At 41.6% G+C, this 121,896-nt stretch overlaps 7 protein-coding genes across 7 annotated transcripts in view; 6 read left to right on the top strand and 1 right to left on the bottom strand.

Moving 5' to 3' along the window:
- Positions 1-1,034: 1,034 nt before the first annotated feature.
- On the top strand, positions 1,035-2,981 carry LOC310864504 (adenine phosphoribosyltransferase; the record flags this gene model as incomplete). Its single annotated transcript, XM_083773192.1, has 5 exons — positions 1,035-1,157; positions 1,389-1,482; positions 2,027-2,173; positions 2,602-2,697; positions 2,830-2,981. The coding sequence occupies 5 exons, from the start codon at positions 1,035-1,037 to the stop codon at positions 2,979-2,981; spliced, it is 612 nt and encodes a 203-aa protein (XP_083629318.1).
- Positions 2,982-4,658: 1,677 nt separating this feature from the next.
- LOC310864699 (ras-related protein Rab-34-like) lies at positions 4,659-9,221 on the bottom strand. Its single transcript, XM_083773405.1, has 11 exons — positions 9,124-9,221; positions 8,508-8,629; positions 8,305-8,396; positions 8,101-8,166; positions 7,255-7,356; positions 6,973-7,037; positions 6,392-6,443; positions 6,224-6,305; positions 5,783-5,873; positions 5,507-5,614; positions 4,659-5,406 (listed from the first exon to the last, which is right to left on the bottom strand). Exons 2-11 carry the CDS (start codon positions 8,580-8,582, stop codon positions 5,339-5,341), a joined length of 801 nt encoding a protein of 266 aa, XP_083629531.1. The 5' UTR covers positions 8,583-8,629; positions 9,124-9,221; the 3' UTR covers positions 4,659-5,338.
- Positions 9,222-11,884: 2,663 nt separating this feature from the next.
- tlcd1 (TLC domain containing 1) lies at positions 11,885-17,654 on the top strand. The gene is made up of 4 exons (XM_083773406.1): positions 11,885-12,521; positions 13,521-13,603; positions 15,967-16,049; positions 16,255-17,654. Exons 1-4 carry the CDS (start codon positions 12,316-12,318, stop codon positions 16,654-16,656), a joined length of 774 nt encoding a protein of 257 aa, XP_083629532.1. The 5' UTR covers positions 11,885-12,315; the 3' UTR covers positions 16,657-17,654.
- Positions 17,655-23,452: 5,798 nt separating this feature from the next.
- On the top strand, positions 23,453-32,751 carry nek8 (NIMA-related kinase 8). The gene is made up of 15 exons (XM_083773401.1): positions 23,453-23,538; positions 24,852-25,057; positions 25,371-25,603; positions 25,838-25,969; positions 26,343-26,551; positions 26,708-26,787; positions 26,863-27,035; positions 27,266-27,413; positions 27,855-27,931; positions 28,358-28,475; positions 28,617-28,767; positions 29,427-29,590; positions 30,418-30,570; positions 30,786-30,944; positions 31,295-32,751. Exons 1-15 carry the CDS (start codon positions 23,474-23,476, stop codon positions 31,321-31,323), a joined length of 2,097 nt encoding a protein of 698 aa, XP_083629527.1. The 5' UTR covers positions 23,453-23,473; the 3' UTR covers positions 31,324-32,751.
- Positions 32,752-33,378: 627 nt separating this feature from the next.
- Positions 33,379-66,962, top strand: traf4a (tnf receptor-associated factor 4a). Its single transcript, XM_083773402.1, has 7 exons — positions 33,379-33,863; positions 55,680-55,731; positions 59,789-59,893; positions 60,677-60,838; positions 61,813-61,974; positions 63,008-63,163; positions 63,932-66,962. The coding sequence occupies exons 1-7, from the start codon at positions 33,721-33,723 to the stop codon at positions 64,562-64,564; spliced, it is 1,413 nt and encodes a 470-aa protein (XP_083629528.1). The 5' UTR covers positions 33,379-33,720; the 3' UTR covers positions 64,565-66,962.
- A 37,741-nt stretch (positions 66,963-104,703) lies between these two features.
- Positions 104,704-121,896, top strand: part of tada2a (transcriptional adaptor 2A) — a 21,742-nt gene continuing 4,549 nt past the window's right edge. Inside the window, exons 1-11 of the mRNA XM_083772559.1 lie at positions 104,704-104,832; positions 105,468-105,574; positions 105,695-105,754; positions 107,772-107,863; positions 108,068-108,225; positions 108,913-109,001; positions 109,253-109,325; positions 109,440-109,503; positions 111,107-111,150; positions 114,296-114,406; positions 121,611-121,682. Coding sequence (XP_083628685.1) covers positions 104,808-104,832; positions 105,468-105,574; positions 105,695-105,754; positions 107,772-107,863; positions 108,068-108,225; positions 108,913-109,001; positions 109,253-109,325; positions 109,440-109,503; positions 111,107-111,150; positions 114,296-114,406; positions 121,611-121,682 — 895 coding nt within the window. The 5' untranslated portion in view covers positions 104,704-104,807. The remainder of the gene's footprint in view (positions 104,833-105,467; positions 105,575-105,694; positions 105,755-107,771; positions 107,864-108,067; positions 108,226-108,912; positions 109,002-109,252; positions 109,326-109,439; positions 109,504-111,106; positions 111,151-114,295; positions 114,407-121,610; positions 121,683-121,896) is intronic.
- Positions 118,244-118,798, top strand: LOC310864702 (gamma-crystallin M2-like; the record flags this gene model as incomplete). The annotated part of the gene is made up of 1 exon (XM_083773408.1): positions 118,244-118,798. One exon carries the CDS (start codon positions 118,244-118,246, stop codon positions 118,796-118,798), a length of 555 nt encoding a protein of 184 aa, XP_083629534.1.

Below are 121,896 nucleotides of genomic sequence, written 5' to 3'. Positions count from 1 at the left end.
TAAAATGGGCCACCCATTTCATTTATTATCAGAACACTGAAGCAACATTATAGATGTACGTGGTGACGAGCGCAACCCGGGTTGCAGCCCATTTAATGAAAATGGGACACAATATTTCTTCTCTACGTTACTGGGATGGTTGAGAGCCCCCCCCCCCCCCCCCCCCAATTGCCAAATAAAAAAAATATGTGACAGTTGATGACAAAAGCTGTATAGGGCCTAAACTATTTTATTTTATTATGTAAATGTAACTCAAACCTATTGAAAACAGTCCATATTAATCATATAAACCCAATTTAGTGTCATGCATTGCATTTTCTTAGTTTTCCAGGTTAGTTACCAAAAAGGCTGCCTATATAAAATTACAAGTAGGCCTACAACTGCTAAGACAGTTGGCTCTCCTTACTTTGTATTAAGAGCTGCAAATATCAAAACATTATTTTAATTCAGTGGTTTTACTCCCTATATAAATAGAAACACTCCTTGCCCTGGGGATAATAAAGTGACACATTTTGATAATAATGTTGCCATCCCAGCAGGGTCGTGAACATTGTCATTTATTGTCTTCATTTATAATGGTGCCTCCATGTTAGTGCTTACTGTAGATCTTCCCTGTCTTCTATGGTGCTTATGGTGCATGCCTGTCATATTGTTACTTCCTAGTTCCTAGGGTGCGTCCCTGTCATCTGGTGCTTCCTATAGTGCTTCCCTGTGTCATTTATGGTGCACTGGGGTCTCTGGACCCAGAAACATGTAATGTACTGGTTGGATTTGCATCAGAATGTCACACTATAAATTGAGCAGTGGAATCCATTATGCTTGATGGTAAACTTGTGCTGGAAAGCCTCTCCAACGCTTGTGTGTGTGTGTGTGTGTGTGTGTGTGTGTGTGTGTGTGTGTGTGTGTGTGTGTGTGGAGGGGCATCCCCCCCTAAACCACCACCACCATTGGAACCTGATATGTGTAGCAAGCTGATTCACTGTACAGACCCCAGACCACTCACTCTCAACTGTGCAGACAACTGTTGCTGGAGAATGGACGCGCTGGCTGTTCCAACAGACAGGACTAAAGGATGGTATCTTTCACTAATGGCACCCAACACAAAAGGACCAAAGTTTGCTTGGTTAGACCCATCAAGACTCTACTGTAATTCCCAGGTATTTGAATTAATTAATTGTTGGCAGGTTGTGGTATCTTTTCAAACAATCTCTGTATTCATTCTTCATTTATTGTGTAACTATATTTGCCACTGTGAACACATTTTGTGAACAATAGTTTGGTTGTAGTATTATAAGTTATAACCTAGACTGTAATGCATAGATGCAGTGCCACGCAAATTGACGCAATCTCATATTTTTGCATTCATACTGGCTTTGTACTTGACCCAGGGTCTAGCAGACTGTGTGAAAGACCTGCTCAGTCCATTTCAGAGTGACACCATTGACCTGGTAGCTGGCATAGATGCAATGGGATTCATCCTTGGTAATAACCTATAGTAACCTTACAGTACTGCAGATTGTATTTTGTGGGGTCTTAGAAGTGGGTCTCTTGCAAAAGTGCACACTAAGTTTATTTAAAGAAACACCCATGCTATGGATAGAGCAGGAAACCTAACCCCCTGGCAGAGACATGGTTACACATATGGTTACACATATACATACATTGCTACACTATAAAACTTATTTGTGAATACTAGTTTACCAATCTGTTAATGTCAGAATAACAGAGCCTCTTCTATTGAGTGAGACATTTAGATAATGTGGTATAGAAGAGTATTACCACTACTGGTTGACAAGTGGTACTGCCTAAAAGTCTAAATCAGTATATCCCCTGAGCAAGCAGGCATATAATTTATACTCTCTAAGTCTAACACATGGAAGTTACAGATTGCAGCTTTAAGTCATATTATTGTTGATAACACTAGACATTCGTTATGTATCATATTTTTATATTATGTATCATAGCATGACAATGTGTGGATTTCGGTACATAATTTTAAATACACTTCTTACTCGGCTACTTCCAGGAGCCTCTGTTGCCACCATGCTGGGAAAGGGCTTTCTGGCTATCCGCAAAGCTGGACACCTGTGTATACAAACTGAAAGTCAGCAATACTGTGACTACTCGGGCAGAGAAAAGACATTGGAAGTACGACTGGATGTGTTAAAACCAGGTAAATTGTCACATACTGTTAACTATTGATTAAGAGCATCTGCTAAATACCTAAATTGTAATTTTTTAATTGTGAGTTGTATTGTTGCAAGGGTGGACGTATTTTCTCACTATAGTAAAAATGTTCCCACTCCCAGCATTTAGTAAATGTTTAGACAATAGCAAATTTGTGAAAGGTGGGATACGCCATCAAAGACTGACAAGCTTATAAAATATCAAATGGGTTCTACTTTTTTGTTTCTACATTTTATAAATAGTTCAAATGGAATCATGGTGGTCCTTCATTGTTTCTCCCACGATTTCCTATGATATAATGCCCCCCAGTGCTGGTTGGACTGGAAGTGTTTTATCGCCCCTCTCCTGCCAGTGCGGGCACTGTGAATTAAAGGTTCAAAAGAAATGAGTACACCATGTTTCCCTTTCCTGAAGGACTCAGGGTTCTAATAGTTGACCAATGGATAGAGACTGGAGGGACTATGAAAGCAGCGATTAAACTCGTCGAAAAGCAGGGAGCCAAAGTTGTAGGTCAGTAGTTCTAAACTAACAGCTTGTGACATGAACCAGTGACTTTGTGAATCATACTTTATTATATATTTAATCACACATTATTTTAAAGTTAATGATTATTATTTTATCACACTGGTGACTGGACTACAGGTGTAGCTGCTGTCGCCATTGAAAACACAGAGGGAGGAAAGTGGATTAAGGACAATTACAAATACTCTCACTGCATCCCAGGAGACCTTCAGAGCCAAATTGATCAACAGCATCTAGACTCCTTCAAAAGCTTCAACCTTCAAAATGTCTGATATTTTATAATCATTGAACGAGTTGTCATAGTGATGTCTTTAATTGTTTGGGAAATAATATACCAAATTCTTATTATTTCCAATAGTAAGACTGTACTGTTAACTTAAATAAGCCTATAATAAGCTTGTGATGGACATTTCCACCAATATTTTAATTTTGCTACGGACATGCAAAACAAGTGATCAATAATATTACCAGAATCGCCTATCTCTAAATGTATACCAATGGACTCCTGGTGTGCCATAGTGTCTACCACTGCGCTACACATTTTAAAACAAGCAACTTATTACAAAAAAATAAGAAGGGGGGGTGATGTCAGGGTTAAAGTGGTTAATACTTGTGGCTATAAAAACCTGGAGACTTGGATGTTATCCACTGTATGCTGGCAGGTGGCCGTCCTGAGGGCTATTGTGGTATATTTTAACCCAGGGAGAGTGACTTCTCTCCACCGCATAAATACTCATAATACTAAAATACAAAACAGCATCAGGCGGCCCTCCGGCCTGGGAGAGTGGCACACACACAACCAGATATTTCATTGGGTCTTTATACTAACTAACAGTACATATGTCGATGTGGGCTTGGTCAGTGACACCCTCAAATGGTCAAACATCTCCATATTAGGTATGGTCACAAAGGAAGCTAGTAGGTGTCCTAACAGGCTCCAAGCAACACCAGACCATCTATTGTTACATCTTACATACCGGTACTTGTGCACAGAGTAAAATTATTGTGTTTTCCGAGCTCTTCCGATTGATTTTAAAATTATTTTACTTGTTTATAAATCCCTAAATGGTCTTGCACCTTCTTACCTCTGTGACTGCCTAGTGCCTACCTAGATATGTTCCTAACCGCCCCCCTCAGGTCCACCACTGCTGGCCTGCTTGAAGTGCCTAAAAAATATCTGCGTTCCTACTCTGTCCTGACTGATTTGCTGCATGTTATTTTTTATTTTCTTCTATGTTTTTGTACTTTTATTTTGTTCTTTGCCATTGTTTTATCATCACTATTTGCTTGTGTTTTATTGCTATTTTTATGTTGTCCTGTGTAGCACTTTGAGCTGCATTTATGTATGAAAGGTGCTATATAAATAAGGTAGATAGGGAAGATGAAGAGAAGAGTTGTGTAATTTCAACAGAAATGTTTAAAGTATTTTGTTATATTGAAAGAAAAAGGGATGTTGACATGTGATATGTGCCATGATTTATAACAGCCACTAGATGGCAATGATGATGACTATATACTACTGCTATATCTAGACCAGTGGTTCCCAAACTTTTTCATGTCAAGGACCCCCAAATTGACACCAATTAGCCCGGCGCCCCCCCATTTGAAAACATATGCCAGGGATGGCTGCTAGAGCCAGGGACGGCTCTAGCAGTGATTCTCAACCCGTTTAATTTCAAGGACCCCCAGTTTGACACGCATTAGTCTACGGACCTCCATTTAATGACATTTCTATCTCTGGGTCCCCCAACTCAGAGTGTACAAATGGAACCAACGTGTCCATTTGTACACTCTGAGTTAGACCCATAAGGGTTCATTTGGTTACTATCATTTAGCTGGGGACCCCGAGGGGCACCTTTTCTAGTTTGACCTCCTTTGCTGGACTTTGAGCATTTTTCAGAATAAGATCACTTTATAGAATGTACATCAGACTGCATGGAAATTTGGAACATAATTTATATGAAAGTTTATTCATTTAAAAATAGAAAAGATACATTTTAATTACAGTTCTTACTTCTTAGTCAGATTTACTATAATTTGAGGTTTGTCACTTGTTTATGTACCAAAAGTAATAGAACCAGAAATTACTCAAGAATTATCTGTAAAGCATACAATACATTTAAAACTGTCAATGTTGGAACTAGCTAGTATACACGAGGCATCTATGGTCTTATTTTAATACAATGAACATTAACATAATCAACCATGAAAAAAATAGAATATAAGGCTAGTCACAGAGCATTGTTGTGCAAAAAAGTAAAACTGCAATATAATGAAATACAGTTAGGATAAGAACGCATCCACATGTGCATGTCAACTTGAAAACATCCACAATTGTCAGGTATTGTCAGTAGCCTACCAATGTAGTGATTTATTTTGAAAATTGGAACTTTTAAAGGCTGTGTCATGACTAGGCCCTAAAATGAGCCACACCACAGGAATCCACATCCAATTGCTCAACACTCAGAGGGCCAGGAAAAACTCTTCCTGCTCAGCTGCTCTAGACTTTACAGCAAAACCCAATGTCTCAGAAAGTGGCTATGAATTCAGTTTTTCCAGAGCTTGTTCTCGTTTCTGTAAAGTACCTGTGATTTAAAGTCCAACATTTTGAAGGATTTAACATCCATTCTCACTGACAACAGTTTGCTTGTTTCTTCTTTGATGTAGCTTGCTGATGACTTGGACCGCTGTTAATTCCTGAAGCAAATTAAAAGTTTGGAATCAGACTCGTGTCAAATCTTATGTCTAATTGTTTGAATAATTACAAGAAAACAGAAAGCATTATATGTATACTCACTGACAATGTCCCCAATGTTTCTCGTTCCACTTTTCTCTAACTCAGCAATAACGTTTGCCTCAAATGTCAATGATGCAACACGGAAGAAAAACTCCTTGACATTTTCTCCTTCATCAATATGAAAAGAAACATTGTGATCACTGGTTAAATACAGCCGACATCCATTTAGATCCACACAAAACATGCAAAAATATTGTTATACTGCCAGAGATCAATTAAAGTATTCTATGATACATCATACACTGAGAAATATATCTATATGACTCATTCCCTCACCTGTCAATGATGACAGAGCCCAATACTCTGCCTTGATTTCCTGTGCCATTTTAATGGCATCCTGTTCAATCTGAGAGTACTGTGCAGCAGACTAGAAAATGAAAGTGTTCCATGTAAAAAGCATTATATCTAACTTGAACACACATAATTTAAGAAAATTGTATGAATTGCCATGGACGAGGACTGTCCAAGTATCCAACATCTGACATTCTACCACAAATACTTTGGGTCTAGTTAGGGAGGAGCAAATGCATTCCTGTGGCAATTGAGTTTGAAAACTTTGACTTGATACTAGCAACTACTGTCCAATCCAATAGAATTAAGTCATATTTATCCATCACTTAACGGCACAATGTGTCAAATGAAATCCACAGGCATACACAGGTCGATACTGCTTTCCCTCTGTTGATTTTTGGGATAGTGTGCATACACAATACATACACTTAAGTCTTTCTTTGTGCCAACCAGAAAAAGCTGAACACTGGTGGGGTCATTCTCTTTCAAAGCATCTTCAAGCCACTGCCTGTTAACAACAACAACAAAAGTGTCTCCAAGAGCACAAAAGTGTTTAAAGTCTAAAATGTTTTTTTCTCAAGACATAAAACCTACCTTGTATGGCCTAAGGATGCCACATCATTCACATCAAACACAATAATCACAGCTGCAATGAGAGAACAAACAACTGTTAAAGTGAGGATACATTGCATCTATACATTTGTGTTATATAAAGCCATAGTTGATTAGTTGTCCAAGTGCAAAGTATTTTTTCAATGCATTGCAAATCTTGATAAAAGGGACATGCTCTAGCCAGTTTATTATAGTCCAAACAGTGGCAGAGGATCAGGAGGTAGAGCAGCCTTCTGGAAATAGAAAGAAAGTCCCTAGCTGGTTCAATCCCTGGTTCCTCTAGGGTTCACACCATGGCGAGGTGTCCCTGAGCAAGTCACTGAAGCCCCAATTGCTCCCTGTGCTATCATTTGGAGCAACACACTTTACCCAGGATGGGTAAAATGCAGAAAAGTATTTTCCCTTATAACCCTTTTTATACGTTTAAAATCCTGTCCTGTAATTCCTTCTCAGTCAGAAAAATGCGGCATCAGTGTTGGAACTGCTGTCATAATCTTTCATACTATTATTTTATTTGTTTTTGCTCTAAAACTCGCTCACACAAAAGGTTTGATATATGGTACCCTGGGCTCCTCTGTAGTATGTAGAAGCAATGCACTTGAATCTCTCTTGGCCTGCAGTGTCCCACCTGTAAAGCACAAGAGGCATTTGGCCCAATTTATACGTCTTTCCACGTAGGTGTCGCACGGCAAAAATAACCAATCTACATGCTCACAACAAGTCGCTTTGCGACCTGTTGCTTTTTGATCTGGTATTTTTGCCATATATCACACCATTGTGCGATGGAGTATAAATAAAACATAATGCTGAACTTGAGAACTTAATAGAGAACAAAGATAACTTACAACTGTAGACTGAAGGGCACTCCAAGCACCTCAAACCGCTCCATCTCAAAGTCAACACCAATTGTCGCCTTGTAGTTTTTATCAAAAGCATCCTTACAAAACCTAACAATGAAATACCATATAAGGACATTGTATAAATCATTTAAAAAAAAGGGTAGATCTTAAAGTCCCGCACACCTGAAGTAATTTCTTCATTTACTTGTCTCTCTATTTAACATAATGAATAGGGGCAGTGTGTACTTGAAATTGTGAACATCCACACTGATGAACGATCATTTTCTGTAAAAAACTAGGATCCTAATGAAAGCCTGACAGCGCATCGCAGGTTTGAGTCCCAATCCCGACAAACTAAGCTGTGTGTCCTTTGTGTGGCCTTTTTTAGTCTACTCTGAAGAAGGCTCTGCCGAAACGCATCAGCGTTCTCAAATAAACATGAGAAATTGCATCTGAGCCAGTCTTTCATCTTTTATTTTGGAGTGAACCTTTTTCCATTTAGTTGGTTTATTAGTCAAGTTATTTTCAAAGCTGAGCACCCACTGCCTTAAACAAAATGCAGTTTCCAGAGGAAACGCACCAGTTTTTTCTTTCTGCTGTGTGTCACTCCCCGTCTCTCTCTCCTTGTTTCATGGCCGTCTCCATTTAATCAATAAAAAGGCAAATAACAATAATATATATATTATATAAACATGTTGAACATGAAGTCCTGTAAATTCGGATAATTTTATCACTGTCATTGTTATAGTTTGTGATAGTACTTTTTACTTGAGCTAGCAGAACAGTAAAACAATATTTAGAGTTATCATTCTTGGTGTGAACAGTACTTGACAGAATCTGAGTTCTGCTTACCTATTAATTAGGCAGGTTTTCCCAACAGCCAAGTCACCAACAACAATGACCTTGGAAATTCTAAAGCTACACAAGGAAAAAGTGAGATGGTAAAATTAAACAACCACCCAATTACACAATATCGATGCAACACTATTGTAAAGGTAATCCGTCTCTAGGTCACCATTCTCTATTATGAGACACATTTAAGGCCTCTTAACTCACCCTACTGTGCCAGTACGTTGCTCTTGACAAGCAGTCTTCATTTTGTTGTTGAATTCATCTTTGGTGTGAAGAGCAGCCTCTTTACTGAAACACTAGTAGAAACAGAGTAGGCTATAATGCATTTGGAGGGCTGCTCGGTGGACACATGCACAGCACCAGGGGTCAACACATGACAGTATGGTGCTTGGTATTAAATGCTTTACCTGAGGAAGTTGGGCAATGATTCGGTCCCTTCGAACTGGAGGAAGTACACTCATAGCTGAGATACGTACAGACATGAGGTCCTCAAGCAATTGTTAATCAGAGAGACATGTAGTAGCCTATACTGTGTGGGGGAGAGAGAATTTAATGTATTGCATTAAAATGTAATTTAATTTAATTAATTTAAATGAGAGCGTGCTGCGTATCTGGCAGCAGCTGAGAACAAATAAATGCAGGACCACATGCAGTTGCAGAGCCAATCAGGTACTGGTCATCTGTCTTGAGAGATGATGATCATCCACTCGGATCTATTTTAATCCTATTGTTCAAGAAATCTCTGTTAATTAATTGCTATAAGTTGCTTTGGCCCACAAATTAACAACAATGCTAGTGTGGTTCCATTTATAAGTAACCGAAGATATAACCACCGCAATTACAAGTCAACACAAGTTTATAAATTGGCTTGGCTATATATTAGCTAAGTTAGAATGTCTCCTATTCTGTCTTCTAGCAATCATTCTAGCCTGTCCTATATTTCGTATGATATAACTAAGAAGCATACTTGTGCTGTGCGTCTTATTCAACATTAGATAATAGAGTACTAGAGTGCGAACTTACAATCGGATGATACGTTGCAAAAACACGATCTACGGAAATGAAGGAAAATGCAGGCGTCTGTGTCGGGTCGGGACAGCTGAGTCAGTTTGGGATTTTTCCATTCAGGAATTTGGGATGAGTTGAGTCTATCCCATAGCCTGGGGGTTGGACGGCCGCGATGGCTGTAAGTGGCTGGTTGGCTGTCGTGGCAACCGCTAGTTTATAAGTAACGGTTGCCACGACAGCCATCTCTTACAGCTATCGATATATCAGTACTTGTAGGCTACGTCTCTAAATGTTATGATGAATTGAACATGGTGGACCCTATTGTAAACAAGTGTAATGCTTTATCTATGTCCTCCACAGTTAACAGTTTTGTATTGAGTTGTGCCTGAAATGTAGGCTACTGTAATTCTCCAATCTGTTAATAAATTCTTCAATCAATCACTTGAGTTTTATTGAACCAGAGACTATTAAAAGGTATAATATATATATATATATATATATATATATGCATATATTAAAATAAAAAATAAATCATCATATATAATATTATGAAAACAATGTTTGTTCCCTAGTATTAACCCGCCACCGACTAAAACCAATCATTGTCGGAACTTCCCTCTGGGCGATGGGCTGTAGACTTTACTTTTGGAAGAGACGCCCGTAGATTGAAAGGATTTAAGGCAAACAGCATTTTAGCAACTTTAGTTTGTGGATGGATACAAGATACAACATAGCCTACCGGTACATGGCAATGACACTGATGTCAAATCATTTGTGGGGGTTGGTACTGGTAGATCATGTTAAGCTGGTCATTTTAAAAGTAGCTCTCAAGTCAAAAACGTTTGGGCACCCCTGCAGGTGAGATTTATAACTTGTTACATGTAACATGACATCTCACCTCATTTAACAACAAAAATATAATACAAATAGGAAAGTAATCAGAAATATAACGCATGCAACAGCCTCTTGTTTTCCAAAATAAAAGCTTTACAGTTGAAATGATCAATTATTTAATGGTGGCCTAATTTTGAAAAGGATACAGGATAGGTGGGCACTTATAGGGTCATCTGAGGATTCGGGCACTATCTTTTTGAGAAGTTTGGGTACCAGGAAAGGTGGGCACAAGAAAAACTGGGCACTAGGGAAATGTGCATACAAGGAAGAGTGCACACTTTGGGGTTGAGAAGAGTGGGCACTAGGGAAATATGGGCACCATGAAAACGTATTTGACCATTTTCTCAATTTGTTCCATTTTTAACAGTACTATTATTTTTGACAAATACACTATTTTTTAATGTTTCTTTTTTTGTGGCTTTCGCCTTTATTTTATATTTTTATGGAGGGGCAGACAGTAGGCTGACAGGAAATGGGGAGAGAGATGGGGGGGAAGACATGCAGTAAGGCCGTCGGGATCAGGAGTCGAACCCTCAGCACACTGCCAGACTGGATTACCAACCAAGGTGCCTGGACCGCTGAGCCATGGCCCAGGCCGACACATACACTCTTGTGCACTTTATTGCACTTTGTTCGTTGAGTTGTGGGTTAAATACCACTTACAAACAACAAAGCAGCATGCTACTGTATGTAAAGTTAAAAAACTAAAAAAACCTAATTCAGGTGCCCAATCTTCCTGGAGCCCAGATTTCCCAAGTGCCTACTCTTCCAGGTCTTCCTTGTGCCCAAATGTCGCTAGTGCCCACTCTTCTCCAACTCTAAGTGCCCACATTTCCCTAGTGCTCAGAATGTTTGTGCCAGCTTTACCGTTACCCTTTGAAATTCAGTTTCAGCTCAACCCAGCTGATTTCTGCCCGCAAGGGGCGCAGACTCCGCAGAGCAGATAGGTGGTTAGTTGTCTTTCTCAACACTTGGGCAGGCCTGTAATCGAACCTGAAACAACTGGGAACACTCAAATCCCAATTCCCCAGGCAGGCTCTCACCATTCAGCATACATGTTGGGGACCCATACTAAACATTTCTAACATAAAACGTTGGTGTACTCAACATGTCCGGGTTCACATTCTGGCTACTAGACTAATTTAATATAAAGGAATTATGAATTATATCGAAAATGTAGCCTAATATGTACAAGTATGCCCAAATATGGGGTGGTGTGATGTCAGAACAGGCCAGCTCCATATATGGACATGGACAGGGGCCCTGTCCCGGGCAGCTGTCTTTTTGTGGCGGGTCTGGACAACTGTGGGTCCGACCGACTTGACACTGGGCATAGCATTTATAGTTAGATTATTATTATTATTATTATAGGCTAGGAGTAGCAGTAGGCCTAGTAGTTGTATCCTCCCTCTCTTTACGACCAGAGGCCAGCTATGGGGAGTGGGGACTCTGGAGTGAGTTGAACTTGTGTGCTGTCAGTGTTTATGCTGAAGTTGGAATATGTCTTTGATCTAAAGAAAGAGAGCGTTGTCCATCTAAACATTTTGATGTCATTCGTATTTACCATTTGTCACTGCCAATTTATGACCAATACAATTTCGAAAATAGGCCTAAACTTAAACTTAAACATTTTAAACTTAAAATGTAATGGAGGTATCACAATAGAACATTACTGGATGTACACAATCAATGTTGTTTGATAATAATAATATGGGCGTGTATAAGTATTGATATACTTACCACAACATCAGATTCTATTTGTCAGATGTGATTTGTTGTTTTCAGTAAAATGACACCTCCTCTGGCTGTCTTCAAGCGGGCCACCGCCCACAGCACCTCTGTACCACTCCCCCTACTACAGTAGTTCAGCCACAGTTGTCTAGCAGCAGGCTGAGTGAGCAGCAACACGCTCCAAATGAAAGGAGGAAGGAAGGCATGCGTGATCATCAAGGCTAACCACGCCGGAATGAGTTGATCCTGAGAGCCCCTGGAAGCAGTGGAGAGAGAAGTTGGAGAAGTGAGAAAAGCCATAATCTGTTGGAGACTAGCCCAGTGAAAGGAGGAGTAGGCTACGAGAGACAGTGATTGAGAGAGAGGGGTGGAGAGGGCCAGGCAGCAACCCCCACCCTTGACAAACCCCTGGATCCAAACAGTTAAGACTTCCATCAAGCGTAGCCTACTCTCTGTGAACCAGCCTTCGAAAAGTGACAGGAGTTCCAGATAGAAGTGTTAAATAGTCACACACGGACCAAAGAAAGCAAGAAGAGAAACAACAGCAGAACGGTAGTGTGAAAAAGAAAGTGGGAGGAGAGGATGGAGGCCCTGCTTCCTGTACTGCAGAACCGGCCCGGCCTGTCGGTTGTGGTATGTGCGCTGCTGTTTAGGGTGGCACACCGGCTGCTTCAGAACCTCCCGGTGCCCAAACTAGTGCAACAGGATGAATTTCGCCTGTGGAAGTGGAGAAATCTGTCCGTTTCCCTGATACATTCCCTGCTCACTGGGACATGGGCTGTGAGCTGGTAAGTACACTGGGACACCATTGTTCATTCACAGTGGATCCACATGATGTGTATTGTAGCCATGGGTAGGGTGTGTGTGTGTGGAGCCGTGATGACAGTCCATGGCGGCAGGGAAGGAGCTAGAGCTTGTTCAGACAGGGAGCAGGGAGGGGATATGCATTGCATTGTAAGCTACTTGTTGAGTTTCATTTCAGTTTAGTTTACAATGTATTATGATTATGGTGTGTTCTGGCCAACTCCTGAGGATTAAAAAGAAGGTAGGATCATAGGCAACACCCCAAATTCAAACAGTGGCTGCAGGCCTAATAAATGTTACTCAACATGTGAGCAATGCAAACATTTGTTGTGTAATGAAAGGTAGCTTCCACGAGACTCCCGCCAAGAGGGACACACCAAAACATTTTAAATGCATAACTTACAAGGATTTTCTTTCTTTATTTTACGTTTAAGTAGCACACATTACTATGACTATGTTTACCCAGTTTTGGTGTCTTTAGCCCCAGAGGAGGTTGAAGGCTATACTCGTTTAAATCATAACCCTGATCATGTTGTTCAGGCAGGAAGCGGGCAGAACAGGACAAACCTGTTGAGAGCTCTGTTGTGAAATAATTTAGAAAAACGATTTTCTGTAGATTGGATGGGGTGGAGACTTTCTTTCATCTAGAGCCAAGCTTTATTTGATGGTTACTGGGGCATTATAGGCAGTTAGGCACAGGGTAATAAAAATGTTTAATTTTCATAATGACTTATGTAAAGTAACATCGGAATACACACACACACACACACACACACGGTACATGTTCAAGGCCCTACAAGGCCACATGTAGGAACTAAAATAATAGATTACTTTAGGTGCCCCATCCCTCCATTATGAGTAAGGACAAACATTTTAAGTCAAGTGGATGGCAGAGTTCACACAACAACTATAATGGATACAATGGTGAACAGTGTGAAGGAAATAAACCCATGTACTGTACTGATAATGTGTCCCCTCTCCAGTGTGTTGATTTGGCCAGAGTTGCTGCAAAACATCCACTCTTACTACACTCCTGGGGCCTACCTACTCATCTGTGTCTCATCAGGTCAGTGTCCAGGTCATGAACAACATTTTACTGAAAGGAAAACGAAAAACATGCAATTACTTTTTTTGTACACAATGTGTACAAAAATGGTCATACCATTGGTCATACCATTAAGGACCGTGATCTTTCAAATAACATTTTGTTTCTTGTCAGAAATTGATTGATTGAATACTTTTAACAGTTTGCAGAAAAAAAGCACAGGAAAGAACAGTTTAATACAAGCCTATATTGGGCTTGTTTACTTTGGGTTCCTTTATACGCTAAGCTAAGCTAGATAAAAAAAATGTACGTCCATTGTCTCACTCTCCCTATGGAGAGAGGTAATTGCAGCAATGTCTTAACTACAATAAAGATGGTGGCGCAGAGTCCAATCTGCGAATGTCATTGTCAAGTCAAGTATGCAGACAGCTCGTGAGTGCCTGTGCCAAGCATCTGATGGTCTAATACTATATTTCTAGCACAAAGTATGTGGAAGTAGTTAGATGCCAAAAAAGTAGCTGTAGAGAACTAAGGGTATATTAATTAAAATAGTCCCAGATTGAAACTTTTATGCGAGACTCATGCACAAAATGTCAACCTTGAAGATGTCTTGGCAGTGTGAGTGTGAGCGGGCCTCTGATGTCTGTCTCATTCAGCCATAACATATAAGGAGTTCCCAATGCAGCTATGGCCAAATATGGCATTTGTTGTCTAAATTCAATGTGTCGTCATAGCATCTGCCACAAACAAATCAGTCGGCTCCATATATGGGCACAAATGGGGGCATGGACATCTACTGATAAGATCACTGATCTCCATATACAGTATGAGCATAAAAAGGACCAGGACTGACAGAGAGATTCAGTTGTCCAGAGCAACATATCTGACCGCTATATGCCCAATTGCCCATATGCAGTGGGGTTTTGATCGTAGCACGGGGTACCACGGTGCGGGGAAGTGTTGGGTCTCGTTAGGATTTTAACGGTTCCGGGTCCCTCTTAATGAGTCCGGTTCCTAACAGTTCTCTTAGCGGTTCCTATATATTGAGGGCTGCTAGCCCCTCCTATAGCCAGCGTTTGTCCACAAACTTTGTCCTACACAAACATTAAATTCCAATTGACAATGAATGGAGAATTTTACCTCAAAGTATCTGAGCAAATGGACTGTGTCTATTTTACGTCATGATGATGTACAATGATAAAAGAGCGGCCAGTAGAATTTCTACTTATAATGTGATCCCCTAGCATGATTACTAGGCTACAGCAAAAATAAATTTATTAGAAATTATACAACTATTGTTTCAACTTGGTCACATATTTTGTTGAGCATGGGTTGGGTGCCTTGGGTCGGACTTAGCCCTGAAACATGACTGATACTCATAATCATGACAGTCATGCAGCAACTAACGCCTGTTTTTTGGGACCGCTACATTTACAGACAAACATATGCATAAATGTTCAGATTTCATAAATAAAGTACTCGCCACGGATGTTAGAACTTTGCTGCATTCCGTTAGAGTTTTGCTGTGTTGTTTAATAAAAAGCATTTTTATCCGAGCGCCCCGGCTATTTTTCTCAAACGGGGTGCATTCGGAAAATCCACAGTTGCACACCAGGAGCGCACTCGCCTATTAGTTTGTATTGGCAGTGCGGTCAGTGTGACTGTATCGAACACACCCATTGTATCGGAGTGCAACACACCTCCCAACCGATAGTTGAAAGCCTATGGCGGAAAAAACAGCTTGGATAAAAATGTTTTTATTAAACCATGCGGAATGCAGCGAAATTACGGAATGCAGCAAACCAGACCCGGTTCCGAGTCCCGCACAGATACGGTATGGTAGAATGCGTCCCCCTAGATTCACGACGCGCCAAGCAGAAGCATAGCATCTGGTTGGGCAACTCGGGGGGTGTGTGTGTGTGTGTGTGTGAGATTTATGAGCATCTGTTTGTAACCATGAAGACACAAATCTGTGGAGATAATACCATAACAACATCAAACAAACATTATTTCCACAGGGACAAACCATGTCAGATAGTGGAGATCAGATTGCTGATAATCATAATGGCTTGTTTGTCTGTCGAGTGTCCTGGTTGAATGGTACAGTACATGCTGCTCACATTGGAGAGACTTACAGTATACTGTCAAATCAATTGTGTTAATAATCTTGTAGCACAGGAAGGGATGATGAAGAATGACCCACAGGCATGCCAACAATTTAGCAATCATCTGTTAAGCAGTGCTGTAGTTGTGTGATTGGTTAAGCTAAAAAAAAGTGCAAATTGTGATTACATCATCTTTTATTATTGTACTGAATTAATCTATCATAGTACACACCAGTGAGAAATATGACTAATATATTTATTTGTTTCTTCTGCTTGCAGGATACTTTTTGCAAGACGCTGGTGACATTATCTTAACTGGACACATAAAAGCATCATGGGAATTCTTAGTGCACCATGCATTGGTAATATGCATAATATGCACTGGCCTTATTGTCTTTTCAACAGCATTATGGTGGTTGCATTGCTGGTTTTGAGTTTTCACAGTTAATATTTTAAAGCACTTTTGTATTCATATTTCACTAAAGTAAATGTTTTTCCTGTCATGCATATTTGCTTATGTTATACCTAACTCTTCATTTCATGTCTCTTTCCCTTTTCACCATGTAGGTGCTCTGGTGCTTCCTGTATACTCTCTACATGCATCGGTATGTGGCAGGTACTGTAATAGCTCTCTTTGTAGAAGTCAACAGTGTCACCCTGCACCTGAGACTGCTGTTTAAGCTAGCAGGGGCGCAGTCCTCTCCTGTGTACCGATTCAACAAAGGACTCAACCTCTTTACCTATGTTTTCTTCCGTCTGAGTGCTCAGTTCTACCTAACCTGGTATATCATTCACAATTACTCCTGGTTGGACCATGGTGGTTACTTATTTTGTACCATGATGATGATGAACACAATGATCCTAATCTACTTCTACCGTCTGCTACGAGCTGACTTTTTCCCAAGGAGCAAGGCCCATGTGGTACGGAATGGAGCCGGCAATAACAACACAAAGTTTCTAAATGACTGAATGGACCTTTACAGACATTGCCATAATGTATTTTTGGAGATGCTTTTTTTGTTTCCTTTGGTCTGTTCAGACTGATACTGTTATTCTCATGCCAACATTGCTTCCTTGTGTCACTGTACACAAAAACAGCCACTCGCTTGCAACAACTTGGTAGAACAAGCTACAGCCAGTGGAAGAGGGACTGTGGTACTGTATGTCCTTAACTGATCTGTCTCTTTATAACGCATTATTAGTTCTGACAAAGTAACAGAAAATACATGCTGTTTGGACACATTCAACTAATACACAATAGACATTTATAAATGCAATTTACAATTGCTATAGATTTGTCTCAATGATAATTGAATATGTGCTGGACAAAGGTGTTCTAACTGCCAGTTACCATCTAATTGTTTCATGGATTATGCAGCCAGGAGGGTGATATACTGAAATAACTAGCAGTACAATCAGTACTTTTGATCAAATGTAATTCCTTTATTTTTGTCCTTTTTTAGAGTAATTTGGAAATGGATGATTATGAATTGCATTTCTTATACATTTCATACATTCCATAAATGTTGAGTACTGAAATAATTTAAAATCTGAGAATCAGTACATTTCATTTACACCGAAATGTTTTATTTTATCAATTTAGCATAACAAAGAATGTGTGTGTTGCAGTGGCCTTATTGTACCAAGTGCCTTTCAAAAATGACGAGTTTTACTCCAAATAGAATTCAAAAATATATTGGCTTCGAAATTATTTTCCTTTTTCTCTTAAACAAGGTATGACTACTCACAGCCAGCATATCTTTTTGTATATTTACCCAAAACTGAACACGTTTTTATAATTGAAAGCAATGTGAAGCCAAATGCATCCGACTGTGACCACCAGTTATCCTGTGTTGAAATGTAATACGCCCCATGTTCTGGATTGTTGAAATAAGTAATGAATGATTGTTTTTGCTTAATCTTGAAAGTTTATAATGTTCAATAAAATGTTTTTGTCATAGACTCAAGCATTTTTGATATTGAGTTTACAATCTTGTGTCTGCATGCATAATATGCTCGCGCCAAAACATGCACACCCCGGGTCAAATCCGGTCATCTCGGAATGGTCGCCACCAGATATTCCTAAACGTAACCTCAGTAAAACTATGGAACGCGTGTGTCGAATTTGAAGTCGGTGGGGCGAATGGTTCTCGAGTTACGTGCATTACAGCCGTACGCATGTACAGACAGACGTACAGAGACATGGTGCATTTATAGATGAGATATATAACACAACACAATAAAATTATGTACAGTCTTGCTAGTAAAAACATTTCAAGACAAAAGTCAAGTAAAAAACTAAAAACGAAGCATGACAATCCATGCATCTGGAACAGTCTGCCCTTGCGGATTAGGTCTGCTCGCTCCTTGGGAGCTTTCAAGTCCTCTCTTAAAACTATTTTTTTCTCCATGGCATTTGATTCTTAATTCTAATTTTTGGTTTTGCTCTATTGTACTACAACATGTGTAATTTGTTGCTCTTGTTTGTGTTGTTATACCTTGCTATTTTTGTCTTATTTTTCTTTTACCTGATCCTGTACAGCACTTTGGTTGACCCTTGGTCTTTGTAAATGTGCTTTATAAATAAAGTTTGATTTGATTTGATTAAATTACATTCCATGATTATTCAGTTAAGATAAAATTAGTCAGTTAAAAATTAGGGTTACTAGACCGGTGACCGGCTGTAGAGCACTGAGTCGGTAACGATGGAAGTTGGAGATCCATGCCCCACCCGGCTATGCAATACCTGTGTCAGAGTACCCGGTCCACCCATCTGTCTGTGTCCCTTTTATGCCCATATATGGAAATTTCTGTATCTGTCTCTCTGTGTCCCTTTATTCCTATGGAGTTCTGTGTCAGGCATGCCCAAATATGGAGTGTTGTGATGTCAGAACAGGCCAGCTCCATATTTGGACCCTGGGCAAAGTGGCAGGGGCCCTCTCCAGAGCCCTGGCAGAGGCCTTTTATGGCAGTACTGGACAACCGTGGGTCCGACCGACTCGACAGACACTGGGCACTGCACTCCCTGTGGGGGTGTGAAATGCATGTTTCAAATTTGAAGTCGGTGTGACGAACGGTTCTCAAGTTACGTGCATTACAGCCGTACACACGTACGTACATATACAGACAGAGACGTGGTGCATTTCTAGATAGATATTGAAAACTAGCCTTATCTCAGTTCTGCATACCGCATTTGTTCTGGGTTTTTGTTTAACCATGTGACGCCTGCCTGGTAGCGTGACGATGATCTCACATAATGTATTTGTGACAAACAGACAAACTGGTTGTTTACTATGACAAAAATTCATAAGTAACTCACTAAATTGCATTCCATTTCCAACCTCTCCTCTACAGAGCCATCTCTCAGTCTCAGTACACTACCCTCTGCCTCACATCCAACAGTGCAGTGCAAGCCTTGCAGCTTTATTCTGAGCTATTTGAAGCTTAAACGATAGCCGATCTACAATCTCACAACGCCTCTCTTGTAGATGGGCTATTTTCAGAGAAGAAAGAGCTTTGGTGTAAAAGGAAAAAAGAGCAGATCAAGTACAGAGTCAAAGGTCAAGTCTCTAAGTATTGAGGGTTTAAGCCAAGGGGACAAAGTAATCAAACTTCAAGTCTATGAAGCTATCTATGAAAAAGTTTAATCTGCAACACAATTTTATGTCCTCAGGCCTTCAGGAGGCTGCAACCCTGTACTGGCATAAGCCAGTTGGATGGCCTCCACAATCCACCGGGAAAGCCGTACTTTAGTAATAGGCTTTCCTTTAGCTCCGGCAATCACAAATACCCATACCCTTCCTGAAGGGAGATGTCTTGGTCATGCACAGTCTCAATATTTCATATCAATGGTCTTTTGTCAGGTGTGTGCTGTGAACAACAAGTGTGACTCAGACTTTAGTTTTTAGACATTACCAAATTTAACCAGACAAGGAAGGTAAAAAATATATATACAAGGAACACTGAACAATTATACTCTGGGAAATGCTCAGATTAAAAACCTATGGAAACAATAAAGTTCCTTTAAGGACAGTTCCGTGAGTGCTATTCTCTTGTTTAACAGGTTCTTCCCAGACAGTGCACCTGATATAATGCTCAGAGACAATTAAGATGAATTGCAGCTGTGCCTGCTTCCTTGATTTAGATGCTTGGTGACAACGAACCTATGGTTCAAGAGTTATAAATCAAAACGTGGGCTGTTATAGCGCCACCATGAGGCCGACCGATATAATGGGGGAACATAGGGCTGAGGGAACATAGGCATGACCCCGAAGCGGGAATTCACCAGTTTTTTCCCCATCTTATCCATCTTATCTTAATAAGTACCTGAGAAAGAATTGTACCTGGGACCTCTGTAGTCCTAGGCGGGCTCACTAAACAATTCATCTATCCATAATCTTATTATTCTTATATGTGTGAGCTCCAAATGAGGGCAGCTGGGTGAGAGGGTCATCGAAAGGATGACAGAGGCCCAAATATTGGCCACAATGTATCTACTATCGCCACAGGATAATGACACACCACCAGATGACAGCAAAACCTCATGTGAAGAAAAGACCATAAGGAGCTGGCTCTGTTGAGTTCATAGCTTGCAGTACATCCATACACCACTTGGGGATGGTAGGGTATATGCTTCAAGGAAAGAAAACATCCTCAGGCTCATCCCACCACTAAATAAAATGATCTTTCATAGGTGAAAACTTTCTACATAAATTGCCAATGTGTGTGAGTGTGCGTACGTGCCTGCCTGCCTGCGTGCCACTGCCTGCCTGCGTGCGCGCACGTGTGTGCGCTATAAATAATGTGACAATCTATTCTATGCTGTCAGTATACTGTATAATATACAGTACCATTCTGATACAATGTCTCAGGCCCAATTTTCTTTTCCTTTTACCATTACAAATGGTAACCCATATGGACAACTAGCCTAGGATATAATTTATAATTTGCAAAGATGGAATTTGTAAAGAAGATCTCAGTAACAAAATAGCATCTAATTTCAGAGGGAAATGTAACACGATGCTCTTCAGTTTCATTGTAACTTCACAGAGGTTCTTTTGTAATAGTTCAGCTTTCACACAGGCGTCAAAGGCTGAGAACCCAAGCTTTTGTCCTGGTATATGATTCTTTGTTTTTCTTTTTATCACCGATACTAGTGTATTATTATCATGCAAACTTGACGCTGCATCACATAAACATTTCAGCTGAAAATCAGTATTCTCTTTGACTTGTGAGAAAGTTATATGCATTTGGCTTTACGGCCCTGAATTATTGAGAATGAAACCAACAGAGTTTTAACACCATAAGAACAGCTTTATATGCCATGGTTGTATCTCTGTAGTAGCAGAAAGGTGAAACATTGTTGTGTTTGTGTCCAAAAACAAGTACGTGCCTTACTCCTAACATCATGGTGACTGGAAGGAACCTTTGTGCTTGAATTGTATTGATCATCACCATGACAGCTTTCCCCTGAAGCCTTTAAGAAAAGGCAACCTTTAATTGACAGAAATACTGTGGGTTGAGACTTGAGAACCAGCTAGTGCCAAAATGTAATTCAAACAATAATAGGTCTGGAGAGGGAGTAGTGGGAGTAGTATGGGTTATATTATACATTATAACCCATAATAGTCAAAGTTGTGTATTTTAGTGTACAGAACATGTTTCACTGTATGCCCCTTATTGAGTCCAAGCAGCCCGCAGGCAACAGTGTTATGCAATCATACACAGAGAGCAGACTATGACAGTGGTAGCACATTTCTTTATTTAATCATGCCAATGACAAAGCATGCATGGCTCATCACGTGATAAACAAATCAAATAAGTTTACATTATGAAAAGCATATCTTTATAGTCAGTCTATTAGGCTACAGTAGGCTACATCTACAAATAGCATGTCAGTAATGCTGATAAAGGGCTTATGTTAGTCTACTGAATATTGACCAATGCTGCTGAAGAGAAATATTTTTACTTCCGGCTGCCGGGCACGGCTAAACAAATAACTTTGGGGCAGGCCCGTCTAGAGTTTAAATGGACAGGGATCAGTCAAAAGGGAGACATCCAAGAGGAAGGATGGATGGGGAAGGATCAACATATGGAATGTCAGAACAGGTCCTGACATATACTAATATTGATGACATGAGAGATCTCCATGTATGGGCTTAATTGCGACAGCAAATCGCATTTACTATGACATCAGGGATCTCCATTGATTGATTGATTGAAATCTTTATTAACAGTTTGTAGAATTTACAGTACATTTTAAGCACAAACTCAATGCAAAGACTGTCAACTGTTAGTGGACGACCCAATTAAGCATTACACTTGTTTACAACAGGGTCCACATTGTTCAATTCATCAAAACATTTAAAGACATACAAATAGACATTTCTCTGTAGGTAAAGAACAGAACAGGAATTCATCATATGGGAAGCAAAAAAGGGAAAAGATACAATATACAGTGAAAATGGGGGGGGGGGGGGGGGATTCAGATTTTACAGAGGCCAGTTTCGAAATGCAGCCATCCGTAGGTGCCCTTTGAGAGCGGTTTTGAAGGAGTCAAGGGATTCACATGTCTTAATGACTGTTGGTAGGGCGTTCCACATTTTGGTGGCATAGGAGCGAAAATAATTTAGTCCCTTGTTTGTGCCGAATCTGGGTTGTACATGGTTTGTTGCACTCCCTCTGGTGTTGTGGGTGTGGACTTCGTTTACATTAAGGAAGTATTTAGACAGGTACATGGGTATCTTGGTGGTGTATCGAATCTTGTGGACCAGACCCATTGCAAGATGCTGTACTCTGTCGTCGACCCTAAGCCATCCCAGCCTGTCAAAGTGGGCAGGGGTGAGGTGTCACGAGACCTGGGCACTATATATGCACTATATTTTGAGTGATACACTGACTGGAAATGCACGATTCCATAGTTAACTGCGACCTTTGGTCACAATAATCTTTTCTATATTTTCTGTACTATAATTTTTATGATGATGTTGTGTTTCGTCAAATAAACTGTTACATTTTCCTACATTTGCCCTTTTGTGTTGCTCAAAGGGTAATCAAATGACAGTTCATCTATCTATTGTTAGGTAGTGCTTTCATAATAATAATAATATTGTGAAAGTAGAAATATTCAGTAAACTATAAAAAGACTACTCTATTCTACTGCCATCTAGTGTTCACTCTTGTCACACACTGTTTCTTTGGGAGTAGTGGATAACTCACCCCGAAAGTAGAGACATCTCACCTTATATATGAATAGAGAAGACACCCGAGTTCTCCTCCCATCCACTTGCATTAAGTTGCTCAAAAGCGCATGAGGCGATTTCACTCCTCCTTCCTGGTAGGAACAGAGTGCATTCTGGGATGGATTTGCCTCAAACACATGAACGCGCTGCCGTTGACTATCATTGTGCCGTTTGTGCGCGTTCACGTATGAAACATTCGTTCACGTGTCATGGCCTCAAACACATGAACGTGCGCAATGATAGTCAACGGAGCAGCGCTGGCTCGAGCTGCAATGACAAATTCGGCCACTATGTCCATTTCGCCTCAGGGTTTCCTCTGGGTGCCTTCTCTATTCATATATACTCTATGCATCTCACCCCAGGCGACATGACCAGTGAGTTATCTGGACTTTCGGGGTAAGATGTCCTCGCTTTTGACTTTGAGTTGGAAAAGGGGTGAGTTATCCAGTTACCGCCTGCAAGGTCTGCATTTGGGCTTTCCTGTGACTACTTTTGTCCCTCGTTGTTTCATGTAGAAAGGGTTGCCTGGAGACGACGGAACATCAATGGAGCGCAATGGAGAAGTTCAGAAGTATGAGAAAATCAAAGTTGTTGGAAGAGGAGCTTTTGGGTAAACCGTCGCCGAATTAATTTGCTGTTGTGACATATTACGATTATTACACTGTTTGCTTGTGCAGCTAATATTGCGCTACCAACGAGTTATTTTCGGAAACACAACATTCTGAAGTTATTTTTTCCCCCAAATTGAAATGACGCGAACTTACTTAGCCTACACCGCCCTGGCCCGCTGTCATTGAGCACAGCCTAAAATATTTTTTTATAGCGTACTAGTTAGGGTGACCAGATCCAAACTGTTCATTTGAGGGACAGAAGTATCACATGTGTGGGACAAGTGGGACGGGGACCCCGTCCCACTTATCCCACACAAGCCATACTGGAGTACCGGGTTAGTAACTTATTACATGAGTTGCTATTAATAGCCTTGATGTCATATTCGACCATAGGCCCAATATTGGCTATCATAAAAATCATGCTTTATTTTTATGCTATTTTAACATGCTTAAAACACTTGCAGGGAGAGACAATGAGAGCAGAAGGCCAACTATTATGGGACTAACTATTAGGGCATTTGAACATTAATGCAATTGCCTGCCAGTCACAATGTGGGTCTCAATTTGTGGGACGCCTGAAAAGTCTTGGAAATGAGGGACTGTCCCACGCAAAGAGGGACATCTGGTCACCCTAGTACTAGTATGCATTATGCAACGGCAATTGTTTTTTGTTGGTAATATTTCTACATTTCTCCTTTTCCCCCCTTTTCGCCCAAACTGTTGTCCAAAACTAAGTAGGCCTACTTTAAATAAATACCGTAAGTAAATAAGCATCCTAAAGTAGGCATATAGGATTTGAACAGACTTAAACCCTTCTACCCTTCAACTTCGTGTTTATGCCCATAATAAGTTGATATAGGCCTACATGTATAGCAGTTGTAGCAATTGACAAATGTTCAAAATGTTGATGTTTTTTCTTATATTATCCTATTTTTCATACTTTTTTAATTTATTTTCGTTCTCATTATATTATTGCCTATAGCAAGGAAACAGAATATTCTGGAAAGGTCATGGAATTTGCCAGGCCATTTTCCACATGGAGGCAGATAATCTCATCCCTGTGGAAAATGGCCTGGCAAATTCCATGACCTTGGGGGCTCATTATTTCATCTCATCTCATGTGCATGTATGGTCATGGAAATTAAATGTGGGTCAAGGTCCAGGTGAAGGTTTTGGAAATTATGGAATTGTAAGTTGTTGTTTTTTTTGTCAATGAAAAGAGTACCAGTGTATTAGTATTTATCCTCAAATCATAGGTCTATTCTGAATGCAGAAACGTATTTAGTAGCTATTCTATTTTCTCCTGTGACAGGATCGTACACCTATGCCGCAGGCGCAGTGATGGGGCCTTTGTCATCCTGAAGGAGATCCCAGTTGAGCAGATGTCACGAGACGAGCGCCTTTCAGCTCAGAATGAGTGTCAGGTGCTGAAATTACTGAACCACCCAAATATTATTGAGTACTATGAAAACTTCCTGGAGGACAAAGCCCTCATGATAGCTATGGAGTATGCACCAGGTAAGGCCATAATTTGTCATAATCTTATTTCATCACCTCCTTTTTATTATGCAGTGCACATCCCTCACCTTCCCCAGTATAAACTTTCCGTATGGACTGCATACCTCTGTGTTGGTATTGTGACATATAGTCCTTGTTAGTCCTCAAGAAGTAATGATATATACTGCCTGTAACTTTCTGCTGTGATGCTTCAGGGGGTGTGTGATTTGGTAACTGTATTGTCATAGCTCATCTACAGTATGACAATGCAACTTATACATTACACTGTGCAGGGAAGAACCTGATCTTTCGCTCTGGCGGTTACTTCATGCAGGTGGAACGCTGGCTGATTATATACAAAAGCGCTGTAACTCCTTGCTGGATGAAGACACCATCCTTCACTTCTTTGTTCAAATCTTACTGGCTCTTTACCATGTGCACAATAAACTAATTTTGCACAGGGACCTGAAAACGCAGAACATTCTCCTTGACAAGCACCAGATGATTGTCAAAATTGGTGACTTTGGAATCTCCAAAATCCTTGTCAGCAAAAGCAAAGCTTACACAGTGGGTGAATTAAGTTGAATATAATTCTGCCGTTACTTAATTCCGGCCACACGCACACGCACACACACGCACGCACGCACGCACGCACGCACGCACGCACGCACGCACTCACGCACGCACACACACACACACACACACACACACACACACACACACACACACACACGTCACATACACACACACAAAAGCTTAATAATATCCCATGACATGACATGCCATTTTGTCTTCCCCTAGGTGGTTGGGACTCCGTGCTACATCTCCCCTGAGCTGTGTGAAGGGAAGCCATATAATCAGAAGAGTGACATTTGGGCCCTAGGCTGCGTGCTATATGAGCTAGCCAGCCTTAAGAGAGCCTTTGAAGCTGCTGTACTGACACATTTTCTTTCACAGTATTTTCACATTCATTCATCCTCACATTTCATTCATCCTCGTTTAATTTTTGTCTTTGAAGTGCTATCTCTTCATCTCAATTAAAGTGGGTTGGATTTTCACCAAGAAAATCTGCCAAATGTTCCCAAGCAGGAAGTAGACCTGCGCTGCTGGAATTTGTAGATATGGAACCATGCTTCACTGGTAATTCTGTGCTCACCAATTGGCCAGTGTAAATTTCAAAAACAAAAGAAAAGATGCATACCTGTTGCTTCCACAAGCAAGAATTCTGTACTGAGTTCCAATGATCATGGAATGACACTGATCCATTGTCCATTTGATAATGGGCCCACTCCTCTTTATGTTTCAGAACCTACCTGCCCTGGTTCTGAGGATCATGAGTGGTACTTTTGCTCCAATTTCTGACCGATACAGCCCAGAGCTCAGACAACTCATCCTGAACATGCTCAATCTAGACCCATCCAAACGGCCTCAACTCAATGAAATCATGGCTCTTCCCATATGTATCAGGCCCCTGCTTAATCTCTACACCGATATTGGCAATGTAAAAATGCGAAGGTAATTCATCAAACTAGGAACTCTAAATGCTGGTACTTATGGATATGTAGGATATGTGACATGTATATTTAACCTAATTGCAATCAATGCATATAATGATGTACTCTTCACTACTAGGTAATAAGTACTATTCACTACTATGTATTACTTTTCTAGAATTGAGAAGCCACTGTCTGCTCTACAGTCAGGGCCTCATGGTAGACCAGGAGGAAGAATGCCAGGCAACAGATCCAGATGTTAGTAATGTCCATTTGTAGGTGAACATTTTGCATGGTACTGTATGTTCTTTGCTGATCTAGATGTCATTCTAGGTCTAGGAACAGGAAAGGTGCACTCCCTCCCATTGTCCTCTGTCTACACGTGGGGCAGTGGAATTTCGACACCTCTTCGTCTGCCCATGCTGAACACTGAGGTGCTGCAGGTGTCCCTGGGGCGCACTCAGAAGATGGGGGTCACAAAGTCAGGTCGACTTATCACCTGGGAGGTTTGTGTCGGGACAAAGCCTTTCCAAGCTTTATCATATTATCAATCACTTACCATTTGCTTTATTCATTCTCCTGAGTATAGCAGGATCCACAACATATTTCTTCAATGATCTCTGTCCTCACAACTGCTTATTTATTTGGTGTGTGTGAAAAGTGAAATATAAGCAAATGGTCCACTTGGATACATGTTGTACACTATCAGAAATTAACCACAGATTGTCCATTGTAGGCTCCATCAGTAGGATCTGGGGAGCCCAGTCTGCCTGGTGCGGTGGAGCAGATGCAGCCTCAGTTTATTTCACGCTTTCTCGAGGGTCAGTCGGGAGTCACAATCAAGTCTGTGTCCTGCGGTGATCTCTTTACCACCTGCATGACAGGTTTGTATATAGGCCATCTTCTTTGGATAGCCACCGGATAGATAGTAATGCTACTGTACTGTGTGGGTCTTGCTACTAGAAATCTGTTTATACATTGTTTGTCATTGCCTTCACACATTGTAGCACAGACATAATTGGAAAGTGAGGCTGCAATAACCTTTTATTACACTTTTTACAAGTTAAATTGTAACAACTTTTTCAGTGTGTTGATTTCATATAGTGATGCACAGTTAGAGGCATGCATCTTCAGGAAGCTGTTTATCCATCAGTGAAGGAAGATAACACAGCATTAAAGACCATTCTCCTCGCTTACTCGCCTCTCTCTCACTGTGGTGAAGCAGATTAGTATTCCCTTTTAAGGATTATTGACCATGTGTTTGTCCACACAATAATCATCAACTAATAGTCTGTCTAATCCCCTTTTTGGTTGTCAATTTGCAGACAGAGGTATTATCATGACATTTGGAAGTGGAAGTAATGGTTGTCTAGGACATGGAAATTTCAATGATGTAATTCAGGTAAATGGCCACCCTTTACAGGAAAATATAGTATGTGAGTTGTCGCTTATTTCTAGAATTATACTCTAGATTTTGTGAGAATTCACAGTATTACGTTCTGCTCAGATGCCATAGTATTTAAAACTCCTTGCTGCTAAGACATTCCTAAGTGATTCAGGCATTAATTAACCATTATAAATTCCACAGAGTTGTTTATTCCTCATATTCGGGTTGTAATTTTGATAGATGGCAGCTAGAATTAATTAATAATAGTAGTAATTGTTGGGATGATTGAAGCTGCTCAATACATGAGCAGTAAAGAGATTTTGAATAATAATCTGTATAGTCTATTGGCATAATGGTGGTATGGTATATTAGTTAGTTAGGATAACAGTTATGACACAGAGATGGAGCTTGATATAGTCTTTCCATGTTTTTTGTCACTAGCCCAAGATAGTGGAGGCACTGCTTGGCTATGAGCTGGTTCAGGTGTCGTGTGGTGCTTCCCATGTGCTTGCAGTGACCAATGAAAGGGAAGTATTTGCTTGGGGAAGAGGAGACAATGGTAAATTAACCATGTTGATTTTTAATCACTATATATTGTTTTGCAAATTGTTTGTTTTTTTATGACACTGATGCAGTTCAATGCATTGCATTTGCGTTTGATTTGATTTGATCGTTCAGATTTCTGTTCCTCCTCTCAAAGGTCGCCTTGGCCTAGGCACCCAAGACTCCCACAACTCACCCCAGCAGGTGTGTGTTCCTGTAGAATTTGAGGCCCAGAAGGTTTTGTGTGGCGTCGACTGCTCCATGGTCATTGGCAATCAGTACAAAATTATTGCTTGTGGAAGCAACAGGTATGCATCTTTTCTTTTGTTTTTGAAATTTATACTGGCTAATTGGTGAGCACACGATTACCAGTTCCAATTTAATCAGATAGCATTGTCCTATCCAAACTTGGAATTCTTGATACATTTCTTCTGATCATTTATGAATTAACATTTCACAGAAAAGAGCATTTCCCAATGTCATTGTGAAATGTGCCTTACAGTATGCTGTGTAGGCTAATAAAACACTTTCATTGTTCTACACTTTAGTTAGTTGCACATCCTGTGAGGCAGCATTATTTCACCATTACAAACACTTATCCTCATTGTCAATCTTTTACTCACTAGGGTTTGGGACAGGAAGCAGAACCCTATGAGTGGGAGGGTATATGTCAGCCTCAAGTGGAGACCGCATTTCTCAGATACCAGTGGCTTAGCTACTTACTGCAAACTCCCATCATTGAACTCCATTTGCTCTTTCTTTTTAGTTGACCCTGGAAAACACTTTCTTAAGTTGTTGTTACGTATGCGTTAATAGTTTTTCACTGTGACTGTGTGTGTGTGTGTGCTTAAACATTAACTACCAGCAAGCCAGCGACGGACAGTTCTGTGTATGTGTGCATGCACGCACGTGTGCCTGTCGGTGTCTGTTCGTGAGACAGGTGAATTTAATAATTTGTTGTGCTCAGGTTTAACAAGCTGGGATTGGATAAGATAAATGTTGGAGAGGAGCCGAGCCCCACTGACCAGGTTGAAGAATTACACTCATTTACCCCTGTCCAGTCAGCCCCACTAAACATAGAGAAGATTGTCTACATTGACATTGGAACGTCCCACTCTATTGCTGTTACAGGTGAAATTATATTCTCTTTCCTTAGTCACTTATGCCCTATTTAAAAAAGCACACTCGTGTGAAGTGAGGGGCGCTCTTATCATACATCACATTCTGTGCTCAGCCAATCAAATCATCACACGTCATCCCTTTTTATTTTATTTATTTTATTTTATTGGGGACAGATAAACAGCACATAGCACATATGGCAAAGAAATCATTGCACATCGTGTCACCCATTTTCTTTTCTTCACATCACAAAGCATCACAGACAAACTCAAACATAAAAGCGACAACATTTCCCCCGAGCTGAATTAAAACAGTGGCACTGTGATTAGAAAAGTCGATTTGCTCGGACACATACAGTATGACGTAAATCATCCTTTCATTGTCAATGGCATTTAATGTTTGTGTTGCCACAAAAAGCTCATTTGTTCAGACACATGGCAAATGTGACACGTGTTGTGACGAAAAGCTGTATATAGGAGGGGCTAAATAAATAAAAACAACCACTTTTCTGCACTCACTTTTATCTTCAATATGTACTTTGCTCAGCCAATCAAATCATCGCTAGATCAGCCAATCACAAGCCAATGTTTGTGTTCACACAAACTCGGAAATCTGAGCATAGGTAAGCTAGCGCCCCTCAAAAATAGTGAAAATAGCCAATCTGTAAGCTCACATGTAGTATTGCAGACTTCATCTGCCTGCACTGCATCCCACGCAGTGCAGCGCAGTGGTATATTAGTATGAAAGCTGACTTCTAGTATGTCATGTTGCCTCTCTGGTTACAGTGAATCGTGTGTTTATTTTTGTTGTGCGTAATGTCATTTTGTTTCTTTGCCCAGAAAAGGGTCAGTGCTTTACCTTTGGCAGTAATCAGCATGGACAGATGGGCTGTAGTTCCCGACGTACTAGCCGCCTGCCCTACCTCGTGCCAGGGTTACATGGTATCACCATGGCTGCTTGTGGGGATGCGTTCTCCTTAGCTATTGGGTCTGGTGAGTAGTGGATAATTGAGATAACTGAATATACAGATTACACTTCAATTCAATTCTACGCACGCACGCACACACACATGCACGCACACACGCACGCACGCGCGCAGTTTGTGTCACTGATACAAGAGGTTCACCCTGACAGCTACACCAAAGCTGAAGTCTTAGTCCATCTATCTGACCAGTATGTTGTCTTTCTCTTTCTCTTCTTGTTTCAGAAGGAGAGGTGTATACCTGGGGAAAGGGGGCCCGTGGTCGCCTAGGACGAAAAGAAGAGGATTCTGGGATACCGAGGGCAGCGCAGCTCGATGAGAGTCACCCGTTCACGGTGACATCGGTAGCTTGTTGTCATGGCAACACTCTACTGGCAGTAAAACGTAATAATATTTCACCTATGACCTATGACAATTTTATGGAGTATAGTGAGGAAGTACAATTTATGGAAAGGGAAATACATATGCCTCTATTATATTTCTAAACCTTGTAGACCAGTGCCCGTCTACTCTGGGGCCATGCAAGTCGGGCATGCATGCAAGTCGGGAACGATGCAAGTTGAGAATACATGCCTCACCTGTTGTGCAAAAAAACCACATGGAATGGTTATTGTTGTACCAAAAGATTTACCTGTGTTTAATAGAAAAAGTTACACAATAGTTTTAATATTGTCATGGGATGAGTGCTGATTCATACATATACTCTTATCTTCCCTCTGTTGTTTCTTATACAGCTTTGCTTGAGGAATCTGTCCCTAGATGATTTGTCCTGTCTTCACCTCCGCCTTGAACGCCTACAAGGGATGTCTGCCAACTTAAGTGAAGGGTAGCTTTGCCATCCAAGAAGTTTTAATTTAATAAAAAAATAAAGATATGAGTTCAAGCTTTTCACTGTGAAATGAAGTGCACTTCACATGCAGTTTAGCAAGAGGACTGCAGATCTTTCCCGCACATCTTTTTGTCTTCTTTTGAGAGTGGGGTTACCATGATGAAAGACACACCCCAGCAGAAAGTCAAACTGGTTAGGTCTCTGTTAACCCTTTGCTGAATGAGATGTGCGGGAAAAACAATGGTTCTCATGTTTGACACTTGGCTTAAAGCCACTTCTACCATTTAAATGAATCTTGAGCATATTGCCAAGGGCATATTGTGTTTTATTGGATTAGTCCACATTTAATTCAATTAGGGGTGCAACTGTAAATAATCAATTTGACTGATCATCAAAATAATCAATTCAAAAAAAAATTCCCCTTTTTTTAAAATCAATTAATATCGTTATTTTGGAGAAAAGAAAATCCAAAAATGTAAAATAAAGAAATAGTGAAAATATCAGTATTTGTACAACAATAACACTGTTGTACGACAGTATAAAATAACGCTCAAGTGGTTAATCGAATCGTAGATCACAACTCTCTGTTATTTGATTAATGAAAAATATATATTGATAGAATATTTGCTAAGAAGGCAAGTAGGCTATTTTTTTTTGTAATTCATTGAAGTTCATGTAATCTTTTGATTTAGGCTGTAGGCTAGTCTATTGCGTAAATTATGTTCTTAGAATTAGCTCAGGCCTTTGAGTCAAAGCATATCTGCTGCCAAAATAATGTCCACCTATTTAGTGTGTCATTGTTCCTTTGTTCTCATATGCAAAGTACATCCCTTTCTGTCTTTTGATGTCAATTACATTGTTGATAATTGATCATTTATGCCATTATATCTTCATCACTGCCAGTGCTAGAAATTATATAATTTGCTAATGCTTTATGTTCTGATTACTTTTATCAGACTATAGGCTATACCGAATATGTTATATTGTGTAATGTGTAAAATATAAGGGTTCATGTGTTCATAATCAGAATACCCTTACCAAACCAGTGATGTGTATTTGTAATGTATTTTGAAAGGTTTTTGCTGAACTTTAATTTGTATCAATTATTTGTATTCTGAATGATCCGATTTTCAATTGACAACAATGGAAATTAATGTTGTTATTGAATCTCCAAATAGGAACTAATCATTTTTATATATGTTTTGTATTTATAAGAATATTCCATGGAACAAACATTTTGACAAGCTTATGAAGGCATATTTTGAAAGCATGGATTTATTACCATTGCTTTTATGTATAATGATGTAATGATGATGTAATTCAGTGGCAATACAGTGTCATATTTAACGACACCCTATTAAACCCTCCCTAAGAACCCCCTGTTTTGTTCCCGCTCTTGACAATAGAGCTCGATTTGATTGTCTATGTTTTTGTTACCAATAGGCAGTACAAATATAGTTGTGTACTGTGTAAACAACACGACCAGTAGGCTACATTCTTTTGTTTGGTCAACCGCCAGGGGGCATTTATCCCCACGAGATCAGACCTATTACGTCGTTAGTCAATTAGTCAGTGTAGCTATCCTCCGATTCTCCCTTTAAAACAAAACCTGAGCCGGGGGTCTTTCTTCAGTACAACTACATACAGTCATCATTATTATTCGTTACGTTACGTGAGCTTATATTTAGGTAGGCTCAACATGGCTGTATATAATATCCCCCTGTCATCGTGATTCGTGCATGAGCTCTGGCCATTTGACAGACAAAGCAGCAGATGCAACATCTTATTTTCTCTTATTAACATCATACCGGAGGCTAGTAGCCTACTGCAGTTCGACTAATGTCCACTTTGAATACAAAGGGGGGAGGATTGGGGGGGTCAAATGAAACATACACGCCGGGTTTGGACTCCTCCCGCAGGGAGGAGGAGTGGGCGGGACTCTACCTAAACACATCCAGGGCTATGCATTGTGTTCCCCATCTGTCAGTACTGCATCTACACAGACACAAACACCGATAGAATCAAGGATCCTGTATTGTCGACCTGTGGAAGGCTGTCAGCGTCACGAGAACCTGTAATCGCGGCATCGTCTGGGCTGTCGAGGCTTTTCTTTTGTCGCTGTCATTCGCCCGATTGCTGGAAGGACGGAGGAGGACGGGACCGAAACGCACGATAAATATCTTCGTTTCAAAAGACGATCGTTTGGTGGCGAAGGGACATGCACGTCGTAGCGGCCCCCTGTCGTTCATCGGCGTAAAAACCTAGAATTCAACGGGACAAAGAGCATCCACCTGTACTAAAAGGCCCTGACAGCGATTTATTTTTGCAGCAATGCCGGGTTTTGATTACAAGTTTCTCGAGAAACCAAAAAGAAGGTTCCAGTGTCCCCTGTGTAGCAAGGCGATGCGCGAGCCAGTCCAAGTCTCTACCTGTGGCCACCGATTTTGTGACACCTGTCTGCAAGAATTTCTAAGGTAGGGTGTGTGTGTGTGTTCGCGCGCGAGCGTGCGTTCGTGTGCTCATCATGTATGTGCGTGAGAGAGCCACCACTGTAGGCGATACTGTAGGCTACAACCGTCACGTGTCGTGTCTAGTTTCGGTCCTTCGGCAGAGCAGCTACAGTAAATAAAGGATGTGTAGGTGTGTCCTCCTCACCTTGCCTTCACCGGCGGTTAACAACAACACTAAAGATTCAGTTCACTAGAGTACGCCATTCTACGGACCTCTTGTGTTTGCACGTTGTTCAACGTTGGTTTTAACTTTCGACATTTTGGGTTTGAAAGTCATGCTTTGCAAGTAACACATGTGATCCCCCTATAGACAAGATAACGTAAATTCAGTCTAACCCTCAGCGACACTCGCGCTGTCAACTGTCAGTGATAATATAAAACATTGAATGTTTGTCTGTTAGAAATAGAATAGGTCACTGTCACTGACTAGATACATTGCAGGCCTCGTATACCTGCATATTATATAGCCTATGTGTAATACTGTAACATTTGACATAGTAAGTATGCATGTACTGTGTTACTGATGCAAGTATATTCATACACCAAGGCTGGGTGAGAGCTTTGCCCTCCATCCTGTATGTCATTTTGCCCTGAGGCTGTGTTGCCTAATGCCTATATAGATTTGGGGTCAGGGGCAGAGAAGCAGACTGGGGCATTTGGTGCATGCCTTGTTTGAATGATTACACACATCCCATCATGGGAATAAGGCACCCAAGACACGGAGGGATCTTCCACTGCAAGGTCATGTGTCTCTAAAATGCTGCTTCCATATGAATCTCCTTACTAGGGTGCTATTCTTAAAGATTACCAAATACATTTGATGGACGCTTGCTTTTTTGGTAGGCCATGCAATAAATAAATAAAAATCAGTAAGTAAAGTTAGCTCAGTCACACCCTTTTAATGTTCATATGCAAAGTGATTAAAAAATTGACTAACTCATGACACATAAAGTTAATAGAAATGATTTTATCATGCATTTCATGATTAATTACCTTGTAATGCTGTCAATTTAAGTAGTAGAACATTTGTATACATTCCTCTATTCAGATGCTCTAACAGTAACCTATTTGATGTGTTCACTATTCAGTGCTATAAATATTACTTGCAGTATGTTCAATGCTCGTTGTCAGGCAGAGAAAGACTGGGTGGCTAAGCTGTATTTAATATTATGTAGCAAAGAAAAATGAAATGAAATAACGTAAGCACGTGACTGAAGTATTTGTTTTACTGTAAAATGCTTGATAGGCTGAAATACAAAAAAGAAGGACGAGTGATCACAGCTGAATAATTCGTTTTCCCTGCCATCCATAACATTAGAAAAATGATTTGTTGCAACAATTCAACATGTAAATCTCATGTTAGCAGGGATGTAACATCCAGCATGCAGCTGAGTTCGCTGAGTGGCCTTCAACTCTCTTAATTGGCAAAGTGTGTCAGTAGAGGCCACAGACATTTCAGCACCCAGGGATGGACAGCACAAAGGGTTAGCATGTCTCGTTCTAACTGGAGTACCAGTTTATTGAAGCTGACAGAGAGTAGTTAGCTAATGCTCTTACCCATTGTGAATCTCTAGGTTGATCCTCTCCTTTCATTTGTGGGTTGTATGAGATCCAGCGTAGGCTTGCCAACCCAGTCTGCCCACTTTCACTGAGTCTTGACAGTTGTGTCATTGTAACTCTAGCTCCCGTCACAATAAGCTTCCCAAAATCCCTGCAATGTTCCATCACCACAGCATGTCAGGCTATGAATCCTGGTCTTCAATATTGACCGAATCAAATATTCTGTATTGTAATATGTATACATGTGACACTTCCGTTGTCAACAGCATACAATGCTGACGTAGGCCGTTGGCCGAAACGCGTTCGTTGTGATGCTGTCTGCGTTGCACCATACCATACCTATAATGAATAAATAAAGTGCCTTAAAAGGACAGTTCCGTGAGTGCTGATATTCTCTTGTCCAATTCAAATATGACCATATCTTTACCGAATACAGAATATCTTAATATCAATAATATGACAATATTTGGGGGTTTGATTATTGGTGCTGCCAGAAGATATTTACACATTTCTGTGAAGTTATGTGGATGACCAAAACAAGTAGAGGTATTGTTGTTCGTTTCACTCAGCAAGAACAATCAAATACATTCAACATTTAATCAATTTACTGAAATACAGTCTTTGAGCCCAAGAAAAGACAACATTTAAACTCTATTAGGATGATCAAAATCCTAGACAATACAATATCAAGTCTCATATAACCCAACTCTATCTTGAAGAGATTGATTTTCAGTGTATGACATTACAAGTTAATTTCTAGTCACATCTTTTCAGATGATCTAAGAGTTCAATTTACTGAAAGGCACATAAGGGGGGGGGGGGGGGGGGTGAGTGAATGGCCTTCCTTTGCTTTGCCACGGCTTAATGGTGTAAAGAGTTGGTGTGTAGCTCTCTGTTTGCTGGCATGTGATTCTAATGGGCTGTGTTTCCGCCACGGAAGGAATGTGTAAATACTATACAGCAGCCGCCCTGGAGGCTGCCCTAGCTCTGAGGGAGAGTCATGGGGTAGAGAGGCAGCACAACCCAGTCTAGGCTAATTCAAATGTGAGTCACATGTCTCAACATCTCACCACGTGCTGATTAGGCCTCACCTTTATTTGAGCAATAATATGTTTGGGCTCTTTTTGGTGAGATTAAATCAACACTTCATGGTATTTAATAAAAATGTTCTCAGGTTTTTCAGGCCTGATGCCCAAAATTGCCCATGTGCCTCGCATGGCATGGCTCATGGGTCATCAATCTTGGCTGCAGTGAGCCAGAGCTGTGTCATACAGTGTTACTGTGGTGTCTCTGTGGGAATGATACAGTGCTATGGCCTGGCCTTGACAAGGATGTAATGGGTTTGTTCTGCTCTATAAGTTCTTCCTATAGGCATAAACACAGTGACTCTGTAAGTTCTTCTAACTCAGACCCCCATGTCACAGGAAGCTCCGAAGTGGACTAATATGAGAATCTTTCATGGGTCAGTTATTTACTCCCATAGGCCAGGAATTGGTGTCTTGAGTGGTTTTGGAACGGTGATGATTCCCTGACTGTAACTTTGACATGTCAATTCTTTTGCTGATATAGGCATTGGGCAATAGACTAGTCAATTCTTCAGCTGTAGTCTCCCACACTTGTTTTCTAAACGCCCTTGTGATGGATCCTTGTTGCGGTCAGCTTCCACCCATTATTCATTTTGTTAGGCTTTCTGTCATCATCATCATCAGCCCCTGGCCTGTTTGCTCTTCATTCCAGAGAGAGAGAGATAGAGAGAGAGAGAGAGGAATTGATCAGAGTAACGCATATACAGAGGCACATTGACTGCTAGGATAGCGGGTGTCCCTATTAGATGGGGTGGTGTTGGTGTTCAATGTTGTCTGTAAGTTTGCCACACTTGGGCAGCTGGTCTTTTGTGTGTGTGTGTGTGCGCACGTGTGTGCGTGCGCATGTGCCTGTGCGTGTCTATCCTGCATGGGACTTAGGACATGGATGACTAATGAATGACTGTGTTTTCATTCCTAACCCCATCCTTGTGATGCCTTTGGTGCATCACAGAGATATATTCACAGTCCCCCCCCACAGGTGTCCCAAAGCCACACTGGCTGTCCACATCCGGAAGGAAGGGGACTTTGCGATTCATCCCCCTTCTGACTACCATGTTGGCTCAGTGGAGCTGCACATAGAAGACTTGTTGTTTAGTGGGTTGAATGAATTGGAGCCCCCAGGCTTGGGCTCTGTACTGATGGCCTGTGTGAAACTTCCTCAGAGCTGTGAGCACCTCAATGTGAAATTGCCTTTTTTGCAACAAAAAACGTTGAATTTGGTAAATGGCCTGAAGTAATGTAAAGTATTCATGATTTCATCATGCAACATTTAAGGCCTAATATTTCTACAATTGCTAAATTGTTGCAAAACCTGTGACTAGCCAGCCATATGGCATAGACAAGATGTTGAAGGATACAAATACCGGTAGGTCTGACCATGATGTACCGCGTGAATATTCAAATGACTTTACATTACTCCAGACCATTTTTGTTTTATATTTAGGAAAGATTTTCCAATTTAACATTGCCCTACATGTTTAGTTAATCTTCCTGTACCCTGTCACACTTGGATCTGTCAGAGCTGGAAGTTAACAGGCACTGGCACAGAAAAGCAGGATAAAATGTGAAGAGAACAAATCTTATATAATATGCTTAAATACAACAGTAGCTAGCATAGTAGAATTATACATATTCTGCCCATGGGGTGTAGCTAGATCAAGGCCTGCATAATCTAAACGTTCTTAAGTCACCATAACCCATTAATGCCTGGTGCAACCTATATGTTCTACCCTTGCCGGCGCGCTCTCTGTGTCTCATCAGCTATTGCTATACATGTAGCAACATAACTATTTAAAAAAATAATGAACCAGAGGTTTTCAGAAACCTTAGGTCAGGCCCTAGAAGGGTTCCCAGATTCGGCCTCAGGCATCTGCTGTTGGAGTTGTTTCTAGAGAAGTGTGTGGTATAAGATACAGGTTGCTGAATGTCAGTGTGTAATGAATACAACCTTGCATTGCAATCACTACGACTTTCAATTAGTCTTTTCATGAGCTTTTACTGATCTCTAAAACTTAACACAGTTGTTTACTTAATTGCATTTGATTTATGTGCAGCTTGAAAGTTTACTCCTCTTTTTACTGTCTTTGTGACTCACATTTAGAGCCTGTCCAATACAGTATCAGTTTGGCCAACATATGGGACTTGTTCTTTGACCTTGTAGTTTGTAGCTTGTAGTTTGGCTTTTTTGAAAAGGGCTTTAGTGGAGTTCAGTTCAGTTTGTGTATTTTATATTTACTTGTTCATGTAGAATTTATGTTTTTTAATGTATTAAACAATATGTTTATTGTTTTTAAAAAACAAGACATGACAAGACAAACCTTACACAATCCTTAGACATATTTTACACAGAAGCAGAACAAAACCAGACACCACAGAGAGGGCAACAGAAATCAATACAATAAGAAATGAAAACAAATCAGATCAACACAGAGGGCAACTGCAACGGCAACCAATAAAGTGCATAGGTATTTCCATTATCATCATTTCGAAGCTTAACCGTCTTCCTGCCATTGCCGAAGCCCTTCGGCAATTTAAGCATTAATTTGATATTAACGCTTGCTGCCATTGCCGAAGCCCTTCGGCAATTGCCCTTTATTAGTGCATATGATTGATCAAGCCATAATGCTACTCACGTTAGCCGGTTAGCTAGCACTGTTGTTAGCACTGCACTGGATCGTTCATATTAATTCACCGTCGCCATAAGAATCCATTCTATCCGTTTCTTTCAATCGCCTGTATCTCCTATTCCTTGTCCCAGATGGCATTTTTGGTCAAAACAGCGTTTCTTTGACGGCACGAGCCGACGTTGTGGAGTGCAAAAATGTACCGGCATTTTTCGATCATGTAAACAAAGGTTGTCTTGGCAACGTAAAGCTGGCAGGGATAAGCTCACTTCCGGTTGAGGCAAAATGTGGCTTTTCAAAATAAGAGCTCAAATTAAAAAAATGCTGGCATGAATTAGGTCCTAATTTCTCAATAAATGGCAGCAGTAAAAGGGTTAAGAGTTGGGTAAAAGGGCACCAAACCTAGAATATAAGGTATCCTTACTTACCATAGCACAGCAACTGCTCATTTCCGTCAGCCATTGATTGTATAATTAAAGTTAAATGTTCTTTTCATATATTGAAGTTTAATATACTTCATTAATATACTTCATCAAGCATTTTATGTATCAAAATGTTATTTGTTTATTTTTATTCAGTTGTCTGTTTGTTAAGTCTACTCAAATAGAACTTTAATCAAATCTAAGTTTCACACTGTTTAGAATTTCACACACTGACTCTCCAAAATTGGCATCGGATCAAAAAAATCTGGCATGGATCATGGCCCTGTACTCTACGAGTGCTGGTGACACTGGTGAGATCAACCGGTTGCTTAACATTACATACACTTTTCATCCTTTTGGGAATATGGTACAAACCCTTGTTTTGCTGAGAATTGACCCCAGAGCTTGTTCAACCCATCTTTGCAGGATGAGGCAATAGCATTGGGTCTCCCGGGAAGATGCTGAGGGGCTTTAGAGGTCCAGCTGTGATGATGACATGGTTGACATAATCTGTTCATCATTTCGCCCAGCTGCAGAGCTTTGTCCTGTACTGACAGTGTTACACTAAACACTACTAATGTAATATGTTTAAGTTAGCAGATTGTGAAAGCTGTTTGTTCATGTTTCCCATAGTAGCTCATTGTTGTTATAAGCTAGTTTATGTGACTAAATGCACTTGTCTTGGTATGGACTTTACAGACAAGGTACTTAAAATTCTTTGAATTCTTTTCCATTGAAATCCCCTGCAAACACAGCACTCCCATGGTGCCCAGTTCTCTGGATGTCAGCTCTTGACCACAGTCTGTGTGCTACGAAGAAGAGACTTTAATCAGTTTATCAACAAAAGAACATTCATGAAGCAGTCCAATAGCTGGTTATGAACTTGTCTGAACTTGCCCGTGACTATAGGACCGCCTATTGAAACAGATCTGCCAACCCTGTGGGCCAAACAAAGAGGCAAAACATTCCAGCTATGCAGTGGATCACCTTGCCCTTCACAACGTGAGCATGCTGGGACCATGCTGCTAAAACCAAACCCAATTGCTGGAGCTCAGCCAATTGGCCCATATCTCAAAGCATGGCCAGTGCTTACATGTACACTGGTATGCACGCTATGTGAAACAACTTAAGATAAAGATGTGTTCATCATAACACATAAGCTCTGTGCTCACACTGCTGCGTGATCTACAAGCATCCATTGCAGAGCAAACCAAAGGTGTGCTTCCAAACAGCTTATTAAGAATCATTCTCGCAGATCCACCATGATGATACAATCATATGCTTTAATCGCATTGTTTCAGAGAAGCTTGTAATGAATACTTTTTGTGGGTGAATAGATGACTTTTTGTGGGTGAATAGATGACCCTTTCAAGGTTGAGCAGCAGACATGAGTTTAGCAGCTCAACCTTTCAGAACCATAGTGCACAGTGTGGTTACATCTGCACTCTGCTCCCCGTTGTGCTAATTGACTTCCCCCAATCTGTTTGTGTTGTGCACAGGTCACTGCACTGGATATAAAGCTGACAGCTCTATGCACCTATGCATGCATAAAGTAGTGTATATTAGCTCTGGTCCATACATGGCTCTAATGCCGTTGCATAGGTTACCAATGACTTCCGGGGCTCGCATAAATGCAGAACAGCCTCTCGTCTTTAGCGTAAATAAAAATAACGTTTTTGCTTCTCACCAATACAAAGGTTTCATTAGAAAGCCTACTTTACTTAGTGGAAGCACTCTGAGCCCCCCACCACACGTATAAAAGGGATTATTTTTCCACCGGGAAAATAAATACTTTTAGTTACTACACTGTGCCCTCACCGATATTGCCAAGAGAAAACCCTACAGAAGGGGCCTACAGAATATTTTTCCCCCGGTGAAAAAAATCCCCTTTTGGCCAAAAAGTACCATTTTATACGTGTTGCCTTAGTGCTTCCACTAATGAACATTTGTAATGAAGTGTCACTGGTGTACTATAGCTTGTTAGCTACTAGCTAGCTAAATTAGCTGCTTAAATTAGCAACATTGTTTTGTCTAAAAGTATCCCACTCCCACTGCTTTATTCTGTGTGTGACTTTGTGTATTTCAAAAGGGTAATGCTCTGACACAGCAGTATCTTTGCATATTGCCCATCATGTCCAACAAACTAATGCTTCTGACTTATTGTTGGTAAAGAGATTGTTAGCAGGGATTGCTGTGGTCATTAGCACCAGGCTGTAGATGGGTGACCACTGGCTCTGGTTGCTGAGCTGACATCCAGGCATGTGTGGAATCTCTGTGTGGAGTCTGAAAGGAGAGCAGCTGGTAGTGAGGGAGTGATATGCAGCGTGGTCATGGGGGTGAATTGAAGCACAGGCACCTGTCTCAGTGAAAGGCTCCTCTGTAGAACAGAACAGGTGTCAGCAGAGCAGTTAAGCTCTCAACTTTAAGGGTATAGACACTGAATTAGCTCGTTTATTCAGCCCTATCAATGTTACGGTCAATGCCCATTCACCCCCACAGCTCTTCCGTCCCTTCCTGGTCTAGCCAGTGAAATGTGATGGCTTCCTTCCTGCCAAGCCTTAGAATCTTATACCATCCTCTCATCAGTTCTGGTCTGTTTACTGTGGTGGACCTCTAACCACACAGCTCAATGACTCAAGTCCACTACAGGCCCCCTGTGTGGTGTCTTGGAATCTCTCTCACAGCTCATTTTCAGATATGTCAACATAGCACAATGCCCAACGCCCCCCACCCCTGCCCTTCCTCTCTGTGCATAGACAATCTATTGATGCCATGAAAGAGCAACGGAGAGGAAGTCACTTCATCACTTGCATGTCCAGATGCATCACTCAATCGGCTTGTTCAGAATGAGGATGAGGGATTGTTTGTGCTGCAGGCTGGGTCTACTCATTCATCCCCAATCTCCCCAGAAGTGTCTTGCGAGTGGTTGATTGTGATGGCACATTGACCAGTGGGTGACATCCTTACTTGTGAATAAGAGAGTGTACTATTTAAGCTGTGACTGTCATCTGATTTACAGGTCATGCAGCAACTGCATGCTGAACAAACAGAGATTGGAATGATATGGTACAGATGATCGCTTTATGACAGCCGGGCAATGACAGTCTACTGTAAAGCATCTGTCTGTTAGACCACATCTTGACATTGCATTGAGTAGGTCATCTTAGTACTGTGTGTACCAGAGAGAGTGAATATGATTGGCAGGAAATAAAGAACAAATAGCAGGATAATATCCTAGTCAGTGAACCATTTTATATACTATAAGAGATGGGTGGCATATACATATGATTATGTCATCTCTTTGCACCAAACACTACTCTTTTACTAACTGATAATATGTCCTGTCATTAACCTCACTGTTGCTCTCAACAACAGAGGTAATAGAATACATAGAGGAGCAATGCAGCCGAGGCATATTGAGACAAAGGAGGCAGTTTGACGTCACCACCCTTCCTCACTAAACAAAGAAATAGAGAAATGGACAACTAACTAAGCATGCTACAGCTGAGAGCTAGTATGATTTAGCATGCTTTAAGGAAAAGTCTGAGAGCTAATAAAGCCAAGTATTCTATGTCAATGATTGTTTTACCTATATCTGCTACAGTACTGTATATATATTGATTGATTGGAAAACAGGATCCAAAAGCATACCTATTGCCTGCAGATAACTAAGTAACTGGTAATATGAGCAGTTAGAGTTGGTTGTTTGTGTGTGTTGTGTATGCTTCTGCAGGCTTCTCCTTAGCATGCTGTATGAAAACTGTTCCCTCTCTTTCACACAAAGAAGCTCACCTTCCCTCACAGTTACCATGGACACAAAAGCACAGGGCCTAAAATTGTCGCTGCTGTGATGCACACACCTCATTGACCTGAAACAGCTCTGATGGAGCATTTCCTCTGCCTGTTCAGTAAAAACACAGGAAGGAGAGATCTATGTAATGCTGTTTTGCTTGTCGCTGTAAGGTGTCTCACATGTGTCAAGAATAAATGACCTGTTTGAACACCTTTTAGTAAGCAGCCTTTAGTGCAGGAGTTTTGAGGGAAAAGTTTGCATAGTTTTCTACTTGACAGCAAGCCTGCTGTGACTCATGGCATTAGGATCCTTCTTGCACTGCACTGCGCTAACTGGTGATTCATGTGAAGGCATGTCACACGTTTTGACATGGGAGGCTCTGCAGGGAATCAAATCATAATTCTCGTTCCACCTCTTCATTTCACCACGCCCTCGCATGTTCTCTGGCAAAGTTCAGACAGACGCACAACGCAGTAGTTCCGGCTTATCATCCAATCACTTTCAAGGTATATCAAAGTGAACATGTTGAGTCATAGTTTAGTCATACTCGTAGCATATAACTATTTTTAATCTTTCTAAATCTGTTGTGTCGAAGGCAACCACCTTGTGGTGGTACTTATTAATTAACGGATGTGCCACAGAGGGCCTCACGCTTTTGTGTTTTTATTTCAATTGTGTTCCTGTGGATTGAAATAAGGCCTACAGTGAGTCTCCCACACATTACACAGGTTGACACAGTTGTACCCATATCTCTACACCTACTCAACTCAGGAGTCACAAACTGTAAAATTCTGAGTGTGAATGTAACTCTTGACAGTGTACAAAAGGAAACGCATGGACCTATGAGGTCCATTTGATCCTTCTGATTAAAATTAACACTCAGGCTTTTACTGCACATGGAGTACTAGAGCATTACAACTGTGTGACACAATTCAATTAAAAAAAATCAATAACAATATTATAAGCAATTAATTGTATGTCACACATTTGCAATTGTTACTTAATAAGCAGATGCAGGCTTATTAAAATATCAGTTTTTCATAAGACATTATCGGTTGGAGGGATTATCTGAACAGCCAACCTGCTGCCATTAACCAGAGTGGAGTGGAGACTAGAGGCGGTGTGGACTGTGGAGGTGGTGAAATAATCTGCCTTCACAGAATCCTCGGATTACTGCTGATAATATGGACCTCCCATAGTGCTGTTACCGTTGGCATTATTTCCTTATATTTCAATCAGTTCCAAGGAAATAGCCCAACTAGTCATATCATCCACACTATGGAGGGGTGCACTATTCATATCACCCGCGCATGCACGCACAGTCGCACACACTAATTCACGGCTGCATGCACACACAAACACAAGTTATCACACACACACAGACACACACACACACACACACACACACACACACACACACACACACACACACACATTAATGCCTTATTGTTGCTCCACTGGTGTGCCCAAGGAACATCCTCGATGAGCATACGAGGCCACTGAAATTGAGCGAGTAGAAATTTCAGGAATCGGGACTCATCTTTCCTTTCAGGCAATGTGTCACACTTTCCAGTGAAATGTTTCTGATAATCCTAGAGAACCACAGTGCAAACCTTTATGCTTTGATTGTTTTCTGACTGATGTGTTTCCTCTTATAGCAGAGTTTGAAGTACTTTATTTTCTCAAAGAGCACCTTCAGTTCTCTCTCCTTGCCTCTGGCACAGATTACATTACTCACTTCAGATGCCATGCTTGAGGTAATCATCATGCAGTAAAATAATTAATTGTCTCCACCAGGCCGAAGGCATGTGGGGAGAGTATGTTTTGCACTCCGTCCGTCCGTTTGTGTGTCCGTTTGTGTGTCCGTCCGTGTGTCCGTGTGTCCGTGAACAGCTAATCTCGGCCACCGTTAACCCGGTCGATGCCATATTTTGCACACACACTCCCTGGATGCCAACCATGAACCTCTGCCCCAAACATTCCAGAACGGCCTGTTATAGCGCCACCAGGAGGCCGCTTTGTGCAAAACAAGTTTTTCCATGCCATATTTTGCACACACACTCCCTGGATGCCAACCATGAACCTCTGCCCCAAACTTCCCAGAACGGCCTGTTATAGCGCCACCAGGAGGCCGCTTTGTGCAAAACAAGTTTTTGCACAGTACACCTACAGATTTTGTCCAAACATCACGCAAATTGGTACACAGTCTCTCTAGAGCCATTCAACGAAACGGGTCTTTCAGATTTATCAGACTCCATCCTGAATGGTTAAGATTGGCTTCCAAAGTTCACAGGAGTGCTCAGTTTCAAACAAAATGCTGCAAATCATGAACACATCGCGTGATTTCCGTGAAATTGTGCACCCACATTCCCACTAGGCCGAGGACGAAATGCCACATGAACAATTTCAACTCAGCCTCAAGGTGGCGCTATAACTGGCCGAAAAGTGTTTTTACCTCTAACTGCACGGATCTGTGGATAACCTGGTGGAGACCTGTGCCCGGAAGGGCACTTTTTCTAGTTTTATAATAATGTTATCATCATACTATAATTAACCGAATGTCTGAGTGTGTGTGTGTGTGTGTGTCTGTCTGTCTGTCAGAAACAGTGGCGTAACTCCTTACTGCCTGCACCAATCACTCCCACTTTTCACACAGGCATTGACCATATGAATATGGAGGGCGTAACGAAGCCCTTTTTTCGATTTGACACATTAATTATTAATAATGAATTTATTAGTGAATTGGGCGCAGTACCCCCCGGTACTGAACAACTCATCTCCCCGCAAATCACGTGTCACCAGTGAAATGCATGTTGGGAGGACACAGATTAATACTGGGACACAGTTTCTGGCGCAACATTCCCCTTGCATTCTCCAATGCACTTCCCCCTTTTCACACCGCCCCCAGGCAGGCATCATCAGACCTATGCATCAGACCCACACGAGGAAAACAACTCGGACCCAACAGTAGCCTACGCATCGACACAATTACTACATACAACAAACAACATGCCACGAAGAACAGCCTCAAGGACCCTAGCGCATTCTTCCACGCACCTACCCTTTTTCACACCGCCCCCAGCCAACACGGAGGTTGTGTGTGTGTGTGTGTGTGTGTGCAGACTACTTTCGCTGTGAGCATGTGTGTGTACAAACTACTTAAGCTATCGCGTGGCCGTTTTCAGTTCGCTATAAACACAACACGAGATACAACTGTCTTGAACATATTGCCACGCACACACACAGCGTGAAGTGGCTACAGCGCACGCTCCGGTGAAAACAGCTAATCTACAAGCTCACAACATCACAGGTTGCAAAAGCCATGAGTTCTCTCAAGCCAAAGCTCACAATTGAGACCGTTTTGGACGCAAATCCACCTGCAAATTGGATCTGTGCGACTGTCCATAATAGGTGCATGTCAAACTGGGGGTCCTTGATACTTTTCAAATGGGGCTCTGTGGGCTAATAAGTGTAAATGTTGCGGTCCTTGCTCTTGCCATGAAAACGTTTCCCTACCATGCATTTGGAAGAATACTTTTATGTTATACTGCTGTTTTTATTCATAAAAAAAGGACTAGTACATAATAATTAATAATGCTCTAATTTCAGAGCCGACTTTATTTCTCGGTCTATTTCCGTCTTTATTTACTCTCCATGTCACTGTGGAGCTTGCTCACATACAGTATGTGTATTATACAAGGCATTGATTCCTCTCAGTATCTTAACGGATCAAAGAGAGTGCTCTAAGAACCAAACCCTTTATCTGCCGATGGAGTAGCTCTATTTAAATTTGTCTCATCTCTAGCTTAGCATTAACCTGCTTTGGCCCCATCTGTCAGACATCCTGGCCAAGAAGAATACCAGAGATTAGTCAAGAGCTAGTGATGCTTAAAATATCATCAGGTTTTGACACAATATCATGATATTTGAATCAAGAAGAATTATGAAAATATCATAAGATGCTCTAGTTTTCAAGCCAAACCTGTAGTCTAAATTCTTTGTAATGTTTTATGGCAAATGCCAGAGACAAAGTGGTCAGGAGGTGCACGCACATCCCGGGTTAATTCAACGGGTGCTCGAACAAAAAAAGAACAGTCTGCAAAAGGAAGAATAAGTCTGCCAGAGACAGACATCATATCAAAGGCAGCACGGCGTGACTGAAATGATCTATACAGAAGTCTTATCCTATACAGTGGTTTAATAGAGGCTGTATGTACTGTCTGATACACACTTCCTCTGCTTCCACTCTGTTGCGGCTTCATGCTGTGCCTCTCTTCCATCCAATCACTCATCCTCTTTAACACAGTTTGAAGGAAAGTGACATGGTTGTCTCCAGTGTCATGTCTCACACTTCATGTGTGTACAGCCGGCTGACGGGCAAAGATGGGTACTCCTTTTAATGGGATAGTCAACGCCTTGGCACTCTCAAAGGCCCCCTGTCCACTGACTGTATGCATTCCACAGGATTAGTGTGGCAGTACCACAGCCCTTCAAAGCCAGGCGTCATCGCTGTACATCGTCCTTTTAGCAGACATCTGCAGCCTAGCTAAAATTAGATCAACAATCTGTAATTAAAGACGACTGAAATTCGCCCATGTCTCAGAAATGTTATAGCACATCTCAATTGAATTCAGTTTCTCGAGACCAGAATTGTCACGTTCTTTCGAGTGCCAGCGTGCTTTCAAACATACGTATGTATACAGTCATTACAGTGTGACACTGTCACACCTTGCCAGTAGTTTTTAGCACTTCTTCAGAAGTTCAGAGATCCTTCTCACATGTGTGACACGTTAAACCATGGGAGTTTCATTGGATTTTATGAGTGGCCTTGCTAGCCCCCACCCCTGCACAACTGCCCCATAACCAGATCAAACATTACCATCTCTTTTCAAGCCCCCAGCAAAACCTCAATTCTGGGTGGGGTTTCACTTTGTATTCTCTGAAGTGCCTAGTAACGCATGTGTGCATACAATGTTTATGGTGGTCTCTCTCTGCTGCTGCCTTTGTGACATTTCTGCTGAGTGGCTTAGGATGCAGCGCTCAGCTCCTGCTAGAATTGATAGGACTTCTCTCTCAGCCCCCAGTCTGTGACCAGATCAGCAGGGAGTTAATGAAATTGAATTGATTTTCCTCCACCTCGTCCATGCAGTATATACTGTAATCTGGGGATGAAAACAGGCAGAGAAAAGCAGGACATGAAAATGCAAATTACATTTGTTCATTTATTTGAGTTTCAGCCTGTGGAAGTGTAGTTGTACAAAGGTGAATACTTAGTTTTAACGAATCCTTCCCAAAACACGGGCAATTATTTAAACTAGTAGACTAAGCATGTTGTGCTTGTGTTGTGTTTGGTTTGCCCCCCCCCCCCCCCCCTCCATCTCCGTTCCTTACACATACTGTAGGATGGATTCTCTGACTGTGCAGATGGCTGCACCTCTCCCTCCCTCCATTCATTCATTCATCCATGCATCCATTATCTCGTCTTACCTGTTTTTGTGGCTTGGTTCTGTCCTGGCAGATGCCGGCTTCCTTTCATTGTGGAGTCACATGCTGTTTGCTAACATGGCAGTACAGAATGCTTGCATATTAGCTGTACCTCTGGCATTGTGAGGATTCTGGTGACAGTTTGGTTTGCTTGCTTGTCTCCCATGGATCTGCTCACAACAGAAGATGCTCCATATATAGCACTGTGCACATGGGGCTGAAGAAAGCTTGGTAACAGTGGCGAATACATTCAAAAAGTACTTGGGGCCTTCCAAGTATTATTACTATAATATGGCAAGTGTTTCTGTATCAAAACAAAAATGACAGTTGGGGGGGGGGGAATAAAGGCTATATTGTTAACTTTTCAACATATTATAACTTTGAATTATCTCACTAAAGGCTTGTTTTCCACAAATATCAAGACAGGGTGCTGATTTCATAAACTGGGACTATGCAGTCAAATCCTCAGTGTTTAACCATTTGTAACTCAGAGTATGGAAATGGACTATTATGGCATAAGGCCATGTGGTAACATTTGGTCAATCTCAGAGTGTAATTTATACATTAACTAGGATATGTATTACATTAACTAGGATATAGACTCTGTCTTAAATCCATTAAAAAATGAAAACAGACCAGCCACCTGGCTTGTTTGTTTGTTGGACATGGCTGATAGGCTATAGCTCTGCTTCTATAAGCTCTGCTATTTTTTAGTATCATGGCCATCAGCTCCCTCAGTGCATTTGTGACATGGAGAGCAAGAGAAGAAGCCAGGGAAATGGTGCCAGACATCTACCCACACAGTGCAAACAGTCCTTTGTATCGGTCTCTTTCCTACACTTGCATCATTTTCTCCTGTTTTGTACCTGAGTACCACAGGAACAATACCTTCCTTATATAGTTTATATAGTACCTCTACCTGCTATAGTATGTACTATAAAATCCATTTCAGAATTATTTCATTTAGTGTTTGTGTGGCATTTAGTCAGTTGTAGCTTGTTTCTTTCTCTTAATGACATTGCCTTTCAAATTGTCAGATGTTGTCACATCACATTAAGTGGCTGCCACTGGTCCTTTGTCACCAACGATGTAAGCAGAGGAAGTCAAATAGGATTTTACAGGTGGCATATTCTGGACAAGCATGCACATCGGGTCTGATTTATCAAGCTCAGTTGCTCAGTTACTGGGTTTCATCAGCTGTGTAAATGCATTTACCGTACTTTACCCTATATATTTTGTTAACTTGAGTCCTTACTTCCCCCCTCTCCTTTGTTCCCCTCTACAACAAATCTATTAGCTGAAAATAGCCAATCTACGAGCTCTGAGGTTAAACTCCTAGTCTGGTATAATAGTTCTACTGAGAATGTCAAAGAGAATGTCATCACAAAGGTCAGAAGACTTATTCATGACATAATCCTTGGCGAAGCATAACATGCACAGTAAAATCCTAATCTCATTGGAATTCAATCTCACACAAGAATACTATATTACTATATTCAATTCATTAAAGCATCCCCAAGGTCTGTATTGGTCCATCTCTTTTTTTCCTCTACGCCAAATGTCGTTGACGAAAATAACCAGTCTGCTATTTTTGCAGAATGTTTGCGTATACTATTATGACATGCCATGCCGGAACAGGGAGACTAGGGTTCCTGTGGTTAGAGAGAAGTTGATCCACCAGTATGACATCAAACACAGCAAAAGTAGAAGTTGCTCCTCCCTTTTGGGACAACCGAGAGAGGGCAGGGCTACATGCCGGCTTAAAGCCAAGTCGATGGAGTGGGGAAAGGAGCTCTGTCCCTGTGGCGTATCGGCTTACACAGGTAGAAACACCACCCACACTGTCTGTCTGCCACTTCACTCTGACCTCATTTAGAGCAGAGAGGATGCCTCAGTCAGCACAGGATACTTACATTAGGGTATTTCTCTGCTATTCACGAGAAGGACTGACTGCTCTGTTCACTACCTACCCACCACCCCTCTCAACAGATTTTCCATCAGAGATTCTATTCACACACTCTGAAAGCTGTGTCCACGTTGATTTAACAGGAACTGATGGGAATAAACCTCCATTGAGTCAGTCGAACGTCTTAAATAAATGGCAGTTTTTGCTCGTCGTTGGCTGATATTCTTAGCGTATTTAGTAGTATTTAGTAATTGTACTACTGTAAAGTAGTAGTTGTCCTACTTAAAAAAAATCACACCCGTGTGAAGTGAGGGGCGCTAATATATTAAAGTCTAACTCATGTTGCTATGATTAGGTGATGTAATGGTAATGTAAAACAAACAGTGACAAAACAAAATCTCTTTATTGTTAATGGCATTTTATGTTTGTGTTAGGGACAAGATGACGTAAAATTTCCCTTCATTGCAAATGGCGTTTTTAAAACAAGCATTGAACTAAAAACAAACATTAAACCTGTATATAGGAGGGGCTAGCGCCCCTCAAAGAAGACAAGCCATTTTCTTTTGTTTGCATGTGATGGATAGCTCGCTCTATATGCAGCTCACAGTAAATCATCATAGACTAGATTGCCTGGGAGGTCTCGTCATAAAGAACATCTACAGTATGTGTTGAAGAACCTGTCCTGTTTCTAACCGTGTGAAATATAGTTGCAGGCAGTCCACTCTTAATCCAATAACAGGCACTTTTGTGGTAACTGCAATGTGCTTGGGATTACCTGCTATTTTCATCATCACCGACCACATGCACTGTTAACTGCACACAACAGTACATGCCATCATAGACATGAATTGTTAGTTATTGTAGAGGTCATGTGCTATACACAATAATGTGTCACTACTCCTTCATTACAGTGTTGGCCTTGGAGTAAAAAATGAATGACTGCACACAGCCTCACCTGGATATGGGGGGGGCGTTATAACTACAACTAAGATTAAACAAAATTCCTGCTCCCTCACAACTTCCTGGAAGTAGAAACAGATACTTGAGATCAGTTAGGCGACAGGAGGCCATGGATGCCTATACTGTGACATTTAAGGTTGTGCTTGTGTTTAAGAGGTAATCCAGCTCTTTTGCTTGAAAAGAAAAGGGGGTTTGCATGAAGACCAACATAAACCTCAATACCTCATGGTAAGCTCTAGGAGCAGATAAGCAAAAACGTAGCAGGCGACCATGGCAAGGCTGCCGATACCATCTCACTCCATGAGAAAGTCCTTCCTCTGGCTGTGATCGCAGAGGTCTGTTTACAGAGTTAATGTGTCACAGACTTTCTGTGCGCCAAAAGCCTTCGTGCTTTTGATTTTTGTTTGTTTAGTGTGCCTCCACAACCCTGCCCGCTACAATTGTAAACACAGGGTTTGTTTGTGAGTCTCTCTCTCTCTGCGCCGCTTAGCATGGAGCAGGTTTCAAGGTTACCCTCCGGCCTTAACCTAATTTATACTTAGTCATACAAGTGTTGCTCGCTGTTTCATCACAATTTGTAGTTGAAAATTAGTTTTTGTGGCAAACAACACCGGCATACTATGAAGTATAGTGAGGTCTCTGAAAAGGCCTTGTTGTAGCTAGAAAGGCTGTTCGGCTGTACTACGTTTCACGTTACACCCACAAGATTAAACCTGGGAGATTTGATTTGTCGCTCTCTCGCCGTCTTCCTGTCAGGAGTCGTATGCGAGGTGACAGAGCGTGTTGTGACGGCTGTTCTCGTCAGTATCACAGGGTGAATGGATGTCTGCTTAATCTGTGCCCAGGGCTTGAACGAAGATTTGTGGGAGAAGAGAGGGGGGGGGGGGGGGGGGCAATTAAAGGATAGGCAGAGAGGGGCTCTAGTCTAGAGGGTTTAAGTCAGAGAACAATGAAGTATTCCCTCTTACTACTGTACTCACCACATGCACTTGGAAATTGCAGGCGACAGCTTTTGTTGTGTTACAATTTAGACAGTCTGATCGTAACCCATGTCTGAATGTGTGAATGTCAGATGATTTTGGGTAATTAGCCAAGGTTTGGGGCCTCATCAGACCAGGATCTCTTGCTGATCAGCAATACACTAGGACAGCTGTAGAGCAGACTGCTCTGTTCTCACAGTATGGGGGAAGGCACTGGCAATGACATTTTAATGTGGTGATTATATTAAGTATGTTATCATGCACTTATATAGCACTTAGTTGTTCACAGTTGTTCTTAGTTATTGTTAGGTCAACATACATGTGATTAGAATACACATTTATCAGTTTCTAACCCTGGAACGTCACTGAGAAACCGGGCCGAATGAGTATCTGTTCTCCATGTAGTGTCATAAACATACTGGACAAGATCATAAAAAAAATGTTAAGTGTTGTTGTTGATGAGGCTATTTGTGAGGCTGCTAGACAGTGCGAGTGTCCCTACTGTAAGCTTCCACAATGTGATAGTAATGTTTGTGATTCTAGTGTGGTGGGCCACAGATATTGAAGAAGATATTAGAAGATAGAAGATATTGTTATGCCATTGATAGAAGATATTGTTATGCCATTGTCTCCACATTGTACTTAATTCACTTTCATAAAGAGGAAATAAGCTCTGCTAGAAACTAAGTGGCCCTGGAGAGTCAAGTTGTATTAATCACTGAGTCAAACATGAATATGTTGTTGTAGGACTTTTTTCTGTGACCAGGGAGGGAATTATCCTGACACTGTGACTAGGCTCTTTTCGCCTGTCTGCCTCTCTGTGCATCAGATAAGTGGCCAGGACTGGATGCGAGTGACTAATTCTCGTACCAGTTGCCGTGCAACCCCCCCGCCCCTCCCCCACGCCCACCCGCCTCCTCGTTCTCGACAGGATGACAGCGCGAGCTGCAAGAAAACGCTGAAGCGGCACAACAAGATAAATAATATAGATGATAATAATAATAATAATAATATAGATATAGGTCCAGTGCTGGTTGATGTGTTTGTAAAGCGTTCTACTATTACTAGTATAGTAGTACTCGCTCATCCCCTATTTCGCGGAAGCTTTTCTCTAGACTCTATGGAGAATAACATAGGGATGGGGTCATCTTAAATCGTTTAATATAAGAATTGTGGTCCAAAAATAAACAAACCGTCTCGGTGATATTGTTGGGGAGGTGTTTCTGTATAGTTTACGATGGTCAGTCAGTCATATTTGATACAGTCTGTCGCGTGGTCGCGGCCAGAGGAGCTGAGGGGCGGGCCTGGCACGGGAATTAGTCACTCACACACTGCATGGGGCTGCTGTACACATCCACTGTTTACATCTCCCCCCGGTCTAGAAATGAGAGTCTGTCACTGCCCATTTCATTTCAGGGTGCTTGTGGGACAAGCCATGGTCTCTGCACCGACACACAGGCCACAGCTGTGAAGCCATTCCTGACTTATATTACCATGATTGAACGGATGAGTCCATAATGACGGCTTAGTAAATTTCACACTACATACAGTAGTAGAAGATGCTTTGCTGGCAGGGCCCTCCTAGTTCCTAATCGATTGACCCTATTTTATAGTCCAGCATGGCTTGTTAATTGGTCTCCACTCTCCAGCTCCATGCTGACACAGTGACCCTAATGGACAAGAGTTACTGCTGTCTCGTCGTGCATTAACCTCCCTTGCAGCACTGCCTAATGCCTGCTCCCCCTCATCAACCTCCTTCTCCTCACAAGCCTTCTCCCCATCCCCCCACTGATTTCAAAGCAGCAGTGTCAGGCCAAAGTGCACACGCATGCTCATGTGTCCTGTCACATGGGGTTGTCGCTGTCGGTCAGATGACAATGCCTGCAGCCAACCAAATTTGTCCAGTATAGGGAGACTGCTGCTTTGTCCCAGGCTGGTTGTTATCCATTAATTGGTTTAAATGTAATTGGGGGAATGGCCAGGGGTCCTGACATCTCCTCGTTAAAGTTAATCTATTTATCTCTTTTGCACAATAGTTTCGTTCAAGCCCAATGACCTGTGACTTTGTAGCACTATCTTGAAAAACACAGTACAGTATCTCATTCATCTGATAACGACTCGTTAAGGCATCTCAGTGGATTAGCCAATAGCCAGCCACCAACATGGCCCTTTTTTTTGTCTTTGTCTGGCAAGGTGGTGATGTCATACAGTAACATGGCGGGGCTCCACCCATTAACTCCAGCTTCACCTCCATTTTTCTTTTACCATCATCTGTGAATATTTCATGATGTCATCGGGCTGGGGACACACTGTATTACCCAGAGGGCTTCCCTAATTGTTCACTGTCTCGTCTGGTCCTTTTCTTAAACGATTAAATCAGGCCAGTGAGTGACTGTCCTTCTGAAATGCTGTAGTAGAAATGGTTGTTTGCATGATGTGAAACCAGATTTCATTCTCAGGCACCAACAGTCTCACTCATTACACTAGTCAATCAGACATAGATTTCCTGGAGAGCACTGCCTGCATACAATGAAGTGTTTCCTGCTTAATTCTTCAAAAGAGAAGCAGGAAGCAGTAGTTTGATTGGCAGCTTCTCTCACCCTACCATCACAAAGGGCAAAAATGAAACCCCCATTCGAAGTGTGTGTGTGTGTGTGTGTGTGTGTGTGTGTGTGTGTGTGTGTGTGTGTGTGTGTGTGTGTGTGTGTGTGTGTGTGTGTGTGCGTGTGCGTGTGCGTGTGCGTGTGCGTGTGCGTGTGCGTGTGCGTGTGCGCGTGCGCGTGCGTGTCATTACAGGCAGCCGTAAAGATTCCCTTTAACACAGATGTCATCAGACATCAGTCAAAATGAATTCTAAATAATTGCATCTTGCGCCTATTTAAAAATGTAGGGCGGTTTAACGCTCGTGCTGGCAGTGGCAGCAGTCGTGGTGCTAACTAATGCTTTCCTCTTTTCTTTTGTTACAGTGAGGGTGTCTTCAAGTGTCCAGAAGACCAGCTGCCTCTGGACTATGCCAAGGTACAGTTGCTACTCACTGTCAGCTGAACTATAGTGTGGAAAATGATTAGCATTTGCATTTATACAAACATTAACCCACTTAAGCCCTATACTGTAATATACAGCAGGTGACAATAATGTTAATTAATTAATTGTCCAAGGACATTATTCGAGCTAGTGTTTCATTCCTAAAGAAGAACATTTTGCTTTTTTTTTCCTTTCTTTCATAATTCTTTGAAAATAGAGAAAATTGCTGATCTATACATGCTCAAAAGCTGTTTTTCTTTCTTTATTTTTTACAATTTCTGGATGTCAGGGTAGAAATTGAGAAGGTCATTTGTAGAAATTGCTTTCATACAGGGGGGGGGGGGGGGGGGGTGTAACAAACCATCTATATAAGAGTGCGAGTCAAAGAATTTCACTCTCTAACACGGTTTCCTCACTGAAGAATGTGCAATGCTGATAAAGGATTCATTCTGCACTTTGTATGAGATTGTCTTGAGTTCAGTGAAAGCTGGACAGAAAATTATCATCTCTGTTGCTGCAATGCTTGGGCACTGACTGATTTTTAAACTATTCCCAATCTGTACTGTATGAAATTCCTCTCTCTATGAAAACGGTGTTAATAAAGTATAGATTTGTAACTGTATAGATTTTTTAACCCCAGGCAGCAGCATGCCCGGTCAGCAGTGCTGGCTAATACGCTCTCTGTCGTGATGTGCTGTGCTGTGCTGTACTGCACTGGGCTGGGAGCAGTGGATGGCACTGGAAGAACGGACTCCCCACAGGGTGGATGAGCTTAGCGCACACCTGTCAGACATTGTTATTTACCAAGGCCTTTACAGGGGTAAATTACCCCATGCCGGTGGTCTTGTCTCTGGGTTGTAGTAACGCTCATTACACTCTGTCCTTAGAATCCTGTCAATGAACTTGCTCAGATAATGCACTTCCCGCGCAAAGAACTCGCTCAGATAATGCACGCCCACTCCCAGCACGAGCGTGGCCTTGCTGAGAGCGATACTGGCATTTCAGCAGGAATGTGTTTGTCGTGTTATTAGAGACGCGGCGTGGTGAGATGACCGCCAACGATGGCAAAATAGCAAATAGAGTGAAACCAAGTTGGAGGGCTTACTCCCCTGATACGCCTGGGTCTAAAGTTATTAAAAGGTCGTTATTGTAGTCCCCTGCACATTCAGAGACTGGAACAATGAAAGACTGTTAAGGTTTATTTTAGAGGATTTGGCACCAGCTCAGAACATGTGATTATGGCAGCATAATCTACTATCTGCTTCAGTTTTGATGTATTTTGCTGCACAGTATTCACAGCCTGCAAGCTGAAGTACAACCCTGTGCCACTGCATCTCTGTTTTCGTATAAATATCTGCTTTACTGCCGACGATTGCAAGAACTGGCCATCACAGCATAATGAATGTGATTTATAATTAACATTAACCAGTTAAAATGGTGCCGTAATGCTTGCATTCAATCTGACACAGCCACCCGTTGAGTTTAACGAACCCCTGTAGAGAGATGGTGGATGTGCTTTGCATCAGATTTTTCTGAATATTAACTTTGATGGTAATGGCTTCCAAATGAATTCTGCATATACTCTCTCTGCAGAAAGCATGTCAGTGCAGTCGTGCACACAGATGAGGTGCACACAGATTTCCTGATATTTGTTAGGGGGTTGTTTTAGATTCTTTTAGAATTTACTTTTTTGTCCTTTGTCCTTTTGTGCCAGTGTGGGAGATGGAGATGCATGTAGGCCTTTCACAGTTATTACATATTTTCACCTAATCGCAATTATTTTAGATAATTGCAATTATTTTGCTACACACACACACTCTGATTAAGGACATTGTACGCACGCACACACCACACAGACTGTGTCTATCAGTACCACAGCACCTCAAAGGACCTTAAAACAAGGCTCCAGACCTCCAAAAACAAACTGGTCAGGCTCCTACTTGGCCTCACCCCCCGAACCCACCTCACCCCTGCCCACTTTGACAGGCTGGGATGGCTTAGGGTCGACGACAGCATCGAGTACAGCATCTTGCAATGGGTCTGGTCCACAAGATTCGATACACCACCAAGATAGTGATACCCATGTACCTGTCTAAATACTTCCTTAATGTAAACGAAGTCCACACCCACAACACCAGAGGGAGTGCAACAAACCATGTACAACCCAGATTCGGCACAAACAAGGGACTAAATTATTTTCGCTCCTATGCCACCAAAATGTGGAACGCCCTACCAACAGTCATTAAGACATGTGAATCCCTTGACTCCTTCAAAACCACTCTCAAAGGGCACCTACGGATAGCTGCAATTCGAAACTGGCCTCTGTAAAATCTGAATCCCCCCCACCGCCCCCCCCCCCCCCCCAATTCCCCTGACTGTATATGTATCTTTTCTCTTTTTGCTTCCTATATGATGAATTCCTGTTCTGTTCTTTAGCTACATATAAGTGTCTATTTGTATGTCTCTAAATGTTTTGATGAATTGAACAATGTGGACCCTGTTGTAAACAAGTGTAATGCTTAATTGGGTCGTCCACTCACAGTTAACAGTCTTTGTATTGAGTTTGTGCTTGAAATGTACTGTAATTCCGCAAACTGTTAATAAATATTTAAATCAATCAATCATTATATAATGTCAATACTGTTGATGAATGCATTCACAATTTATTCACAACATATTCAGGTTTCATAATACAAATGAAATTATACACACAGACTTGCAGGGAAGACATTCAGTTTATTGTAACCTGTGGTTAGCTCAGTGTTTGTCACTTGTATGGCCTCTCCAGTGCTGGAACTGGAACTCTTCTGTCTGAATCTGAGCTGCTGAACCAGAGCAGGGCTCAGCCATTCAGCTCAAGAGGGGGGGGGGGGGGGGAGAGGTGCCAAGTACTGTTGAGGAGTAGGGGTGTTTCGCAATGTCGATGAGCAAAGTATTTCTATTATCTGGGGAAATGAATGCAAAACCCAAATTATGTTTAGTCTAAAATAGAACATCTATTTATTGGGTTATTTATTCATGTTCAGCTGATATCTGTGAGCTTGTAGATAAGCTGTGTAGATGTAATTGCTTCTCTGTGGGTGGTAGGATCCTCGCCTATAAAAGGGAGACTGCAGGCAGAGCTAGTCACTAGTAGTACTACTCAGTTATGCTCGGGCAGGCAACATGCTGACAGCCCGGTGAGAGAGCTGCTAGGGCCCATTTCATGGGCATAGCCTAGTTCAGTTTTGTTATTTTTCCTTTGTCCTAAGTTTTGAGTATTTTTTAGTTCTGTATTTTGGATTTTTGGCCAGTATTATTTTTGCTGTTTGATATTTTTTCATTGTGAATATCTGCACTGGAGCTGGAGTTGGGAGAAATAAAATCCACCAAAAAGCACCGCTGACTGTTTTTGGAGCCTTGGCCCTCGGGCAACTTCACAATCATAAAAACATACTCTCCCCACATGCCTTCGGCCTGGTGGAGACAATAATTGTAATAATAAAATAAAATAAAGGAAATAGCTGATCTACAAGCTCACAACAATTTTGTCCATAATACATTTAACATTATTGACTTTGATTATTGGTACCAGTTCATTGTCAGTCATTTATTTGCATAATGCTATTTAAATTATTTGTCATTCTCTACCCTGAGAGCAATATTTGTTTATAATGCCTAAAAGGCAAACACATGTTCCAATGTTCAATGTTAATACCACAATAAATAAAAAATCACACAATAAAAGTAAAATGACAGCCCTAGAATGATGCATGCAGAGATGTAAATGAACAGCGTAGTGTAATGTAGCGAGATAATTTCATGCCTCATCATATATACAGTACCATATCTCTTTGTTTCTTCACTTCACCACATATGCTTGAACTGATTCATTTTCAAACATAATCTCATAACTACTGTATGACAAATATCCAGAATGTCCTCTGTGCATTACATTTCACTCTGAAATGAACAAAGTACAGAAATCATCTTGTTAAAAATGTTATCAGTGAAAATCACAGACCTACATCCTCACCACACGTTGCAACCCAAATGTTCTCCTATTCCCCAGATCTACCCAGACCCAGAGCTGGAGCAGCTGATCCTAGCACTGCCCATCCGTTGCATCCACAGTGAGGAGGGCTGCCGGTGGACTGGCCAGATGAAACAGCTCCAGGTAAGGCATTTTTTGCCTTTTATTTCAGTGGTTTTCAACCCTTTTCATGTCAAAGCCCATTGTTTATTCAGCATTTGAGAAAGAAATAGAGTCCGCAACACTGGTAAGGAATAACTCAGCTCCACTGGTTTATTGATTCAATGTTTCGATCACTGGGATCTTCTGCAGGAATGATCGAAAAGTTGAATTAGTAAACCAGTGGAGCTGAGTTATTCCTTACCAGTTTTGCCTCAGACCCAAAACTAAAGAATATGTCCACAATTCCACGCTGTATTGATGTGGTAGGCTACCATAGGAGAGATAACAGGCCAACGTTGATCAAAATAATACTTCTTCTACATTCTCTAATTGTTTAGACTTCTTGTAAATTAACTTAAATAATCCAGATGATTAACAATAATGTAACTCTTGAGAGTGTAAAATTAAACCAAATGGACCTGCACCTGCAGGGGTACATTTGGTTTCATTTGACACTCTCAAGAGTTAAAGATCTATAGGGGTCCATTTGGTTACCAACTCTCCATCATTTATAGCTGGGGACCACCTGAACCCCCTCCAGGACCACTGGTGATCCCCGGACCACTGGTTTAGAACCACTGCTTTATTTGATAGATGTATAATGGAGAGAGTAGGTGAGTGGCAGTAAATGGTCCGGCTGACTGGGAATCAAACTGGGGACTTCACCTTGGCTGTAGAGTGTAGATGTTGTGTGTCATCTTGTGGCCTAAAAGTAGTTTTAACTGGCAAATGACACATTTCTATCTCTCTCTCTCTCTCTGTCAGGGTCACTTTACCACCTGCGCCTTCAATGTGATCCCCTGCCCCAATCGCTGCTCAATAAAGCTGACACGCCGTGACCTACCCGACCACCTGCAGCATGACTGCCCCAAGCGAAAGGTCAAGTGCGAGTTCTGTGGCAGTGAGTTCACCGGCGAGGCCTATGAGGTAAATACCAAATACCAAGTTTTTTTCTTTCTCTGTTGGAACCTAGGGAGGGTTTTGAAGTAAACAACTTGTCCACAGCCACATAATTTTCTTTCTGTATGAAAGACTTCCTTTGTGAACTGCATTCAGAAACCCATTCCAGTTATGTCACTCCCACTACAGTGTGTCACTAACATCATGTGTGTTGGCATAAGGAAAGGAGATTTTACTTGTCCTTTCATACTGTGTGGGGGTTTCTCGTGGGGATACTATAAATATATAAATCACTAACAACTTAATTTGTCCCAGCTTGACCCTATGCTCACTGGCCTACGTGGCCTGTCTTCTGTATCCAGTCTTCTGCTCATTAACCACTTGAACCCTAGCATCTCTATTTTGGCGCTAACATCCAGCGAAAATAGTGAATCTACAAGCTCACAACGTGGTGCATTGTGAGCTTGTATTTTCGAAGATGTTTAATGTAGAGCAAAAAACTTGGGAACTCTATCAACTAAGTATAGGGTTTAAGCCTCCAGTTTGTATGTGGACATTTTCAATACTTTCTCAGTTTTAGATTTAATTGTTATATACACATAATTATAAAGCCACAGGTATCTTACTGTTATTTTGTTTAATGATAAGGAATTATTTCACATTCAGACATTTCTTTAGTGGAGCAGCAGTATTCATCGCATATAGCCATTTATTAATGCACACGCAGTCACGCACCCATAATTTCAAGAAAGATTATAATATTGAATATTCAAAAAAGGAAAGAATGCTGGGGTTTCCTGTTGCTGATTGTTTTTGTTTTTCAGTTTGTCTTGTTTAAAAAGAAAAGTGATTCTGTAAAGAGATCTGATGATGATGTGAGCATTGTCAATAAACAAATCTTTAAAAAAAAGAAAACACGAATGTTTACTTGATTTTGGAGGGATACCTCACAACAGCAGTCAGTGATTTCATGGTTGTTTGACCCTTTCCCTCTCTCTCAGAACCATCAGGGCATCTGTCCTCAGGAGAGTGTGTACTGTGAGAATAAATGTGGGGCGAGGATGATGCGGCGACTCCTGTCGCAACACAGCCAGGCCGAGTGTCCTAAACGCACACAGCCCTGCAAGTACTGCGGCAAGGAGTTTGTCTTTGACACAATCCAGGTCAGTTACAGTAGTTGACACTTTGTACCCGACACTGCCAAATGTTAAATATGCATGCATACAATGGGCCAGATTCAGGAAGGAGATTTACGACCAGGTGTAAATGAAGTGCGTAAAGGAGGGTGTATAATCCGTACGATCAATCTCACGTGTCATTCACCAAAGGTTGTGTAATGGCTTAATTTGTGCGTATCGCAGGTGTATCTCATTTAGCCTCTTTTCCAAGCAATTCGCTTGGTGTCGTCTGGTGTAGTAGAACATCCACTCACATTTCACGCCGTATAAGGCAACAGGAAATCTCTTACCTAGTGTGAAAAACATCATATCACAGCCTGCACAATGTACAGATCTCCTAGCTTACAAGTTACACCGGTGAACGTGGTGCTCTGCGATGCATCGCACCGCATGAACGTAATTGTTGATCAGCTGATTTTGACAGGCGAGTCTCTCGCAATGTCAACTGACTTCAGACAGACCTTCAAGCTAACAGCACGTCAGTACCATAGAGTTATATATATATTAGTGAAACGGTCGGAACCAGGTCGTGAGGCACCACATTGCAACTTGTCAACTTGTCAACAGTCATTTGATATTGAGAGTGCTAGATACCCTATATGTGTATTCTGCTGTGTAACTTTGCTGGCAAGGTTCTCCCCTGGGAGAATAACTTTACACAACCTGTCCATTGGCAGAACAGTTATTCATGGAACAGAGATTATATTTCAGTCTCATATGGCTTGTTTTTATGCGACTAAAAGGTTAGCGCACACTTATATGTTCCAATCTTTAAATTACATTTGGCAATAAACTGATTGGTAATTAAATCGGCCATGCATTAACTCATTATTGCACATACAGTATGGACACTGTTTTACACAGGAGTCAGGACCCCAATAGAAACACATTTCTTGGGTTTAATCCTTTTAGCATACTTTTGCATAGAACTGTACTCGCTGTGCTTTTTTGTTTGGTAAACTGTTAATAAAGTATTCAATCAATTAATACAAAAAAATCCCTGTCTGTCTCCCTACAGAACCATCAGTACCACTGCCCTCGGTTTCCTGTCCAGTGTCCAAACCAGTGTGGCACACCCAACATTGCCAGAGAGGATCTGGCTAACCACGTGAAGGATAACTGTGGTAGTGCTCTTGTTCTGTGCCCCTTCAAAGATGCCGGGTGCAAACACAGAGTAAGAGTTTTACATTCAATATACTGTGATGTCTATTCCTTTATTTATTTGTTTTTGTCCACAGTAGTTTTCTTGCTGATGTACTTATCTTGTTTTCTGTGTATCTCTGTTGGTTGTATTTGTGTGCTGTTGGATTAATTGTCTTCTTTAAAATGATCTCATTTGCAACTCTGCACGTGTTGTGCCTGTAGGGTGTGCTTTAATGAGTGATACTTCTGAGTTTATTTTACACTGGAGTTAGAATGTAGAATGTAGCCCACCACTTGGCGGGGAGAGGCAGACGAGCATGACATTTTGTGTCCTCACTTCTGTGTTCATAATTACGGTGGAGGTAGCACTGTCGGCTCACAGCTAGAAGGTCCCGGGTTTGATTCCCAATGTGGGAGCTGGGGGCGTGTTCTCTACTCCGCGTCATCAGCGCTCATACCCTAGGTGGGGTTGGCAAAAAGGCCTTTCCGTGTGTAGTTTGCATGTTCTCCCCGTGGCCCCTAGGGTAGGTAGTGCCCTCACAAAAAACATGCAGTAATTGTCAATGGAAATATAATGTTTGTGTAGGACAAAGTTTGTGCACACACACTAAAAACTGGACATAGGAGGGTCTAGCGCCCCTCAAAAAAAGGAAAAAGGGAAACATTTGTTTGCACATGCTAACAAGTAATAGAGATATGTGTGGTAGTGTACCAGTGAACCTGTAAAGCGTGGCACATTCAGTGCTATCCCCACTCATTTAATATACTGTATTCACGTTACTCTCTTTCTCTCTCGCAGTGCCCTAAGTTGGCGGTTGGTCGTCACCTGGAGGACACCACCAAAGCTCACCTGACTATGATGTGTAACCTGGTCGGGCGCCAGCGGCAGGAAATCTTGGAGCTGCGGAGAGAGATGGAGGAGCTGTCCGTCAGTCACGACGGAGTGCTCATCTGGAAGCTTAGCGACTACTCCCGCAAACTGCAGGAGGCCAAGCTGCGAAACAACCACGAGTTCTTCAGTCCGCCCTTCTACACCCACCGATACGGATACAAGCTCCAGGTGTCTGCCTTTCTGAATGGTAATGGCAGTGGGGAGGGCTCTCACCTGTCCATTTACATCCGCGTGCTGCCTGGAGAGTATGACAACCTGCTGGAGTGGCCCTTCTCCTACAAGGTGACTTTCTCCATCATGGACCAGAGTGACCCATCTCTCTCCAAGCCCCAACACATCACTGAGACCTTCAACCCTGACCCCAACTGGAAGAATTTTCAGAAACCCTGCAGTAGTCGCAACTCGCTAGACGAGAGCACCCTGGGCTTCGGCTACCCCAAGTTCATCTCTCACGAAGAGGTCAAGAAGAGAAACTACATCCGTGACAACTGCATCTTCCTGAAGGCTTCCATAGAGATACCACAGAAGATAATGGGTTAAGGAAGGCACCTGATCAAGCCCTGTTACTTTTCTTTTTTGCTTTCTGAGCCCCTCCAAGATCTGGCTTTCAGACATGACGTCATGTGGCAACCAAGTCTATGGACTTTTAATCATGTTTGTCTTATTCATGCGACCCAAAAATCAGCCATGTCTAGGCCTCCACTCGTGACGTCATGTGGCAGCTCAGTGGGTGCCCTCACTTCACACAAGTATGACTTTTTTTATATACAATGAAGGAGAAAGAGAGGTTTAACATCGGAACTGACACTTAACCTTGAAAACAGCTACACACTTATCCTTAAGAAACGTTGTTTTCTTACAGCCCTCTCCTCTGTAGAACAATTGGCACTAGTCTGTGTGGCAGGGTTGACTGACTGGACTGGAGGACCTTGATCTACCATGGAGGAAAATATGTGTTTGGTCTGCAGAACCATCACGCTCCGAGTCATTTTTTTCCTTATTTTGTTTTACTTTCACCCCATTCTGCAACAAAAAGCCTTGGAAATCAACAGTGCCTAGAGAGTTTATCTTAAGTTATATATATTTTTTGGTTTCTGCAGTACTATAAAAGACAATGGAAAGATGGAGATAGAATGAGAAGAGTGACGAGGCTTGGAAAAGCCTTTGCACTTACAAGTTACAATGGAACAAAAAAATAATCTGGAAAAGAAGTGTCATTTGAATCATCTTGATCTAATTACAATGAAGCTTAGCAGACTCAGCTCAAATCCAACTGCCTTTTGTTTACATGTACTTCTAGTATACTCCCTGTCATTCTTTAAAAACACATAAAGCCCTTGGTAAGAGATTACTGGTGAGATATGTGTGGGCACAAACTGTGTATTGCAGTTTGGTCCACTTGATAATACGTAAAGGGACTTATTGATGTACCAAACACACATCTATAATCCTTTGAGCCAGTTCTGTTCTCATCTGTTGTTGAATCCACCAACAGAAAAGCACCTTTGTTGGTCTTTAGATTTGTAGAGCAGACCAAGACAGTCATGTGCATTTAAGAGTGAAGGAAAAGCCATGTGGCCTTTTTACATGTCTTGGCATGAGGGTTGGGGAGCTATATCAACACATGCATGCTTCATGTGCTACCACTCGGACCACGTTTTTGTACTGTAACCTAACCTGTATTCTTGAAATCCTCTCCCCTTGATGACGTTTTGTCATTTTTGCAATGGAGGAACCGTTGAATGGAACAAAGTTGTTTTTATACACACAAAATGTGAACATTGTTGACAATATATCCTCTAAACCCAGTGGTTTTAATAGGAATTCTTGGCTGTGAAGTGGATTGTTTCACATAGCCTGTGCATGGATGCTATTTAGGGACTGATAGAAACATGGCTAATGTTGTGGTCATTCTGCAAACATGGGGGTGTCTAGAGAGTAGTGCAACGGATTGGCACGCTCAACTCACAAGACTTGGATTCATAACGTGTGCAGCTTCTTAACCACCTTCACCCTGAACACTTTCCGAAATCTAAAAAGATATTTCAAAAATAGTCAATCTACAAGCTCACAACGTGTCGTGTTGTGAGCTTGTAGGTGTACTATTTAACATTTTGGAATACCGGTGAAGTGGTGAAACATGCAAATAAAAAAGGGAATATCCACACTCGCGAAATACGTTAAAAAAACTTTAATGCTTATTGTAATGCATAGCCACAGTCAAAGAAATTAACATTGACAAAGGCCAGAGGGCTGAAAAAATATTTTGTGATCGCGGATGTTTCCATTTTTTTGGTGTCTAGAGAGTGACTGCACCTGTCAACCGTCAAACTGGTGTATTTTCAGCTCAGCACGCATTGGGCTGTCTACACTGGCTGGGAGGGGGAGCAGTCTTGTGCAATACACCCGTCTCATCCTACATCACACAACCATCAGCGAGCTGGAGGTCTCTGATTATACAGTACATTCATAATGTATGTGAATACTAATGTAAAAAAAACACACAAGGAGAAAAAAAAGAAGCAGAAGCACATTCTCTTGTCTTTTTATTATACATGGAAATTCCTGGGTTCTTATTATAATGCCAGCTGATATTTTACAGTGATTTAAAGAAGTAAGAAAATTAAACATTTTGTAAGATTCTGTATTTTTAAAATACTTCAATGTTTTATACTTTTTTTTTTTTCTCGTTGGAGAGTCAGGGTTGACTTTGGGAATTTTCACACCCTTTCATCTCTTGGACATTTGGATAATTCATTTGTCTGTGTGGTTTGAATCTCATATATTCTGTATGTATTATTTCCTTTTTAAAAGTATTTATTTTAAGGCGCCATCATGTGAGCTTGATTGAACAGATGGCACAAATGTTTTAATATGTTGATTGATGAGTGCTTGTCAATTTCTTAAATTTAAATAAAATACTATCTATTATAATTGCTTTGACAGTCGTAATATTTTGTAAAACTACTTTATGTAATACATGTAGGCTATCCCATTTCTGGTGCTTTCTACTAGCTCACCTGCACGCTGCCTCTCTGAGTCTCCCTGTGTTTGTTTCCATTCATTCATTTAAATCTTGCTGTTTATATTGTTTTGATGGCAACATCATTTAGAATAATATGGGAATTAGCTTTTTTAATGTGCGTATCTAAATAGATGGATAGATAGATAGATACATACTGTAAATGGATGACTGCTACAGCTGTTGAGTTTCACCAGATGTTACTCCATCATAAACCTCAACATCCAACTTGTATGACTGCATTACTTGCCAAAAATATGTATTTCAATGGAAAATCTGACGCTTTGAAAATAACCTCATTTTCAACAAGAGATTGAGATTTGTCTGCTGAGAACATGACCCTGTTCTCTGTCCTACCTGTAGTGTCTTTGCTCTATTATGTCCAGAGATGACAAAAACAGCGGGGAGAGGAAGTGAAGCAGACTGTTGCCCTGCTTTGATGTGGTGCCAGGAGTTTGCTTTAGCTTGTAACTTGGACGATGTTCAACGTGGGGTTTAAGGAAGAGGAAAATCAGCTTTTCACATCAAAGTCACTGAAAGGTCCCCCAGAATTATGGTCCTCTGTGTTCAACATAACTTGCTAGTTGTCACAGTGTTCGCATTACATAAACTATCCTATGGTAAATGCAGGTGTACATTTTTCAAGTAAATAGGAATAGAAAAATATACAAAGGAACCATGGACAGCGCAACCTTTTTTAAACCACTTTCAACCTGGCATGTAAACTGTTTTTTAAAGAAAACTCTGATCTACAAGCTCGTGATGAGACTCACTGCATATTTGGATTATTTCATGACCGTGTTATTATGTGAAAACTGTGGTAGGAGATTGAAAAGTAGGAGAATAACAATTATATGCATTTGTGAGATAATACAGTATGTTTGCTTACATCAAGAAGGCTAGTCTAATGGTTTTCCATAGAGAGGGTTAAAGTTGAAGCGTAGAGCCAAAAGTCACAGTCTCAGAGTTTCCTGGCACTGGGAGTTCAAACAGCCTTGTGCTGCATCAGGCCTGTGCAGAATGAAAATAGTACCAGCTAATTATACGTTAGCAAGCTCAGTGTTTCCCATGTAGAGTTGAGCAGTCACGTGGACCTCGAGCATACAGTACTGCCCTTTGGTTTTGCTCTCTTTCACATGACACACCACTTGGTAAATGAATTGCAGGTACAGTACACCGCTACAGATTCTCCCACCAAGTGTACACACCATTGTCGTTCTTCACCGGTGAGCTCATCAAACCTTTGGTCAATGTGTTCTGAAAGTCATATGCCAGCTGGATAAGAGAAGGGGAGGACCTTTGCCTCTGAGGTTTTCCTCAACCATAAAAAAAGAAATCACACATCAAAGGGAATCTGTGGTTTACTACTGTATGTAGTGGTGCTATGGAGACGTTCAAGTTAAACTGTACGCCATGCACGTGGGATGGCTGGCTGTTGTATTTCCGCAATGAGAGTCTCCTGACAGATAACCTGGATCCACCGATTCTGGCATGGGGCTCACAGTCAGGTGACTCAACAGGCTGAAAGAGACTAATTACTATAGTTTGGGGATTGGGGATTCAATTCAATTCAAATGAGCTTTATTCAATAAACGTAAGTACAAGCACTGAATCCAGTACAAGCATTGAAGCCATTAAAGTGTATTGGATTCAGTGCTTAAGTTTTCAGAATCTGGTTTAAAGACCACTTTGGTAGAGGTTTGGGTTGTGTAGTTACTAGTTACCTTGCCATGATGTAACTCCAAATGTGGACAAGAAATACAAAATGATTGCTCCAGTGTCCAGTCATTAGAAATTGATAAAAATATGTTCCTCATTGACTTGCGTTGTATGCTGAAACAGTAGCCTGGTTAATAAACCAGACTAATATCGCACGGACCGTGGGATATTAGTCTGGGGAGGCTCAGCTTGGATTTCATTTCCAGGGGGGCGGGTTGAAATCTTTTCTCTTTGACGCAATTACAATTTACAATTTACAATTTAGGCATTTAGCAGACGCTCTTAATTCAGAGCGACTTACAATAATCAAGAACAAAAGCATGGGAATACATCACAAAAGCATTTATCATAAAAAATAAATAAATACAAAATTGTATCAATTGTATCAATTGGTCAGAGCTACTGTCAGTCAAAGGTCTCAAGCATTGAAAGTCACTGTACCAAAGCCCATATTGCATACCGTGTCCCGATTGGCCGCCCCATTTCTCTGGTGTAGGAAATGGGCGTACAATTGAGCCTCTCCAGACTGTAATCCGCCGGCAGGCAAATGTTTTTTTGCCAACGGCTGATTCGGTCTGGTTTATTAACCAGGCTACTGAAACAGGCCTCAAAGTCACTCTTTTAGTACATAAACAAAGTTGATTCAGACAATATAGAAAATCACCAAAACTCGTACTGTTTTTATTTTATTTTATAAAAATGTTAACTTCCTATTGATTTTGCCATTTTTATTAGGAAGAAAACCCGGACTGGATCCGGATCCAGTTCTTCAAATAATAAATTAACAAGAAATTTACATTTTTAATCATCGTTAGGCCGATTTTTTACTTTTACTAAAAGTAAAAACATTAGTTAACAATTCAAGTGAAAATGCCCTAATGTGGATTTCTTAATTATTATATTGATTGTTTTGCTTCACTTCAAGGCCACAATCTTGGTTGCATGAAGCCACAGATCTCACATTCATGTCAACTTGAACTTTAACCACAGATTGGACAACACGATGTTATCAGTGTTGAGTCAAAACTCAGAAATGGACATTCTGGTCAGCATGACATCTCACACCTCAGAAACTACATCTCCCAGAATGCAGCAGCAAGATGGCTGCTGTTACCTTCAGTCATTCAAACAAACACCAGATGCAAACAGCAAAGACAACTCTTGGGTTCTACCTCCAAAGACGCCAATGGTTGGTGATATTGTAATGTTTTATTTACACTTATATGTACTGTTTGATGTGGTTAAAATTGTGTTTAGTAAAATCAACTGCTTCAGTCTGAAGTGGGGAAGGAACACATTCACTTGCTTGAGAGTTGGATTTCATTTATGTTTAAAAGTATCTCTTTACAAAATAAGACCAAGTTAGAAATGTTAAAATGATTTAAGAATTTAAAAGACTACTAAAATGTGGACAATTCATGTTAAAGGTTTAAAATGCCTTGTTCAATTAGAGCTGATCTACAAGCTTAAAGTTCAGCTATTTTCTTTAACTATACTCAATTTAAAATGCTAGATGTTTATGAAATGAAACATAATATGGATATCTTGCTATATTCACCTCAGTGATCACAACCTGTTCATAGTTGAATATGAACAGGCCTGGGCCGTGGCTCAGCGGTCCAGGCACCTTGGCTGGTAATCCAGTCTGGCAGTGTGCCGTGGCCTCGACTCCCGATCCCGACGGCCCTTAATGCATGTCTGTCACCCCTCCATCTCTCTCCCCATCTCCTGTCAGCCTACTTTCTATCCCTCCATAAAAATACAACATAAAGGCGAAAGCCACAAAAAAACATTAAAAATAATACAAATGGTTGAATAGGAACTGTAGTGCAATTACAATGTGGAACCTAAAAACCTTTTCCCTACAACAGCATGGAAAAAGGCATTACTCACAAAAATATAACGAATAGGAAAATAGAGCCACCACTGACTGCACCAGTACATGCAAAAGACTAATATCCCCAAAAGAAAAGCAGTGAACTATGTGTACACATACACACTTCAGGTATAACATAAAAACCTGAAAGTGGGACATGGATTATAAATAATTTATGCTTAGTACTATTATATTTTGTGTTGTTGTGCATTCATGGTCAGCTGCACCCCATCAATGAGTGTGTGCTGTTTTTCAAGCCCCCTCAAAAGCCATTCAAACGACACCAGAAGCAGTGACCCAAGAAAAAACCCAGACCTTCCCAGACTGCTTTTTAATACACTGCTGCTTATGATGGATCAATCAATGGCTGCTGCTCTGGATTACTGGGATAGGATCATAGCCTGGGGGATTTATCTGAGAATGCTCACAGGCCAAACATTCACCCACACATGCCAACGAGATCTCCAGCTGATTATAATAAATATGCTGTAAATGATGCTTCCTACAGGCCAGGCGTATGCCTGCATTACTCACACCCATTTCAGCCTCAGAATTCCCCCAAACAAACTGGTTATTTTAACCATGCAGCTATGCAAATGTAGTTTCATGGCACATAAGTGTGAGATCATGTATCGATCCAGGCTTAGAGAAGCATTCTCTTCTAAATCAGATCAGAGGGTTTGGGAATACTTTATGTACAAATGCCTGTTTCATGTTTTAAGTGTTTATTCACAATTCATTTCCAACAAGATGAACAAGATTTCATGATATCTTATATTTATATGTGTTATACGGTCTGAAAACTGAACAGTCATGATTTGTGTGACAGTGCAAAATGTAAACATTTGTTTAAAAGTCAAAATGTCTCTCTGTTGACTAGCTGTTTCCTTTGCTGAAAAACATTAGTTGAGTGGTGATGGTGTCTGCAGTATGTTTCATTCTCGTCCTCTATCAAAAAACTCACACAAAACTGTTTGTGTTTGAGCTTTCCTTCCCAGTTGGCAACACCACCAACATTTGCTAATGGTATTCTTGTCCTCTCACTTGTTCTCTAAGAGCACAGCTCAAACACGTGTTCATAGGGCCTGGGCCATTTTCTCGTACGCATGGTATAGGCCCAGCACTCAAGGCTTGAGGGGTTAAAAAGAACATGCCATAAAACAAGTCACAAACAACAGTATTTGACACAACTGTGAGGATTCTTCTCGACAGTTCTGATGCAAACAAGCAAAAAGGTGTGAGGAGCTGTCAAACATGGAAACTATACACTGTATACAGTGTGCTGTGTGCTGCTATCTATCTATCTATATGCTAACAATATACTATTGTTAGCAGTTCCAGAAGTGAAAACTAAGAGAGAATTAATCATGTTTTTTCAAAGGTAAAAACAGACTAACAAATGGCTTTAGACTTAAATGATGAACTGATGAACCACTTAATGTTTTTTTTGCTGAATGTTCGTTCGCCTATCATGACATGCCCAAGAATAGGGACACTAGGGTTCATGTGGTTAATCAAAGGATCTCAGATGCCAAATTAGCCTGATGATGTTCCCACTTGATTGGAAGAATGCACGATGGACAACCACATTGATAGAATGGTTCGTTTCATGGTGCGCATGTTGCACTAAGCAGAGGTTTGTTGTTTGAGCCAAGGTTATACTTTGTGTTCCAGTGTCATGCTCAGTAAATAGCAGATCTACAAACTCACAATGTGTCACGAATGTGAACGTATTGTGAGGGATTTGACTCCCCCAGACCTAGCTGGCCCTGTTACAAACTGTAACGTATTGTGAGGGATTTGACTCCCCCAAGACCTAGCTGGCCCTGTTACAAACTGCTCAACCTGGACGTGTCCCAAAGTGATTTATTGTAATCTTATGTTCTGTGATCTCCATGGTGAAACATAGACCACAAAACATAATCCAACAATCTACTCATCATTTACAGTAGTTTATAGTTAATAATCTGGTTTGTTCACTCAATTAGTGATGCGTGGTTTACAAATGGTTGTTCGGGAGGACCATAAAATGCGCATCAATAGAGATTAGCAGCTCAGTGTCATAATCTCCCTGCACAGATTTAAAACATTGCTACACAAGAATTCTTCCAGTGTTTACCAAATCACTGTGTTGTGTCTGTGAATACAAATCTCTTTGGCCTGAGGGTCCTGCAGTTAATCTTGACTCCAGCCTTTAGCCCTTAAGTGGTGGCTTTCTGTGGCTGTGACCATGCATCCCATAATCTGGCTTTATGGTAAAGCCCACATGGCCCATGCATGAGCAGAGAGAAAGACAGAGAGGGGTGGGACTCAATATAAGTATCATCATGACAGTCTTTGTGTCTGCAGACTATAATGAGGCTTATATATAAGACAGTGTGTCTAGCTGGCTGGTCCTTTCATACAGTATGTATTAAATTATTTCGTTTTACGTTTAACAAAAAATGGAAGAAAAGTATGGTGTATACACTGTATTACAGAGACGCCACGACACTGTCGACACATAACCCTGATTAGACAATTAAGGTCATGTGCACTGAAATAGTATAGCATATGACACCAAGCTCCACACCGACTGGGCCTGAGGGGAGAACCATTGCTGATGTACTGAACTATGTGAACAGTAATACAGTGTGAAGCTCATTTCAGACAACTCTTCGAATGAATTTAGCATACTGTATATTTTATTGAGCAAAGTTGAGCATAGATATATGAAGCATAGATTGGCGTCAGGCTCTGTCCCCATTCATTCCCTGTATATGAATATACATTTTGATGACATAAGCCAAATAGAATTACGCTACAGGGAATGAATTAAGACCCCCCCCCCCCCCATGCAGGGGGACCTAAAAAAAAGAAAAGAGCCTACAGGTGGATGCTGGGGAGGCGGTGGGATTTGCAAAGCAACTTTCATGAGCAGCACAGCAGATAGGCAGCGAGGCAGAGAGCGGAGAGGCAGCAGCAGCGACCGCACAGCAGGAGAGAGAAGCCAGGAATGACAGCGGCAGTTTAAATGAGCCACCCTGATCAGGTAGAGAGTGCACGTGACTAGTCACCTGATCAGGTAGGCGCGTTCACAAGTTGTCTGCCTGAACTATAGCTATATGCAGGCTTCGCATCATTCATTAACTTGTTGGTAACCCCTTCTCTGCAATGACTGCCACGTGCCCACGTCAATTCCATATTGTGGTTTGTTTTTCTCCCTGAACGACATGACGAGGTAAATCAAATCCAGATGACCTCTGAATTCTGCAATTACAAAAGGACATTCAGGGATTTTGTTTCTTGGGTGAGGCAGAAATAGATACAATCTTGACCAGATGGTGAGGGCAAGATTATAACTTCTAAACATGTCTTCTTGGTTTCTTTTAGCCGCCCCCTAAAGGCAACGTAATTTCAGAAAAGCAGGGGGGGGGGGATAGTGTGGTTTATGTTTGAACCCAGCTGTATTGAAACACATAGAACCACCTACGCTTGTCTGGAGTATTTGGTTTTTCCCCACATCCGTGCTGTGGGTCAAATATCACTTCCCCCACAAGCATCTGCTATAGGCACTGGATTTGCTCTGAGTTTGTCGTCTATCTCACTCTCCTCCAATAAACATTTTAAACATCCTCAACCACCAAAATATACGGTAATCTGGCTTCCAAAGTCCAGGACACCGCACACACACACACACACACACACACACACACACACACACACACACATACACACAGCAGCCCTGCCTCCAGGGGGATTGACAGGGTTACCTCATCCTGTGCTGCAGGAATGGCCCGTTTCAATTCACCGGTGGGTGTGAGTGAGTTTGGCCATCTGACGGAGGGAGCGGACAGTGTTATTCTGACAGGGAAGAGAGGTAGAGTGGAGTGGTTGCCAGGGTGAAAAGTATTCTGTTCCACTAAGCTAAGCTCTGATAGGCCAAAGCAGCTACTGAGGGAAGGAAATTCTGCCAATTGGAATCAATTGATGTTTTGTTGCCGGGCCAAGCTGTCCTGACACAAAGCTGACATTTTACTGGCAAGAGGATTGGTCCTCGGGTTTGAAAAGGTGACACTTTATAATAAAACAAGACAAATGACTCAGTCGTATTGTCCAGCTGCAGCAAGCTTTGTTTGTCCTTGATCCAATCATTACTATTTGTTTATCTGCAACTGAACGAAACAGAACTTGTATGCATAATTACCTGGTGGTGAACATGCATGGTTCTGTCACTCTGTTTCCTAAATGCTCTCTTTCTCTCTCTCTGACTCTCTCTCTCTCTCTCTCTCTGTCATTATTACCCAAAGTCTGTCCCTCTCTCCATATTGTGCGTTAAAGACGTATTAAAAACATTATTTATGCACCCATGATACTACTATACACAACTTTGAATTATTACAATCGGTTGTGAATTGGCTGAATTGGCTGATTATGTCACTGTTTTTGGGATGCGCGGAGGACTTTGGTGTAGCAGTGTTCTGTACGTGAGGACCTCTGTTTAGATGGTGAATGGCGCACCGAAAGTAGAAGAAAGTTATGGAGCTTGCAGCTTGGCGATTATGGGTTTTATGGTATAGCCTAGAGACCAGGCAGCCAATTATGAAAAAGTGTCCACTACAGACTACGGTCGTGAGTAGCCTCGATAGCGATTATAGACCAGTGCTTTTAGAAGCTGCATGGTAAAACGCAGGCAGAGCTATCAGGTAATTTGCTTAGTTTAGCATAGTTTGCGATGCTAACTGTGAGGCCACTGCAAACAATGTAGGCCTACTTTCATTTAATCTGATAAAACTCACAGTTGTTATTATTTTTATGAATGTGATTTTAAAACATTGGTATGTTTCTTTGATTAACCTTTAAAAATAAATATTGCAATATTCTGAAGCCCACGTCCAATAGTTTAGTAAAGCCTTAAAATATTGCATAAAGGAATGTAGATAACAACCTCACAGAGGAATGTATATGTACTTGAATGAGTGTAGTGAATAAAAAAATCAATATGGGTGCCTTTCAACGCACTTCATGATATATAGAGCCATCTTGAAATCCCTTCCATCTGGGCTAGAAGATTCTCTAATAGATGGGGCAATTAAAAAAATGTCATTATCATGTTAACACGTGACGTGTGTATAAAATATAACAAAATTGCGATCGATTCACAATATAAGTAAAATATCTATGGTTATGAATAACAATCAATAGGCTATAACCGCTTTAGCTATAAATATAGGTAAAAGAGTGATATTAAACTCCTGACTCAACCACATTTGATATTTATACATATTTTCATTTTCTCGGGGTAGTCCATTTAGAGTAGACTATAAAGCACCAAACAATGTGTCAATGCATATCTGGTGCTTTGAGCCAGAACTAGAAGGCAAAGCTCTCTGTCTACCGAGCAATCTTCGTTATGTTATTTTGTTCGTTATACTCTCACCTATGTATGGTCATGAAGTGTGGGTCATGACCGAAAAAATAAGGTCGCGAATACGTGTGCCGAAATAAGTGGCCGAAATGAGTTTTATTCGACTGGTGGCTGGCATCTCCCTTAGAGATAGGGTGAGAAGTTCAGTCACACGAGAGAGACTCGGAGTAGAGTCGCTGCTTCTTGGCCTGGAAAGGAGCCAGCTTAGGTGGTTCGGGCATCTGGTTAGGATGCCTCTCGTGCGTCTCCCTATAGACCGATTCACAGAGGGTTTCCTGGGTGCGGCCATTACTGAGGTGTACCATTAAGCGCAACAGCACTGATTAGCTACACCTGGCCTACGGAGCACCTGCTCCATGGATTACACCTCAGTAATCGGTCTGTGAATCGGTCTATAGGGAGGTCCTTGAGGCACGTCCCACTGATGCAAAGTCACTAATGTTGCTCTGGAGAGAGAAGTCTGGAACACTCAGGTGGAGCTGTTGCCTCCGCGACCCGACTACGGATAAGCGGTTGAAGATGGATGGTGATGGGTTTTTTTCCACCATATGATTATAACGCAAGGACTGTATGAATTTTAGTTACTATAAATAGCTTCGACAGCAGAGTTATGATACTGGGAACTGAGAGCAGAGAAACACCGGAACTCTCAGAATACTTTTAAGAGTAATCCAAATTTACAATATATACTTAACTTTAGCTTTTACCAGGATACTTTAAGTAAATAGCCAATATGAACCATGTTACTTTAGGAGAATTACCTTATAAATACCGAAATGTTACCTGAGTCCACCCAAGGAGAGACGTCCAATTCAAAGTGAGGTTTTAGTCATATTTGTCTCCACCAGGCCGAAGGCCTAGGGGGAGAGTATGTTTTGCACTCCGTCCGTCCGTCCGTCCGTCCGTCCGTGTGTCCGTGTGTGTGTGTGTGTGTGTCCGTGTGTCCGTGAGCAGCTAATCTCGGCCACCGTTGACCCGGTCGATGCCAAATTTTGCACACACACTCCCTGGATGCCAACGATGAACCTCTGCCCCAAACTTTCCAGAACGGCCTGTTATAGCGCCACCAAGAGGCCGCTTTGTGCAAAACAAGTTTTTGCACAGTACACCTACAGATTTTGTCCAAACATCACGCAAATTCGTACACAGTCTCTCTAGAGCCATTCAACAAAACCGGTATTTCAGATTTCCAGAACGGCCTGTTATAGCGCCACCAGGAGTTCGCTCCAGGAGGCCGCTTTGTGCAAAACAAGTTTTTGCACTGTACACCTACAGATTTTGTCCAAACATCACGCAAATTGGTACACAGTCTCTCTAGAGCCATTCAACGAAACCAGTCTTTCAGATTTCCAGAACGGCCTGTTATAGCGCCACCAGGAGGCCGCTTTGTGCAAAACAAGTTTTTGCACAGTACACCTACAGATTTTGTCCAAACATCACGTAAATTGGTACACAGTCTCTCTAGAGCCATTCAACGAAACCAGTCTTTCAGATTTCCAGAACGGCCTGTTATAGCGCCACCAGGAGGCCGCTTTGTGCAAAACAAGTTTTTGCACAGTACACCTACAGATTTTGTCCAAACATCACGCAAATTGGTACACAGTCTCTCTAGAGCCATTCAACGAAACCGGTCTTTCAGATTTCTCAGGCTCCATCCTGATTGGTTAAGATTGGCTTCCAAAGTTCACAGGAGTGCTCAGTTTCAAACAAAATGCTGCAAATCATGAACACATCGCGTGATTTCCGTGAAATTGTGCACCCACATTCCCACTAGGCCGAGGACGAAATGCCACATGAACAATTTCAACTCAGCCGAACTTTGTATGCCAACTCCCTAGAGGCCAAGGAAAAACCTTTGCCTGGAATTCTTCACATCTGCTCATCCTGGTGGAGACCTGTGCCCAGTAGGGCACTTTTTCTAGTTTATATTGATTCAGAGAGACAGAACGGGATTCACATACAGCATAATGATAATTTCAGATACACCCAGACCCCAAAGGGTCTGGTGGGTAAATGGTTTCTCTCTCCAGTCTCAAAACTTATACTCTTTCAGTACAAAATGGAGAATGGTACAAAGTAGACGTGGCAGAACGAAGAGCATCTTACTCAATGTAAAGGGATATGTAGTTTTGGGAAAGACCTGTAGTTCATAATTCAAGTCACTGGCTGGAAAAACACAGACCCTAAACCGGAAGAGCACAGAGGTTGGCACCCGGCTTTAAAGGATAAATTGTCATGCAGTCTCAGCTATAGCGAGCTGATAAGGGAAGCGCCCGGCCTTCAAGGTCAGTTACATGTAGGGTTCTAGACAGACAGTGCAATAATAATTCTTACTAACTAAACGCCATAAGACAGCGTGAAGTCACTACACAGGGCAACCAGATTAAAAGGTCAAAAGATCAAAGGACCATTCACCCACAAAATATACAAAATTACCTATCAGATGGATGGATTTATTTTGTCTTTTGTCATAAAATGTAAAAAAATCAATACAAATATTATTGAAAAAAAAACAAAAAAACATTTCAGTAAGCTTTCAGTTTACAGGGATGGAAATATACTGTAAGAGGCAGGGGCAACCAGTAGAAAAAGATGAAAAACAATTAGCTCAGCATGCTCCTTATGAGTTTGGTAAGCTATCAGGCCTTTTTGTTTTTACTGCTTCTCTTATAAGTTTATTTGGGTGTGACCAAGAAGATTTATTGAAGCAAGACGTTTATATCCTTCCCTCAGTGTAAAATTCACCCCCTCCCACACATGTACACACAGAGGGTGAAAAAAGAAGAGAGGCGGTTGTGTGAACATTACTTTCTCTATCTTCAGTTCTTTTTTTACAGTGTGGCGCCAAAGGGGCCAGCCAGCCATTAGAACAGTGGTTTTCAACCCTTTTCATATCAAGGCTATTATTTATTCAGCATTTGAGCTACAGACCACCATTTGATAAGATTAGTCTATTGCTGGATAACAGGATAAGATAACGGGTGGCATTTTGTTAAAGGACCACTTCACCACTTTTCAACCTCTTCATATAAAATAATTGTTATTTTATCATGATTATTAGTGAGGACCTAATATATGAAGATGGGTTGAAAAGCGGTGAAGTGGTCCTTTAACTTAATGGCAAGATGGACGCCATGTGAATATGGTGAATACTATGAAATGTCTGCCTTCTACAGCCCTGGTAATTTCATAATGTAATCAGCAATATTTTCCCAAATAAAAGAGGAGAGTTAATATAATAAATGCTGTGATCCAGTGCCATAAACCCAGTTCCCACTTGCTTTAAATAACAAGGCATCTACAATTATGGCAGTAATGGCACATACAGTATGTATGAAGTGAGGGGCGCTAATATATTAAAGTCTAACTCGTGTTGATTAGGTGATGTAATGGTGATGTAAAACAAACGGTGCCAACACAAACATTTAATTATCTTCATTGTTAATGGCATTTAATGTTTGTTAGGGACAAATGACATAATTTATTTCCCCTTCATTGTCAATGGCATTTTAAAACAAACATTGAACTAAAAACAAACATTGGATGTCAGGTTATTTCATACTTATTTCAAGCATGTGATTATTTCACATTAAATTGGGTGGGACCCCAACCCATTGAGCACTGCTCTACAACATTTCTCCTCATACACATGGGTGTGTGGAACATCTGGAGTTGTGGCCATGAGGAGTTCAATCATGGTGCCATTCCTGCTCTGAGCTAGTGCCACAGAAACACACATGTACTGTACGCACTCATGCACAAATCCATATATGCATGCACAAGAGTACAAGTTACTGTTCTTGTGTTGTTTGGTGGCTTTATTTATATTACACAGTAAAGCAAAACAAGTCATGGGAGTGAAATGCAGCAAAGATTAAGATGGAACCCGGGACTTACTGCCAGGCATCAGAGCCTATGTGGCACGTACCTTAATCACTCGGCTATCCTACAGTTTTTCTGATTATGATTCATAATTTAGTTTTCATAATTCATTAATCCTCAGTCTGTCCTTCCTTTCTTCTGTCCGTTTGTCATCTTTCTCTCCTCAGTCTATAGTTGACCAATCAATCAGAATTTGCACATGGACTTGGCCATTGGCAAATGAAGGGAGTGAAGAATTTAGCCCTTTCCCAAATGTAGGCTAAGCCGTTTGTAAACATTTTTTATGAACTCTCACTGATTTAAGACTGCTGTGGGTGGAAATGCTCTCATGCATCAATTCTTCTCCTCGGTGGGTGTGGACCAATAGATCTCAAAATGAAAATGCACACTTGTTGTATATGCAGGGAATGCGAAAGCAGATTCTTCGCATTTCCCAAATTATATTCATTATGATTTAATTTCTATGAACTCTCACTCAAGACTGCTGTGGGTGGAGACAGACAGGGGCGACTCATCATGGGACTCATTAATTAATTGATCATCACATGTTTCCAATTGTCTAATTGTGTTCTTAGAAAGCTGTAGAGTAGACGCACAACACCAGCTAGGGCAGAGAAGTACAAAGTCATACAGGACTTTGATTTAATCACATAGCAAGCAGCAGACCCATGGCTGCAGGGAGCATGGAGGAAAGAGGAAAAGGGAGCCCATTTCACTAGCTGGGGGAGCTTGCAGCATGAGAGAGAGGGGGGGGGGGAGTTTCACCCATGCAAAACTTGGCCAAGCTAGTGCATACCAAATCCTCGCGTGAATAGTCACATTTCTTAATTGTTTATACATTATTTACAATTTAGGCATTTAGCAGATCAATATATCTATACAGTATCTCATAATGTAACGTTATGCACATGGGGGAGGGGTCCTTTACAATTCTTAGAATAATCTTGAAACTGAAACATGAAGACCATTATCATTCCTTTCTACCACCATGCATGTTAATGGTTCACAACTTCTATAATCCATTCTTCCACATTTGGAACCTGATCCAGTCAGCCTGCTTCTAATTAGGGCACATTTACAATTTACGCATTTAGCAGACGCTCTTAGACCATATCTTTAAGAAACAGGTGCTTAACAAAGCCCTGTGAATCCGATCTGATGCTGCTCACCCACACGGAGAATACAACCTTCTCTCATCCGGCCTTCGCTTGCAAGCCACAAAAGACCACAAAAAACGGGCACAAACATTCCTTTGTCCCTGTCTCTGCACACTGAATGCTGCTGTGGGTAGATCAAAGAGATAACCTATGATAAGCACTTTTTACTGTATTGGTCTCGTGCCTAATGAGTATTAGGGCTGTATTTTGCGTGTCTTAAGTACCAGGTCTTATTACTTAACTTAAGACCTGGAGGCGTGGTCAATGCTCTTTGGCCACTCAGAATAGCCAAATGGCATTGATCACGCCTCCAGGTCTTAAGTTAAGTAATAAGACCTGGTACTTAAGACACGCAAAATACAGCCCTTAGTATTAATATGCACACGCACTTTCTATGGCCAACATGTACCTATCGCATAGCACTTTAACGCCTGCACTTTAATGGTTATGTACACTTTTGTACTTTGGTATCTGCTATGTGAACTGTTTATGTTTTATCTGTACTATTTCATTGTTTAATGTACTGTAGTATGTGTTGCAACCCAATTTGTCCTTCGAGGACACTAATAAACTTGAACCTCTTAATCCAGAGCGATTTACAGTAAGCAAGAACAACACAAGGTACATCAAATACATAGAAATGGTCATCTAGGATCATAAGCAAACTAAGAACCTAACATCCGTGTGCTATGTCTACATAATATGACATATTTTAGCCTTTGCATACGCCCGCAAGGTCGTCGAGGCTAGGGCAAGTGCTATGGCAAGTGCTACGTACTCAGGGGACAACCTCATCTTGTTTGGCCAATTAATACCTCCTTGTAGCCTTCGGAGTGGTGATCATATTGCTCGTTTAGACAGGTGTGCAGAAATAATACGTAACAAATTTGGCTCTATAATAACATATGTGGAAAGAATTGAGAAGTTCATAGCTCCTTTTGGGGGTAGTTTAATGGTCTTATATTTCCCTAAATTCTCAGTACTGCATTTAAAATATGCGTCCTTATGGGTGGAAATATGAGATCTAGATACGGTCAGTTTTACCACAATTTCAAGGGAAGAGCCTGTTGTCTGTCATACTGGTAAACATGGCCTGCCTACGTACGTGTGACTGTCCCTAAAACATATCCAGGACCATAACACACAATTATGTTCTTTCCTGCCAAGACAGTGGTCATGCAGACATGCAGTAGGCCTACATAAATGTAAATGTAGTACACAAGGGATCCAGAATAAGGGGAATTCCTGCAATTTACCATTACGATATTCCTGCAGTGTGTAAAGGCCAAACGGCTCTAAAATCAGAGGGTCTGGAAAATGCTCCTGCTGGTTAGTTTGTTTATGGACGGTGGAGTGGAGTCTGGGCACTGGGGCATTGAGACCGGGGAGGGGGAATGGATGTCAAGCAGTCAGTCAGTGGGTTACTGTTTTGATGGGATACCAGGGAGCCCCCCATCATCAGCAAGCCAGGCGCTCCATCCTGTTGTGCCTCCATACGGAGTGTGTCAAGTTTCAGGCACATGGAGCACATTATATGTGTTGGACTGTAACGGCGTTGTCTAACACACCCTCTGTGTGTAAAGGAGGTCTCCTCTTTGTTTTCTCTGCAAACAAGCATACATTTAAGACTTGTTGTTGCAGTTCACTGTCTGTTTACTACTGCTGAGTCCACTGTTGTAAAACAGTCAGAGGAATGTCAATGGAATTCCCCACTGAAAAATGGGTGATGACGACACCTTTTTCAATTCAGAGCACACACACACGCGCGCACACACACACACACACACACACACACACACACACACACACACACACACACACACACACACACACACACACACACACACACACACACACACACACACACACACACACACACACACACACACACACACACACACACACACACACACACACACACACACACACACACACACACACACACACACACACACACACACACACACACACACACACACACACAAATTGTTTCTGTATTTCCATAATGAAAAGTCTAAAGAAAACAGCAATATCTTCCTTTCATGTTTTCAAATAATGCTCCAATGTCCTCCTCCACTTCCGGAATTAGCAATATTGGCACACAAGAAGAGGTAACATGTGATTAAACCATATTGTAGCTCAGAGATGGTGAGTGCTGTTGTAGAATGGAGGCAGAACATGCAGAGAGCCTTTATCCTCTGTTTCAGACTCATCCCACTGGTATGCTAAAAATTGTGTCTGCCAGGCTGGACGACCGAAGGCCAGATGGCTGAAGACCAGAGAATATGTTTTCGCTAATGTTTGTTTGTGTGTGTTGAACGTAAACTCCCAAGGAAGAACCTGTGCCCCACATCTTTCAAATCGGCCTCATAGTGCCGCTATAACAGGCTCCTTCACATTTTGGTCTATAACTCTTGAACTATGGTTGCATTATAATTTTTTAAACATCCCGTGAATTCCTCAACTCCCCATGTAGGCCATGCCCTATTCCGCCTGACAGGGTTTTTCCGTAATTTTGCATTTATCTATGTGATCATGTGATTAATTTGTATCAGTCAGATGTTTCAGATTCCTTTCCAATTGGCTATGTGCTGCAAGGAGCACACTTTACTAGTTTTGTTCTCAACTTTGTGTCATGATTAACGCCACCCACCTTGATTCAAACATTCCGGCTGCTTCGACAAAGACTTTAAAACCAGGGTAAAAGTAAACCATTAAACAATGTGTAATAGATGTGGAACTCAGGGACTTTCAGCTTTCGTCACCAATGAATGATATGCCACTAGTATCAGTCTATCATTACACCAATAACCTTCCCTTCCCTTAGAATTCTTGGCCGGTGTCCAACATCCTTTCTGGCGCAGCACAGTGAGAGTACAGCAAGTCAAATGACAAATGAATGAGGCAGGAGCCCTGTAAAGCTCACTCAGGTGATGCCACCAGTGTGAGTGTGTGCCAACCAGACACTATTGAATTGCTAACTAACAGGCCTCTGGTTTATGCTGTAAGCCAGGGGTGCCCAAAAGGTAGATTGTGATGTACCAGTAGATCACAAAGGTTGTGCAGGTGGACCACATGACATGTCCCTAAAAATATATATCATTTACATATAAAAAAAAGTGTTTTTGGCATCTGCCACTTGAATTAAGGTGACTTGATTTGCTTGAAATGAAAAAGGGCCCATGTCATCTCAAACCCACAACGCAATACTTTGTTTTCAAGAGTGTCGCGCAGACGGCAGTAGCAAGTTATACCCCACAAGTTCCATTTCCTCCCCTCTATTACTCAAGTGCGCCGCTAGGTACATATCAGCAATGGGATATTTTTCGGTGGGTAGATCTTGTTGAGTCATTTTTAAAGTAACTTGCAAGTCAAAAAAGACAACTAAGCCCTATGCATTGGAAGTTCAAGGAAGGGAGCCTGTACTGCTGTTGAATAAATTGTGAAGAACAGAGTGGAATCTATCAATAGGTTGAATAGAAAGTCTGTGCCAGAAAGACTGATGAACCAATGTGATGTGATTTGATGCGCCATCCTGTGAGAGGGTTATCTAATAGTCCAATAAACAGGCTGTACACTTAAAATTATGGATTCACAAGATCTGGCATTTATTGATTGCCCACAATTATCCCAAATTGAATGGTCATGTGATATACATATGAACAGCAAAGACATATATGAAAGCAAATACGACCTGTTACATCACGAATTCGGATTCGATCATATCAGTCCACAGATTTGGGGGCCCCGCGAAGCGCAGGCCAGAGAGGGAGTCTGACCTGGAGAATTCTGACGTGTCACTCTTTTTACCAGCCACTATATAGAAATCTCTCTGTCACTCCGTGACCTTGACTGCGCACAGCTCGGAGGCACACTCTGAAAGTAATGGTAACTGCTTGAAGGGTCTACTTTACCCCACCAGATTACATAAATAACAGTTTTATCCTATGAGCTCAGCCAGTCCCCATAGCTACACTTATACTTGTATAGGTCTACTTGTGTGAGCTTTTCTTTTGCTGTTTTCAGCATGCAACACAAAAAGTACAGTATAGCCAGTCTAACACACACACACACACACACACACACACACACACACACACACACACACACACACACACACACACACACCTGCAAAGATCCCCATATGTTAGCCCTCTCCTCTGCTTCTCTGCTTTGAATGCATAATTACAGGGTAAACTGTGCACTGCCAACTCAAAATAGATAGTGTTGTACAGTGCAAATGGTTCCTTGTCAGTTGACGTTGTGTGGGCAAGGATGACTTCACGTGTCATCTGGCTCCTCAATGTTAAGTTCATTCTGCCATATCAAATCAGTTTTTCAACAATGTTTTTCACATGTTCAGAGTTAAATTAGCAGGATTGTACTGCCATGCAAGGGAGGACAAAGCTAACAAACTCTGGCGTGGGATATTGGGGAGCTCAGTAATGAATGACTCAGACAAACGTTAACTTTTGTTTGGAAGGTGGAGAAGACGATGAGGTCATTCTGTTCTCCCACGCTTCCTCCTGCAACTTTGGCTGCGGGGGATTTGATTGTACATGAGAAAACTGTACATGGAGTTTGTATTTAAATGGGACATTAAACTCCAAGGCCGATTTTGTTGTTTCCTGTACAAGTTAAAAAGGAAAACTACACATTAGTGACTGCAGGTTTTATCACTACAGCCAGGTTGATACTGAGAAACTGGAAGAGCTCTGCTACGCCAGGGATCACAGACTGGACCCAACTTATGACTGAATGACTGAATTGAATACTCAATTGCCAGGAGGAACAATGTCAAAGGAAAGTTCCATGAAATATTGGACTACTTTTATTTGTATATTAAAGGATGGTTGCATTAAGAATTTGTAATTGGTAAAAATATATATAATAATTGTAATTGGTAATACATTACAGATGATATACTAATCACTATTGTCAACAACAGAATGTGGATGGGTGTTGTCCATTAGGGTTTGTTTTTTTGACTGCTAGTTGTGTTTTGTTTTTTATTGTTTTTTCTTGTCTTTTTCTTTTGTGTAAGTCATGTGTATTTTGTATGCTTTATGGTAAAATCATAAAAAGATTTGATGACGAAAAAAGTAAAACTATACAGAAGGGTGGCTTAATTCCCTCATGGTATATTTCCTCAGTTGGAAGAGCCCTAACCCTTCCAGTGCATCATCCATTCCTGGTTAAAAGACTTGTGATCCTAAACTACAGAAGGCTAAAAATATAACAGGCTGAACTTTAGTACACTGTCATGTAAGCAACACAGCTGCAGCTAGTTCACCCAAATAATTACTTATATTATTTTCTATCAAATACACATGCCATGAAGCCTTGAATTCATGGAGATTTGTTGGTTTTTGTCACATTCCTAAGCCAATAATTTAATAACCGGGTCATCAAAAAAATAAAATAAAAATAAAATACATGAATTCAAATCAGGATAGAATGGTGGAGTAGGAAGCTTCAATGTCACTGGACTTCCACTTTGGTTTCTTTCAAGCAAATAATGGTTACTATATTTTTTCCACAAGGCCAAACGCTTAATTTGGGATGCAAGAAAATGCTCACTCCATCAGAACACAGAAGACATTACATGGCTTACAACCTACAACTGCAGCCAAACTGGATATGGTCTCCTACTTGCACAGAAAAGAAGGTGCTGGTCTCCACCAGGCCAGGTTGCCTACCCAGGGCCTGCACATTCTGGAAGTTCTATAGCCAATCGGAATGGAATCTGAAAAATGGGACTGATCTCCTTCCTGGCTATCTCTATCTGCCTCCTCCTGCATTTGGGTCCTACAAGCTCTCCTGACTTGAACCGTGATACCGTTTGTACTATACAAATAAACTTGACTTGACTTGGCTTGAGTGACTGGAGCAATGGTCATAAAAAATGATTTTCAACTGAATTTGAAAAGAGACGATCTCAAGTGATGCATTGCATGACACTTTTGTCACCAACACATAAATCAGGCTTTTATTCAATGATCAATTCAGTAAGTAGTATTTCCAAAGGAAGTGAAAAACAGGGCAATAAAAGCGTAATGGCCTCGAGTGGGAATACATTTCAGTCAGAGGGTCTTTTGAAGACAGCCCAGGATGAAGGAGCTAAGGTCAAAAGGTCATAAACTGTCTTCACCAGCCTTGTGGTGACAGAGGAAATAGAGATAGATTATGGCTACAAAGAGGTGACTCAATTGCTCCTCCCCCCAATCCATTCTCTCTTGACAGCCATATTCCATATTCCATCCTGGTGTGTGTGTGTGTGTGTGTGTGTGTGTGTGTGTGTGTGTGTGTGTGTGTGTGTGTGTGTGTGTGTGTGTGTGTGTGTGTGTGTGTGTGTGTGTGTGTGTGTGTGTGTGTGTGTGTGTGTGTGTGTGTGTGTGTGTGTGTGTGCGCGCATGTGAGTGTGTGTGCGTGCATGCGTGCATGGACAGAATGGGAACCTTCTAGAAACAGCTACACTCTCTCACTGCCCACGAGACAAGCCCTATATAAACGAGCAGAAGTATAGAATCCAGGGAGGGACCTCGAGGAGCTGTAAGTTGATCCGTCGCATTGATTCCTGATTGCAGATGGACAGAGTCCTCTGTTGACACTCCCCGCCTCTGGTCAGCATGAGGCCATGACCTCTGACCCCAGCTGGTGCCCATTCTGGTGGGGGGTCCTGCCTTCTGCTGCAATTCAGTAGTTTGAACAACATGAGGGAAAAGGTTGTGGTCAAGGAAAACAGATGTGTCTTGAACGACTTGTATCTTTATCATCTTTGATAAGCCAGAACCAAAAATAAATAACTAAACAAACTAGGCCAACAGATGATTTATCTGAGAGTGTTACACAATGCGTCAGAGTTATGTACTAGTGGTAGATCAATAGGCCTACCCATTAAAATAAATAAATTTCCACTGACCCTTGTTGAGGAATATATTGAGGATTCAGATAGTCCTGTAATCTACAGGTGAAATATTGAATGTCATTGTTGGGATTGTGGAGATAATGCCTTGGCCAGCCCTAATCTCTACCTGCAATTTGTGTTCTGAAATCCTCTGCAATCCTCTGTAATCCTGGTTAAAATGCTAGGCTGCAAGCTTCACTGAAAAAATACAGGTATTTGCCATCACCATCATGGCACTGTATATTATGGAAATCCACACAGTGTGGGATATAAAAACAGAACTGTCACGCTGAAACACTTTCCTAAATCTCTTAAATGATACAGCAATTAAGGTTGAAACTAATTAATCAATTATGAATCACTACCTACCTAAACGTAGATTTCATATAGGCCTACATCAAAGGTTGCAGCATGTATTTGCATGACTAGCGGCTGGCCCTTAAAAAGTGTATTTTGGAAAATGTCCAATTTCTCCACTTTACATGCATGCAAGCAAAGGGTAGCAAAGCTCACTGAATAACATCAGCAGCTACTGTATAGATGGCAGAGTGAGGTAAGAGTCAAGGATAAGCTTTGACAAAACACTAACTCCCTCCTGTGTTTTTATGTTTAATGACATCAAAAAAGATATCTCAAAAATATCCTTGTCCATGTTTACTGATGCACTAACCTCGGCTTTCCTCCGAGGTGGTGGAAAGCCTGGTCTCTGTTTCAAAAGTCTGTATGATCCTCTCGGGGGCAGATGATATTGTTACGTCATGTTGTAGTATTGTTTTGTAGTCGACAGGCAGGAACAACAGGCGGCAACTTCCTTTTCCCTCAAACCGATTTTTCTCAATAAAAGCTACAGGCTATGAGAGCTTTTATTGAGGGAAAAGGCAGGAACCTTCCTTTTCCATCAATAAAGTTGCCGCCTGTTGTTCCTGCCTGTCGACTACAAAACAATACTACAACATGACGTAACGATATCATCCGCTCCCGACCGGATCATATACAGAAATGAAATGGTGCCCAGGCTACTGATGCACAGACAAGCAATAATGTATTTGGAGGAAGTGATGCACCTCCCGAGTCGTCATGAATAAAACATCTCCATCAAGGCTGCTTTGTTCTTCTCACTGTTGGAGAACCACCTAGACCTGTCAGGACAGTAAAGTGTAGGCTATACAGTATAGCTACTGTACCAGCCAAGCTGTTGCTGTGCACATACAGGGATAGCCTTTGAGATAACACTTATCCTGCATCATCTTACAAACTATAGTATTTATAACCCCCTATAACGACATTAGATCCTGGGGCTGAAACACCAGGCTTCAGAGCAACCTCAGCACTTCTAACACGGTTAACAGATAACATCAGCAGTTTTGCACCACACAGACAAACTTTAACTAACTCCTTCATCTGAGTATGTTCACTAACCAGAATGTGCTGTCGTGCTGCTTATGGCTCTTGTTCATTGGAAGCCTTAATCTGCTGATGGTCTAATTTAAAGTATTTCCATTCCGGAGGATGCTCAATGGGGTCTCACATGACCACTCAGAGGCTGAAGATGTGCACTACATATTGTTGCTGTCGCCTGTCGGGGAGAAACCACAATTTTTTTTAGGAAACACACCTTTACATCTGTGTGTAGCTTAAAAAATAATAATAATAGTGGTTTCTTCCTGACAGCAGAGATATGCAACTCATACTCACAGGTCACATCAACATGAGTACTATATTAATTGGAAATGTAAAACAGCTATGTCTAAATAATAAAATATGTCTGTATATATGTAATATAACTGTGTGTGTCACAGTGTGTGTGTACATGTGTGTGTGTGTGTGTGTGTGTGTGTGTGTGTGTGTGTGTGTGCACGTGTGCACGTGTGTGCATGCATGCTCACGTGTGTGGGGGGGAGAGAGAGAAAGAGAGAGAGCATATCAACTGTAACGCAGAATTATAAAGCATGTTGAAAGCCTCGGTCCTAATTGGGCATAAGGAAGTACCGGTAGCCTACTTTGGCCTATAGAGCGTCGCAGTCCCTCCTCTTTCAGAACGACGAGTGGCCCAGGAAATGAAATGCAAAGCATTTCTCCCATAGGATTTTCTTTAAGTATTTATTTAAAGACGGTTACGCCGCGGACAAAGCCAACTCGGATCGTGACAAATCATGACAATGAACACAATATTTTGGGCCGATCAAATCATTAGAAATAAGAAAATAAAGGCAGGAGACAACACTATTTGTTTTGTTTTTCTTATAAATTATTTGATCGGCCCAAAACATTGTGTTCATTGTCATGATTTGTCACGATCCGAGTTGGCTTTGTCCGCGGCATAACCGTCTTTAAATAAATACTTAAAGAAAATCCTATGGGAGAAATGCATTGCATTTCATTTCCTGGGCCACTCGTCGTTCTGAAAGGGGAGGGACTGCGACGCTCTATACTAGGACAAATAAAGAGGATAGAGCACGGAGGCGCGGCCTAGGCTCCTGCGGGAGGTTTGCACATGTGCAGTGTAAACAGGAGCTGCGATGATGGAGTGTTCCAGCAGAGGTGCTAGAGGTGCATGAGAGTTGCTGACCCTGAACTGAAATAATAAAAAGGATATAAAAAAAAAGAGTACAAAGTTGTTTTTGTTTTGTGTATAACAGACTGAAAGATAAAGGACAAGTACATTTACTAAATGTTAATGTTTTTGTATATTTTCTTTTGTGGATCTTCCATGTTCTTTAGTACATGTGTCAAACTTGTATTTTTGTGAAATGACAAAGGAACATGGATACTGTTCATTCAAGTGCTATAAAACATTTGAAAAGGGAAGGTTGACTGCTGTTTAATTCTCAGCTGTTCTGGATCTCATTATTTACATCACAAGTTATGAGCTTTCTATCTAGCACCTCTGCTGGAACACTCCATCATCGCAGTTACTGTTTTACACTGCACATGTGCAAACCTCCCGCAGGAGCCTAGGCCGCACCTCCGTGCTCTATCCTCTTTATTTATTCTATGACCTATACAGGAAGTAAAAGGGAAATGGGAAGTACATGATGGATTACCGGCAGTAGAGACAGACTTATAAAATATAGCATAATGGTTCTGAAAGGGAAGTGCTGCTCTTTTGACTGTTGGGGGGAAAGTAGACCCTTTAAGCAGTTAGCATTACTCATAAGAGTGTGCACCCGAGCTGTGCTCAAGCAAGGTCACAGAGTGACAGAAAGATTCCTATAGTTACGTCAGAATTCTCCAGGACAGACAACCTCTCTGGCCTGCGCTTCAAGGGGCGCCCCGATCAATGGACTGATATGATCGAATCTGATTCGTGATGTAACAGGTCGTATGTGCTTTCATATATGTCTTTGCTGTTCATATGCATATCACATGACCATTCAATTTGGGATAAGTATCCTGGGCAGTCATTAAAATGCCAGATCTTGTGATTCCATGATTTATGTGTACAGCCTGTTTATTGAACTATTAGATAACCCCCTCACAGTAATAACGCATCACTGTTAGCCAAAGGACACAAGAACCTTATAGGCTTGGTATGATTTACCCAAAATGAAAGAGCAATACCAGAGCAATGTTCACAACAGTGAATATACTCTCTACGTAGAGACAGAGGAAATGCAATTTCTCTGCTACAGATTCTCTTTTGATATAATTCTGCAACAAACAGTGACATTTGTAACATTTGTAGAATGCCCTATGAGTGGAAGTGAAGTGTTGTTTGGCCTCTCACATTAACATTTTGGCCAAATCAGTTCATGATTGTGGCATTGTTTGCTAAACTGCCCCACCCTCCCACAAATTTGATTGATTGTGTACAGTGGTATGATTATACAATGATACTAAAAGGATAACACAAAAGGCCCTGAGAGCTTGTTTCCATTGTGGTGTACTGTATTCAACGCATCATAAAGACTTAAAGACATACAATACCATACAAGACATCCTCAGCACTGTCCCCAATGTTGACATTGTTGACAATGACAGACTGACTGCCTCATGGACATGGGGCATAAACATAATCTCCACCCTGCCTTTCCGGCCTGGCAGAGGAAAAAGATTAAAGGGATGTGAACAGTTCTCAAAACAAGTGGCCTACCAGTGACATCATCGATGGGCAATCCAAGGCCAAGCTAATAGAAACAGCAGGCTTTTCTATCTTGTTTTAACTGTCCACAGCCCTCCTCTGAGACATAGACTGAGTAGAAACAAATGGTACCATTGGCCTTAGATTGAGAATCTCGTAGATGTATTTAATCGATTTAGACATTTTCCCATCTACGAGAGTCTTTGTGCTCTCCCTGTGGACACTGCCTGAGCCCGTAAAACAATGAATATGTACAAATGCAAAATATAAGGTCAGCCATAGGCCTCTCTAACATTTGTGGAAGCAGGGTAAGCATATCTTTTGCTTCAGTTTTACAGCCTCTCTCTGCAGTGTCCACAGGGGGAAGAGCACTAAGACGCTCGTAGATATGAAAATGTCAAAATCGATTAAATACATCTACAAGAGTCTTAATCTAAGGCTATGGCACCATATTGTCATCAGCATTAGTGAGGACCAATAATATGAAGATAGTGGGTAGAGTTGTCCTTTAACTATAGTCAAAGTGTACAGTACAGCCAACGTATGGCTCTGCCATACAAACCGACAGGCAGACAGCTGTGCATTTTGTTTGATCTATTGTCACCTGCTGTTGGACTCCTTGGGTGATGTGATGTCCATCCATGGCCTCCGTTACTTCTCTAGCACTTAGAGTTCACAAGGTCAAATCTGTGCAGCTCTTCTTTGCTTGTGTCGTTGTCTGTCATGACTCATTGGTTTCATGTTCCGCCTTCGAGCACAGGATTAGATAACAGATAGCCAGCACAAAAGCTAACCTTAGTCATGCCATGTTTTTTTGTGATGTGGCCAAAGGCAAAGCCTGTCTGTCTGTCTGTCTGTCTGTCTGTCTGTCTGTCTGTCTGTCTGTCTGTCTGTCTGTCTGTCTGTCTGTCTGTCTGTCTGTCTGTCTGTCTGTCTGTCTGTCTGCCTGCCTGCCTGCCTGCCTGCCTGCCTGCCTGCCTGCCTGCCTGCCTGCCTGTCTGCCTACCACTCATTTCACTCACTTCACTCAAATTAAACTTTGTAATTTAAATGTAAAACACTAGTATACTTTTAATTATAGACACAAGTAAACAGTGAGCTGGGTATAGTTGCTTTGTATAGTGTTAACATTATACATTTGTTCTGTGAGAGTGTGAGTGTCTATGAGAGAAATACACAGTTGTTTCACGGGCTGTGTGCTATTATGGTGAGCGACATAATTATGACTTTTGCATTCGTCTGCCCTACAGTATTGTCACAGATTGTCAGTTCTGCTGTCTCTGACAAGGAGCATTATGTATTTGCAAGCCTGTACACTGCCTACAGGTACAGTATATGCAGCCCCCCTAAGGCATATCATGCTAGCACGCTTTAGTTAACAGTACCTCCTGTTACTTACAGTATTAACCACTTAACCACTTAACCTCAAACATTTTCTAAATTATTTTGAGAATGGCTGATCTACTAGCTCACAACGTCAACGTGACACACTCTGACACATTGTGAGCTTGTAGATCTTCCATAATGACATTCCCAAGATTGGGATTCCAGGGTTAAAGTGGTTAAAGCATGCTTCCTCAACTATTATACAGTATATACCACCCTCACATGACTGTATACAGTGGCTATTGAGAAGCCCTCTAAAGCAGGGGTTTTCAACCCTTTTTATACCAAGTAATCACCATAGAAAATGTCTGGCTCTCCAAGTACCACCATAATAAGTAACTGATGTTACTTAAAATACAGGAGCGTAGACCTGCCCTATCCTATTCAGCTATTAACACAGGAGGAAAATGCAATGTATTCTTTGAATTGTTTAGTTTTTATCCATTCCTAAGATAATTGTGCTGCTGCTCTGACGAAACTCTGTCAAATCAGCACAACTGATCAAATTAATCCGTCCTCAAATCTTCTATTAACGGCTAGGTGTCTCCAATCAGGTGGTCTCCAATCTTCCCAGAGTGTTTCAACCCTCAACCACACTCTCCAGTTGGCGGGTCAGTAGTGATATTGGCCAAGTCACTGCCCCTCTCCTCCAGGCTTCCAGCTATAGACAAGTCCACGGAGGGGTGCCCTGGGCGCAGCCATCACAGAGGTACAACCAGCACCGGGAGAGAAGGCCACACCTTGGCTAACAGGGAACGAAGAAGCCTGCCGGCCAGGTGCAGCAAACCAGTGCTGACCACACCCCAGCGACCGCCGTGTCCAGGGCACCCCCCCACTGTCTGTCCTTTCTCTCCTGCCAGAACTAACAGGAAGCTCTCTCTGCCTTGTGTGTTCTTGGGGGATAGCAGGCACTGAGAGGTCTCTAGGACTATGTTTTGCTTCCTGCCTAGGGTCCTCCTACGTCTCACCAATCCTCTCTGGAGACTGGGGGTATTGTAATGTATGTAATGTGTACGTTCTGTAGCTTGGTGCTCTCTTGCGAGTGCTGCAACAGAGGTTGCTAACCCCTGTTGCCCTGTCACTCTTTCCTGGAGGCCAGCTGTCTCTCCAGCGTCACCGACCTTCCTCGGTTGCCATCCAGACTTTCCTGGACGTCACTGGTTTCCCAGGGAGTTCAGTTTGTAAATACATCAAAGATGCGAACATAATCCATAATCCATCCACAATGAATGGAGAATTTATGTCATATGTCTCTGAGTAAATCGGCTTAGTGTACATTTTTGTCCTACACAAAGTAATTACCGGCAGTAGCAATTACTTTGTCCTACACAAAGTAATTCATTGTCAAATTCCCATTTACAATTAATTTTACGTCATATTGTCTGAGCAAATAGGCATTGTGTCATTGTGTCATCATCATCATAGTCATGCTGATGATGTACGATGATAAGAGAGCCCCTCACTTCACACGGTTGTGATTTTGTTCTTATATAACGTGTCCAAAGTCCACACCCAGTTACATTACTGATGATGTGTACTGTAGGTGCATCAGAAGATTCTGACGTTTTCAAGAACACCAGTGAGAGAAATGAGGAGTCAGACAGACACAGACACCCCTCTATACTACAACCAACTTTCCTTGGAAGTTGATTTTCCTCCAAGTATAGTGCCTATGATTCTTTTCCAATGCAATATTTATTGGATACAAAGACGCCCTTATTTGTTTAGGCATTATAATAAATGTAAACTGTTTTGTCATTTTGCGTCATGAAGTATACTTTTTGGATAGCCCAGAGAGAAAATAAATAGAATCAGCAGTGTGGGTTCAAGCACAGTGCAAACCTACATCATTAGAGGATAGTTTGGCTCCAAATACAGATGCATAGACCACTTAACCACTAAATTGCCAGTGGTTGCTGGAGTTAGGACTATAATAGAACTACCAAAGAGCCATTTAGATACATCTGGAGATCAATGGTTCTGCATAGAACCACTTCCAATCACTCGTATAACAGGGGAACACTGAAGAACCCCTTGCTTCTATAACTATATGGAAACCACCAAAAGTTCTTATCTGTGAAGAAGTAGTACAATTCTCATTCTTCTTAAAATAGGAATAGTTTTTATAAAGCATTATTATTGAAAGAGCTAGATCTCCTGGGTTGCACCGGTCCGGTATCCGGTAGGTGTACAGTAGTGCCTGCCTGCAAAATCACAACAGGTTTGATTCCAGCTGGAGTGTTTCATATCCTTCCCCCTCTCTGCCCTCTCTCTGTCTGATCCCTCTTAATTCTGTCCAATCTAAATTAAGCAAAACAATCTGTATATTACTTATAGACCTTTTATTTGTACGGTCAACTGTTCTATATGCTCTATGTCAGACTCAGAACACTGGCAGATCGAGGCCTTATTTTCCTGTCATATACAATTAGCCAGTCAACTCCAGATTCACTTCAAGAACAGTAATGTAGCTACAATAAATATGATGCTAAACCCCTGAGTCAGGGAAATATAAATACACCCCACGTGTGTGTTGTATTATATTGCATCAGCCAAGTGGGGGAAAAAGTTTAAACATGCAAAGAAGACCCTGTGTGGCTTAGTGACTCACGGGCTTGATGTTCTATTGCCAGAGTTGCAGCTTTATGGGCCCATAGACACAACCCTGCTGGAACATGTGGTTTTGATATGTTCATGTGCAGGGCTGAGGCCAGTTAAAGCACCAATACACAGCCATTATTCACTCCACTGTGCTACAGCAATCAGAACCACATGCCATACTAAAAATGCCCCGATCCTAGTATTCAAGCACGTCCTGTCCCAAAGGAATGCTGTTCCCAAGCTTGCAAACAATGACTCCATATTCATTTTAAGTTTTCAAGCTGTTACTCCAAGTAACATTTTACTGTGATATTGGATTATACTGGCTAATGTGTGAATTGCTGTGGTATGCTTGCTTGCTATATTGCCTGTCTCCCGAGTGTCTGGTAGACAGTGGTAGAGCTTTCCACTCACATAAAGACTCCACATTTTTAACACCCAACGCCTAGAACCCCTAGCAATGCAGATGGAGACAGACAAATTATATTGGCAGTGGAATAAGTTGTCTGTAAGAAAGTGTGCATTGTGTGTGTGTGTGTGTGTGTGTGTGTGTGTGTGTGTGTGTGTGTGTGTGTGTGTGTGTGTGCGTGTGCGTGCGTGCGTGCGTGCGTGCGTGCGTGCATGCGTGCGTGCGTACTGTATATTTGTAGACCCACCCTGTTCTTCTTGGCTACAGGCAGCAAATCTTTGTTGAGGTTGGTTGTGCCAATATATTACACAGGAATAGAGACTAGGCATGCTAAGAGACAAACACATCAAACAGGCTCTGTAACCAGCTCCTCCTCAGACAACAAACATGATCTATTCACTAGATAAAGGCTAAATGTAATGCTTAGGCCTTTCCAGTTCTCTGTTTCTCTGTTATTATTTTGTTCTGAAAATCCAATAAAATGATGCCTGATGCCTCCAAGCCCATGACTCGTGGCTTTTCATGGCGTCATCCCTATGTTCCCTCGACCTGAAGCGTTAAGGGAACATAGGGCTACCCCATTTCCCCAGGGTCTTGGGATTGTCTTCATCAGACCTATAATGACCACCATGTCTGCTAAATAGCACATACAGTAATAGTATTTGTACCCAAGTGAGCTGTGAACTGTGGAAAGAACTTCCAATCTTCCTGACAGCTGTCAGCTAATCTCATCCATGGACCCCACAGCAGACACCTAGACTGCGGCCTGCAACTGAGCAGCCAACATTTTACATTTCTGCTGCTTGGTAGAAAGTGATAGGGTGGTCAATGGGCATGGTCATGACCTCTGACTGGTGCAAGAGCAATGTATGCATGTCTATGTCTATGTCTGTGTGTCTGTGCCTGTGTCTGTGTCTGTGTCTGTACCTGTGTGTGTGTGTGTGTGTGTGTGTGTGTGTGTGTGTGTGTGTGTGTGTGTGTGTGTGTGTGTGTGTGTGTGTGTGTGTGTGTGTGTGTGTGTGTGTGTGTGTGTGTGTGTGTGTGGTTGGTTACTGGAATGTAACCTGCTCCACTTCTACACTCTTAGCATTCACTTAATCACTTTCTAGGAGCAGGTGACAACCGAGAATACTTTCACACCATTGGGGAGAGGGTGGCCGTGCTGACATGACTCGTTCCTGTCAACTTGTGGAATGAAGGCAAAGTCGAGTTTTGTGTAAAGTGCTATGTCACGTCGCTTGAGGTCATATTAAATTGCAGTGGTGTCACATGCTCTTTAAAAGACGATCTATAATACAAGCTCACAACATGTCGCATCGCAACGTGTCATGAGCTTGTTGATATTCTTGGCAAACAGCACTGTCGCGATGGTGTATAAATGAAGCATTATTCATACTGTAAAGACATTGTTAAGCCCAATGTAGTTGTATGACCATGTCACTTGCTGAATACAGTATAACTGATTTAGAAAAAAAAAAAAGAAAAAAATCCACAAAGATCAACAGTTGTACGACGAAGTATGAATTGGCCTTTATTCCCACAGACTTGCTGAAGCTCTAGCTTTAGGGCACAAAGCCATCTCTGATCCAGCTCCAATAGTCCAGCCCCTTTTCAAAACCCTTTTTACATTGTCCTCTTGGGCCGGCTGACCCCTCGCTGTTATTACTGCGTTCTGCCCAACTGCACCAGAGATAACGCCTGATGCACATCTGTATTCTTCCCGCAGATTAGGCCATTTGGGATATTGTGTTAGGGAGCCCTCCCCTGTGTGTGGAGACCTAGAAACGTTGAATGGGCTGCTGGGAGCAGGGCTAAAGCAATAGGCCAGGCTCATGTCTGTGGCGACTCCCCAGGGTGACACCGAGAGAACGGGTGTGTGGAACCCATCAGGGCTCCAACCGCTGATGCACTCCGACAATGTTATGGGAGATCCATTCTGCCATGAGTGGTACATAGGACACACAGGTTATTTCACATGGGGGAGCTCTTATTCTAACCTCAGTTGACTCGATGGGGATGACAATTTGGAATGTGAGTGCCGCGGACGGATTTCCTGGTTTCACGTTTCAGGCACACAACTCTTCTCAACTCTCCATGGTACTTTTTTTTCATCCTCCCACTTCAGCCTTAGTATGACTTGTTCATATCTCTCCCAAGTGTTTGAATGAACCCAATGGCCCCTGAAACACTACAGGCCTTTGGCTAAAACCCCAGGGCAGACCTTGTGGTATTCCGGTCTGCTGTGTGCTGTGCTGAGGCCAAACATATGTCTTCATAGGATAGCGTGTGTGTGTGTGTGTGTGTGTGTGTGTGTGTGTGTGTGTGTGTGTGTGTGTGTGTGTGTGTGTGTGTGTGTGTGTGTGTGTGTGTGTGTGTGTGTGTGTGTGTGTGTGTGTGTGTGTGTGTGTGTGTGTGTGTGTGTGTGTGTGTGTGTGTGTGTGTGTGTGTGTGTGTGTGTGTGTTGGAGGTGTGCTGCCTGCCTGCGTGGGAAACACTTGCATTCCACACCCACTTGTTGACCTCCCTGAACTTTCCCTGTGCCGAAACTCCTCAGAGCCACCTTGGCAGTGGGAAGAGGATGTCCCCAAAGCTCCCATGTATAGGGACACACTGACACTGTCTCAGTCCTCACTGTTAATTTAACTCTGAGAGTGCACAAATGTAACCAAATGGACCCCTCTTATACCGGGAGTTACAAAGGGGTGATTTAACACTATGGATTTTACAGTTAAATTCCTCTCATACACAAAATTCTTCCCTTAAAGGGACACTTCACCCTTTTTGCAAAAATATATATGTTAATGACGTTTAGAAGCTTTAGAACACTTTCCTGGGGGTCTTTATGTGTGTAATATGTGGTTTTAGATATTATAGATTGTAGCAGTGAGCACAGTGTCTCTGATGTCATGGACACTGGTCTCACTACCTTCCTGGACTACAATTCCCATAATGCTTTGGTGCACTGCTCCTCCTTGTGGATAGGGGGAGAGCTGTCTTACTGAGACAACATGTAGTCCAGGAAGGAAGTGAGCCCAGTGTCGATGACATCAGAGACACCGGGCTCACTGCTACATTCTAAAATATCTAAAACCACATATTACACACATAAAGACCCCCAGGAAAGTGTTCTAAAGCTTCTAAACGTCATTAACATATATGTTTTTGCAAAAAGGGTGAAGTGTCCCTTTAATATACAGTAATCAACAAAATTAACACATCAGTAGGCTAAACCCTCTTTTCAAAAACATAGTCCCCATCTAAGACATACATGCATGAGATACTCTAACATGCAATAGTCAGCTCTCTACAAAGCTTAGGGTCAGCAATGGAATGTAACCCTCTCCATGGCAGTTTGACCATAGTCAGACTACTACTAGACCTCACACCTAGGACTCACCTGGAATGGCTCATGGAATTGGTTCCCAACCTTTTTATACTGAAGTACCACCTCAGAAAATATTTGGCTCTCCAAGTACCACCATAATAACTGATATATACAGGAGCGTATACCTGCCCTTTTTGTTCCATTCCTAAGCCAATAACGCTGCTGCTCTGACAAAACTCAGCTGATGATATTTCGAATGTGATTAATCCGTTCTCAAATCTTCTATTAATGGCTAGGTGTGCTGTCATGCCCATTTCAGCACGGCTGGATAGCCTATTTCAACCAATTGCTTGGTCAGAAGAACTACCTGTAGTGATATTAATATTTTCATTCCACCGTCTTTTTTCTCCTTTTTTGGGTGACTCCTCTGTGTACCACCAGAGGGGGGCTCAAGTACCACCTGTGGTACACGTACCAGTGTTTGGGTACAGCAACTTGCAATGGGCCTGGTTTTCAAGGTTACCAGTACAGTACCTAAACTATAATTCCAAATAGTAGCCCGAACATTTTGGACCTGGGCGTTTAAATGGAACAAGGCGACTATTTGCAGCAGGCTTTTATTTATTTTTGCACCGTCCTGCACTGGGCCATTATTTAGTTACAATTCCAATGATGAAGAAATGGCAAATAATAGCCCCATGTGTAACATGCCACAAATTATGTTATGGTACCTTGGTTTCTTCTATCCACAAGAGCTTTATGAAGTGTGCACCTCCATGTTCTTTTCCTTGCATCACAACAAACACAATAGTGTAAAAGTTGTATTATATCCGAAAATAGCAGATCTACAAGCTTTTTGAATGCCACCATTGTACAACAAATTAGCATTTAATTAGACCAGTTTTTTCAACCCTTTTCATAGCATTTCTGTAGACTTAGATAGCATTTGATACAGACTTATAGCATGTTATGTAGACAGCACTATAATTGCATTGTATGTAGTCATAGCACGTCATAGTACATATGTATAGCATAGTATAGTATATATGTATTGTTTATATGTATAGTTTCATTATATAGATATTCCACTGTTACTTTCTTAGCTTACGCATGTTTCATGATAAATGCTTTTTATGTGATGTATTCCCATGCTTTTTTGTTCTTGCTTAATGTAAATCGCTCTGGATTAAGTGCGTCTGCTAAATGCCTAAATTGTAAATTGTAATCAAGACCTATTATTTATTCTGCATTTGAGCCACAGACCATTGTGATGAGATTTGAACCTTTCAGACACAAGAATATTTTGTTGTCGACAATAACAATTATTCTACATTCTCTAGACTTCTTGTAAATTAAGTAATGCAGATGTTTAACAATAATTTTACTCTTGAGAGCGTAAAATGAAATGGTTTCATTTTACGCTCTCAAGAGTTAAAGATCTAATAAGGCTCCATTTGATTACCAACTAATTTAGCTGGGGACCACCTACTGGTTTGTGCAGAATCTGGAGGGGAATGATCAGTGGAGCTCCCTCTGGTGTTGTGCCTGTGGGCGTTTCTCACTCTTTAGAAGTAGTTTGACAGGTACTGGTCCCTTGAGGATCTTGAAAACCAGGCCCCAGACAATATGTAATATAAATGGCAAGACATTGTTCATACATGAAGAATTCAAGACAGAATTAGTGGCCCACAGCAGTGCAACCACACTAACTTGCAATTTCCCCAGAATTGCACCCTTCTAGTTTGTAAATTGTCCTAATGAAGACCATTAACATATCTGCATGTAGCAGCATTTCCTAATTAAAAGCTAGTGGCCAGATGTGGGTAAGTATTATCTGAGGTGAAAGTATCCTATGGAGAATACGTGCTTACTGCTGACATGTCATTAATCCCAAACTCACAGGAAATACTTATTTTTTGTATCTCTAACACACACTAAAACCCTCAGCATTACCGTAATTGTCTCCACCAGGCCGAAGGCATCGGGAGAGAGTATGTTTTGCACTCCGTCCGTCCGTCTGTGAACAGCTAATCTCCGGCACCGTTAACCCAGTCGATGCCAAATTTTGCACACACCCTGGATACCAACGATGAACCTCTACCCCCAAATTTCCAGAACGGCCTGTTATTTAACACTGAATTGAATCCCTGCAGGGCCATTTCCTGTCAATTTGTACACTCTTAGAGTTAAATAAACACAATCTCTGTAGAACCATTTTATTATTTTGCTTGTTGAAACAACCTTAATCTGTTATCAATTTCAAACGATCTCTGCGAAAGTGCAACTTTAATAGCCTGTGGCGTGTGGCAGATGCACTTCTATTCTTCTTAGGGGCCCTCATATTCAAATGAGAGCAGCTGGGAAGTGCTGTGGAATAAGAATGAGTATTAGCGCCCGGGCAGGGGTCTCGATGCGTTGCGTCGGGGCCGCTTCTTGGGGCGGTGGCCCTGCCGCCTGGAGTGGAGCATGCATGGGTCTGCTCTTGTTGTAATGATTTGGTGCCTATGATAACTGTTGTCTGCCTTTTTAATATATGTATTAATGTACTGTATGGATGTATTCTATGAAAAGTCACTTGTCATTATAGTTCATTGTCCTTGTCATGTCTTTGTATATTCAATCTTTTTATTTATAATAGTGTTGTGCCTGAGCTGTTTTTATTTTATTTTGTTTGTTATTGTGTTCTTGTTGTGTAATGTCTGTGTCTTTAAAAACCAATAAATATACTTTATAAAAATAAAAATAAATGAGTATTAGAAGGAGGGACACGGAATGGATGGGGGGAGCATTTTTTTGGGTACTGCATAATCTGCCACACTTCTTTACAGAGAAACCCACAGTAAAATCCTGAGTGTTCATTTAATTCGGAAAGTATAAAAAAATAAACATTCAGAGTCAGAGTTAAATGAATACTGTTCTGTGCCCTGAGGCTTACAGTCTTTGATCCACACACAGGGTTTGAGGCCTTAGGCTTAGGGGGCAGGGGGAGCATGGAGCTGAAGACAGGGAGTGGTAGGGGGGGGAGGAGACAGCAGTTATCTGCCCACCTGTCACGATGCCGTGGTAGGGGCCATGGCAAGGGACCACCTGTCATGATGCCATGGTAGGGGCCATGGCAAGGGAGTGCACAACCTTTAAGGTTTGTCTTATCTCCTTTGTTACCCTTCATGTGGATGCTGCCCAGACTCATTTGATATTTGTCTCCACCAGGCCGAAGGCATGTCGGGAGAGTATGTTTTGCACTCCGTCCGTCCGTGTGTCCGTGTGTCCGTCCGTCCGTGTGTCCGTGAGCAGCTAATCTCGGCCACCGTTAACCCGCTCGATGCCACATTTTGCACACACACTCCCTGGATGCCAACGATGAACCTCTGCCCCAAACTTTCCAGAACGGCCTGTTATAGCGCCACCAGGAGGCCGCTTTGTGCAAAACAAGTTTTTGCACAGTACACCTACAGATTTTGTCCAAACATCACGCAAATTGGTACACAGTCTCTCTAGAGCCATTCAACGAAACCGGTCTTTCAGATTTCTCAGACTCCATCCTGATTTAGACTGTATGAAATACAAATACCTGTAGACTGGACATTGTTTTTCGGGGGTTCTTCTTGCTTTGCTTGTTGCATCATAACAGTGTTTATAATCTATTCTCCTAGCAGTGGTTCAGAATGTAGAGCGGCTGTCTGACAACTGGAGGGTTCCAGGTTTGACCCCTTGCTCTTCCTGGCTTCACGTAAGACACTGAACCCTAGAACTGCTCCCGATGAGGCAGCATAGAAGCAGCCATAGCCATGTATATGGCCGTTTTTAACCCAAGGAGTGTATTTTGTGCAAAACTAATGCATGTAGATCAGTGCACCTCCAGTTGGTCTGCATCCAATCAATGATTGGACGTGCAAGACTTCAATTAAACAAAGTCAAGTCAAGGAAGAACCATTGTAAGTCACACAGCTCAGCTTAATGTTAAAAAGTCAGAAATCTTACCTTGGTGTAGTCATGAACAGTCAAATCTAGTATCACACTAAGAATATATAAAGGATATATAAGGAGTCTTGTATGTCTTAGCAAGGTTTTGGACAAATGTCCATGTAATTATCTAGTACTGAAGTACTGTAAAGGTACTTGCAGACTGATGCGTTTTTCTGAAAAAACTGCTGGAAAGCCCTAAACTTTAGGCCCAACATACAATTTTGATCATGTGATACCTCATGAATAATCCTACCCCTCAGGTCATCTGGGACAGGACTGCTTTCTGAACCCAGAGCCAGAACTAAATGTGGAGAAGTAGACCTTTCTTTTCCTTTCGTTATTTTGTATCCTATATTTTCTGCGTCATAATTTGATTCTCTTTTAATCTTGTTTATAATTGTATTCGAATGTCAATTTATAATGGGACATTTGCAGTGTATTAATGCTCTATCATGTGTGAATGATAAATTATACTTTGAATATGTTGATTAAATCACAGTGGCTCAGGAGGATCTATTATTAGCCAATGTCTGGCCACTGTTTGATGCAAGATCACCACTTTGTGGTAGGATGGAGAATGACACTGTTAATGGGTTTACTTTTATACATTCACATTTTATTCACAGTATGTGTGTAGAATGGTTACATTTCAAACAAAAGCAGCTATGAGGATGAAACCAGGAAAAGCACTAAGACTTACATCAGGGTCCTCGATTTTCAATTCATCTGAATATTTAAAGACGTACAAATAATATACACTTCTATGAAAAACAGGAAATCATCATACAACAGCTAGCTGTTTGCTGTTTTGTTTTTACCGACAAAAATGAATATGAATACTGTCATGCAAACATGCCAAACAAATAACAATACTAAACCATTTATTTTTTCTTCCTTTCCTTTCTTTTCTGGATCATGATGATCGATTTCTCTTCACTTGGCAAACCTCTCCTGTCGCAGGTTTCTGTAGAATGTAGAATTTGATAAATAGATTGAAACTGAAAAATTTACTGCTCGGCTGTATTATTTTGTTGAATAGAATCTTATGGATCATTTAACGTCTTTTGGAAGTAAGTAATGAATGCTATAATGCAGACTTAAAAACGATGCAGTACACTACAGCTAGTTAGCTGTTAGCCTGCAGTGTCGACCGAACGAACGAGCGACACAAGCTATCTATGCTAATTGAGCAGCATACTAGCTAACTTTTGCCTTTTTTAATCCAATATATTACACATTTTCAGCCATGTGACGATCATTTGAGCAATTCGTACCTTATTGTGAACATCCAACCGCAATACGGTACAGGCAATTTGAAACGGCATTAGCGGATCCATACAACAACAACTCGGTATCTTTTGCTTTGCAAAATCATAAATTACCAGTGGGTGCATGACATTAAATAGCTATTTTTGCCTGGTGATATAGGCTGGCCAATGTGGTTTTTGATTGATTGATTGAAATATTTATTAACAGTTTGTAGAATTTACAGTACATTTTAAGCACAAACTCAATACAAAGACTGTTAACTGTGAGTGGACGACCCAATTAAGCATTACACTTGTTTACAACAGGGTCCACATTGTTCAATTCATGGCCATACATATTTTACCTGCCTGGGAAGTATTACGAATGGTTTAGTTAACAGTACCATGTATTCTCAAGTTTTTAAATATGTATTCAACCAAACTCAATTACTCTCCAGATGATCCTTTTGATAAGCCGCCATGCAGAGGATGCTCATCTTACCTGACCGAGCCATACATCAAGTGTGCAGAGTGTGGTCCCTCACCTTTCCTTCTGTGCCTTCAGGTTAGTCACTGACCGTGTGGAATGCTTATTTATTTCTTAATGGCACTGATAATGAAGCAGTCAGTAATAAATAATTATTACTTAATAACGTAATAAACTAATAATTATTTTTGCTTTCAGTGTTTCACCAGAGGATTTGAATACAAGAAACATCAGAGTGATCACAGATATGAAATCATGGTAAGTCAAATGAAAGATTCTACTGTGTGTATCATTGTTATCATTGACCACAAAAGGAAGAATAAGTCTGCACACCGTTTTGAAAGCTCCCCAAAAACTTTACCAAGGCGCGGTAAAAAAACAGAACGTTTCGGCCTCTGTGGCCTTCGTCAGGTATATGAATAGTGCAATACATATAGAACAGGTATAAGTGGGTAGACACAAATCAATGATAAGCGCTCACACCTGACTGTGGACAGTCATTATTTGGGTTTGAACAAGACTGTGACACTCAGGACAGAGAGTGAAGCCATTACATTAGGCTATCCCTGTGTGGCCACCAGGGGACGAAATAATACACACATATACAAACATCATATCAAAACCTGATCTAAGTGTAGACAAAGCTCACTGAACTGTACAGAGAGTAGCCTACATAATGCATTGTCATTTCTATGTAATAACGTATTAAAACATACTTAAAAAAGACAAGACCAAAATAATACACATTTATATTTACATTTATATCATTGACCACACACACACACATCGAGCTACTGTACGTATACTAATTCGACAGCAGTGCCATGAATACTTGCTAAATACTCTGCCAAGGTTATTATTGACTTATTATCCTGCTCCTAATGTCTCCACATATTGTACAGTTAATATAAACCCCTTTTATTCAGGCACGTTGCAGCCACCTCTTTTGGTCATTAGGACCCCCTTATGCAACATCATCATACAGCAACGTGCTTCCAGCCCATGCGTGAGCACAAACGCCACACGCTGTGTCCACCACAATCACCTCTACAACAATACAGACTTACACAACACCTTTTCTTGTAAGACAATCAACAGCCGGTATATCAACAGATATATAACCATTGTTATATATTTCCACACCGCGCGCACACAGCAACGATGGGACCATGCAAAAAAAAAATCCTTCCCTTAGTTGGCCATCGCACACGCACTGCCAACAGATATCGTGCATCTCGCCCTGCAGCAGCAGCAGCAAACTATAACTATAACCCAATTAGATATAGCTTGTATGAAAACTGACATGAAAACGTTTGAGAACCACTGATATAGAAAGATAGGTTTTTCAGAAAACTGTTGATTTAGAAGACATTTAGTCCCTTTCAGCAGCTAAAATCCATTTTCACTAGCCCTCTTATCCACGTACACGCGCGCGCGCGCACACACACACACACACACACACACACACACACACACTCACACTCACACTCACACTCACACTCACACTCACACTCACACTCACACTCACACACACACACACAGTCTCACACACAACCCAGAAACTTTTATTAGCCTACCTGTGTTGTGCTATCCCTAGCCACTCCACATCATTAAATCATTTTGCAGAGATTACGCCTATTATGTCTATAATGTTTAATGGCTATAAACACACATTCTTTACACACACATATGCACGCACGCAAACACACACACTACAGGCGATTACACAACCCCGCATGGACGCACAATATCAGCTGCTACAACCGCATCGCGGTCTACAGTGCTTCTACATCGTTCCAATATGTTTGTGTAAACATAATCTCTGCAGTTCAAGGTGTTCAATTACTCCACAAGGACAAATGTGTTCACTTGCGGGTGCCGATGTCAATGTCGGCACTTCGCCAGCGCAGCATGTATTGTTTTACTACACTCCACTGGACTGGACTCTTTGCGCACTCTTGTGTGCGTGCAAATAGCAAGCTGAGTCTATCATCGATGTGCAAGCTAGTCCTCTAGTAGTCTAGTCCAGCTGGTTTTCTCATTGGCTGACGTGTGTGTGTGTCGCAAATATGTCAGGGTGGAAACGAACGACTCGGAACACAATAGTTCCGCCTTAGAGAATTTTGGTTCCTACCTAAACTACTGCGCTGAAACTGACACAGAGGCAGTTATAGCGGACCCCCGCAGATAATAACAATGCAGCTGGTAATTAATTGATTTAATCAATTCTTATTTCTTCTAGTATTTTTTATGTGTGTCTCACATCTGTATGTAGACATCAGATTTCCCTGTACTGGAGCCTGGATGGACTGCACAGGAAGAGGTGTCCTTGCTGGAAGGGGTTATGGACTGTGGTTTTGGGAACTGGTTAGTAAGTTCAGTCTTTAGAACGCCAATATAAGCTTGCCTCTATTTGAATCGATTTTTGGGATGGTAAAGAACTTTTATTTTGTTCCTTAGTTCTCAATAAGAAAAATATAGCAAAAGTATTGGAATATTTGTATATTGGATATCTAGCCTTTCGCAAATGGCATATATACATTGTGTAATTATATCTTTTTGACTCCTCAGGCAGGATGTGGCGTATCAGATGCGTACCAAAAGCAAGGAGGAGTGTGAAAGCCACTACATGAATAACTTCATCAACAACCCACTGTTCTCCTCCACCCTGCTCAGCCTCCGACAGATGGAGGAGGCTCGCTCTCCAGACAGCGCCGTTCCCTTCAAACGTTAGTGTGTCCAGTTTCACTATCCAGCACTCAAATATTTAACTTTTTGTTTTGTCAGATACGTTTTTATTAAAGGACCACTTCACCACTTTTCAACCTATCTTCATATAATAGGTCCTCACTAATAATCATGATAAAATGGCGCAATATTTTTCTACTCAGTCTGTGTCTCATAGGAGGGCTGTGGGCAGTTCAGAAACCGTCTTCCAGTGACATCATCGATGGGGAATACAAGCTAATAAAAACGGCAGGCTTTCTAGTCCTGAAAAGTTGCAATGCGAAAATGGAAGCCATCGTTCTCACGATAATGAAAATCGAAACATTTTTGTAAAAAAAGATCTAGTTTAAAAATAATCTGCCTAATGATGATGTCACTGGAAGACGGTTTCTGAACTGCCCACAGCCCTCCTATGAGACACAGACTGAGTAGAAAAAAACCTGTGCCATTTTATCATGATTATTAGTGAGGACCTGTTATAAGAAGATAGGTTGAAAAGTGGTGAAGTGGTCCTTTAAGAACAGATTATAAATTGTTATACAATGCAAAGTAATGCTACTCTTTAAAGAAACACTCCAACGTTGTTGTGAACAGGGGCCTCTACAGCATTGTCTTGTTGTGTTTGTGTTGTTGTTGAGTGGTGTATACATGCTAACATTTTTGTGTGCACATATTCCATCTTACCACAGCCACTGATGACCCTCCCAGGCCTACATTTGACTCTGTGCTTTCTCGAGACATGGCCGGATACATGCCCGCCAGAGCAGACTTCATGGAGGTGAGGAGTGTTTTATGTTTTTTTACACGTGTGTTTCATTTTCATTTCTATTGAATTGTACATAGCATGATTTTTGTGTCAAAACAAAGGGTGAGAGAAATAGAAATTGTAGCTTTTAATCGTATGATAAAGAGCACTCACTTAGATGATATAAACTTTACTTATTCATCAAACAGATCTATATTCTATGTATAGTTTATATTCTATTCTTTATTAATAGAAGCCTGTTTTGTCCTATGTATCCGATGTAGGAATTTGACAACTATGCTGAATGGGATTTGAAAGACATTGATTTTGTGGATGATGACTCAGACATCCTACATGGTAGTTTAATTCTTTGAGATTATTTTCTTTCTGTTAAGAAATATTTATGACACGTGCTTAAGCATTTACAACACAATAAGACGCTGTGTCTTGTCCCATATCTGCCTTCTTTAGCGCTCAAGGTTGCAGTTGTTGATATATATCATTCAAGACTGAAAGAGAGACAACGCAGAAAGAAGTAAGTCCATCTTCCTTCCGCTCATTTATAATATTCACCAGTAGAGGGCATTGTAAGTCATCACATTATGTTGTCCTGTAATGACTAATTTAATTTCTGTGCTCTCTCACCACCAAAATACAATATTTAAATGAAGTCATACCTCCTTAATTATGGAGATTATATATGTATTGCATATTAATTCGAAAAATGAAGTCTGCCTCAAGAGTAAGGCAAGGGGCCATCAGTTTTTCCTCTTAATTTCTTTTCAGATTCTTTAATACAGTTTACCATGATGTATATTATGCACATTTAACAAGCAAACTCTACACAAAATATCCAAAAATACTGTAGCAGGTCTACAAGCTCATGTGCTTTGACAAACTGCTATTTTTTGCAAATCAGAATCGGGATGCTAGGGTTCAAATACATTAATTTAATCTGTTTAATGAACACACACTACAAGAAGCCTTTAGTCGTACATTCCCTTCCTGGCTTCAACAACCAAAATACTAACATATTTAGTGCAAACAATAACATGATTTGAATCTATAGCACCCATACTGTATACTTGTACATAACCCAACATCCATAACACGTGAACTCGACCAACATAAAGCATAGCAAATGGTGTTGCTAGAACAGGCCATCTTTTACGGCTTAGCTTTCCAGCTGATGTCATTCCACAGAACCCCTCAGTCTGCTACACTGTCATTCTAGTGCATGTAAAGCCAATCCCTGCGGTAATAAATCCATCAGTAGATCAGCGTTAGGTTTTTCTCTCCATGAACACTGTGGAATTCAATGTCTGGCTGTGAAGGCAAGGCGTGTGTGGTTCCAAGCTCCTCCATGTGCATGCAACTTGATGATTTCATGCATGCTCCCTGCTCCCTGTCATCGTGCCGCTAACTATTTGAGTGATTCCATATCCTTTCTTCAGCACCACCCTCCTCACAACCAAGATGTAGGACAGGGTGTAAGGTTGCTAGTAGAGCTTTTAGACGCTTGAGGTCTTTACACACCGGGGACATGACGAATAAACAATGTGAAAATGAAAAATGCTTATCGTGAACATTTCACTTAAAATTATTCATATACATATATGAATATTGATACTTCTTACATTACTGGTTCGACCTTGTTCCGAATAACAAATATCGCTACATAATAGTTTTGTCTGAATGTACTCATGATGACACAACAGTTTGGAAAACAAATATTTTCAGGTGAATTAATTGCACACACAGTCACAAAAGAAACACCCCTAGGGTATAATTATCTTTAGACTTGTTAAATGACTAAAAGTAAAAACCCCATCACTTATTGGAATGTACAGTTGCCATGGTAATTTTTTTAGCACTGGCCGCTGGGTATGATTTACTTCTTATAATCATACTCAAGCTAGTCGAAGGCATAGAAGCTACTAGAAGGCAGCTAATCTGCCTTTATCTGAATATTTAAAATAGAAACGCACTATTTTAGTGGTTATAATGTTTAGTTTTTCTCTTAAGTAGTGATTATTTGAACAATAGTGCACGTTATGACATTTGTCTGTAGTAACCTGTGTGTGTAGTTTGTTAAAGGTACAAATAAAGTAACCTGAACTTGATCCAATTTGTTGCAGGATTATTCGAGACCATGGACTGATAAACTTGAGGAAGTTCCAGAGTGAGTACACTCATATTGGCTTGGCTACTGTATTTCTAGCTTCCCATAAAGGCATCACATGTGTTATCTAGCAGTCAGAATGCCTCTGTGTCTGCGTTTCTATGGCTGCATCGTGTAAACATAACAACTCCAGTGCAATAACCATCACCGTTAACCTCAGTGGCCCGCTTGGTCAACTGAGGCGTGGGAGCTCATATTTACGATCAAGGCTGAGAATAGTCCAATCGAACCGTGTGCCAGAGTGTGCCCCAGCATAATACAGTATATCTATGAATAGACGTCTATGAAATGAGAACTGCCGTTCTAATGAAACAATAGATTGGGTCTTCGTGAGGTTTTATTGATCTGCCCCACGCAATTTGCATCTTGCCGAGTCTGGTAATGCAATCCCTTCCATGACGTGGGTTCATGTGTCGGAGGTCAGATGTCAAGGGACTCCATGAATGCATTTGTCCAGTCAAAACCTTCCTTCGGATTGTTCAGCTCATTGTTATCTCCAGGTGTTGCCCTGTGAGATGCGTTGTTGTGGTTTGGGAGTTGAAGAGTGCTCTCCTCATGTTTTATTTATTTATCCTCCTGCCTCCAGTCAGCCCTCCTCTCCCTTATCTTTGTAGTCTTTCAAGACAAAAGGCTACCCAGAGTAGCTGTGGAGCTGCAGCTTGGTTGTCATGGAGACTGTGTGTGTGTGCAGTTTGACCAACAGACTTCAGTGCAACGCTATAGTTTATCAGGGGCTCATAGTCTGGGCCAGCCGCATTAAATCATGTGTAACATGCATAAGTAGGGCTGTCAAAGTTAACTAGTCCCTATTGTATAGTGTATACTTTATATACCATTGATGAATTTAACTTTTATTTCCTATTATTCATCTCTATACAGACATATCGATCTTTATAATCGTCACCAATAAGAACAAAACTACTTAACAAGAACAATGTTGGTGTAACTAAGAGTGTCACAGGTGCTGGTTGCATTTCCCTTGATTAGGAAGGGGCCAAGTGCTGTGCAGGGAAGGGGTGTTCTTCTTATGAGTATTTGTCATTGAGTTTTCATGCTTATTTATATTTGTTTAACTGTAACACATCTTTAGTATGTTTACTTTTATACAATTGATTATTTATGGAAGTATTTATTTATAAGTAGTTATTGAGAATAAATTATGTTAATTGATTCTGTCCTGTGGTAGGATCCACTCCTATTTAAGGGAGGCTGCAGGGACAGACTAGTCAGTTGGTTGTGGCCTTTAACATGGGTTACAGTCCTGAGGGAGAGCCACAGGGCCTTGTGTGACCAAGGTTTAACCTGAAGAGAGTTCTCATCCTACTTGGTCTTGTTCAGTTGTGTATGCCTAAGTATTTAGTTCATTGGTCTATTTCTGGCCAGTGTGTCATTTTGAACTTTTGATGTGAATTATTGTCTTTGCACTGAAGAAAACTGTCTGGAGGTTGGTGGAGGAGTTTGGGGAGAATAAAAATAAAAACCCTTAAAGGGATTGTGACATAAAAAAAAAGGTTTTGGAATTGTTCTTATTATTTTTAGGTTTTCTAATCTCAATTGCACCCAAAAAACATGAATTTTTAACATTCAGTAGATTTTCTGTGATCTGGGGTTTTCTTGCTCAAACAGGTGCTCTGCTTTGCTGGCAGTTTGTGATGTAAGATCCTGCAAATCCCATATATGTCAATGGGATTTGCCAGCAGATTTTTTCACTGTTTTGCCTGTATTCATTGTAGCTCAAAAGGCTTCCAAACCCTAAAGAAAACTTCAGACCACAGAAAATCCACTGAATGTTCAAAGTTCAGGTTTTTTGGGTGTAATTGAGGTCATAAAACCTAAAAGAAAAAAGAAAAAGAAATGAAAATGAATGTCATAAAACCTTTAACCTACATGTTCTGACTGTTCTTGGAGCCTTGGCCGTTCGGCAACTTTACAAAGAGATTTGCTCAAATATAATAAATTGATGTGGTGTTATACAAGTAGCATAGCTCCTTTTAACCACGCAACCTAGCATCACTATTCTGGGCATGTCATACTCATATAGGTAAATACACAAACATTTGGCAAAAATAGGTGAATATTCTGCAATAATAGCAGATTTACAAGATCACATGTCGAGTTGCAACACGTGAGCTTATAGATTGGCTATTTTCATACTGTACAACCTACTGTACAACCAAGTACATAGGAAAGACCTAATTAAATGAAAAAAATGTTTTGTTTCCCCCCACTCTCGGAGCATATCCATGGTCATGATGATGATGGTCATGGTAACAGATGCCCCAAAAAATCACTTCCTGTCAAACACGAATGTACTAATGAATAATTAGGAATAATTATTTCATTCACCCTATAGCTCATGTTCCTCCAAAGATTGGGCTGCTAGTTATTTTATTTTTATTTCTTTCTTAAAAGAAAAGAAAATCTAACTCGAGACGGATTGCATTACTTGTTTTAAACTTAAACGGTACATTAAAATATGTATCTGAAAACGTTTGAGGTGAGAAATAAGCGTGAGTACATGTGCCTCAGCAGCACTGCCCCTCTCTCTCTCTCTCTCTCTCTGGCGCTACACGATGAGACAGAAACAGCTGCACTATGAGCTGCCTGTAGTTCCCATCGATCTCATATCCAGGTATTGACATAACCGTGCTTATATAGTAGCCTAGCTTCTGACACCGCAGTCTGCACACAGCTGTAATTTATTTGATCTGAGTGGGCTGGTTCTAGCTCTTAGAAGACACTACAGAACATTTCAGTTGGCACTAAAGTTCCGTGACCCACAAATGGGTCCCGACCCACTGTTTGGGAAACGGTGATCTAAATACATGTGGGACAGAGACATACAGAACTCCCCTTAAAGGAGAGCAACGTGTGAATGACTGTCCAAAACCACTGCAATGTTATGAATACCATATGGGGTAAGAAGACTGGTACTGTGAGCAGATTTGATATGAGACTTCCTGATTCCCCCCCCCCTATATTTATCAATACTATGCTGCTTTGATGAATCAATGTGATAATGTACATCACAGTTTTGTATCTTCCACATGCCTAGACTGACTTTTTATCCATGTGTGTGTTTGTGTGTGTGTGCGTGCTCGTGTGTATGTGGGCGGCGTGCTCACACTGTCTGTTTCTATCTCAGTGCTGGAACGGTGCTACCCAAAGGAGGTTCAGGATCTCTATGATGCTATGAGACGATTTGCCAGGGTGGTTGGTCCCACTGAGCATGACAAGTTCATCGAAAGTCATGCATGTGAGTATTGAGCCGTATATGCATTGCACACTCTGCACAAAAAGCTTAAATAAAAACAAGCACACATACCGTAAAATACTTATTTTCAGGATCAGGATGCTATTATGTCGAGTGCAATGCACTAAACGGCCCTGAATGAGTCTTGAGTGTGGAGTGTACTGTGTAGTGTGTGTTACATTAAGAAAACCGATCGTGTCGGCTTCCTTAGTTGCGGAGATTAGAAGAGTCAACGATGTTCTACAATAGCGATGTGCAGTGGTGTAGGTGAGGGGTAGCAAGAGTTGCACCGCAGCAGGGGGGCCCCAGCATGTCTGTTTAGAGTACGGACAGCTGCAATACTGCTGAAAATTGTATTAACAGATTGCAGAATGGGTACAGTTCAAGGAAAGAAAATACAAAAACTGCCCAACTGTTCAATCACAGTGCATCTTTTCCGGGACTTACAGACCCGAACATGCCTCTTGAGCACATACACTCCAGAGCCGGAAAGGGCCTTTACGTTTATTACTTGCGCAAGCAGAGGGCGCAAGTAATAAATTCGCCCGGTCATCGTTCATCGCGACAGTATGCGTATGCCAATAAAACAGCAAATCTGTGCCTGGTTAGCTGGGACCAGATCACATAAATGACCATATGTCTTACGTCATCATTTAGAGCTAGTCATACGTATACTATATACATAATCAGTAAAATAAACTAGCAAATTGTGCCTGATCTGCTGGGACCAGGTGGTGTGTATATGTATGACTAGCTCTAAATGATGACGTAAGACATATGGTCATTTATGTGATCTGGTCCCAGCAAACCAGGCACAGATTTGCTGTTTTATTGGCATACGCATAAAATGGCGGGTTGCTGTCGCGGTTTTTGGCGCAAAGTAACCACAGTATACCGCTAATCAACTTACAACTACATACTCTATATAGTATATGTATATGTATACGTATGTCTTACGTCATCATTTAGAGCTAGTCATACGTATACTATATACATAATCAGTAAAATAAAATAGCAAATTGTGCCTGATCTGCTGGGACCAGAGTACGTGGTGTGTATTATGTATGACTAGCTCTAAATGATGACTTAAGACATATGGTCATTTATGTGATCTGGTCCCAGCAAACCAGGCACAGATTTGCTGTTTTATTGGCATACGCATAAAATGGCGGGTTGCTGTCGCGGTTTTTGGTGCAAAGTAACCACAGTATACCGCTAATCAACTTACAACTACATACTCTATATAGTATATGTATATGTATATGTATACGTATGTCTTACGTCATCATTTAGAGCTAGTCATACGTATACTATATACATAATCAGTAAAATAAACTAGCAAATTGTGCCTGATCTGCTGGGACCAGAGTACGTGGTGTGTATATGTATGACTAGCTCTAAATTATGACGTAAGACATATGGTCATTTATGTGATCTGGTCCCAGCAAACCAGGCACAGATTTGCTGTTTTATTGGCATACGCATAAAATGGCGGGTTGCTGTCGCGGTTTTTGGTGCAAAGTAACCACAGTATACCGCTAATCAACTTACAACTACATACTCTATATAGTATATGTATATGTATACGTATGTCTTACGTCATCATTTAGAGCTAGTCATACGTATACTATATACATAATCGGTAAAATAAAAAAGCAAATTGTGCCTGATCTGCTGGGACCAGAGTACGTGGTGTGTATATGTATGACTAGCTCTCAATGATGACGTAAGACATATGGTCATTTATGTGATCTGGTCCCAGCAAACCAGGCACAGATTTGCTGTTTTATTGGCATACGCATAAAATGGCGGGTGGCTGTCGCGGTTTTTGGCGCAAAGTAACCACACTGATTTTAAATCAGTTTATATACCTTTTTTTTCATCACATATCAATGATTTATTTTTCTTTGAAAACCTATCCTACCTCCCATGCTGTCCTTAAGAGTTTCTGGGTTTATTGAGTTAAGTTCATTATATATTGTTGAAATTAAGCCCTTTGTATTAGGAATGAGGTAATCACTACTGGACATTTTTCAGATATCAGACAAAATATCAGTATTGTGGATCCCACAAAATACTCATTTCACTTTTATTATTATTATTATTTTTTTATATATTTTTTATCACACGATTTTGTAACCCATTTTTCACCCCTGTGTCAATCATCTAATGTGATCCTGGGCTATACACACCCTCCGCCAACCTGGGGAGAGCAACGGACTTAACTCATGCTTCCTTCATGCTTGAGTGTCCAAGTTGCTCCTTTACACCTGACAGGGGGAGTTTCCCTGGTTGGACGTAGCGCGTGGAAGGAACACGTTATTCCAACCAGTTCCTTTCCCCTCCATCAGGCGCCCCGGCTGGCCAGGGGGAGGCAGTTTAGAGACAGTTTTTATTATTTGGTCCCATCACAATAGAACATTGGTTTAGCACTTTGGTTTATTATTCAGCATACAGTCCAGTTCCCTTCCTTCCTTCCTTCCAGAGAGCAGCCTCTCATACAAGCAGTCCCAGACACAGACACTTCTTCTAAAGTGTCTTCTAAGTGTCTCCCTCAAACACGTCCATTGTGTATGTTTTTAGTGACAAGCGGACAAGTTCAAATCCATTTGTTTACATCCCCGTCGTGGCTCAACGGCATTCAATGTGATCTATCCATGCCGATCGTGACATCGTGTTTACGTTTACAACTCGTGCCGGCGGAAGTGTCATCCTCTTTCAGAAACAGAAAGAGGGGTCGAGTAGAGGAGGAAAAGCCTTCTTGCACTCTGCTGCCAAAGGATGCCAGGGGTACTTTTCTCTCTTTGTGTCGAGGACTGCTTCTTGCTTGCGTTGGATTGGAGTTCGTACCCAGACCGGCGGACGAGTCGGGACGATGCAAGGGGAGACATTTCTCTCATCCTCAGTTGCTTAGTGCTTCTCGCGTTGATTACGTTCAACTCTGTAAAGCACTTCACCTGCCTTAAAGCCTAGCCGTACTCTCATAACACTGCTGTTTAACACTGCCTTATTACCTATGTCCTCAGCCTATTACAGTGGGTTTCAAGTACCCTTTTCATATCAAGGTCCATTTTTTATTCGGCATTTGAGCCACGGACCACCATTTGATGACATTTAGCCTCACACACCCAAAGTCAAAAAATATTTTGTTGTCGTTGGATACGATTTTGTCCACAATTCCATGCTGAATTGATGTGATAACATAGGAGAGATAACAAGCAAACAATGATCAAAATAGCAATTCTTCTACATTCTGTAACTGTGTAGACTTCTTGTAAATTAATTGTTTACAAGAAATGTTTACAAATGTTTAATAATCTAACTCCTGACAGCGTATAAGATTAAACCAAATCTACCTAAAGTCACACCAAACTGCTACCTTATGCGGTAGACTCTGCCAATTATTTTCAATGGGAATGGACCGGTTTGTTGCCACTCATGGAATTCCGGCGCGGGGTGGGGGGGGTGGGGGGGGGGGGGGCGACAAACGAGTCGCCCCTTTACCAACTCGCCCCGGACGTACAGCCGCCGGAACTGCGCGGCCTGGCACTGCTTGTTGTCTGCATTGTCGTAATGGTGCAGGCTTTGTGCCGTCAGAGAAACATCCTTTTCAAGGTTTTTTGAGGTGGAAACACTGAACAACCTCAGCTGAGCTCTATGCTCTTTTATGGAATGTTGCTGTGTCAGGGCAGCTGCCTGGGATGGGAGTGGAAAAGTACAAAGTACTGTACTGACCTGCTGGTGGTACTGTATAAAAGGATGACTTCAGGCAGGTAGGAAGTCAGTCAGTTCACCCACAGCCACAGCAACAACAGCAGCTGAAACAACTCTCACACAAAGATGACTTCCGGCATGAACATGATGAGCAAGATCATCTTCTACGAGGAGAAGAACTTCCAGGGCCGCTCCTATGAGTGCATGAACGACTGTTCTGACATGTCCTCCTACCTGAACAGGTGCCACTCCTGCAGGGTGGAGAGGGGTTGCTTCATGCTGTACGACCGCAACAACTACATGGGCAACCAGTACTTCATGAGGAGGGGCGAGTACTCCGACTGCATGGGCATGATGGGCATGAGGGACAACATCAAGTCCTGCCGTATGATCCCCATGCACAGGGGCAACTACAGGATGAGGATCTACGAGAGGGAGAGCTTCGGCGGACAGATGCACGAGATGATGGACGACTGTGACAACATCATGGACCGCTACCAGATGAACAACTGCATGTCCTGCAACGTGATGGACGGCCACTGGCTGATGTACGAGCAGGCCCAATACAGAGGCAGGCAGATGTACATGAGGCCCGGCGAGTACAGGAACTTCCAGAACATGGGCATGGACAGCAGCATGAGGTTCATGAGCATGAGGCGCATCATGGATTCCTATTACTGATTTAAATATCAGGAGATGAACTGATCTTAATAAAGTTGTTTTAATGGGGAAAACAAAGAACGGATTACGATGCATTTATTTCTGTGACAACATTTATCACACTTCAAAAACCACATGACCCCTAGCACCCCTATTCAATAGGCAAACATTCTGTGAAAATAGCTGATCTAGAAGCTCACAACACATGTAAATCGGCTATTTTTACCGAAAACAATTGTAGAGGGGTGTAGAGGGAAATGGGAGGGGACCAAGTATGCAACCCTCTGGGGGAACACCTGTCAACAAACTATATAGGGTTTAAGTGGTTCATTAAAACTGCTCCAATAATAATAATAATATAAAAACAAAGAAGAAAAAATATAATAAAATTTGCAACAGATAAAAACACAATGACATAAAGCACAGTGAGAATAAAAACATTAAGGCAATCAAATTAAGGTTGCAGTGATAAAAACAATGTATAGAGCCTACTCCTTATAGGTAGGGTGATGCAGAATAATTTCAGTACAATTTGGAGACTATTGAGTATTAAGTCATCATTGCAACAATAGTGAAGGTGTGAAAAGTAGGATGATTTCATTAGGCTGATTCACTAAGCTTGTTGTAAACAATGTGTAAATGCGTCAATGCTGTAATCCAAGGCATAGGCCTACTTGAAGTGGAACGCTGCTATCAGATGGATGTTGATTACTGAGGGGAAATTCTTCTTTTGGATTCATACATCACTATCCTGTCGTAATGGGGAATGGATCTGTTCTGGACACAGCTACTGTAATACAAGAGAAGAGTTGTGATGTGAACATGTTTTTTTTCCCCTGCCAATTTTTTGTTGTTGCTAAGTTTGTATAGCTTCTAGCATGGGCCCGGATGAAAAGTCACGCAGCCTCTCCATCCGGAAAGGAGTCAGGAATGACAACATCACATTCTCAGTGGATGGTGAGGAAATCCCACGTGTGGTTGATGAACCTGTGCAGAGCCTTGGAAGGCTTTACACTGCAGACCTGTCTGACAAGCACATGGCTGCCTCAGTCACATCTCAGCTCTTGGACGGCCTGAACAAAATTGACCAAAGCTTTCTCCCAGGGAAACTCAAGGTCTGGTGTTACCAGTTCACCCTATTCCATCGTTTGATGTGGCCCCTGAAGTTGTGTGATATCACCTCCACAACTGTCCTCAAGCTGGATTCAAAAGCCAACAATTACATCCGTAAGTGGCTGGGCCTTCCCAGATGCCTTTCCAACACAGCTCTGTTTGGAAGAACCACCCTGAAGCTGCCACTGAAATCCATCAGCCTGGGCTACAAACAGGAGAAGGTGAGGCTTGTTTTCGAGCTGAGAGAATCACCTGATCCAACTGTCCGCAACGCCGCACCGGACGTAAATGGAATGCTATGCAGACAGTAGACCAGGCCATTGGCCGACTGAAACATCAGGAAATGGTAGGACAAGTGCAGTCTGGCAGGGCTGGTTTTGGCTGGGGAACAGCACCCACAAAGTGGTCCAAAGCCTCAAAGAAGGAAAGGAAAGACCTCGTGGTTTCAGAAGTGGTGAAAATGGAATAGGAGAGCTATATGATCAAGGCTGTGTGCCAACAGCAACAAGGGAGATGGACCATTCGGGAGGCCGTAGTCAACAGGGTCATTACATGGGCAGACATGTGGAGAATGCCCCAAGCGAGGCTGAGTTTCCTCATCAGGGCCACATACGACACCCTTCCCAGTCCCTGGAATCTGCATGTGTGGTACGGGACAGAGGTGACCTGCAAGCTCTGTGACACCCAGAACGCAAGCTTGCATCACATCCTTTCTGGCTGTAAGGTGGCTTTGACGCAGGGCCGATATGGATGGCGCCACGATCGCGTTCTGCAGAAACTAGCTGAAATCCGGGAAGTACGCAGAATAGAAGCAAATGGCGCCAGTTCACGAACAGCAGAGCGGTCGATCCAGTTTGTCCAGCAAGGTGGCAAGCCGCAGAGCATCACCAAGAGCCCACAGTCCCTCCTGTCAGCTGGAAGCGAGTGGAAAATGAGGGCTGACCTAGACCGGCAGTTGAAGTTCCCGCAAGAGATCACCACAACCACCTCTACTAAGACAGTCATCATGGTAGAGCTGACAGTTCCTTGGGAGGAGGGAATGGAGGCTGCCTTTGAGAGAAAAAGGGACAAATATTCAGAGCTGGCAAGTGAGTGCTCACAAGCAGGGTGGAGAGCCTTCACATACCCAGTGGAAGTCGGGTGTAGAGGCTACACTGGAGCATCCACCCAGCGGCTACTAAAGTCTCTTGGGATCAAAGGCTCCAAGCTGAAGAATGCCCTCAAAGTCCTGGCAGAGGAGGCAGAACAAGGAAGCTTCTGGTTATGGCTCAGGAGAAATGACAAATCGTGGGGAAAACGAGGAGCGTAGACGGGGGGCAATTTTTAAACAGTATCAAAGGTGTGGTTACATTTTTGTGATATCTCAATATCAGAAATGGCAGAAAATGTAAACGTTGCATAGCAACTGACTTGTTTGAACAGGCAGGTAACTCATTTGTTATATTGTTTGTGGACAGACAGACAGACAGACAAAAAAGCGCAAATTAGCTGTGTTTATATTGAAAATGTTAATAAAATCTATATATATTTATATACTTCACATCTTTGGTCTTCTCTCACACACCTGTCACCTTGTCGCAGGGCGAGCGATTATTTCTTTCTAACCTGTCTGTGTTTGTGTCTGATTCTGGAGCTAATATGTCAAACTGCTGGACTAGACATTTTCTGTGGTTAAGACTTGTGGTTAACACCCAGCACCATCTTGTCCTTTCCTGTCCAGTGGAGTTTGATTTGCAGAGGGAGATCCACAGACTACAGGGGTACAGGAGAGCAGGAATCAAGTCTTTCTGTGGTGAGTCCATTTTCACCTCCTCTTGACTTTCAGATTGCAGTGAATTTGGTGGTATCCAACCACATATTCAACTAAACTGTTTCAGATTTGGCTGTCTTTAGCCACTAATTACTACACTAAAGAGCAGAGATGCATGCATGGGGCATTAGTTTTTATCCAGACTTGAGTAGCAACTGTGTGAAATGAGGGGCGCTCTTGTCATCATACATCAATT

The sequence above is a fragment of the Protomyctophum parallelum genome, assembly GCF_964188405.1.
Source record: "Protomyctophum parallelum genome assembly, chromosome: 9".
NCBI lineage: Eukaryota > Metazoa > Chordata > Actinopteri > Myctophiformes > Myctophidae > Protomyctophum > Protomyctophum parallelum.
Note: the sequence above shows the minus strand (reverse complement) of the source record. Positions and strands in the feature narration are given on the sequence as shown.

Bases quoted from the DNA above. Each gene is read 5' to 3' on its own strand.
- traf4a (XM_083773402.1), top strand. From the start codon at position 33,721: ATGCCGGGTTTTGATTACAAGTTTCTCGAGAAACCAAAAAGAAGGTTC. The intron at 59,894-60,676 runs GTAAGGCATTTT...TCTCTCTGTCAG, and splicing joins GCCAGATGAAACAGCTCCAG to GGTCACTTTACCACCTGCGC. The intron at 60,839-61,812 runs GTAAATACCAAA...CCTCTCTCTCAG, and splicing joins TCACCGGCGAGGCCTATGAG to AACCATCAGGGCATCTGTCC.
- LOC310864699 (XM_083773405.1), bottom strand. From the start codon at position 8,582: ATGTCTGTACGTATCTCAGCTATGAGTGTACTTCCTCCAGTTCGAAGG. The intron at 7,038-7,254 runs GTAAGTTATCTT...TGTGCTTTACAG, and splicing joins GTGCCCTTCAGTCTACAGTT to GTGGGACACTGCAGGCCAAG. The intron at 5,407-5,506 runs GTGAGTATACAT...AATTTGCTTCAG, and splicing joins AAACATTGGGGACATTGTCA to GAATTAACAGCGGTCCAAGT.
- tlcd1 (XM_083773406.1), top strand. From the start codon at position 12,316: ATGGAGGCCCTGCTTCCTGTACTGCAGAACCGGCCCGGCCTGTCGGTT. The intron at 12,522-13,520 runs GTAAGTACACTG...TCCCCTCTCCAG, and splicing joins GGGACATGGGCTGTGAGCTG to TGTGTTGATTTGGCCAGAGT. The intron at 16,050-16,254 runs GTAATATGCATA...TTCACCATGTAG, and splicing joins TCTTAGTGCACCATGCATTG to GTGCTCTGGTGCTTCCTGTA.
- nek8 (XM_083773401.1), top strand. From the start codon at position 23,474: ATGGAGCGCAATGGAGAAGTTCAGAAGTATGAGAAAATCAAAGTTGTT. The intron at 23,539-24,851 runs GTAAACCGTCGC...CTCCTGTGACAG, and splicing joins GTTGGAAGAGGAGCTTTTGG to GATCGTACACCTATGCCGCA. The intron at 29,591-30,417 runs GTGAAATTATAT...TTCTTTGCCCAG, and splicing joins CCACTCTATTGCTGTTACAG to AAAAGGGTCAGTGCTTTACC.